Source organism: Macaca fascicularis, chromosome X (genome assembly GCF_037993035.2).
Source record: "Macaca fascicularis isolate 582-1 chromosome X, T2T-MFA8v1.1".
NCBI classification, from domain to species: domain Eukaryota; kingdom Metazoa; phylum Chordata; class Mammalia; order Primates; family Cercopithecidae; genus Macaca; species Macaca fascicularis.
The window spans coordinates 148,670,258-148,814,436 of NC_088395.1; the positions used below are offsets into that span (position 1 = coordinate 148,670,258).

General features: G+C 36.3%; 1 long non-coding RNA gene across 1 annotated transcript; it reads left to right on the forward strand.

Moving 5' to 3' along the window:
- The first annotated feature begins 28,158 nt into the window (after window positions 1-28,158).
- LOC135969229 (uncharacterized) lies at window positions 28,159-102,515 on the forward strand. The gene is made up of 3 exons (XR_010584374.1): window positions 28,159-28,229; window positions 31,364-31,476; window positions 102,229-102,515. It is a non-coding gene; the product is annotated as an uncharacterized lncRNA (long non-coding RNA).
- The last annotated feature ends 41,664 nt before the right edge of the window (window positions 102,516-144,179 follow it).

Here is a 144,179-nt window from a genome sequence, read left to right on the forward strand (position 1 = left end):
ATCTGGAACCAGGAACTGGAGGAACCTGGCTAAATAGCAGCCTCTACCAATTGTCCTCCCTGTAGGAGCACCAAAATAACAACTACCTACCGAAAAAGCACCTTCAAAAGAACAAAATATCAGATGAAGTAGTCATAATATCTGATATTAACTTCATATTGCTGAAAGAGGCACTGAAGAAGGTAGGAAAAACAGTTTTCCGTTTTCAACACCACTCTTTCCCCATTGTCCTGGCAGCAGCTGGATGGCAAGGTGAAGTAATCTGTGTGTTTTTGAGAGAGTGCACAGATTGTTGGACTTTGCATTGGAACTCAGTGCTCTAAACACTGGGCAGAACTCAGCCAACATCCATGGAGGGAGCATTTAGACCAGCTCTAGACAGAGGGAAATTGCCCATCCCAGTGGTCAGAATGTGAGTTTCAGCAAGCCTCCCCACCATGGGCTAAAGAGTTCTGGGGTTGTAAATAAGCTTGAAAGGCAGTCTACGCCAAAAGAACTGCAAGTCCTAGGCAAGTTCTAGTGATGTGCTTGGCTCACAGCCAGTGGGCTTGGTGGGGCATGTGGCCTAGTGAGACACCAGTGGGGTAGCTAAGGAAGTGCTTGCGCACAGCTCACAGCTCCTTCATTTTGCATGAGGAGAAGATAGGCAAGAGTAAAGAAGACTTTGTTTTGCAACTTGGATAAAAGCTCAGCCATGGTAGGATAGAGCACTAGACTGAGTTGTGAGGCCCCATTCCAAACTGTAGCTCCCTGATGACATTTGTAGATACATCCTGGCTCAAAGGGGAACCCACTGCCTTGAAGGGGAGGACAGAGCCCTGGAATGATTCATTAGCTGCTGTCTAAAGACCTCTTGGGCCCTAAAAATACAGCAGTCATAACCAGGTAGTGGGCCTTAGGTGAGACTCTGGGATGTGTTAGTTTCACATGACACCCAACACATTCATATCTGTAGTGGCTACAGGAGACATGCCTTCTGCTTGAGAAAAGCGGAAGGAAGAGTAAAGGAGGGAATGACCCAGTGCAATCCCAGTGGTGTTCGCCACAGAGGTGCTTAAATCACACATTCTCCAATTCCAGGTACTGCAGCACAGAGAGAGAGACTACATTTGTTCAAGAGAAAGTAAGGTGAGAGAACAAGAGTCTATGCCTGGTCATTCAGAAAATTTTCTTGGATCTTATCCCAGACCACCTAAGTGGTACCTATATGAGTCTCCAAGAACCACAGCATTATTGGGCTTGGGGTACTTTCTTTTTTTTTTTTTTTTTTGAGACGGAGTCTCGCTCTGTTGCCCAGGCTGGAGTGCAGTGGCATGATCTCGGCTCACTGCAAGCTCTGCCTCCCGGGTTCACACCATTCTCCTGCCTCAGCCTCCTGAGTAGCTGGGACTATAGGTGCCCACCCCCACGCCTGGCTAATTTTTTGGTATTTTTAGTAGAGACAGGGTTTCTCTATGTTAGCCAGGATGGTCTCAATCTCCTGACCTAGTGATCTGCCCGCCTTGGCCTCCCAAAGTGCTGGGATTACAGGCATGAGCCACCATGCCCAGCCTGGGCTTGGGGTACTTTCTAACGCAGATATGGTTGCAGTGGCCAAAGACTTAGATCAAAACGCCTAAGTACTTTCATGTACCTGGAAAACCTTCCCCAGAAGGACTGGTACGCACAAGCCCAGACTACATAGGCTACAATATATACCTAACTCTTCAATGCTCAGACATAGGAAAACATCTATAAGTATCAAGACCATCCAAGAAAACGTGACCTCACGAAACAAACTTAAGTAAGGCACCAGGGACCAATCCTGGAGAGACAGAGATATGATAATTCAAAATAGTTGTTTTGAGAAAACTCAAAGAAATTCAAGATAACTCAAAGAAATAATGCAGAATCCCATCAAATATATATATTTGAAAAACGATCTTGCTTTTTTAGCCATGCTGGAGTGCAGTGGCATGATCTCGGCTCACTGCCACCTCAATCTCCTGGGCTTAAGTGATCCTCCCACCTTATCCACCAGAGTAGTTGGGGCTGCAGGCACATGCTACCATGCCCAACTAATTTTTGTATTTTTGTTGTTGTTGTAGAGGTGGATTTCACCATGTTGTTCAGGGTAGTCTTGAAATTCTAGGCTTAAGCAATCTGCCCGCCACAGCTTCCCAAAATGGTGGAATTACAGGCTTCAGCCACTGTGGCCAGCCCCATCTGATAAATTTCACAGTGCAATTGAAATAATTAAAAAGAATTAAGCAGAAATTCTGAGACTGAAAAATGCAATTGACATATTGAAGAATGCATCAGTATCAATGGCAGAACTGATCAAGCTGAAGAGGGAATTAGTGAGCAAGAAGACAAGCTATTTTAAAATACACAGTGAGAGGAGACAAAAGAAAAAACTAAACTATTTTATATTTTTATATGACCAAAAAAAAAAAAAAAAAAAACCCAGATAGCCAAAACAATCCTAAACAAAGAAATGAAGCTGGAGGCATCAATCTGCTAGACTTCAAACTATACTACAGGGCTAAAGTAACCAAAACAGCATGGTACTGGTACAAGAGCAGACACATAGACCGATGGAACAGAATAGAGAATGCAGAAATAGGACTGCACACTTGTAACTCTCTGATCTTCAACAAACCTGACAAAAACAAGCAATAGGGAAATAATTCTCATTCAATAAATGGTGCTGGAAAAAACTGGCTAGCCATATGCATAAGATTGAAACTGGACTCCTTCCTTACACCACATACAAAAACCAACTCAAGATGAATCAAAGACTTCAATGTAAAACCCCAAAGTGTAAAAAATCTGGAAGACAACCTAGGCAATAGCATTCAGAACATAGGCATAGGCAAAGATTTCATGACAGAGACATCAAAAGCAATTGCAATAAAAACAAAAATTGACAAATGGAATCTAATTAACCTAAAAAGTTTGTGCACAGCAAAGAAACAATCAACAGAGTAGACAGACAATCCACAGAATGGGAGAAAATTTTTGCAAACTATGCATCTGACAAAGCCTAATATCCAGCATCTATAAGGAACTTAAACAAATTTACAAGAAAAAAACAAACAACCCCATAAAAGTGGGCAAAGGGCATGAACAGACATTTTTCAAAAGAAGACATACATGCAGCCAACAATCATATGAAAAAAGCTCAACATCACTGATTATTAGAGACATGCAAATCAAACTCACAATGAGATATCTAACACTCATCAGAACAGCAACTATTAAAAAGTCAAAAAAGAACAGATGCTGGTGAGGTTGTGGAGAAAAAAGGAACAGTGCTACATGATGGGAATGTAAATTAGTCCTGCCATTGTAGAAGACAGTGTGACAATTCCTCAAAGATCTAAAGACAAGTACTATTCAACCCAGTAATCCCATTACTGGGTATATACCCGCACATGTATGCTCATTGCAGTACTATTCACAATAGCATTTAGGTTGACATGGAATCAGCCTAAATGCCCAACAATGATAGACTAGATAAGGAAAATGAATATATACACAATGGAATTCTATACAGCTATAACAAAGAATGAGATCATTTCCTTTGCAGGAGAATGGATGGATCTGGGGACCATTATCCTTAGCAAACTAACACAGGAATAGAAAACCAAATACTGCATGTTCTCATTTATAAGTGGGAGCTACATGATGAGAATACATTGATACAAAGAAGGGAACAACACACACTGGGACCTTTCAGAGGATAGGGGTGGGAGGAGGGAGGGGATTAGGAAAAACAAGTAATGGGTACTAGGCTGAATATGTGGGTGATGAAATAATCTTTACAGCAAACCCCCATGACAAAAGTTTACTTATGTAAAAAATCTGCATTTGTACCCCTGAACTTAAAAAAAAGAAAAAATGATGATAATAACTAATTGTACAAATTGAGTATCAATTAACAATGAAATAAAAGGCTTTTGTTTTATGAAAAGAGTCCGGAAAAACAAACAAACAAACAAAAAACAGTAAAACAAACCTATAAGATCTAGAAAGTAGCCTCAAACAGGCAAATGTAAGAGTTACTGGCTTCAAAGCAGAGGTAGAGAAAGGGATGAATCCCGTAAGTTTTGGCATGTTGTGCATTCGTTTTAATTTTTCTCAAGGTATTTTTATGTCTTTTGTTATTTTTATTTCTTTTTTGCCCCATTGATTGTTTAAGTGTGTGCTATGCAATTTCCACATATTTGTAAATTTTCCAGATTTTCTTATTATTGATTTTGGATTTGACTGTAACATACCTTGATGTGAATATCTTTGAGTCTATCTACCTAGAACTCATTCACCTTCTTAGATATATAGATTCATATCTTTTATCAAAGTTGAGACATTTTTGGCCATTTTTTCTTCAAATATTATTTCTGTCTCTTTTTCTTGCCTTCTCCTTCTGATATTCTATTAAAAACTAGGCATATGTTGGTATGCTTGATAATACCTTTTCAGTCTCTTAGTCTCTGTTTATTTTTCTTTTTTCTTACTTCTTTCTGCATTTCTGTTCCCAAGACTTGATCATCTCAGTTGACTTATTTTCAAGTTTGTTGACTTCCCTTTTTGCCTGCTCAAATCTGCTGTTGAACTCCTTCAGTGAGTGTTTTGTTCATCATTGCGTTTTTTGATTCCATAATTTCTATGTGGTTTCTTTGAATAATTTCTTTAATAATGTCCTCCATGTGGTGAGATGTTACTCTTCTGGTATTCTTGTTTTTTTGTCCATGGATTTCTTCAGTTCTTTGAGAATACTTAAAATAAGGGGACATATTTTCTTGTTTCCTTACATCTTCATACTTTTTTGTTGAAAAGTGTACATTTTAAATATTACACTGTGGCAACTCTGGAAGTCAGACTTTCCTTCTTCCTTAGGGTTGGTTGTTGCTTTTATGTGGTTACTGTTGTTTGCGTATGGACTTTTCCATGGTAATTTTGTAAAGTCTGTATTTTTTTCCTTTGTGTGACAACTGAAGTCTCTCTTTCATTAGCTGAATTATTAGCTAAATATTTGACAGAAATTTTCTTAAACACCTGAAATCCAACCAAATCAAACAGAATAAAAATTATATCATCTTTGCAAATTAGATCTGTGTTGGGACTCTTTCATCGCTCAGTAGGATAGTCTGCGTTAGCCTTCACTTCTTGGTTGCACAGAGCCTGAAGGTCAACCAGAGGTGAGAGCATAGGGTTTTTTCTGGTCATTTCTTAGCATGTCTCTAGCTTTGAGCAAGCATATAGCTTTAAAGAGTTCCCAGAATTTGTGAGAGACTTTCAAAGCCTATATTCTTCATTTCTTTCTGTTCCAATTCTTTTCTTTTCTAAGATTTTTAATCTATTTCTCACTCCTATTATTCTCTGTCCCAGGCAGCAGCATCTAATAGATTTGCTTTTTAATATTTTTGACAAACTGCTCTGAGAGCTGCCTCAGCCCTGGAGAAGTTCTGAGACAGGTAAAAACAAAAGCAAACTCTTGAACCAATTCTTCAGTGAGCCATGAGACAGGTCAAAACAAACAACAATTCTTTGAGAATAATTCCATATTGCTTTCTGTGGTACCAGCAACCACGAGGAATGTGCCCTGCCATGCAAGGCTACTGTCCCACTAGAGTGTAGGGGATGGTAACGGGGTAAACTAAAATGCCGCAGAGCTCTCTTTCCAAAATAAAGCAGTTGTTACTCATTAGGCATTATCTTGATGTCAGCTTAGATTAGATTTCAAAGGTCCAAAAGTGTTTATTCTGACACTTTTTCTAAGCTACTCTGTTGCTCTTGTGAAGAGTTGGAGTTTTAGAGTTCCCTCATCTGCTATCTATTTTTGCTGACATTACTTCTATTACTTTTAAGTATTTTTCTCCATGCTTTGGAAAACAACATAAATGTTGAAATTGCTAAAATCTCAACATGTTTACAATTCCAAATATTTATTAATTTCCTTTTATTATGTGTCTCACTCAGTCTAAGATGAAAGGAATGGGGATACACCAGTGAGGTTAGCCAACTTTTACTGAGGGCTCAGTACACGTTAGGCATTGTTTTGAGTGAGTTACATTTCTTGGCTCCATCAATCTACACAGCAATGCTAGCAAGTGGCTGGTCTGATGTACATTTTACAGATAATTAAAATATAGTGCAATGATATTGAAAAAACTTAACCACGGTCACACTGCAAGTAAGGTGGGGCACCAAGATTTATATGTAGATAGTTTGTCTTCAGAGCCTGTGTTCTAGACTACTCTTCCCTACTGCCAGTACTATAGGGACAGAGTTATCAACTAACAATAATAACAAAGAAAAAGACAGTTTTGATGCCAAACCTTTTCTTTTGCCAGAAAGTTTGTTTGTTTTCTGTGTTATAGATACACAGAAGAAAAAAAGGTTCTAGTCTCATCAAAGCAAATTGATTATTTTGGTTGCTTCTTCTTGGTCTTCATAGAATGTTTTGGGTGTTTAATTACTTTTTGCTTTGATTTTGCCCTTGTCAACCCTTTTGAGAGTAAGGATAATATGGATTTTATGTATTTTCACTTATTTTAATATATTCCCATTTGGTGGCCAATAATTAGTTTGTTTCAATGGCCTTTTGAAATCACATTTCTTCCTAACTGGCATATAATTCTAGGTTGTGACATTTCTGAGTATTGATTTAAATTCCTTTTTGTCTTAACTTCTGGGAAAACTTTCACAAAATTAAATGATAATTCCTCAAATTAAAGCAAATTCGGAGGACCTTCATTCCTGTGTGTAAAAGTAAATTTGAAACATCTGACAGCAGCTGAAGTGGACCCTTAAACTCAGCTGTATTAATGTCAAAAGTCTGCAAAAGAATATTACAAAAGCTAAGTAGAAGATTAACTAAGAAATGTAACAAATGTCACAAGAAATGAAATAGGATTTGAGGGTTTAGAGAGTTTGGTACTGTAACAGAAACATGAGAAAAATGGCAACATGGTGCTTGAATTGTAGGGCTCTGAAAACGAATTTTTTTAAACCCTTGAAATGAATTGAACTTGGTAGACAAGCCCATGGAAAAAAATATATTTCATGAAATACACATGCTAGAATTCCTTCTGAAATCATAATATTTTCATGCTTTCTTGTGAAAAGTAATTTGTAACAAATTATGTGAGCCACCCCATAAAATATTTTGCATGTGATCCTTAATTGGGTATATTTGAAACATTGTTCTTTTTAAAAAAAAAAAGAAAGAAAATGGCTCAAAATATCACTAAAATTGCTATGTAATATTTAAATGCTTAATTGCTATACAAATGAAATTTATATATATTAAAACCTAGCCAAAATAACCCAAAATAACCACATTAAATTACTATAAACATGAAAAAAGCCTAAGCTTTTTTCCCTCGGGACTTGTGTTTCCCTTGGTCTGAGGTGACAGGACAAGGATCATTCACACCTGTAGCCAAGAGTATGTCTGTTTTTTTCGTTGTTTTTACCCAGCTTTTTCTAGAAAGTCCTATCCTAAGACACAGGCATGAATGCACTAAAACACACACACACACACACACCCTCCTTTTGCCCTCAAAAACCCAGAAAACCCAGCTGACAAAAATCAGTTTATTTATTAGCAAATAATTTTATATGGTTTTGATTTGTGTCCCGACCCAAATTTCATGTTTAATTGTAATCCCCAGTGTTGGAGGTTGGGCCTGGTAGGATGAGATTAGATCATGGGGGTGGATCCTTCATGCATGGTTTAGTACCATCTCCTTGGTACTCTTCTCACAATAGTGAGTGAGTTCTCGTGAGATCTTGTTTAAAAATATGTAGCACATCTCCCCTAACTCTCTCTTGCTCTTGCTCCTGCCATGTAAGATGGCTGCCCCACTGTGCCTTTCACCATGAATAAAAGCTCTCTGAGGCCTCTCCAGAAGCAGATGCTGCCATGCTTCCTGTATAACCTGCAGAGCCATTAGCCAATTAAACATCTTTTCTTTATGAATTACTCAGTCTCAGGTTATTTCTTTATAGCAATTTGAGAATTTACTAATACAGGATTGGAAAGACACTAGGTATTAATCAAGCAAATAATATTTTCTTCTCTGACTTTATGTTCCCAGAATCCTGTTATGTTTTATGTACATGTGACAGATAAACATCATGTGTGTACATAGATAAAAAGATGCTTTGTTTGAAAAGATTATTGCCACAAGCTGTTGTAGAGCGTAGCAATAAAAGGAGAGAGAGAGACTATTGCAACAGGGAGAACACTTCAACCATAAGATCTACAAGTATCTCAAGATTCATGAAGAAAAGAATTGTATTTAATAAGGAGACATAAGCAAGGCTAGAGAGAACCAAAGATGGTACAGGGGATGATTGAGTAGCTCTATCAGACACTTGAGCTGGAAAGGAAATGTTTTTCTTTGAGGTCAAGGTCAGCCTATTCTTAGAAGGAACCATTACATTGGGTTTGTTTTGCCTTCCAATGCCGACTCAGGCTGAGGGAGGATAAAAAATAAAAATTCAGTGGTGGTTGGGGCGAGGGGAGGATAGAAATTTAAAGTTTGATCAAGCCAAGTTACTAGATATTTTTATAAAATTGTTCAGTGGCTACAAACAGTTCAGTTAATCATTTTAGAGAAAACAAACAGAAATTTGACAGTTCTGTGTCTGGTCTGGTCTGAAGTAAAACAAAGTCATCTGTGTCTCAACTCAGTCATATGGGGAAGGGTGTGTGGTTCTTTTCAGTAAGCCATTTTCTGGAAGAAAAACGTGGGGAAGAAGTTCTTAATCTCACTGTTTTCTAAAAATCAGAGGTCTCAGGAAAAGTTCTACATTGGCAAATGTAAATGAAAAGATGACATATTGGGCAGTATGTTAGATAATCTGCCAGTGTGAATGTCTTCTGTACATAATGAATACCTTTTCTATATCAAACCATTTGATCCTAGCACAGCTTTGCACTTCTCGCTTGTATCAAATTACTTAGAGGTCATCTTCCCAGTTGGTCACTGAATTGGGATTTCCTGTTTTATCAAAAGCAAGATATTTGCTTATCTTCCATCTCACCTTTCCACCACCATAATAGTTAGAAGAGGTTTTTTAATCCAACTCAAGATTGATGAGTAGCTTTCATATGTGTTTTATTTCAGAGGCCTAATATTAAGGAAAGTTTGAGCAACCACGAGGAAAGATGTTTAAGTGATCAGTAAGGCTTAATAAATGTTCATGCTGTGAAGACGAAGTTATTAACTTAGACCATTTGGGAGTCACATGTTCAGACTGCAGCCAGGATTCTAAAACTGAAATGTTGATCTTTAATGCATTTGACCTCTCAGGACTGTTTTTATATTCTTTGAGAAATACCTCACAAGGCCATTGCTTCCTGCACTTACATCAAGTCTATCAAAACTAGCCCTCAGTGACTCAGCCTAGAACAGACTTTTAGGAAATGTGCTGACAGAGTCAGTAACTTACATGTATATAAAATGACTGGCAGGGCTTAATATGTGAGCCTCCTGAAGGAAGCAATTTTTTGTTGTAATTGTCATTTTGTTTGTTGCTTGGTTGTTTTCCTTTTTCCCAGGAAAAGCATAAGGAGCAGAAATTGTATATTACTTAACCAACAGTAGAGGGTTCTGTGATATTTTTATCTGGTCTGACCACTTTCTGTGCAGCACACAATACTGGAAATCTTTATGCTGATGTATACGCATTCTGAAAAATTAAAATGTTTAAGTCATAGCAATTTTATGACCTTGTGGCCAGCTGAAGGACTTTTTACTGGATCAAGCCAGGGCGAGCAAAGGACAAACATTCCAACAAGCTCTCTGTATTTGAATTTTCTGGTTTTCCAGAAGCCTGTGCCATGACTAGTTCTGCCTTCAACCTTCCCACAGCTTCCTGTTACCACTCTGACCTCATTTTCTAATACAGGCATACTTTAGAGATACTGCAGGTTAGGTTCCAGACTACCATAATAAAGCCAATGTCATGATAAAATGAGTCACACAAATTTTCGGTTGCCCAGTGCATGTAAAAGTTAGGGTTACACTATACTTGGGTCTATTAAGTATGCAACTACATTGTGTCTAAAAACACAATGTACACACTTTGATTTAAAAATAGCATATTGATAAATATACTAACAATTATCTGAACCTTTAGTGAGTCATAATTTATTGTCAAGTGGAGGATTTTACCTCCATGCTGATGGCTATTGACTGACCAAGATTTTGGATGCTGAAAGTTGGAGTGGCTGTGTTAATTTCTTAAAACAAGACAGCAATGAAACTTGCTGCATTGATAGGCTCTCCTTTTGCAAAAGGTTTCTCTGTAGCATGTGATACTATTTGATAACATTCTACCTACAGTACAACTTCTTTCAAAATTGGAGTTCATTGTCTCAAATCCTGCCACTACTTTATCAACAAAGTTTATGGAATATTCTAAATCCTTTGTTTTTATTTCAACAATGTTCACATCGTCTTCACCAGGAGTAGTTTCCATCTCAAGGAACCACTTTCTTTGATTATTCATAAGAAACGACTCCTCGGCTGGGTGTGGTGGCTCACGCTTGTGATCCCAGCACTTTGGGAGGCTGAGGCGAGCGGATCACAAGGTCAGGAGATCGAGACCATCCTGGCTAACATGGTGAAACCCCGTCTCTACTAAAAATATTTAAAAAAAAAATTAGCCGGGTGTGGTGGTGGGCGCCTGTAGTACCAGCTACTCGGGAGGCTGAGGCAGGAGAATGGTGTGACCCGGGAGGCAGAGCTTGCAGTGAGCCGAGATCATGCCACTGCACTGCAGCGTGGGCAAGAGAGCGAGACTCCATCTCAAAAAAAAAAAAAAAAAAAGCAACTCCTCATCCTTTCAAGTTTTATTAAGAGATTGCAGGAATTCAGTCACATCATCAATCTCCACTTCTAATTCTAGTTATATTCTCATTTCCACCACATTTGCAGTTAGCTTCTCCACTGAAGTCTTGATCCCCTCAAAGTCATCCATAAGGGTTGAAATAAACTTCAATCAAACTCTTGTTAATGTTGATGTTTTGACTTTTTCCAATCAATTAAAAATGTTCTGAATAAGATCTATAATAATGAATCATTTCCAGAAGATTTTCAATTTACTTTGCCCAGGTCCATCAGAGGAATAAAAATTTATGGCAGCTTTAGCCTTAGGAAATGTACTTATTAAATAATAAGACTTGAAAGTAAAAATTACTCTTTGATCCATGGGCTGCAGAATGGATGTTGTGTTAGCTGGCATAAAGACAACATTAATTTCCTTGTACACATTCTTTAGAGTTCTTGGGTAACCAGGCATTGTCAATGAGCAGTAATATTTCAAAAATAATATTTTCTAGGTAAGGGATCTCGACCATGGGCATAAAATATTCAGTAAATGATGCTATAAACAGATAATTTTTCATCCCGGCTTTGTTGTTCCATTTATAATGCATAAGTACAGTAGATTTAACATAAATTTTAAGGATCCTAGGATTTTCAGAATGGTAAGTAAACACCGACTTCAGCTTAAAGCCAACAGATGCAGTAGCCTCTAACAAGGGAGTCAGTCTGTTCTTTAAAGCTTCGAAGCCAGGTATTCACTTCCTCTCTAGCTGTGAAAGTCCTAGATGGCATTGTCTTCCAATTAAAAGCTGTTCCATGTACATTAAAATCTGTTGTTTTGTGTAGTCACCTTTATCAATGATCTTAGCTAGATCTTCTGGATAACTGGCTGCAACTTTTACATCAGTACTTGCTGTTTCATCTTGCACTTTTATGCTATAGAGATGGTTTCTTGCTTTAAACCTAATGAACCAACTTCTGCTAGCTTCAAACTCTTCTTCTGCAGCATCCTCACTTCTCTGAGCCTTTATAGAATCGAAGAGTGTTAGCGCTTTGATCTATATTAGGCTTCGGCTTAATGGTATGTTGTGGCTGATTTGATCTTTTATTCAGACCATTAAAACTTTCTCGATGTCAGCAATAAGCCTGTTTTGCTTTCTTATCATTTATGTGTTCACTGGAGTAGCAATTGTAATTTCCTTTGTTAACTTTTATTTTGCATTCACAACTGGGGTAATTGTCACAAGAGGCCTAGCTTTCGGCCTGTCTTGGCTTCCAAAATGCTTTCCTTACTAAGCTTATCAATTTCTAGTTTTTGATTTAAAATGAGGGCTGTGAGACTCTTCCTTTCATTGAAGACTTAGAGGTTATTGTATGGTTATTAATTGGCCCAATTTTGCTATTGTTGTGCCTTGAGGAATAGGGAAGTACAAGGGAAGGGAGAGAGATGGGGAAGGGCCAGTTGGTGGAGTGGTCAGAACACACACACAACAATTAGTAAGTCTTATATGGGTGTGGTTTATGGCACCCCAAAGCAATTACCATAGTAACATCAATGATCACTCATCACAGATCATCATAACAGATATAAAAAGGAAAAAATTTTGAAATATTGTGAGAATTATCAAAATGTGACATAGAGACACAAAGTGAGCAAATGCTTTTGAAAAATATGGAGCCCATAGACTTGGCAGTTGCAGGGTTTTCATAACCTATAAACTGTATAAAATGCAGTATCTGTGAAGCACACTAAAGCAAAAGACCGTAAAAATGGTATGCTTGTATTCTCCCCACATCATTCTGCTCTGCTTCCCTGTATAGGCCAGGTATGTTCCCACCTTAGGGCCTTTTGTAGCAGTACCCTCTGCCTGGAATTGTTCTTCCCCAGACAGTAGCTTGACTATTCCCTCATCTTCTTCATGTTTTGGTTCTCATTCATAGTTAGAATTACCCTGAACACCATAGTTAAAATTGCAACCTGCCTCTCTGTTTCCACACTTACATTTCTGATACTCTTTATCCTGTTTTACTCATTATTGTACAAGAGTTATCATATTTTAACATACCATATAACTTATTTATGTTTACCATGTCTTTTTCCTAAAAATCAAGAGTGGGATTTTTATAATTATTGCTGTATTTACGGCATCTGGAATCACGCTCAACACATAGTAATCAATAGTTACATTAATTAACTATGTTAAATGCTTTTTAATAATAAAAGGACATACAATATAATTAAACGGTCCTTTATTATACAAAACTATTTCATATATATATATATATATATATATATATATATATTCATCCTGAACCTGATATTTTAGTATTAAAAAAATCGACCTGCTCAGACTTAAGAGACTTGTAAGAACTTTTGTTTATCTTGGAGATAGAGACACTACTATATGTATTAAAAATCTTTCTTCTATTGCCATTTGTTATAAATATTATGTATTTCCTACTTTAGTTATCTTTTCTGATAACAGGAAAGGTTAACATTTAGGTTTTAATAATATCCAATATGCTTATGAACAAAAATGTAAAAAATGTTCTCTTCACTTCCACTGGTCAGATACACTTAGTCATGATTCTGTCATACAATGGCTCTTCTCGCCTGTAAATGCGCTTACCGCTTACCTTTTCTCACCCAGGGCAGCCCTTCCTTGTAATACCTTATTAACATTTAAAATGGCTGATTTAAGACAGGAGATAAACTGTTAAGGAGGGGAGTTGCAACACTGGAAATAATAGAATGCACTCTCACTTTGTTTTCACTAACTTGTAGAGAAGACTGATTATATTTGAAGAAAGGTAGTAAATAATTGCTGGAAGGAAAAGTAACAAAAAAAAATCAATTCTAGCTGTCTCTAAGAAGGAAAGTAAATCTGTAAAACAAATGTTCATTCAGGGTTCCTAACCCTAAGAGAGCGTATGAAGGGAGTCACAGTCTGTTAATTCCAGAGGTACCAATTCCACAGAGTGGGAAATTCAGGAATACCATATTATTTAGAACTTATCGAAATAATTTTCAGAGCAAACAGTGAAAATGTTTGCTTGCTTTGGACTATTCATCTCAAAGGAGCCTCGGAGGTGCAATACTACAAATCCACAAAATCTCAAAGGCAAGGCTAAAGGCAGAAAAAGAGAAGGGTTTTGGTTTACACAAGCTGATAGTAACTACATGATATTCTCACTTCCTCTTTCTCAAAGCCCTAACTTGAAAATCAATAGAGGAGATGCCACCAAGCTCACTAGACGATTAGTCAAGATAAAATGCAAGGAAGCAGAGTTGGCTGGACGGATTCAGGCTAGAGAAGATGACCGGATTTCTGCGATGGATAGTAACTATTTTAAGGATTATTAAAAGAAGGATGACAACTACCTATTTTTGTTTGAAAAGAAACAGATTTAAGCTAAGGACAAAGTAGAAAAGTTAGCAAGAGAGATGTCCTTTCTTTTAGAGATCAGGAAGTCCTCAGATGTTATGATTTAATGTCCAGATGGGTGTATCTCTTTCCCCAAAAAGTTACTTGAACAGTTTTCCCGTGTTCCTGTGCTTGAGGATGAACTCGTGAGGAGGATGAATGCTTAAGCACTTTTGATTCAATACAGGCATTTGTGTTCCACATCACTCCTATCTCTCGCTTCTCTGTTTCCTTCATTTCTTGCAATAAGTGCTAATATTGCTTTGTGAAATTCTACTTTCCAGCCTCTTCATTCCAATATTAAGAAACATATTCACCAAGTATTGCTCATGTGCCTAGACAATAAGGATACATATTGAGATGGGTGAAACAGACAAGACTCTGTCACCATGGGACTTATAATGGGAGAAGATGACAAGGGAAAGGGAATATACAACATAATTCAATACATCAAGTAGTAGTATGATGAACAGGGTGCTGTGGTGGGCAGTGATGTGTGTGTGTGTTGCATGGGGTGAGGTCGAGTTCTGATAGGGAGTCAGAAAAGGCCCCTCTGAGGAAGTGACTGTGAACTGAGACCTAAGAAATCATTTTTGTAAAGAGACAGGAGAAGGCAGAAGAAAGAGCGTGCTCAAAGGCCTGGAGCTAATCTGTTAGTCTGCAGTGCCAGGCCTCCTCAACATCAGTGTATTCAATTTGACTTTTAAAAAAACCCACATGTATCCTCTGATAAAATGGATATATAAAAACTTCAGCATTTTCCCCAAAACACAAGCAGTCACCCCAAACAAAAATTGAGATTGACTTGTAAGAATTAATATTTTATGAAGTCAAACATTCAGGGATAGTTGCTAATCATATTACATGAGGTCTCACAAGCAGGACTCACTGGAGCAGAGATTTGAAGTTTCACTTTCCATTCTGATTTGAACGGAGGGGGATAACTGAATGCAATAGGAGACATTTCCATTGATGGATAAGAATCATCACTCTGAAACAAGGCTGCCTGCATCTGGATCCCGGCTCTACCACTTTCCAGGTCAATGGTTGTGAACAAGTTACTTAAAACTGCTCTGAGCTTTGATGTCATCATCTGTAAAGCATGGATAATATGGATAATACTTCAGAGAGTTGTTATAATAATTAAATGTGTTTAATTTGTAAAGCACAAAGAACAGTACCTGACACATAGCAACTATTAAATAAGTGTTAAGTAACAATAAAATAAAACAATTATTTATTATGAATAACCTGAGATAAATGTTGATGCGAACTGTTACATGTCTTTATAATGCTTGCTGAAGGAGACTTATTTGGCACATTATGGATTAAGACCACATTACTGCAAATCTATAATTATGTATGAGTTTAATAAAAGTTTTCCTTTATATTCCCCATAAAGGGTATAGTAAGTAAATTATTAATGTAAAGAAGTATGTTGTGTATGTTAAAGTTTCTTAAGGGAGGTACTAATTACTAACTAGTATTATATTCTCATGTAATGTATTTGACCACATTCTATAACATTTTATGTCATAATAAGTTACACCTAAAAGTGTCATTATAAGTATATTTAAAATATACATATAATTTGTATGTGTCAATCTAACTTTGTGTATTCACTTCTCATTATTATACATATAACTTATGTTAAAAGAAAAAAAAAAAAAAGAAGACAAGATATCTTGGGTTAGGCAATTTCCAATGCGGTGTCTTTTCTAAATTAAAAGCAGACTCTCAGTTTTCTTTTTTCTTCCACTCCAATCCTAAATACAACACAAAGATCATAGAATTTTTTAAGTGTTGAGAAGTACTACACCTAACATATGTTTCACGAAACTCTCAGACGTCATATCTTCATGTGTATTAGTCCATTCTTGCACTACTGTAAAGACATACCTGAGACTTGGTAATTTATAAAGGAAAGAGGTTTAATGAATTGGCTCATGGTTCTGTAGGCTGTACAGGAAGCATAGCAGCTTCTGCTTCTAGAGAGGCCTCAGGGAACTTACGGCAGAAGGCAAAGCAGGAGCACGTCTTACATGGCAGAAGCAACAAGGGGCAGGGGGTGGGGGAGCTGCTACACACTTGGAAACAACCAGATCTCAGGATAACTCTTTCACTATTGCCATGACAACGCCAAGGAGGTGGTGTTAAACCATTAGAAACCACTCCCACCAGGCCCCACCTCCAACATTGGGGATTACAATTCAACATAAAATTTAGGCGGGGACACAGATCCAAACAATATCACCATGCCTGACATTCTTGCCGTGGTATCAGTGCCAGGAATCACGGAGCATCTAAACATCTCGTCATGCACCTCATCCTGCAAGAAGACAGTTCTGCTTAATATTGTGAATGAATAATTTTCAGACGTTTGTGTAATTATGTTTCTTTCTCTCTTTCTTACCTGATATCTACACAAAGCAACATTGTGAGGATTCAGCAAGTCTAGAATTATAACAACACCTAATATTTATTTTTTAAATAAAGGATGGGATGTCTACTAATTTCAAGTCAGCACCAAACTGTGTATGTAAACCTTGCTCATGTGTCCTATGTACTATTGTAGTGAGACTATTGTCCCTGTTTGTGAATCCTATTGTGATTATAGTTCAGTCTTTCACGTTGTATCAAATCTCTCACCATGTGCGGGCCTTCGGGGATGGTGGCATGTGTCACTGTACAAGTGTTTGCAACTTTTCAAACAAGCTTGTTAACACTGAGTCATCTGCCTACTTAAAACCCTGAAAATATATTTGGGTTTTATTTCCTGATTCCTGGTAAATTAAAGTTTAAAAAAAGGACCCGGCTGTCAATCAACTATAATTAAATACACCACGATATATCACATGCAAAGGACCCCTTGTGCTAATGTGGACCATGGATATCCACACTGTGGACTGAGGAATTTGTCATGTAAGAGAATAGCCAGTGGTATAATCTGGAAGGAACAAACACTTTGGCTTTGATTTTCATCTGATTATCTTTCCCATACACCTCGTAAGGGCTGGTGGACCTGGAACCAATTTAGTGCATGGCCTCCTCAAAAGCTGCCTAGTTCCTGTCGTAAATTTTGCACGGCTTTTTTGCTTTCAGTGCCAGCCACTTAATTCTAACACCATTTAACCATTCCAAAATAGCTATTGTGTCTTTATTACACAACAGGCACTTGGCACGGCACGGGGGAACATGTTGATGAGCAAGACAAGGTTCCTGCATTCAACATCTTCCATGGATAAGCAGTAATGGTATGTATGTAAATAGTCTTATTCAAAGCATAATGCAGTGATTACTAAGTTATTATGAGTATTCTAAGAATACTAAAAGCAGAGACAAGCAACAGTTTTAAAGCAAGGTCAGAGTGGACAGGGGAGTGAGAAGTCGGCATCAAGACGGCACTTTCTGAAGTTATCAAGCTAAATGATCCTAAAAGTCTCTTTCAAACTCTGTTTCTATGAAAATTCTCATCTCATTTGTTAACTGTAATCACTGCTGACCTCCCATGCAGTAGCGCTCCATATACTTGAAACCTGGTATTAAGACCCTAGGAGAAGAGTAGACCTTTTACCAATAATTGAGAAAGAATAGAGTGTAATGTCTTTGGAGCAAGTATTCAGCACTTAGCCTTTGTCTCATTAAGCCTCAACTAGGTTGGAAGAAAGAGGGAAGAGAAAAATAATAAGGAATTTCAAGCTGATAAGCTTTGGGGAAGTCAGGGTAAAATAGGTAATATGGGAGCCAAAACCAATGGATATCACATGCTTTAAGAAGACAGTAGTGCTCTTCACTAATGGAAGAATGACAGCGAGAGAAGAGGTAAGGCATGGATCCTGAAGGATATCACAGGAAAGTGGAGAATGGAGCACATGTAACTCCAAAGGAATTGACAAACAGGCATTTATGTGAATCACTAGGAAGTATGCTTAATATGTTCCCACACTTTGACAAGGCATTTTACCTGGTTGTTTCCAAAACAGATTCCATCATATCTTAAGTGATCCAACTGGCTTGTGGTTCAGCATCTTCAAATCATTGATAGTTATAATCCACACACGTTATCATACTAATTTATGATAAGATGCTTTCAATGTGATAAAAAGAAAATGTCACTCAGTAATTTATTTCAGATACAGTACTTACTCATGCATAGGCTTGATTTGCTCTGCTTATCACCTATAGAGAATTTACACTGACATGTTCCTGTTTGCTTCATGGCTTGCCTCATCCTCTGGATTTTTACTGACATCACCCCTCATTTGCACTCTGTTCACCTAGCTCATAGTCATCATTCATTCAGGTCTTACATTCTATGTTAAATCCTCTAATCAGCCTTTCTAGGCCTTCAAGTGTAGGTCAGGCACATCTCTAATCAGCTATCCTAACACTTTGTAATTTTCTTTTATGTCACATGAAAATTGAAGTTATAAGATCACATGTATGATCACTTAATGTCTGTTTCCTTCACATCTTTCTCAATTAGATCATAAGTTCCATGAAGGCAAGGGCCACTATGCTCTCAGGCTTTATCAGAAAGACTGACACATGATAGGTACTAATTCAATCTTTGTTGAGTAAATAAAACTTTCAAATTTAATGGAATTATCAGACCAAAAATGTATGGATATATATGAGGTTCCTGACATACAATTGCTGGTTTGATTTCACAATAGATTATATAATTAAACATATTGAATAGAGGTGCTTATTTTACCATGTGCTCTCAGAATTATTACATTTTTAAGTAGAATTTATCATTCTCATTATTTAAGTCTAGGAATATTTAAAATATTTTTATTTAGAAAAAATCTTTTTATGGTATGATTAAAATGCATCTTTGGTATTTTGACATAAGCATGATCATAGCAACATTATTCAAATTGGCCAAATTTCACTGTCATCAATGCTGGGTGTTTCTGGTCACTTTGGTGAAGCTGGCACCAATCTTCTAAAAGCATTGTGTACATATTTGGTTTAATTGAGATTATTGTGTTGAACATATGCTCTAGCTCATTAAATTTTCTTTGTTCTTAAGAATCAAACTAAATGTTACTTTTGTCTCACCTCTTTTACAACTTTTGAAATGTTATGTGATAGAAAAAAATTAGATTCCTATCTCAGACTATAAATCAACATTGATTCTATATAAAATAGAAAGTTAAAGTTAAGAAAAGAAAAACTAAAGATATACAAAAATTAACAATAATTTTTCTAAGTGTTCATACTACTTCAATACATTCCAGAATATCATCACAGTATACATTTCAAGTCATTTATAAAGTAGGAACTTATAATCTCCCTCAATAGAGGGAAATACTTATAATATATATGATTGGCAAATAGTTAATTTCTCTATTATACAAATCCACTTAAAAGATTAATTAGCAATAACACACGAGGAAAAAAGACAAGGAATGTGGGAATAATTTCACAAAATATCTAAATTAAATGGCTTAAATATGAAACCATGCATAATTCACTAGTAATTCAATGAATGCAGATTTAAAAAATGAAGTAATATTTTTGAATATAGTCAAAAAGAAATGGAAATAGATGCCCACACCAAAATCTGTAATCACGTATTCATTATTTTGCTATTATTTATAATGTCCAAAAAGTACAAGCAATCTAATGTTTATATCAACTAATGAATGAATAAATAAAACATAATGCATCCATACAAAGAATATTATTTGTCAATAAAAACAAATGAATTATACATACTACAACATGAATGATTCCTGAAATTACTATGTTAAGAAAGAAACCAGTCACAAAAACCCACATATTGTATGATCCTATTTATATTCAGTATCCCTTATACGAAAATCTGTAGAGACAGAAATAGATTTATTTTTATAAAAAACCAACTTTTATTGTAGTTAATGGGTTCATGTACAGGTTTTTTATATATAGCCTATATATAACCTATAGGTGACAATATGTGGTAAACATATGTTATGGGAGTTTGTTGGACAGATTATTTTATCACCTAGTTATTAAGCCTAGTACCCAATAGTTATTTTTTCTGCTCCTCTCCCTCCTCCTATTATCCACCCTAAAGTAGGCACCAGTCTCCATTGTTCCCCGTTTTGTGTCCATGTGTTCTCATAATTTAGCTCACCCTTATAAGTGAGAACATGCGGTATTTGGTTTCCTGATCCTGCATTAGTTTGCTAGGGATAATGGCCTGCAGCTCGATCCATGTTCCTGCAAAAGACATAATCTCATTCTTTTTTATGGCTGCGTAGTATTCTATGATGTATATGTACCACATTTCGTTTATCCAATCTGTCATTGATGTGCATTTAGGTTGATTCCATGACTTTTTTATTGTGAATAGTGTTGCTGTGAACATATGCATACATGTGTCTTTATAATATAATGATCTGTATTTCTTTGGGTAATATACCCAGTATTGGGCTTACTGGGTGGAACTGTAGTTCTGTTTTTAGCCCTCTGAGGAATCAACCCACTGCTTTCCACAATGGTTGAACTAATTTATTTTCCCACAAACGTTGTGCAAGTGTTCCCTTTTCTATGCAACCTTGCCAACATCTGTTATTTTTTGACTTTTTAATAATAGTCATTCTGACTAGTGTGAGATGGTATTTCATTGTGGCTTTGATTTACGTTTCTCTAATGATCAGTGATGTTGAGCTTTTTTTCATATGGTTGTTGGCTACATGCATGTCTTCTTTTGAAAAGTGTCTGTTCATGCCCTTTGCCCACTTTTTAATGGGGTTGTTTGTTTCTTTCTTGTAAATTTGCTTAAGTTGTTTATAAAGGCTGAATATTAGTCCTTTGTCAGTTGCATAGTTTGCAAAAATTTTCTCCCATTCTGTAGGTTGTCTGTTTGCTCTGTTGATAGTTTCTTTTGCTGTGTAGAAGTTATTTAGTTTAATTAGATCTCATTTGTCCATTTTTGCATTTGCAGAATTACTTTTGGCATCTTCATGATGAAATCTTTGCCAGTTCCTATGTTCAGAATGGTATTGCCTGAGTTGTCATCCATGGTTTTCATAGTTTGGGTTTTACATTTAAGTCTTTGATTCATCCTGGGTTGGTTTTTGTGTATGGTGTAAGGAAGAGGTCCAGCTTCAATCTTTTGCATATAACTAACCAGTTATCCCAGCACCATTTACTGAATAGGGAGTCATTTTTCCCATTGTTTTTTTCTTGTTTGTTTTACCAGCCTTATTGAAGAGCAGATGGTTGTAGGTGTGCAACATTATAGATTGAGCTATTTTGTTTTATTGGTCTGTGTGTTTGTTTTTGTATAAGTACCATGCTGTTTGGTTACTGTAGCCCTGTAGTATGGCTTGAAATTGGGTAGTATGATGGCTCCTGCTTTGTTCATTTTGCTTAGAATTGCCTTGGCTATTTGAGCTCTATTTTAATTCCATGTGAGTTTTAAAATAGTTTATTCTATTTCTTTGTAGAATGTCATTGGTAGTTTGGTAGGAATAGCATTGAATACGTAAATTGTTTGGGGCAGTACAGACATTTTAATAATATTGATTGTTCCTGTCCATGTGGATGGAATGATTTTCATTTATTTGTGTCATCTCTGATTTCTTTGAGAAATGTTTTGTAATTCTCATTACAGAGATGTTTCACCTCCCTGGTTACCTGTATTCCTAGGTATTTTATTCTTTTTGTGGCAATTATAAATGTGATTGCCTTCCTGATTTGTCTCTCAGCTTGGCTCTTGTTGATTTACAGGAATGCTAGTGACTTTTGTAAAGTGATTTTCTATCTGGAAACTTTGCTGAAGTTGCTTATAAGCTGAAAGGGCTTTTGGGCCAAGACTATAGGGTTTTCTAGATACAGAATAATTTCATCTGCAGGTAGGAATGTTTTGACTGTCTTTCTTACTATATGGATACCTTTTATTTCTTTCTCTTGATGATTGCTCTGGCCAGAACTCCCATTACTATGTTGAATAGGAGTGCTGAGAAAGGGCATCCTCGTCTTGTGCTGGTTTTCAAGGGGAATGTTTCTAGTTCTTGCCCACTTAGCATAATGTTGGCCATGAGTTTGCCATAGATGGCTCTTACTATTTTAAGATATCTGCCTCCAATAACTAGTTTGTTGTGATTTTTTTTTTTAATATGAAGGGATGTTGAATTTTACTAAAAGCCTTTTCTGCATCTGTTGAGGTAATCATGTGCTTTCTGTCTTTAGTTCTGTTTATGTGCTGAATCATGTTTATTGTTTTGTATATGTTGAACCAACCTTGCATCCGAAGGATAAAGCCTACTTGGTGATAGTGGATTAGCTCTTTGATGTGCTGCTGGATTTGGTTTGCTAGTATTTGGTTGAGAATTTTTGCATTAATGTACATCAAGGATATTGGACCAAATTTTTCTTTTGTGTTGTGTTTCTGCCATATTTTGGCATCAGGATGATGTTGGCATCATAGAATGAGTTGGGGTGGAGTCTCTTCTCCTCGTTTTTTAGAATAGTTCAAGCTAGAAAGCTACTAGCTTTTCTTCGTACATCTGTTAGAATTGGGTCTGAATCTGTCTGGTCTTGGGCTTTTTATGATTGGTAGGGTATTTATTACTGATTAAAATTTTCAACTCATTGTTGGTCTGTTCAGAGATTCAATTTCTTCCTAGTCAAGTCTTTGTAGGGTGTATGTGTCCAGAAATTTATCCATCTCTACTAGATTTTCTAGTTTCTTTGTATAGAGATATTCATAGTAGTCTTTGATACAACACAATGATAGGATCAAATCCACATATCAACACTAACCTTCAACGTAAATGGGATAAATTTCCCACTTAAAAGGCATCAAGTTTCCAAACAGTTTTACAAGAAAAAAACAAACTACCTCCATCAGAAAGTGGGCAAAGGATATGAATAGACACTTCTCAAAAGAAGACATCTATGCAGCCAGCAGACACATGAAAAAATGCTTATCATCACTGGTCATTAGAGAAATGCAAATCAAAACCACAATGAGATACCATCTCATGCCAGTTAGAATGGCAATTATTAAAAAGTCAGGAAACAACAGATGCTGGAGAGGATGTGGAGAAATAGGAACACTTTCACACTGTTGGTGGGAGTGTAAATTAGTTCAACCATTGTGGAAGACAGTGTGGTGATTCCTCAAGGATCTAGAACTAGAATTACCATTTGACCCGAGAATCCCATTACTGGGTATATACCCAAAGAATTATAAATCATTCTACTATAAAGACACATGCACACGTAAGTTTATTGCGGCACTATTCACAATAGCAAAGACTTGGAATCAACCCAGATGTCCATCAGTGACAGACTGGATTACGAAAACGTGGCACATATACACCATGGAATACTATGCAGCCATAAAAAAGGATGAGTTTGTGTCCTTTGTAGGGACATGGATGCAGCTGGAAACCATCATTCTCAGCAAACTATCACAAGAACAGAAAACCAAACACCACATGTTCTCACTCATAGGTGGGAATTGAACAATGAGATCACTTGGACATGGGAAGGGGAACATCACACACTGCAGCCTATTATGGGGAGAGGGGAGGGGGGAGGGGGGGAGGGATGGCATTGGGAGTTATACCTGATGTAAATGACGAGTTGATGGGTGCAGTACACCAACATGGCACATGTATACATATGTAACAAACCTGCACATTGTGCACATGTACCCTAGAACTTAAAGTATAATAAAAAATAAAAAATAAAAAAAATTATTGTAGTGTGTTTTTCAGCTTTATCACATGGGTTACATTCTTTTCTATACTGGCTATTTTGTTTGTCAGCTCCTGTATCGTTTTATTGTAATGCTTAGCTTCCTTAAATTGGGTTTTATTGTTATCCTGAATCTTGGTGGTCTTTATTCCTATCCATATTCTGAATTCTATTTCTGTCATTTCAGCCATATCAGCCTGGTTAAGAACCCTTGCTGGGTAACTAGTGCAATCATCTGGAAGTAAAACAACGCTCTGGCTTTTCGGTTACGGTTCTTGCAGAGGCACTTTCACATCTTTGTGGGCTGATGTTCCTTCAGTCTTTGAGGTTGCTGTCCTTTGAATAGGTTTTTTGCTCTTATCCTATTTGATGAACTTGGGAAGTTTGATTGTAGTATATGTTGGGTTCAGTTGACTGGCTTCATCTCTGGAAGATTTTGTGGGCCCAGCCTTAGCTCACAACTCCTGGGCTGTGTGCCGTAACTCTAGGGAACTGGTATTGAACCCCAGCTTTGTTCTCTGGCTTCTCGAGGTTAGGAACCTGCTATGCTGGAGGGACCAATGTGCTCCTGAACCACTGGTCACAACATTCCAATGGGTGGTGTCAGCTAAGGCACTTCATAAAGCAGTGGTACCAAGATTCATCCTCATTTATATTTGCCAGCAGCAATGGCAGTGGCAGCATGACAGGGTGCACAGTCATTGGCTGCCGCATGGTGCTAGCAGGTGCCATGGTACCGGCCTCCATGCGGACATTTGCAGTAGTGGTGGTGGCAGCACAGCTGGAGGAGCGCAGGAAGGCCCCTTGCCAGTGACTGTGCATGCCTTCCTGCCAGTGGTGAGGATTAACACGGGGGCATGCTGGTAGGCACAACATTAGACATGTGTGTGCTGTCTATGCATATTCATATAGGCAGTGGCGGTCACTCAGGATGAGGGTTGATTTGCTATTCTCCATGAATAATTTCACTCTGGAGGCAGTGTTGATGCAGGGGCAGGGCACTGGCGGGGGTGGGGTGTGGTGGGGGTGGCCTCACAGGCTCTGTGCCAGCTAGTGCTCCCAAGACAATGGACAGAAATAAATTTCTTCTTAGTCACTTTTTAGGACTGGGGTGGGGTGTGGATGTTAAGAGGAAATTGGATGTAGAGAGATGACTCTTTCTATTGGGTTAATCAAAATCTTTTGAAATTGATTGTGGTGAGGGTTGCACAACTATATAAACATACAAGAAAAATTAAAGTGAATAATGTATATGGGCAAAATTTACTTTCTATTAATTATAACTAAATAAAGGCCTTATGAAAGATAAACAATATAAAATTTTAAAAAAACGATCTAAAGGCAGGAAGGGAAAAAAAGCCACTAGACTAAGGCTACCATGTGGAATGAAACTTAACATTTACATTTTGATAGCATCTCATTTCTAGTATTTTAAAACATGGAAATATTTAGGTATTTATTAATTCACTCGGTTAACCAACAAATACACTTTGAAGGCCAACATGGGCCCATGTGTTAGTCGGAGAGCCAAATATTAGCTTAAGTAAAAAACTCAAAATTATAAATATGGTAGGAGCTATAATAAAGCACGATGCTATTAGAGCATGATCCCTTGTTATAGATGCTGCGGATAGATCAAAATAGGTAAAAAACCTGTGCCATTGTGAGATTACAACCTAGTAGGGAAACAGAGAATGTAAAAAATAAATTAATGCCATACGTAGTAGGTATGATGCTTATATTTTTATTTCGCAAAACAAAGGGGGAGTAAAGGGTACGGTTCTTCATTTAAAATGGGATGCTTAGAGAAAGCTTTACTGAGGAACAAGGATCTACAGAACATGAAGCAGCTAGCCATGGTGTCTATGCTTCAGCATTCAAGCAGAAGAAAGGGTTTGCAAAACCCCTGAGAAGGCAGCATGCCTGACCAATTAGGAAATCCTCTCAGAAGCCAGTGTAGCTGAAGCAGGGAGCTTACAGCAAGATTATAATAAAAGTTTGAGGTCAGACAGCTAACAGTTTAAGGGGGGCAGATATTGTGGAGTCTCTAGACTACCGTAGTAATTTAATTTTGCTCTGAATGAGAAGGGAAGCCATTGGATCATTGGACAGTTTTCAGCAGAGAGCCATGACTTATTTTAGGATCACTCTGGCTGCTGTGTTGACAATATTCTGAGCCTGGGAATGCAGGAAAAAAAAAATAGAAAAACAAAAACCAAAAAACAGGCAGGCCTGTTAGGAGATGATTGGAGTAATCCAGGATGGAGATGATGGTGACTTTTACTCGAGTGATAGCACTTGGCAGTTCAGGTAGACTAAGTAATACGGTTTGAAGATGGAGCCAACAGCATTTGCTATATTGTGATACCAAGGAGGCAAGAATGAATTTAAGTTTTTGGCTTAAGCATCTAGAAGGATGAGGTTGGCATTTACAGATACGGACATGTCTGTGGTTATATTTCATTGGAAAAGCAAGAGTTTGGGTTTGGACATGTTGATTTTGAATTGGTTATTATACATCCAAGTGGTGAGGTGTAACTGAAGGCAATAAAATATATAATTCTGGAGTACAGAAGGAGGTCCAAGCTGAGTACATAAATTTGGGAGTTCTCAGTGTAGATATATTTAAATCCGTGTGATTCAACAGTTTCATCAACAGTGGTAAGAGAAAGTTTTGAGGACTGAACCTCATGGTTAATAAATCAGCAAACTAAGGAGGAATGGCTAAGGAGAATGAGGAGTAGTTATAGAATATTCACAAGGGCATTTGATCTAATCAAGGTATATGTGAACATTTCATTCCATTATTTCTTGCTATGTTTAGAGTAGTGAAAAATAAGAAAAAATCGCAACATCCAACAGCAATAAATCCTCATAGATTCATTTAATAGAATATAACACAATGATTTAAAGTGTAGAAAATGACATGTTTTATTGACAGGGTAGATGTTTATTGCATATTACTGAAAGGGCAAAAACCAGAAGAATGCAGGGCAATTAGACTATAGCCCATGTGGAGAGGTGTAGTTCTGAGGAAATTATGCAAAATCTCAAATGCTAGACTGAGTAGTTTAGGAAAGATCTCATTTAATACAATAGTTATTCAAGGTTGTTGTTATTCTTCCTGTTTTCACAATGAGCCATCTGAGGCCCAGACATCTTTTAAGGTAACCTCACTAAATTTCCAGCGCAGTTTAATGGCTCAAGGACATATGCTTCCCTGTAACAAGTTTAGAGTGTTAAAAGTAAGAATGTGACCTCAGCTTGGTCTTACGGTTGATATGAACTTATTTCAATCCCTATATGACAGTTTTTGCAAATATCACCACAAACAGATTGTTTGATCACAGGCCTCTATTGAAGTGAAGATTAACATCATTAGGATAAGTTCAATCATTATAGCAGGTGGACTTGACTCTGAATATCAGTTCTCAAACTGTAGAGATCTTGTAGAAGAGTAGGTTGGAATATGTTTCATCCCTAGGGGCTCTAGCTCATGTCAGTATAGAGAAAAAAACAGCTGATGAGTGTGGAGTCCTGAACAGAACCATCGTTTTCTCCTGGACAGCTCAGGGAGCTCTGAGATAACTGACTCTTGTCCTGTTGTCTTCCGTCAGACCTAGAAGAAAACAAAAGCTCCCTATCAGAATTCAAGCTCCACAAGGGTAGGAAAGTTCGCTATTTTGTTTATAGCTGAATCCCCTTTTCTAAAACAGTACCTACTGGTGTAACACAGTAAGCTCCTAATAAATATTTGGAAACACGACAGTCTCCTTGGGATCCTAAAAAAAAAAAAAAAAAAAAAAAAAAAAAAAAAGAAAAAGACAAAAGGCCAGGCAGCACTTGTCCTTCTAGGCCAGTGTTTTTTGCCTCTGGCTGCAGATTAAAAACACCTGAAAATCATTTAAAATTAAAATCTTTTAAAATCAGAGCTGCCTGAGGAGCACTCGCCAAAGATTCCAATTTAGTTTAAATGGTATAGGTTACAGGTATCAGTGTTTTTAAAATCTCCCCAGGAGTTTGCAATGTGTACCCAGAATGAAGAACAGTTAGTTTCAGCAGTCACCACTCAGGCTGAGATGCCGATTTTAATTCTCAGCACTTGGACTTTCTGATGGTTTCTGGGATTAGAAGCTGTTGCCTCATTGGCTGAGCTCTGGTTTCAGACCTATGTCTGATCCTGAGCATCTGTTGGGGCTTTTGGTCTCAGAAGCCCAGCTGAGACTCACCCTGGAGCCAGAAGAAAAGGAATCATTCTACTTCAGGGACTAAGGTGAGCAGATTTGAGGGGCTTTGAGGGTACAGTGGCCTGAACTTGCAACCAGTGAGGACCAGCAGGACAATAACGGCCATCCTCCTTTGGGAGAAGAGGAGGTATTCAGAGTCCAAAAACCCAGCAGGGCCTCACATCTTTTTTTTATGTATTGATGGTGTCTTTGCTAGGGAAAGGAAAAATATTCATTATTTTCATACCACATAAATTATTACGAGTATAGGACTGGGTAACGCAACATCTAATCACAAATCTCTTCTCATACAAAAATGCTCCAGAATGTTAAACACATAATTTAAACTACAATTTAAAGGGATGTAGCGGGTTACATTTCTACTTTTCCATACCAAAGAAGATATATTATCTGATGAATGTAGAATAGGTTATGCAGCAAAACCTTCCAAAAGTCACTTCTGACATGGCAGTCCAATTCTCACACTTACTTCCCCAGAAGAATATCATAGGTTTAACCTACAGATAAACACATAGCACTTTATCTTACTGTTTTTACACTCCAGAATTGGATAGAAAATCCCTCTGGCATTTTTTTTTTCTTATAGATTATTCCTTTAAAGTGCCCTCACAGGAAGTGTTTCATGACAAGTAGTTTGTTGTGAAGTGACATATTTTCCCTTTGAAGTAAGGATATAATAGGAAAAATAACACGTAGAAGACTTTGTGGGGATTTTACTCATTGTAACAATAGATGAGTATTGAGAAGGAGAAAAATGGTTAAAGAATTATCCTTTTGAAACAAAAAGAGAATGAGGCCTCTATATTGAGGTGAGACAGACATGGTTTTCGGCCCCATTGTGCATCTTAAAATACAGTTTTTGCAAATTGGACCTTCAGTCACTTCTTTACATCTGCAACATGAAATCCATAAGCTTGGTAATTCTGAACACAATTTAAGGCAATTGTAGCCGAATTGAGCTAATTAAATTTGCACAATAACATTGCCCTGGAAAGGCATCAGGCTGAGGCTGGTTATTGAATCAAAAAATGGAATAGGAATATGCCATTTACTTGAATTTCACTTGTACCATGCAATACATTATAGTGAATGGGAACAACTGTTTTTAATGATATTAATTTGGTCAGAAAGGATCAAATATTATTCGAATAAATATAAAAGAGAACTGCTCATCAGTAGCATGCTGTGTCTGAATGAAAAAATTTAAATGAGAAGTTGAGTAATTTGTGTCAGAAAGCACTAGTGACTGTCACTCTAGGCTACTTATGTAATTGGCATATGTCCCAGGAAAACCACAAGCTATTATTTTTAGGAGACCATGGCATCGCAAAGCATTAGTAAGGGCAAATGTGGAGCTGATATATCCCAAAGGAAAAGATTAATGCCCCCCCCCTCCCCCAAGTAATAGCAGACTGATTAGGTTCATGTTATCACCTGGAAAGAGGTGCGCTATATTGATTTCAGTAGGGCTCTCAATAATGTTTCACAGGATTTTCTCATTAATAAAAATATATGATAATAACAAAACTACTTGGAATTAAAACGAGGAATAGGTTATTGGGGTTTTGAAGTTAATTTTGGTGGATATGCAATATGTTAATAGTAACCATGAGGAGAGGCTTTATATAGCGATCAGCATCCTTATTGCCCCTCACTATAAAGAACTTGAGGCGGTTGTGCTCAGCAGGTTTTAAGATAGCAGCAAGTTATTCAGAGATTTTAACACTCTAGAAGGCATAAATGCAATTTTAAATGATCATGATAAAGTTTTTAAAATGAGCCTACATAGAATAAAAATATTTCTAAAAATAGCCTACATAGAAAAAAAGTTAGGGTATGTACAAAGTGGCCTACAAATGAAGTAAAAAAAGGATTTCAGGTTGGAACTGAATGCTCATCAAAAACATTTCTACTGTGAATCAACAGTCAATGTGACATTGAGAATAGCAGAAGGCAAACAATGACTAAGAAGAAATGCCCTGCCTTATTCTGAAGAGTCTGAGCATATTCAATTGATTAGGGTCACTGACTTTTGCAAAGGAGATAAGAACCCTAGAGAAGGTCTAGAACAGAATAACATTAATTAAAAAAAATAGAAAATAGGTCTGATGAGACATGCTGAAAGATGTGTGATTTCAAAGATGAGATTGTTAAGGGAGGATGCAGTTAATATTTTTCAAATATATGATGAATATTTTATTATGGTGATTATTCAATTTCCATATTATCTGAATAATTTTACATTATTCATTTTTAAACTTAGGAGACACATATTTTTGCTTTTTAGCATAGTTTGGTAATCGATGTTTAATAATGATTACCAGCTACTGTATGTTTGGAACTAAAAACAGAGAAATAGAACTTCTCATGTAAAATCAATTTCCTATACTCCATGATCCCTTCCCTTTTGTCCTCAAACATATTCGGTGCTTATCTTTTAAAAAAAAAAAAAAAAAAAAAAAAAAACAAACCAGAAAAACCGTTACATGGCCCTCATTATTAATCATTTCCTTTTCTAAATCCTTTAGTACTTAGTAGCTAAACATTAAATGAATGCATTGCTTTGTCTTATTTTTCTGCCTCCCACAGATAATTTAATGCTTGATTATATCAAGATATAGCACTATTGTTCATAAGAGCCTCTTGTTCATTAATTTATTCAGCAAGACTTTATTTGCCTCTTAGAATGTGCCAAATATTGTGCTGGCACTGACAATACAAACAAAAACAAGACAAACACAGCCCCATATATAATCCTGGACAAGAGTGACACAGGCTCTTCACAGTCTAGTAGTTTAAATACGCAATACTCAAATATCACACAAATAAATATACAAGTGCAGTGTCTCAAAGTACTGTGAAGTTCTCTGAGACCATAAAACAGATTACCTAACCTAAGTCATTTTTTCTTTCTGTAGCATTTCTTAGGTTAACTAGATTGTGAGTTTTTAAAGGAAAATTTGCATAAGCTTGTTTTATAAACCATCATACTTCATCACAGTTACAAGTACATTGGTGTATAATAAATACTTATTGGTTTAATATTTTATGAAACTGATATGTTTGGTTATGACGCATCAAAATAAAAATTATGTGGTAGATAACCTTCAACCTGTGAACTCCATATTTGACATTATTGTTATTATTTTGTTATATATAGAGAAAAACGGAGTCTCGCTCAGTCGCCCAGGCTGGAGTGCAGTGGTGCAATCTCAGCTCACCGCCAACATCTGCTGCCCAGGTTCAAGCAATTCTCTTGCCTCAGCCTCCCAAGTAGGTGGAACTACAGGAACGTGCCACTATATCTGGCTAATTTTTTTGTATTTTTAGTAAAGGCAGGGTTTTGCCATGTTGGCCAGGCTGTTCTCGAACTTCTGACCTCAGATGCTACACCTGTCTCAGCCTCCCAAAGTGCTGGGATTACAGGCATGAGCCACTGTGCCCGGCCTTATTTTAACTATATATTAGTGCTTTGTAAATCTTTTTTGGAAGGCATCTGATTTCTACGTACTGTCGGAATTATATACAATAGCCAGTCTCTTAGTGAGCAAGCCTAGTGGGCCAGCTAACATATATATTCCTAACTAGTGTTGCTAGTGTTGCTGTTCTCATGCCATTATCCATATGATTAATCACTTTCAGTGAGTAATGACAAGAAAAAACACATCCTTTCCTTGTGTAAAGTAGATGGCTGCCATTCCTGTGGAAAGGCCAATACCCGCAAGTTTTTTTGCAAATTCCAGTAACAGGTTATACTTTCATGGTCCTTTGACTCTGATTCCTGCTTCTACTTAATACTTGTCTTCTATTCTGAATTGTTCAACCTTTATCTCCATTGAAATGGACTCAAACATTAGCTCTCGGATATACTCTTCCAAATTAACCACTAACACAGAACTGTTGTATGCAGAACATTTAATGACTGTTGGCATATAATGAAGAAAGGGTTACATTGTTTCAACAAACAGGAAACAACTTGCTATTTCAAATTAGATGTTGTGATTATTAAAGGACTTTTTGGACATTCGGCCATGGGGTATTCCTGACAAATCACATTACTTCTGAGCTCTCCAATTTATTGGTTCTTTTCTCACCTCTTGATTCTTTTTCTCACAAAGTTGGAGAAGTCTATTAGGCTACTATAAAAAAAAAAAAGAACCACAAACTTAGTAACTTATGAAAAACAGAAATTTATTCCTCACAGTTCTGGAGGCTGGGAAGTCCAACAGCAATGGAGATTCAGCATCTGGTGAGGGTTCACTTGCTGGTTCATAGATAATGTGTTTTTGCTGTTTTCTCATGTGGCGGAAGAGGCAAATCCCATTCATGAGGGGTTCACCCTCATAACCTAATTACCTCCCAAAGGCCTTACCTCCTAATTCAATCTTACTGTTGATTAAGTTTCAACATATGGATTTTAGGGGAGCACACACATTCAGGCCATAGCAGCTATGAAATTCAGCTTTCTGATAATCCAAAAACCAAACTGAGTTCTTGGCCTACCTTCATGTATAAAATTTGTCAACACTCTTAGCTGAACAACAACGAAAAAGTGTCTTTAGTTTAGAGTCATTACTTTAACAGGATCTATCCTCCTTATTAGGAAGCAGTAATTTTAAGTAGTTTTTTTTTTTTTTTTCTTCCTTCACATTTACAGTGGGGATAAGCGATGAAAGAAATTTCTGGGAGAAAGTCAAAATGCCAGTGCTAGAGAAGAAAGGCAAAAAGACTTTGAACAATGATGTTTCTTAACTTGTTTCCTATTTAATTTTTTGCTGCTGTACTGAATATTTGAGACTGGGTAGTTTATAAAGAAAATACATTTATTTCTTATAGTTCTGGAGGCTGTGAAGTCTGAGGTCAATGGCCCACATCTGGTGAAGGCCTGCTTGCTAGTGAGGACTCTCTGGAGAGTTCCAAATTGGCACATGGCATCATATGGTGAGGGGGTTTGAAAGAGGGAGACAAAGTGCCTTTCTATTATCACACTCATTCTTGTGATAACTTGCTCACCCTTGTGATAACTCATTAATCCATGAATAGATTAATCCATTCAGGATGGAAGAGCAAAGTTCTCATGACCCAATTACTTTTTAAAGTGCTCATCTCTTAATACTGTTACAATGGAAACTGAGTTTCAAGATGAGTTTGGGATGGGGCAAACATTTAAGCCTTAGAAATCTTAAAAAGAAGGAATGATTTTTAAGGAATGAAATATCAAACTTGTTTTTGGCTCAGATTTGTCACATAATGTTTACAGTATATTCTATACAGAATAAAGAAAAAAGCAGTTGTGAAAATCTTTCATCAAATGTTCAGTTCAGTGTAGAAACTGACTTTAGTTTTGTATATACTAAATAGTTTAGTCTGAAGGAATCAGTTATATTTTTCATCTATTTGCTACTGCGTTTTGTGGGGGATATTATGTCATACTGGAATTTGTTTTGAGATTCAAAAATATCTCAGGATATATCCCTTAAGAATGCCAAGAGGTTATTGTAATATATCTTTTATCTTCAGGAAATTAGCTTGCGACTGGGATTTTATTCATTTACACTCATTTATTTACTATTTGCTATTTGCCAAGCATCATGATATAGTTAATGTATTTTACCAAAGTCAAAAAATATTTACTACTTGCTGACTACATGACACTTACAAATTATTTCTCTTCTGTGTCCCAGTTTCTTCACTTTAAAAGCTTATGCTTTTAAAACAGACAGTGTCATGTTCATTGTCTGATTTATATATATATATATATATATGCATACATTTAAAGTATTTCAAGCAGTTAATTACTGCCATTTATATAACTGTACAAACTGAAAGGGATTTTTGCATCGACACAAAAGAAAGAAAAGAAGAAACAACAGACCAAGTTTTACTAATTTTTTAAAAAATATGTAAACTTTCATAATATATAAGCTCTTCAAATACTAAAGTCTTAGCAAATTTTACAAATGATATTTGAAAGCATCTAGAACTTCTAGTTATAAATTATAATAAGCTACAATAAACTATTTTAGTTATTGTAATTGCAATTTTTTCTTTTTAATATAAATGACACCATTAGATAGTAGACATTAATGAAGAAACAGCAATGTAGGGAGAAGTATATGAATTTACGATACAAACAAAAATCTTATAAAAATCATGGTGATTCACTGCCTTTATGAACTTGTGATATAAACTTAGGCTTCATTTATTTCAGTTCCATTATCTGTGAAATGATAATGATACTTATAATGTTGCTGTGACGATTACATTGTTTCCTCATTGCTGATTAAATTTGAATAAGGTCAGTAGAATATCATATCAATGTTAATTTTCTGATTTTCTTTTTTAAATTTATGTATTTATTAATTATTATTACTACAATAGTTTTTGGGAAACAGGTGGTGTTTGGTTACAACCAAATGTTATCTTCTAGAACTTTTATATTTTCAGGTCTTAGATTTAAGTCTTTGATCGATCTTGAGTTGATTTTTGTATAAGGTGAAAGATGAGGATCCACTTTCATTCTTCTGCATGTGGCTTGCAAATTATCCCAGCACCATTTGTTGAATGTGTCCTTTCCTGACTTTATGTTTTTGTATACTTTGTCAAAGATCAGTGGGCTGTAAGTATTTAGTTTTATTTCATGGTTCTCTATTCTTTTCTATTGGTATACATACCTATTTTTATACCAGTACCATGTTGTTTTGGTAACTATAGCCTTATAGTATAATTTGAAGTCAGGTATGCGATGCCTCCAGATATGTTTGCTCCTTTTGCTTAATCTTCCTTTGGCTATGCAGGCTGTTTTTTAGTTCCATATGAATTTTAGGTTTGTTTTTTCTAGTTCTGATGAAGAATCATGATGGTATTTTGATGGGAATTGTATAGAATTTATAGATTGATTTTGGCAGTATGATCCTTTACATGATATTGATTCTATCCATCCATGAGCCTGGGATGTGTTTCCATTTGTTTTTGTCATCTATGATTTCTTTCAGCATTGTTTTGTAGTTTTCCTTGTAAAGATATTTCACCTCTTTAGTTAGGTATATTCCTAAGTTTTTTTTTCTTTTTTTTTTTTTTTTTTTTTTTGCAGCTGTCCTAAAAGGGGTTGAGTTCTTGATTTGACTCTCAGCTTGACTGCTGTTGGTGTATAGCAGTGATACTGGTTTGTGTATATTGATTTTGTCTTCTGAAACTTTACTGAATTCATTTATCAGATCTAGGAAATTTTTGGATGAAGTGTTTAGGGTTTTCTAGGTATACAAACATATCATTGGTAAACTACAACAGTTTGACTCATTCTTTACTGATTTGGATGCCCTTTATTTCTTTCTCTTGTCGGATTGCTCTGCCTAGGACTACCAGTACTATGTTGAAGAGAAGTGGTGAAAGTGGGCATCCTTGTCTTTTTCCAGTTTTCAGTATAATGTTGGCTGTGGGTTTGCCATAGATGGCTTTTATTACTTTAAGGGATGTCCCTTCTATGTTGATTTTGCTGAGGGTTTTAATCATAAGTTGATGCTGGATTTTGTCATGTTTTTTCTGCATCTATTGAAATGATCATATGATTTTTCTTTTTCTTCTGCTTATGTGGCATATCACATTTATTGACTTGTGTAAGTTAAACCAACCCTGCATTCCTGGTATGAAACCCACTTGATCATGATTTATCATCTTTTTGATATGATGTTTGATTCGGTTAGCTAGAATTTGGTTGAGATTTTTGCATCTATGTTCATCAGGGATATTGGTCTGTAGTTTTCTTTTTTTGTGATGTCCTTTCCTGGTTTTGGTATTAGGGTGATATTGGCTTAACAGAATGACTTAAGGAAGATTCCCACTTCCTCTATCTTTTGGAATAGTTTCAGTAGTATTAATATCAATTATTCTATGAATGCCTGATAGAATTAAGCTGTAAATCCCTCTGTTCCTGGACTTTTTTTATTGGCAATTTTGTTTCTATAACTGTTTCAATTGCACAGGACCTATAAAATAGTAACACAATTAAAAATAACCAAGGAGAGATCAGAATATAGCATAGGCATTAAATTATATTAGGGAATTATTATTAATTTTATCAGGTGATTTCATGGTGTTTGGTTATATAGGAAGATGTCTTTAATTTTAGGTATGTGTGCTGAAATATATAGGGCCTCAGTGTCACAAATAAATATGCAATTTATTTTAAAATGAATGAAAATCCATAGTATATATGTATTCATATAATGCACACAAACACTTATAGTGCAGATATAGCAAACTGATAGTAGTTGTCTAGGTGATGGGCATATGAATGTTTACTAGTCTTATAACATTTCTGTTGGTTTGGAGATTTTAATTACAAAATGGTAAAAAGTTTATATACTTCCCTTCAATGTTCATTCTATTTTTATTCAATTACGCATATCTCACTGCCACAATATCTGGTTCCTACAGCTTGAGTGTAGTAACCAGAATATAAATGATTCCATTATTATACCCTCTGACCTACTGAATATCATCTACCACTTTGACTGATCCCTTGGTTATCTATTTATCAGGGCTTGATCAATTCAACCAAGTGAAATTTACACACGTTAGAGCAATTCCATCACAGATTATCTTGATAATTTTTATAATGTTCATATACCTGTACAGTATATGACCAGGTTATATGAATCTACTTTTTTCTGGATTCTGTCTCTCCATTACTAGATTTAATCATATTTATTACCTTGAGGAGTTTCATAATGGAATTCCTTAGAAGACAGGTAGAAAAATTTTGAAGTCATTTCAACTTACATAAAGGATCTCTAGTGAAGGAATCTCCCATGATAAATCTGTTTCATTCAGAAAGTTCATCAATTAATTAGCCTAAATCTCTCTTACTTCTTCTCATTTTACTATTGATATAACAGAATAAAATAAGTTTTTTCTTCATTACAATTCAGCCTGTGTGGGAGAACTGTTATTAAACCCACTCTTTTTTTCTTTGATTAAAATTCCCCAACCTAGTAAGGCAGGCCAACATTCAAATTCAGGAAATATAGAGAATGCCACAAAGATACTCCTCGAGAAGAGCAACTCCAAGACACATAATTGTCAGATTCACCAAAGTTTCCCCAATGAAGGAAAAAATGTTAAGGACAGCCAGAGAGAAAGGTCGGGTTACACACAAAGGGAAGCCCATCAGGCTAACAGCAGATCTCTCAGCAGAAACTCTACAAGCCAGAAGAGAGTAGGGGCCAATATTCAGCATTCTTAAAGAAAAGAATTTTCAACCTAGAATTTCATATCCAGCCAAACTAAGTTTCATAAGTGAAGGAGAAAAAATCCTTTACAGACAAGCAAATGCTTAGAGATTTTGTCACCACCAGGCCTGCCCTACAAGAGATCCTGAAGGAAGCACTAAACATGGAAAGGAACAACAGGTACCAGCCATTGCAAAAACATGCCAAAATGTAAAGTCCATCGATGCTAGGAAGAAACTGCATCAACTAGTGAGCAAAATAACCAGCTAATATCACAATGACAGGATCAAGTTCACACATAACAATATTAACCTTAAATGTAAATGGACTAAATGCTCCAATTAAAAGACACAGACTGGCAAATTGGATAAAGAGTCAAGACCCATCAGTCTGCTGTATTCAGGAGACCCATCTCACATGCAGAGACACACATAGGCTCAAAATAAAGGGATGGAGGAAGATCTACCAAGCAAATGGAAAACAAAAAAAAAGCAGGGGTTGCAATCCTAGTCTCTGATAAAACAGACTTTAAACCATCAAAGATCAAAAGAATCTCATTTATTTAATCTTAGAAAAAAGCTAATAATTTCCAGATGTTTAATACATTTTATTGTGATTCTTTCTAGCTTCAGTGTGCTTTTCTTGGTCTTTTTTTCTCAATAAATTTAATATTTTTTGTATGTGTCAAAATAATCCTGAAGTCTAGTACTTTAGAAGAAAGTAACATCAGATAAAAATTTGGATCCAAACCCAGGTTCTCAACATCTCGAAAAATTAAATTCAATTACCTTTGCTAACCACCCACCAAATATTTTCTCCAAGTCTCCTATTTGTATAAATGTTCTCACCTTGAACGATGTTTAAATAGTATAGAAAAAATAGAACTGGAACAGAAAGCAGACATTTGAGCTGCATAATTGCCTTTTATACCTGCAATTTTTGGCATTGTGTAGAATGTCTTTGCCTCAGTTTTTACATCTGTGAAATACAGTGGTATTTTGAAGATAAATATGATTAAAATTACACAACAAAACATAATTTATGAAGATGGCTACCTAATATATGTATTAACCTACTTATGTACATTTTTAATGTCTTATGTGTTGGATTTGCTACTTTTTAAGCCTCAAATGGACATGTATGGAATTCTCTTTGACTTTTGCAGTCTGCTTGAAAAGAGTATTTAAAATGGATTATGCTAATGACATCTTTAAGGTATAAATGCAAAAGTGTTAATATCTAGTAGAGGATTAAAATTTGTTCATTTTTCTTTATACCCTTCAAAAAAGTCAGTTATCTTCTCCAACATAAGAAACTACATGGCAACTGCTCTATAATACATCTTGGCCTTCATGCATTTGAAAGACACCACAAACTTTTAGATACAGGAAATTTGTAGAGATAGCATGTATGTTTCAGGAACATTGTTAATTAGTTCATCTTTGTTACTGTGCCCAAACATATCTGCAAATCATCTCAGTCACTGCCAATCCAGTGATACACAGATATCAGCTGCAGTGATATAATTCATGATAATACAGCATGATAGACATAATGTAGACCTTATTATCAATTTCATTTCTCTAAGTGTCAAAATATATGATCATTCCCATGAAATAATTATTTGTAGCCTATTCATCCTAACAACAATTTTTTCTAACCCTTGCATCTTGTTAAAAATGCCTTTTTACCATATGTTTCCAGAATCCTTTGAGAAGATGTTTTTCATGTTCATTAAATTAAAATAATGTTGTCCTTATGAACCATTATTACAATTAAAACATTCTTAAATCAGTTTACATACTTGATCTAGTGAAAACGTATCCTTGTAATTTCCTTATCTTTTAATTAGAGCAGAAGCAGACCATAGTTCAACTAGTTAAGTTTTACATCTGGGAAAACAAAGTAGTGATGAATTTTCAGTCACCAAAATGTTAAAAATGGATATGACCTAATTATGAGAATATTTGTATCAAGTCTTAACTGCTTGAAGAAATACAGAAGGAAGTGGTGTATTTTAAACTTTTGAGCAGTAGAGAAAGGAAGGTTGCTTCTAAGATCGACTTCTAGAGAATAGATACCATTCAACTTCCCTTCTAGCTATTAGGAATTATATGACTCTAAGTTCATCAGAATTGGTTTCTGAGCACTAACCTGGCCCTAGACTTCCTTTGCTTTTGAGTCAGTCCTACCCATCCCCTGACCTTAATGAGACTAGATGACAACTTTAAGTTGAAGAGGAAGGGGTTAGAGTAGTCAAATGTCATCATTAAGCTAAGATCATAAAAAGATGGCAATGTATTTCAGGGTGTACGTGTTCCAATATATCTAAAACTAAGCAACACCTGGGCCATTTACAAAAACATTCATGTGGAAAATTTGAATATTCTAGAAGCCCATACTGTGCAAGTCTACACTAAAAGCTACAGATAATTGTCTTGACTTATCTTTGGCCTACACTCTGTCCCTCTCAGGATATATAAGTTGAGTGCTGATAGCCTGAGAAATGATGGGACATATTATGGGCAAAAGATTCAAGCGTATACATAAGTGCACTACAGAAAAGCAAAAAGGCAAGTTGCATTTCAGGGCTGTATAGAAATTGCTTTAGATCATGTGGTAGGCAGAATTCTAAGTTGGCCCCCAATTTTTCCTTCTCCCTGCTGTACACACATCTTATCCCAGGTATTCAAACACTGAATAGTTTAAGTCAGGGGATTCAATGTGTGAGACAGCACATGGCAAGGAACTGAAGGAAACATCTAGATGCTGAAAACAACTCCAGATCAACAGCCAGCAAGGAAATGGGGACCTTGGTCCTACAACCACAAATAGCTGGATTTTTCCAATAACATCAATGAGCTTGGAAGACGATTCATCCCCAAAACCTATTGATAAGGGTCTGGCTAAGGCAACACCTAAAGTATGAGATCTGTAGCAGAGGACCCATTAGAGCTCCCTTAGACTTGTGATCTACAGAATAGCGAAAAAATTAATTGATGTTGTTTAAAACATTAAGTTAGTCATAATTTGTTATACAGCAATAGAAAATTAACATACTAATATAAATTATTTTAGGATATATTCATGAAATATAGTATAACATAATTTTTTTTATTATTTCTTCAAGAATAGTAAGGGTTGTGATAGTGGTGATAGTTGTTGCCTTTGGTGTAGGTGTTCTGGTGTTGATATTGAGATGTTTTATTAGATGGTGACAGTATGTTTAGTTTTGCAAGAAATTGTCAACTGTCTTCCAAAGTGACTATGCCTATTTGCATTTCCACCATCTGGCCAATAAACTATAAGGAGTAGTGATGTGTGTGTTGCCCAAGGCATGTCTTTAAAGGGAGAGAACATTGTCCGTTCTTCTGCTGATTAAAAGATAAATGGCTAAATGAACCCATTTCAGATGTAAAATGAGGCCCACACCAAAGGGTTGGTGGAAGAGAAAGCTAAATGCTCTATAAATCCCAGAAAACTGTAAGGCCCCTACCTCAGCCTTTGAATGCTTACTTCCATCCTTCAACATGAAAGAGACGTGATTTATCTCTTGCTTAAGCCACTGTTATTTGGTACTTCGGTTACAGAAGATGAATCCATTTTCCATGTATAACATCTAATTGAGTCATCTCCCTTTAGTACCTGACCCCAATATCTGCCTGTTTCGATTCATGCAGTGGCTGTTAGCATTTGAATATTTCACAAGCACCTTACTTCAACTGAGTTAAACATAATCTCCATCACGAAATAAAAATAAAAACTCATTCTTCTTTCATGGTTCCATAAATTATGTCGCCATCCTTTCAGTCAAGAAACCTGGAAATCAGTCTTGACTCCTCCCTCTCTATGAATGCTATGATTTGCTTGAAATTTCTATTGCTCTTCTATGAGTGATTATATATACACTCATGTAATAAGATGTGATCTTCTGAAATTTCTTGAATCCCTTTACTTCTGTCTCTACCATCAACCTAGAGCAAATTTTGAATCTTTTACTGTCACCTGTCTTCCTCTCAGCATCAGTTCTTAGCCCCTTCTAAACAATTACCTCTGAGAAAGCAGGTGTTCTTCCCACAGTCCAGGTCTGATCATGACATATATATGTCAGGTCACCGTGTCAAAACCATTTAGTGTCCTACATTTACCATCGGAATAAAATCCATACTCATTAGTATGACATACAAACTTCTCTTCAATATGTCCCTTGACTATTTCTATAGCAGAGTTTTATCGAACTATGGCTGAAACTCATTAGTAGGGTCAGGAAGTCAATTTAGTTGGTCGTGACCAGCATCTTCTTTTAAATGAAAAAGGGTAGAATAGAATACAATAGGTAATATTGCAGTTCATTTCTCATAGTAAGAGTTTTGTATTAAATATTTGTTTCAATTATAAATGTAATACATTTCTTGCTGTAGGTCGAAGTGCATAGATTTTGAGAAAGACTCCTCAGAAGAGATGCGTGGTAAGCATGAGCTAAAAGACAGTGTAGGAAATGATTAGACACAAAGGGATGGAGGACACTGCAAGCAGAGGAAATATCATGTGCAAGAAGCAGAAATCTGAAATCATGTCTTAGTCATGATTTATTATTTGCTATAATAGAGGCTATACTACTATGTGACGAGTGGAAAGAATCATGGGAAATGCATATGCAAAGGCACATTAGATCAGAGTTTACCCTGCAAACTGTAGGGAGCCACATGATATTCATAAGTAGAAACTCACATGGCCAGATCAGGGTTTGGAGAATAATAACTCTGGTAGGAATGTGAAAAATTAAATGGCTCTAGAAGACGAGGACATTGCATAGCTGACTGCATATTTGCTTACCGTCTACCTCTGCTTCATCAGTCAATAACTCATATTGCTACAGACCTCGGGACCCCCTCTGACCTCCCAATCCTGGGAGTGCTTACTGGATTTTGAATCTGCAGGTGTGCTCTGTGCCTGGAGCAAGCCTGAGGTAGGTGGAGTTTCTGTCACTCCGAGCTGGATATAATTGGCCCCTGTGGGACCTTGATGGCAGTCACTTGGAGTCAGAAATAGAGTGTGGGAAAGAGGGATGAACATAAAACCCAGGGAATGTTCAATTATTTCATGCACATTTCTTCTTCATGACAAAATGAACACTGTTCAGAAAGCAGCACGATAATCACATTAGCTACAGCTCCTGATGTCCTTTGTTGCCATCAGTGAAAAAACTTGAATTATCTGTCAGGCTTCATAAGTATCCTCGCTCTGGACACCAAGTCATGAGTTTATCTAACCATGACATTCTGCCAGTGCCTGACTGCTGACAGCATAGTTGAGTAATATGGGGTCTTTCTGTCTCCTTCCTCAAGAGAAGGTCTGGCAGTGCGATTGATGCAAACTTTCCTGTCCCACGTCAGCTAGAATACACATCCAATCACTTGTAAACCTTGGTTTATTTACCCTAGGATAAGAATGTGCAACTCTCAGGATAGATAGAGACATGAAATGAGGTATGCACTATCAAATTCCTGGAGCATAATAGGTATTAATATTAATAACTAATATTAATATTATTTATTAATTAATATTAATAACATAATAAATAGTGCTGATAATACTGCTGATGGTAATGTAAATAATAATACTGACTTTTAAGGCAAAAGCAACTAGCGTGCTTTAGTTACATATTTGTAGGCATTATGCTAGCTGCTTTACATATATTGGTCCATTTCAAATTCACATTTTAAAGAAAGGAAAACTGAGGTTTGTACAAGTTAGTTTGCCCAAAGTCATAAATCTAGTAAGTCACAGAGCTCAGACTTGATCCTAAGACTATACAGCACGAGGTTCAGTCTGTTTAATCACTCCCTGATATTACCATAATAGCAGAAATGTGCCATTTTAACATTTTGCATTGTGATTTTTTTTATCTCATAGCTAATCTGGATGATGCTCCTTAGAAGATAGAAGCATTGCTTGCCATTTTGCAGCTTCCATTAATTTTATCACTAAAAGTTAGCTGCCTGGGTTTATTTGTACAATCAGGTGTTACTTTAAAAAAAAAAAGAAATTTCTAAACTTGTCATTTTGACTATCTTGAAAATAACTGATTACGCTTTCAGATGGTGACAGAAATGAAAAGTTGCGGGAGGTTTAATCGTGTACTACTTCCAGCAGCAGTTACTAAAGCCTCATAACACTTCATCGCAACTAATACATTATTGGGAAAGGGGAAATATCATGTCATATTTTTAACAGCTGGAAATAAGTGATTTTGATTTTAATACGACAAGTATTGTGTTGTAGAAAAGAAGCATTCTGACTTTTTTTTTTTTTTCGTTATGACTCACTGCCTATCAATTGCTTGTTACGACATTTGAAGGAATGCTGGCCCAGGCAATCTTTTTAGGGTTCTTTACCCAGGTTAGGCTGTTGCAATCCTATGATCCTTTGAAAATGTTTGTGAGAATATACTGAGGAGCTAGCACTGTACTGTGTTACCCCAATGTTATGTGTATGAAATTATCTCCAAGATGCTGTCAGCTCAGCTAGCCATCAAAGCTGGTTGCAGGCCCAGGGCAAAGTTTTGTAATGAATACAACTCATGAGTTGGGAGTGATTGTGGAAGACTTTTGCAGTCAGTTCTCATTCAGCCTAGACGATTCTTTTTAATGACACAGGGATTATGATTATCCATTACTCCCTCACAAAAAGGGGAAGGGAACACACATTTACTTTCTTGATAATATTTCTGCCTAGAAGAACCATCTGCTGAAGTTTCCGCTTACCACAAACTTATTCAGCCCTAATTTGTCATGTCATGTGATTTAATTTAATTCTCATAAAGTTCTAAGAGATACAGATGATATTATCATCGCTATTTTACTGATAAGAAAACTGAGGATGAGAGAAGTTAAGTCATTTTTCCAAGATCACTCAGTCAACAGCTGGTGAATCTGGGAGTCTAAGCCAGGCCTTTCTGATGTTTCTTTTCTTAAGGTCTTTTAGTCTCTCATGATATTGCTCTTCTTGAAATTCTAGTAACACTTGGCTTATCTCTTTCATTGAGCACATTTTATTTTCACCTTATAATAATGATATATGTTTGTGTATTCTCTTTCCACTGAGTTTTGTCTCCTTGAGGGTAAATGGCAGATCCTTTTATTTCTCTATCCTTTATAGTGCTGACCATGGTGCCTGGAACACTTTATTATTTGAACAAGTCAAATATATGTTCAGGAGATGTCTATATTTAAATATATTTTACCAATATCAAATACCAAGCATTTGCACATTTTCCCAATAAATACTTAGGAATTGCATTCTTTTGGCAGTTATTTTTCTGTAAGCTTTCTACGCCATTGAATAAATTAATATCCTGAACCGAATATCCAATGGATGTCTAAGATTGCTATTTTTGTTTTTGTTTTTTCTAGCAGAGTTTTTTTTTTTTTTTTTCTTTTTCTGAGACAGAGTCTCATTCTGTCGCTCAGGCTGGAGTGCAGTGGTGTGATCTCAGCTCACGCTGGAGTGCAGTGGTGCGATCTCGGCTCATTGCAACCTCTGCCTCCTGGGTTCAAGTAACACTCCTGCCTCAGCCTCCTGAGTAGCTGGGACTACAGGTGCATGCAACCACGCCCGGCTAATTTCTGTATTTTTAGTAAAGACAGGGCTTCACCATGTTAGCCAGGGTGGTCTCGATCTCCTGGCCTCGTGATCTGCCCACCTCAGCCTCCCAAAGTGCTGGGATTACAGGCATGAGCCACCGCGCCCAACCTCTAGCAAAGATTTTAAGTGTCAGGGCTTCCATTAGAATGAAGGAAAACAACTGACATACTTGGGACAGTAAAGAGTGATCAGGTATTATATGACTATTCAACAAATGCCATGGTTCAGAGACCTCATCAATAATTTCTTATATTTATCTACCTGGAGGTTATATACATTTTTCCTTGCACTGCCCTGTGAGTTGAAAAGGACAGGTCATTTCCATTGGACAGATGCATAAATTAAGGCCAGAAGAGAGTGAGTAACAGGACAAGGTTACATAGCTAGTAAGTACTAGAGTTGAGACTAGTATCTGGGCCTCGATTCCTTGTCCATGTTGCCTTTGGGGTAATCCACCCACCTAATGATTCAAGCTGTTACTTGGGAAGTCATTCTCAACATCTGTCTTTCCCCGTGCTCTACCAACTGAACAATTCTTCAGGCTATTTCCAGACCATCATGCATTTATGCAGATGCCTCCAACTGTTCGTCTCTTGGCTTCCAGTCTTTCCCTCTAACCTAGTCATTATAAAAACTTGAATAATACTAATCATTCACTTCTTTGAAATCCTGACATGGCTCCACAACTCCTTAGCTTGGTACCCAAGACTCCTGCCCGCCTCATTTGATTCAATTCTTCCCATATTTTACCATTTACTACCACTCCATCCTCATGGTGAAAGGAATTGCAATAGCTCTTTTATTCCTGGACTGTTTCACATAATGTTCTCTCTGGCTTTATAGACATTTACCTCCTTCCCCAGCCTCCTTTCCATCTGATTCACATCCAGTCATTCTTTAGGCCTCTGGGGATATACCATCTCTTTCTAGAAGACTTCCCTGATGCTCCAAGTTCACCAATGGGTCCCTTTATCTGTGGGGCAATAGCCCCTCATGCTAATTCTTATAACATTAATCATACTACAGTTCAATTGTCATATTGTATTTCCTATCAGGCTATGGCTGTATTCAGATGAGCAGGACCAGGTGACACAGTTCTTTACGGCTCCTTGGGGAACTGGAGAATGTATGGCTAGAGCACTGCTATGAGAGTTAGTGGGAGGACTTGAGCATCAGCCTTGCTCACACAGCTTAAAAAATGCTGTGGACCTGACTTCCATTCTAAGCCAGGTTATACTTGACTTATATCTGCAGTACTTGAAAAGTATGAGTAACAGTAGATGAGTAACAATTAGATAAGAACTCATGCAATTCCTTCTTTAAAATGTTCACTCCAAATTTGAATCAAACCGACCAATGGAAAATAAGAGTTAGCTTTATTTAACAAAAATATTATGTTCCCTAGTCATAACCTTTCTGAAATAACGCATCAAATATATTACGAGTTTATTATTTGCTTGCTGCTTTCAGAATTTGGAATTACTAGTAACATTAACAATCACCATCATTGTGATAATGCAAATGTGTTACTATTTGACGCACATAGTTAAATGTTTCATCATGCTCTAAAGTTTCCAATGTGTACTGTAGGTTTCTCATGGGTAGGAACCATTGTTTTGTGCTTAATACCTAGCACGGTGTTAGATTATTCTAGTAAATTTTAAATAACTAAATTAATGTTTTACATATATTAATTTATTCACATCACAGCCCTGTCTGTCAGGTATGGCATTTTCTAGATCGAAAAGGGGAAAACAAAATCACTTAGAGATGGAACAAATGGAGAAAACTAAATTTATTTGAACACCTTTTTGTGGGATATGTGGTGGGTTTTCTAGAAGCATGGTTGATTAACAATAGCTAGTCATCAAATTTCCTTGTACAGTGGTTGAGCCTTATTATATTTAAGGCTTTTATGAGTTTTCATACAGATTCAGGCATAAGACTGAAATCATTTGGAAAAGAGTAGAGAGACTAAGAGATCAAGTGCTACATAAGGAAAGGGTGGAGACTGTGCTCCCCAGCTAGGCAGGGTGATTGGAGAGATCATAAAGAAAAAATGTCAAATATCAAAACCATCTTCTTTGTCTTCCACAAATTTTTCAGTAAAATCTACATGTTTTTTCAGTGCTTTTACAGTCAGTTCCTTCTTTCTGATGATTACGAAGGAGCACTGTCTGAGATATTCAGCTAGAACTGAGCATTTCAGTACTGAGAGTTTAAGCAACATGCGTAGTCATTTGGATAGTGGATATTGGTGGAAATGTATTTATTCATTATGTAAATGAATGTAAATCAATGTAAATGAAAACTCAGTAGAGTATTTTCTGAATGGCAGGCACTGGAAACAGTGCAGTGAACACGATTTCAAAGGGCTCCTTTCTTATGGAAATTACATTCTAGTAGTAGAGCTAAAAAGTATACAGGAAAAACAATAAAGCCTGCAAAAAGTGTTTTAAAGGAAAAAATTAAACTGGGTTATGCTATAGAGAATAAAATGAAATTGGAGTTACTTTTCTGTAGGATGGTCATAGGAGGTCTCTCTGAGGGGTGATGTTCAAGATGAGAACAACCCTGGTTAAAGGAAAAAGGAAGAAAATTCCAGACTTAACAAAAGAGCAAACAAATCCAAAAGTTAGCAGAAGACAAGAAATAACTAAGATCAGAGTGGAACTGAAGATGATAGAGACATGAAAAGCCCTTTTAAAAAATCAATGAATGCAGAAGCTGGTTTTTTGAAAAAAACAATAAAAGAAGAATCAAATAGACAAAAAAATGATAAAGGGCATATCACCACTGACTCCACGGACATAGAGACCAATGGAACAGAATAGAGACCTCAGAAATAAGCCCACCCATCTACAACCATCTGATGTTTGACAAACCTGATAAAAATGAGCAATGGGGAAAGGATTCTCTATTTAATAAATGGTGCTAGGAAAACTGGCTAGGCATATGCAGAAAACAGAAACTGGACCCCTTCCTTGCACCTTATACAAAAATTAACTCAAGATGGACTAAAGACTTAAATATAAAACCCAAAACCATAAAAACTCTACAAGAAAAGCTGGGCAATACCATTCAAGACATAGGCATGGGCAAAGATTTTATGATGAAATCTCCAAAAGCAATTGTAACAAAAGCTATAATTGCCGAATGAGAGCTAACTAAACTAAACAATTTCTGCACAGCAAAAGAAACTATCATCGGAGCAAACAGACAACCTACAGAATGGGAGAATGTTTTTGCAATCTACCCATCTGACAAAGGTCTAATATCCAGAATTTACAAGGAACTTAAATTTACAAGTTAAATTTGCAACAACCCCATCAAAAAGTGGGGAAAGGATATGAACAGACACTTCTCAAAGAAGACATTTATGCGGTCAACAAACATAAGAAAAAAGGCTCAACATCACTGATCATTAGAGAAATGCAAATCAAAACCACAATGAGCTACCATCTCACACCAATCAGAATGATGATTATTAAAAAGTCAAGAAACAACAGATGTTGGTGAGGCTGTGGAGAGATAGAAACACTTTTACATTGTTGGTGGGAAGGTAAATTAGTTCAACCACTGCAGAAGACAGTGTGGCAATTCCTCAAGGATCTAGAACCAGAAATACGGTTTGACCCAGCAATCCCATTACTAGGTATATATCTAAAGGAGTATAAATTATTCTGTTACAAAGATACATACACATGTATGTTTACTGCAGCACTATTCACAACAGCAAAGACATGGAACCAACCCAAATACCCACCAATGATAGACTGGATAAAGAAAAGGTGGCACATATACACCATGGAATACTATGCAGCCAGAAAAAGGAATGAGATCACGTCCTTTGCAGGGACATGGATGAACCTGGAAGCCATCATTCTCAGCAAACTATCACAAGAACAGAAAACCAAACACTGCCTGTTCTCACTCATAAGTGGGAGTTGAACAACGAGAACACATGGACTCCAGGAGGGGAAAAACACACACCGGGCCTGTGGGGGATGCAAGAGGGAAAGAGTCCATCAGGACAAACAGCTAATGCATGTGGGGCTTAAAACCTAGATGACAGGTTGACAGGTGCAGCAAACCACCATGGCACGCGTATACCTATATAACAAACCTGTACATTCTGCACATGTATCCCAGAACTGAAAGTAAAAATATGAATAATAAATAATAAATAAATACAAATATATCAAAGCAAGAGAGAGACTGGCATGTTCCAGAAATTTTCAGAACACCATTGTGATTGGAAAAATTGGTGGGGTGGCATTAAATGATACTGAAATAGAGAATTTATGAAAATGTCTAATTTAATGTTCTTTCTAATTCACTTCTATATTGCACAATGATAATAATAATGATAATGGTATTTACATTGGACTATCTTCTAGAGATGGTAATGAGTAATGTTGATTCTGAAATATAGCATATTGTAATGCAAAATTTTAAGCAGGAATTCTTCGGTATATTATTTGCACTATCACTAGAATTACCCCGATTTGGTAACACTGGCTGATGCCTTATCTCAGTACTACTGTTTATTTTACCTTGTTGTCTCTTCCAATAAGATGAAACACATTTTATTTCTTAACTGTAAATGACAGTAGGACATTAATGTGATGATAGCTTTAATTTTAATTCAAACCTGAAGAAGGCCAGAATGAAAGTATTCTGCTGATACATTCCAAAAGCAATGCTACTATCCATCAGTAAAGCTAATTTATCCATCTGGAATACCCAAAAGAAAAATCTGAATTTCAGAAGTAAATGGGTTTATAAAAAAGAAGCTCACAGAGTTTTTTTCATGAGGGTCATTGCTTTGCATATGACAGCAAAGTTAGATAATATTTTTCTGCCTATGAGGTTAGGATAGTGGACTAAGTTTCAATAGCATCTGACAATTCTTTATGATGCTGAAAGGAAATAAAACAGTACCATCTTGAAACATATTTCTTATACTCACGAGATTAAGGCAATTATAAAGCCCAGTAGACTCCTTATTCCTGATTTTTAACCACTGTAATGCCATGTGCTTAGAAAACTCTTAACATTGGCCAGAATTAAAATACCAAAATGGAATGGACTTTTACTGTAGTCTCCTAAGGAGTAAACTTCCTCTTATGTATCTATTAACATGACACATATCAATGAGAACTTTCAAAATCACACTTCATAAACATGAATAAGAATAGCATAGTCGGTGTTAACAGTGTAGGTTCTGGAGCCCACCTGCCGAGATTTGAATCTTGGTTCTACCACTCATTAGTTCTGTGACTGTGAGAAAGTTGATTGACTGCTCTGTGTGTGTTTCCTCATTTGTAAAGTGGTGATGATAATAGCTGCAAGGTTGTTGTAAGAATTGAATTGATGAATGTTAAGCACATAGAACACTTTCTTGGGACCCAATAAGCCTTCAATAAATTTTAACTGCTTTTTATTATTCTACTCCAATATTTAACATTTCAGTATAATCACATATAAGTTATTAGAAGGTGCCTTGCAGTAGACAGCCCCATTGCAAATTGTACCATAATAAGCTCTTTCTGCTAAGTCATATTGGTTGAATGAAACACGTACACAGTCTTAATATGTCTGATTCTATAATTACTAGAACAATCTTCTAATCACTTTTGTTAGAATATTTTATTTGAAGAAGTATTCTTTTTTTAGGTAGTCCCAGAATACTAAAATTATCCATTTACAAAAAAAAAAAACCTCTGAAAATGTGGCAATGACTTCTTATTTGACATTCCAGTTGCTTATTCATGTAATTAATTATTTTGTGTAGAAAAGTGAAGCATGTTTCTATAAGAAGGAAATTATGTGTCAGCTCAGCAAGGATATATTTTCAGTCTGTCTGGAAGTGTGAAGTTGTCCTAACTTGTGAACCCTAAGATACAAATAGAGATAGACAAATGCAAGTGTGGAGGAAGAGTGGATGCTAAGACGGCAGGGAGGATATCAAAAAACTTGGAAAGATAAAACAGAGCTAGAGGCAGGTCAGATATAAGTATAATAGTATAGAGAAATTCTAAACTCTAAACTGAGTCAGGCAAAGTAGAGAATGTCAGTCAATGGACAAGTATATGATCAGGCCCAGCAAACATTTTCAGGTTTACTTTACCTGGAAACATAGTTGGTCATAATAGAGACCAGTTAAATATTTCATATACTTTGTCTACATTTCATATGGCTTCAACTATGTCTCATTGAAGACAGAAATTTTGGAAGCTGGAATCAATACTCTCTAGTTCCAGCCTGGACAACATAGTGAGACCCTGTCTCTATAATTTTTTTTAAAAAAACTAGCCAGGCATGGTAGTGTGCACCAGTAGTCCCAGCTACTTCGGAAGCTGAGGTGGGAGAATAACCTAAGCCTAGGAGGTAGAAGCTGCAGTGAGCTGAGCATTCGCGACTGCACTCCAGCCTGGGCGAAAGAGTGAGATCCTGTCTAAAACAAACAAACAAACAAACAAACAAACACTCCCAAGTTCAATCTATAGTACTTCGAATGATCTTAAAAGTGCCATCCTCTATGCCAGGCATATGGCAAACTGAAATAATATGTCACTGATACAGTAATTCTTGTGGTGACACAATGTATAAAGGTGAGCAGTGAATATGTATTTAGGTTTAGCCTCCTAATAGCCATCCCAATGCTTTCCAAAAAAAAAAAAAAAAAAAAAAAAAAAACCAGAGAAAATGTTCATTTAAGTTTTCTAAAATAAGCATTGATTTCAACTATGATGTGGCACTTTTTATTACCTGGACATACCACATAGATGCATCACATTTTCCAAACACCAATACAATTAAAATGACACTGAACAGTCTTTTTTTTACATTTGCAATTAGGAAATACCTGTTTATAATCCATAAGAGTGGGCACCTACTTGCATATGAATTTCAGATTCAATCACTTTGTTTTCCTTCCTGTTGGAGACAATGGGTACAGAGAGTGAAGAAACTCAAAGTCTTTTAAGTAGCCTATTTTTCTTGATAGACAGATATTTTATAACCCGTCTTCAGATTTACTTTAATACTTATATCACCTACATTATACTTTATAAAACACATAAATATTGATTGTAGAACACATGAACTATATTAAAAGGTATAAATGTAATATAATCATTCTAAGAAAACATGCCTTTTAAAAATGAGAATCAAGTAAAATAGAATTTATGAGAATTTCTGTATTTTTAGGACATGAACCTATAGCAGCACTAAAAACAATGGGTATGTTTATAATAACTCATATAGAAAAGAAAGGAAAGATAGATTGTTCCAAATTGAACAACACTTCCAGAACGTTTAAGGCATTACCAATAACAAATTGTGATGCTTAGGAAGACTTTTCTAAAGTATAAATATATTTGAATTTGACCAAATATGCTAGAGAAAAGGCTAAAGAATTTTTCTATCATATTTATAAAAAAGGATTTTACAAAATTATAGTCATGTGAAGAACAATCAAATAATACACAGCCAAATATGTAAGAGAAAAATACATAGGTGGGTTAAGAAGTTAATTAATTTTTGTAAATTTTACATTTCTAGATTCCATGATTGTTGTGTTATTCATCATCTCAGCAAATTTTGTAATATTTGTGATTTTCCTTTTTATTCAAAATAAATATATGTTTACTTAATTTCGTATTCTTTTTTTTTTTTTTATCTCTTACCTAAATACTGTAAAAGTTCCAGGCTTCACGAAACTTAAATATACTTCTTATTCTTTATATACAAATTTGTATACAAATTTGTATTTTTCCACATTTTCAGTCAATACTGTCTTGTCAGCAATGCATCACAATCTCTGCAAATGTTATTAAATGAGGAAAATATTAATGTATACCATTGTTAACTTGTTACCGAATAATTAGGCGCCAGTTGGTTTGCATAACTTTCACTCTTAAAATTAGCATGATCTTGTTGATTTTATAATGAATATCTTTGAAAAAAGTCGTCCTTGCTCCTGCATATTATTTTACTATAAGCTGTTCTTACAAGTAGAACTACTGAGTCAAAGTCTATGGGTCAGTTTCTCTCTTTCTTTTTCTTGCCCTTACTCTCACTCTCTTTCTTTTTCTCTTCCCCAATTTTTCAGAATGGTTTTGGAAACATGTATTTCTGTTAGTACACCCTCATCAGCACTGAGTATTGTCATCTAAAGCTTATTTTAATATATGGCATGAAGAAGAGTCTATGTTTTTTTTCAGTTAATTAATTTAACTTCATTTATTGAGTAATATATCTTTCATTTTTATATTATTTTATATTAAAGTCCTATGACGATCAGCCTTCTCCTTTTGAGAAATCTTTAAGTCAATTTTCATAACACTATCAAAATTTTATAATAGTTTTATAATATATAATATGGTTTGGCTGTGTCCCTACCCAAATCTCATCTTGAATTGTAGCTCCTATAATATAATACCCATGTGTTGTGGAAGGGACCTGGTGAGAGGTTATTGAATCATGGTGATGTGTCTTTCCCATGCTGTTATCACGATAGCGAATAAGTCTTATAAGATCTGATGGTTTTATAAAGGGCAGTTCCCCTGCACATGCTCTCTTGCCTGCCATGCTGTAACATGTGACTTTGCTCCTCCTTCACCTTCCACCATGATTGTGAGGTCTCTTTTGATGTGTAGAACTGTGAGTCTGTTAAACCTCCTTATCTTTATAAATTACCCTGTCTCATGTACATCTTCATTATCAGCATAATAACAGAATAATAGAGTAAACTGGTAAAGGAAGTGGGGCACTGCTGTAAAGACACCCGAAAATGTGGAAGCAACTTTGGAACTAGGTAACAGGCAGAGGATGGAACAGTTTGAAGGGCTCATAAGACAGGAAGATGTAGTAAAGTTTGGAACTTTCTAGAGACTTGTTGGATGGCTTTGACCAAAATGCTGATACTGATATGGACAATAAAGTCCAGGATCAGGTGGTCTCAGATGGAGATGAGGAACTTGTTGGGAACTGGAACAAAAGTGACTCTCATCATACTTTAGCAAAGAGACTGGGAGCATTTTTGCCCCGGCCCTAGAGATTTGTGGAACTTTGAACTTGACAGAGATGATTTAGGGCATCTGGCAGAAAACAATTCTAAGCAGCAAAGCATTCAAGATGTGTCAGGTGCTGATAAATTCATTCAGTTTTATGCATTCACAAATATATGGTTTGGAATTTGAACTTATGCTTAAAAGGGAAGCACAGCATAAAAGTTTGAAAAATTTGCAGCCTGACAATGCAATAAAAAGGAAAAATCCATTTTCTGAGGAGAAATTCAAGCTGGCTGCAGAAATTTGCATAAGTAACGAGGAGCCACATGTTAATTGCCAAGACAATGGAGAAAATGTCTCCAGGGTGTGTCGGAGACCCTCCTGGCAGCCCCTCCCATCACAGGACTGGAGGACTAGGAGAAAAAATGGTTTCAGAGGTGGGGCCCAGGGTTCCCCTGCTCTGTGCACCTTCAGGACATGGTGCCCTGCATCCCGGCTGCTTCAGCTCCAGCTGTGGCTAAAAGGGACCAATGTACAGCTCAGGCTGTTGCTTCAGAGGGTGCAAGCCCCAAGCCTTGGTGGCTTACATATGGTGGTGTTCCTGTGAGTGTACAAAACTCAGGAATTGGGATTTGAAAACCTCTGCCTATATTTCAGAGGATATATGGAAATGCCTGTTGTCCAGGCAGAGGTGTGCTACAGGGGCCGCACCCTCATGGAGAACCTCTGCTAAGGCAGTGCAGAATGGAAATGAGGGGTTGGAGCCCCAACACAGTTTCCACTGGGGCACTGTCTAGTAGAGCTCTGAGAAAAGGTCATCATCCTCCAGACCCCAGAATGGTAGATCCACTGACAGCTTGCACTGTATACCTGGAGAAACCACAGATACTCAAGACCAGCCACAAAAGCAGCTAGGAGGGGGGCTGTACACTGCAAAGCCACAAGGGCAGAGCTGCCCAAGGTGGGAGCCCACGTCCTGCATCAATGTGACCTGGATGTGATACATACAATCAAAGGAGATTATTTCAGTGCTTAAGATTTAATTACTGCCCTATTGGATTTTGGACTTGCATGGGGCCTGTAGGCCCTTTTGTGTTGGCCAATTTCTCCCATTTGGAATGGGTGTATTTACCCAATGTCTGTACCCCCATTGCATCTAGGAAGTAATTAGCTTGTTTTGATTTTAGGCTCATAGGTGAAAGGGACTTGCCTTGTCTCAAATGAGACTTTGGACTATGGACTTTTGAGTTAATGCTGAATTGTGTTAAGACTTCAGGGAACTGTTGGGAATGCATGATTGGTTTTGAAATGTGAGGACATGAGATTTGGGAGTGGCCAGGAGTGGAAAGATATGGGTTATCAGTGTCCCCACCCAAATTTCATTTGAAATGCTGTTCCCACAATTCCCATGTGTCATGTGAGGGACCCAATGGGAGGTAATTGAATCATGAGAGCAGATCTTTCTCATGTTGTTCTCTTGATAGTGAATAAGTCTTATGAGATCTGATTGTTCTATAAAGGGGAGTTCCCCTGCACATGCTCTTTTGCCTGCTGCCATGGCAGACATGACTTTATTCCTCCTTAGCCTTCTGCCATGATTGTGAGGGCCTCCCAGCCAGGGGGAAATGTGAGTCCATTAAACGTCCTTTCCTTTCTGAATTACCCAGTCTCAGGTGTGTTTTTATTAGCAGCATAAGAACAGACTAATGCAATATATTTTTATACTTCACAGTACTGCCACTCTTCTTTTTCCAAATGTTATGTCTATATTTGTTGGTCATGGCTTTCTTTTTAATACTGTTGGTATTTTAAAAAGAGGATCATCAAAACAATTTCAAAGACAAACCTATGAAACAACACAAAGGCAAATCAACACCTTGTTTTTTCAAGAAAAAAATGAAATCAATAGTATAAAAATGACTGCATATATGTGTACGTATTTTACGGCAGGTCATTTACAAGCGAAGTAAGACAAGAAATAGTCATTAGATTCATTGAGTTAATTATTCTCATCTTTACATATATAATTATATACTAGTTACAAAACACTTATATTTTTTCCTTTCATACTTTCTTATTTCAGCTTAATTTATGGGTTATTGACAAATAACATTGTATTCCATATATTAAAGCTGTACAATGTGATTAGTTAATACGTTTTTATTGTGAAATGATTATTACAATCAAGAAAATTAATATATTTACTATTGAATGTAGAATGGCAACCCCATTCTACTCTGTATCTGTGAGTTCATTTTTTTCTAAATTTTCACATGTAAGTGAGATTAAACAGTATTTGTCTTTCTCTGTCTCCCTTTTCGCTTAGCATAATGTCCTACAGATTCATCCATCTTGTCAAAAATGACAAGATTTTCTGATTTTTTAAGTCTGAATAATATTTCAATGTATGTGTGTGTGAATACACACACACACATACACACACACACACACACACACACATCTCACATCTTCTTTATCTATTCATCCAACAATGGACACTTAGGTTGTGTCTATGTCTTGGCTATTGTGAATAATGCTGCAATGAATATGAGAGTGTGGATAGCTCTGCAAAATACTGATCTCATTATCTTCAAATATATACCCAAAAGTGGGATTGCTAGACCTCTATTTTTAAGTTTTTGAGGAACCTATACTTTGTTTTACGTAATGGCTGTACTAATTTACATTCTCACCAAGAGTGAACAAGGGTTCCCTTTTCTCCTCATCCTTGCCAACTTATCTCTCTTTTTTTTTTTTTTTTAAATAGTAGCTACCCTAAATAGTATGAGGTGATATCTCATTGTGGTTTTGACCTGCATTTCCCTGATAATTACTGATGTTGAACATCTTTTCATTTCCCTGCTGGCCTTTTGTATATCTTCTTTTGAAAAATATCTATTTGAGTTATTTGCCCATTTTAGGATCAGATTTTTTTGTTGTTGGGTTGGTTGAGTTTATATTGAGTTTAATATATTTTGATATTAACTCATTATCAAAAATATATTTACAAATATATTGTCTTGTCCCATAAGTTGCTTTTTTATTTTGTTGATTGTTTCCTTTACATTGTAGATGCTTTTTATGTTGGTATAGACTAACATGTTTACTTCTGCTTTTGTTGCCTATAATTTTTGTGTCACATCCATAAAAATCATTGCAAAGACCTTTTTGAGATTTTTTTCCTTTTTTTCTATAGAGAGTTTTATGGTTTCAGGTTTTTGATAAAATCTATAATCTATTTTTAGTTAATGTTTGTGATTCATGTAAGATAGTGCTCCAATTTCATTCTTTTAAATGTGGGTATCCAATTTGCCCAACAGCATTCATTGTAGAAAATATTATTTCCCCATTGTGTATTCTCAGCATTCTTGTCAAAGATTAGTTGACTGTATATGAATTAATTTATTTCTGGGATCTCTATTCTCTTTATTAGCTTGTAAAGATGTTTTATTCTTCATAATTTAGTCTTGCTAAGTTGTATTTATGTTTTCAAGGTTATCCAACTTGTTTGCATATAATCGCTCATAGCAGTCTCTTATGTTCATGTGTGTTCATGCAGCATCAGTTTTAATGTGTTCGTTTTAATTTATAATTTTCTTTATTGAGTCAGGTCTTTTTATTCCTGGTTAGTCTAGCTGAAGTTTGGTCAATTTTGTTTAACTTTTCAAAATTAATTCTTAAGTTTTGTTTATCTTTTCTATTTATCTGTCTTCTAATTTGTGTCTCTTCTATTATTTTATTTTTCCTTCCTCCTCTACTGTTTATTCTATCCTTCGTTTTGCTAAATTTTGGGTTACATTTTTCATATTTTTTTCTCTTGTGGCATAAAGTTAGGTTGTTTATTAGGGATCTCTTTTCTTAACATAAACATATATTACTGTGAATTTTCTTCTTGAATTGCCTTAACTGCATCCCATACATTTTAGTATTTTGGGTTTCCATTTTTATTTGTCTCAAGATATTATTTGGTTAAAACAATTCTTCTTTGAACCATTGGTTATTCAGGGGTGTGCTGCTAAATTTCCACATATTTTTGAGTTTCCTAGTTTTCTTCCTGTTATTGTGTCTAGTTTCATACCATCCTTACCAGAAAGATCGTTGGTATGACTTAATTCTTTCTAAATGTGTTAAGACTTGTTTTATGGCCTAACATATTATCTATTCTTGAGAATGTTTTGTGTACACGTGAGAAGAATGCACTATGCTGCTGTTATATGTAATGTTCTGTATATGTCTGTTAGATCAATTTGGTGTACAGTGTTGTTCTAGTCTACGGTTTTCTTATTGAGTTTCTGTCCAAATGATCTATTCACTGTTGAAAGTGGAATACTAATGTATTTGACTATTTTCATATTGCTGTTTATTTCTTCTTTCATTTCTGCTACTATTTGCTTTATATATTTAAGTGCTCTGCCATGGGTGCATAAATATTTACAATTGCTACAGCTTCTTGATGAATTGAACATTTATTATTTTATTATGATTTTGTCTCTTGTGACAGTTTTTGACTTAAAGTCTATTTGTTTGATATAATACAGCCACAGCTGCTGTCTTTTGACAACCAATTTTATAAAATACATTTTTTATCCCTATTCTTTCACCCTATGTGTGTCCTTAAAGATAAAGTTAGTCACTTATATGCAACACATAATTTGAGCTATTTTTAAATCTGCGATACCACTCTTTTTTGATTGGATAATTTAATTCATTTATGTTTAAAGTAATTATTGATAGGTGAAAAATTACTATGATCATTTTGTTAATTGTTTCTTAACTGTTTTTTAGTCCTTTTTTTTCTTCCTCTCTTGCTGTCTTTCTCTGTGATTCAATAACGTTTTTGGTAATGTTTCTGATTCATTTTTTTAAAATTTCGTTTGAATCCACTACACATTTATCTTTTGTGGTTGTCATGAGGCTTACATACAATATCTTATAACATCTTATTTAAACTGATAATATCATTAAAAAGCCTATAATTTTACTCCCCCCTCACATTTTTAGGTTATTGATTTTACTATTTATATATTTTATGAAAATATTGAGTATCCATTATCAAATTATTGTAGCTACAGTTATTTTAATACATTTGCCTTTTAACAGTTATCATTATTTTTGAAAGTGATTTACACACCACCATTACAATTTTAGAGAATTCTAAATTTGACTACAAATTCACCTTTATTAGTGAGTTTTATACATTTGTCTGTTTTTGCATTGTTAATTAGCATCCTTTCATTTCAGCATGAAGAAGTCCCTTTACCATTTTTTATAAAGTGGTTCTAGTTGGTGATGAAATATTTCAGCTTTTATTTGTTTGAGATAATTTTTATTGTTCCTTCATTTCTGAAAGACAGCTTTGCCAGGTTTTGTACCCTTGGTTGGCAGTTTTATTCTTTCACTATTTTGAATGTATCATCTACTTCCTCCTGGCCTGGAAGGTTTCTGCTGAGAAATCTGCTGATAGTCTCACAGAGGATCTTTTGTATGTGATGAGTCATTTTTCTTGCTGCTTTCAATATTCTCTCTTTATCTTTGACTTTTCACAATTTAATTATGTGTGCTCTGTAAATCTCTTTAAGTTCCTCCTATTTGGGCCTTCATAAACCTGGATGCTTAATTCTCTTCCTAGATTTGAAAAGTTTTCATGCATTACTTCTTTAAGTAGTTTTCTTGCTCTTTGTCTCTCATTTTTCTTTTTTTTTTTTTTTTTTTTTTTTTTGAGACGGAGTCTCACGCTGTTGCCCAGGCTGGAGTGCAGTGGCGCGATCTCGGCTCACTGCAAGCTCCGCCTCCCGGGTTCACGCCATTCTCCTGCCTCAGCCTCCTGAGTAGCTAGGACTACAGGCGCCCGCCACCGCGCCCGACTAATTTTTTGTATTTTTAGTAGAGACGGGGTTTCACTGTGGTCTCGATCTCCTGACCTTGTGATCCGCCCGCCTCAGCCTCCCAAAGTGCTGGGATTACAGGCTTGAGCCACCGCGCCCGGCTGTCTCTCATTTTTCTATCTATGAGTTCTTATTTTGGATATATTGTTTTGCTTGAAGGTGCCTCATGAGTCCTGTAGAGTTTCTTTACTCTTTTTCATCTTTCTTTTTGTATTAAATGCCACTATCATTTTAATAAATTTATTTTGATGATATTTCCATATGAATACATTTTCCATGGAGATAACAATTTACTACAAGGCATCTACATTTTAAATGGAGCCTTTTAATAAAACATTCAATAAATATGCAAATAAATCATATATGTATATGTACAGTAATGTGTTTTTCACATTTAGGAAAAGTCAATATTCCAAATGTATTCAGTTTTGAAGGAATCCTTTTCTTATTGTTTCACCGTGTCTATGTAGACAGTAAAAGATAGCAGAGTTGTTGAAAATGATTATCCTTGTTTTTGGATCTCAAGTAATCTTTATTAAAATATTGATTCATTAAAAATATGTGTGCATAAGTAAACAATCTCTGGTAACACTTGAAGGTTTGACAGAAGGTACTTAAAATTAATTGTCAGTCCTCTGAAAATGACAGACAGCATGATCACCCTCCAACCTAGAGTTTATGGAGAGATCACATTTTGCAACAGATACTATATTGTAAAAGGAAGTCATAGTACCATGTTGGGCCATTGCATATTCAATTAGGGAAAAGACACATATTGATTTATAGTCAATGTTAGAGTCTGCAATAGAGACCAAATGTAGCATTACAAAAGTGTGAGTAGCTTGTGTTGCAATCACCTTTGCCTTTTGCAGACTCAGACCTTTCATCATTTAGAACCCTGTACTTTAGGGAGCAAGCATGGTTAAATTCATCATGTAAATTTTTTTCTTCACATATTATTCTTTTCCAAGTTAATATTTAAAGTTTCTTCTTAGTTTTTGTCATGCTTAGATGTTTCTTTGTGGTAAATAGTTAAAAGAAGCCAATGAGTAGCTTTTTTAATTTCCCAAAGAAAACCTTACAACAATACCTACACATTCAGGTCCAAACCCCCAAACACATAATGATTATGGTGTGCTCACCAAGAATGGATCTACCTTCAGCCATTGCCATAACCATTAGTAAATACCTGAACCCATAATATGTGCCACACATATACACTTTCATGCTGACTTTCATAGAAAAAATAAGAAACTTATCTTCTTACCCACTGCCATGTGATAAGACATGCTAAGAATTGTGTACCACAAATTATTATGACCATATCTAGGCCCATAACCCATGTCTATTCTCCTAACCTCACTAATTTTCATGCCTATGTGCTATAGCCTCTCCTGTGGTCAAAATATAAAACCGTACTCAAATTCATTACTTTTTCTGGTACAAGGATAGTACATACTGTGGTAGGTGGAACTTCAGATGATGCTCAATTGAGTTAGACACCCTTGTATAATCTTTTTGCCTTGAATGTAGGCAGAAATCGTCACTTACCTCTAGCCAACAAAATATGTCAGACGTGATGGGATAGCCAGTCTCATGATTGCATTATATTATGTATGAATCTGTCTTAGCAGACTGGAACAAGAAATTTTTCTGTTTGTTTTGAATAATTAACTTGCTTTGTTGCATAAGTCCCACTTGGCTAGGACCTGTGACATTCTCTAGGAGCGGATCATGAAACCCAGCAAACAGTCAGGAAGAAAATGGGACTTCATTTTTTCAACCTCAAAAAACTAAATTTTGCTACAACCACATGGATTTGGAAAGGGCCTTGAGCTCCAGAAAGGAGTTCAGCCCCTCTCATACTTGGATTGTAGCTTTGTGAGACTTTGAACAGAGGACAAAGTAGAGCAGATAACCCGCTAAGCCATACCTTTCCTCCAAAACCATGGAAACTATGAGATAACACATTTATATATTTTTAAACAACTATGTTTGTAGTAATTTGTTATTTTGCAGGGAAAACTAATTCACATCTTCAGAGTCATGCTCAGCAAACAATGCCTACACCTATAACCACGTGCAAGGAATGGCCATAACAACACCCAGGCTTGCCAAGAGAGCGTAGGTTTTCACAAGGTTTTCACCTCTTTGGAATGTCAAAGCATACAACTTTATCCATGCTTTAATTTATATACAAGCTCAAATGTGCCTCTGTTCAAATCTTGTATACTATATATATATGTACAAGATATATAGGTACAAGATATACATGTACCATATATATGTACACAATATATATATGGTGTACAAGATTTGAACACAACCACCCAGACAAGCACATTGAACGTGTCTAACTCAAACTTATGCCTGGAAAGTCCTACCAACTGTACATATCCGGGCAGAACTACATAGAGAAACACCCTGATGCACCCACACAGGCTCAGGCCCACGCCAATTTCTATACCTATTCTGAGAATAATATTGAGACGCCCTCATCCAGGACCATCTATTCAGGGCTATCTATTCATGCCCTCCCCTGGCATGAATATGTATGTGGGTGTGTTGCACCCACAACACACCATTTTATTAACTGAGCCAGCCAACTGAACACATGTGTGTATAGACAATTTTATGTCTTGAGTTAGGTGTACAAGGTCAAAGGAGAAACTGGTAAATGTATGTGTGCTGAAAGCAGGAAAAAAATAGGGGAATGACAATAACTCCGTAATTGTTGGGGAAGTATATGGACATAAGTATCTCTCAGTGTGTTCATCTTAGCTCCTAGCTCTGGGGCCAAAGGAAGTAGAATCTGTGCTTTAAGAGGAGAGGGCTAACAAGAGTCAAGTATCACATAAATGCTCTAGTCAATCTGGTGGGGTTCAGGGAAAGCACCAGACCCAGTGCAAAGACTATAGTGTTAGTTTGTGAATCCAGACTAAAGCTTACTTGTAGAGACTATGCCAATGCCACAAGGGAGAGGGAGGGATCCATGATTGGGTGGATGCCCAGAGCTCCCCCTGAGATCTGTAATGAGAACAGTAAATGATGTGGAAGAGTACAAGTTATGCAGTCATGCGGAATTTGGTTTAATTTTTTTAACTTCCCTTAGAACAGAATCGGTAACTCTTTCCTTTATGTTCCCATTAAAACTTTGATCTTTACCTTTTAGTGTGTTTTATATTATATTCAAGTTTCATGTCTCCTGTCACCACTGATGTCTTAATCTTATTATTAGTAACTCTTGTTTATTGATTGCCTTCTTAAATATGAACCTTCCACTTGTCACTTTACATAAGCATTGTATCTGATCTTTGCAACAAATCTGGAAGGTTTTATCATCATCTCGATTATATGATGAACAAACAAATATAAAAATATCAAGTAATTACCCTGGATGACATGGAGCCAATTATAGTGTTCAGAAGGGGAGGTTTAAAAGCTATAGTTTTTGGCTTTTAGAGATGAGGTTTTTTTTTTTGTCAGTCTACCATACAGCTTCTCTCATAATTCCCAAGCTTCATCTCCTTCTCAGACCCACCTCCATCTTTCAAATGAGTTCTGTGTCTTCACTATGTTGCTGCTGTCAGGGCCAAGCATAGTGTCTGGCACATAGTAGATATTTTACACATATTTTAGATAAGTCATTTATTTTATTTTTATTATATGTTCTTGAATACATGTGCAGAATGTGCAGGTTTGTTACATAGGTATACATCTATTTCTTCACATCCTCTCCAGCATCTGTTGTTTCCTGACTTTTTAATGATTGCCATTCTAACTGGCAAGAGATGATATCCCATTGCAGTTTTGATTTGCATTTCTCTAATGACCGGTGATGATGAGCTTTTTTTGACATATTTGTTGGCTGCATAAATGTGCCAGGGTAGTTTGCTGCACCCATCAACCTGTCATCTACATTAGATATTTCTCCTAACGCTACCCCTCCCCTTACTCCCCACCCCCTGACAAGCCCCAGTGTGTGATGTTCCCCTCCCTGTGTCCATGTGTTCTCATTGTTCAACTCCCAATTATAAGTGAGAACACGTGGTGTTTGGTTTTCTGTTCCTTTGTTGGTTTGCTAAGAATGATGGTTTCTAGCTTCAACCATGTCCCTGCAAAGGACAAGAACTCATTCTTTTTTATGGCTGCATAGTATTCCATGGTATATATTGCCATATTTTCTGTATCCAGTCCAACATTGATGGGCATTTGGGTTGGTTCCAAGTCTTTGCTATTGTGCGTGTGTCTTCATAGTAGAATGATTTATAATCCTTTGGGTATATACCCAGTAATGGGATGGCTGGGTCAAATGGCATTTCTGGTTGTAGATCCTTGAGGAATCGCCACACTGACTTCCACAATGGTTGAACTAATTTACACACCCACCAACAGTGTAAAAGTGTTCCTATTTTTCCATATCTTCTCCAGCATCTGTTGTTTCCTGACTTTTTAATGATCGCCATTCTAACTGGCTGAGATAATATCCCATTGTGGTCTTGATTTGCATTTCTCTAATGACCAGTGATGATGAGCTTTTTTCATATGTTTGTCGGTTGCATAAGTGTCTTCTTTTGAGAAGTTTCTGTTCATATCCTTTGCCCACTTTTTGATGGGGTTGTTTGTTTTTTTCTTGTAAATGTGTTTAAGTTCCTTGTAGATTCTGGATATTAGTCCTTTGTCAGATGGGTAGATTGACAAAATATTCTCCCATTCTGTGGGTTGTTTGTTCACTTGGATGATAGTTTCTTTTGCTGTGCAGAAGTTCTTTAGTTTAGTTAGCTTCTATGTGTCAACTTTGGCTTTTGTTACCATTGCTTTTGGTGTTTTAGTCATGAAGTCTTTGCCCATGCCTATGTCCTGAATGGTATTGCCTAGGTTTTCTTTTGCTTTTTTTTGTTGTTGTTGACTTGTTCTTGTCACTCAGGTTGGAGTGCAATGGCATGATCTCAGTTCACTGCAACCTCCATCTCCCAGGCTCAAGCTATTCTCCTGCCTCAGCCTCCCCAGTAGCTGGAATTACAGGTGCTCACCACCATGCCTGGCTATATTTTGGCTTTTGTTTCTGTGTTTTTTAGTAGAGATCAGGTTTTACCACATTGGCCAGGCTGGTCATGAATTCCTGGCCTCAGGTGATCCCCCTGCCTTGGCCTCTCAAAGTGCTGGGATTACAGGAGTGAGCCAACGCACCTGGCCTGCCTAGGTTTTCTTCAAGGGTTTTATGGTTTTAGGTCTTACGTTTAAGTCTTTAATCCATCTTGAGTTAATTTTCGTATAAGGTGTAAGAAAGGGGTCCAGTTTCACTTTTCTGCATATGGCTAGCCAGTTTTCCCAAAACCACTTATTAAGTAGAGAATCCTTTCTGTGTTGCTTGTTTTTGCCATGTTTGTCAAAGATCAGCTGGTTGTAGATGTTTGGTGTTATTTCTGAGGCCTTCATTTTCTTCCATTGGTCTATATATATATATCCATTTTGGTATAGGTACCATGTTGTTTTGATTACTGTAGCTTTGTAGTATAATTGGAGGTCAGGTAGTGTGATGCCTCCAGCTTTGTTCTTTTTGCTTAGGGTTGTCTTGGCTATACTGGCTCTTTCTTGGTTCCATATGAAATTTAAAGTAGTTTTTCTAATTCTGTGAAGAAAGTCAATGGTAGCTTGATGGGAATAACATCTATAAATTACTTTGGGCAGTATGGCATTTTTTATGATTTTGATTCTTCCTATCCATCATCATGGAATCTTTTTCCATTTATTTGTGTCCTCTCTTATTTCCTTGAGCAGTGGTTTGTAGTTGTCCTTGAAGAGGTCCTTTACATCCCTTGTAAGTTGTATTCCTAGGTATTTTATTCTTTGTAGCAATTGTGAATGGGAGTTCACTCATGATTTGGTTTCTGTTTGTTCACTTTTGGTGTATTAAAATGCTTGTGATTTTTACACATTGATCATGTATCCCAAGACTTTGCTGAAGTTGCTTATCAGCTTAAGGAGTTTTTGGGCTGAGATGATGGGTTGTTTTGTTTTGTTTTGAGATGGAGTCTCTCATTGTCATGCAGGCTGGAGTGCAGTGGTACGGTCTCGGCTCACTGCAGGCTCTGCTTCCCAGGTTCATACCTTTCTCCTGCCTCAGCCTCCCATGTAGCTGGGACTACAGGCGCCCAACACCATGCTTGACTAATTTTTTTTTTTTTTTTGTATTTTTAGTAGAGACGGGGTTTCACCGTGTTAGCCAGGATAGTCTTGATCTCCTGACCTCGTGATCCTCACACCTCGGCCTCCCAAAGTGCTGGGATTACAGGCATGAGCCACTATGCCAGGCTGGGCTGAGACGATGGGGTTTCCTAAATATACAATCATGTCATCTGCAAACAGAGACAATTTGACTTCCTCTCTTCCTATTTGAATACCCTTTATTTCTTTCACTTGTCTGATTGCCCTGGCCAGAACTTCCAATACTATGTTGAATAGGAGTGGTGAGAGAAGGCATCCTTGACTTGTGCCAGTTTTCAAAGGGAATGCTTCCAGCTTTTGCCCATTCAGTATGATATTGGTTGTGGGTTTGGTCATAAAGAGCCTTTACGATTTTGAGATATGTTCCATTAATACCTAGTTTATTGAGTGTTTTTAGCATAAAGTGTTGTTGAATTTTACTGAAGGCCTTTTCTGCATCTATTAAGATAATCACATGGTTTTTGTAATTGGTTCTGTTTATGTGATGGATTACATCAATTCATTTGCGTATATTGAACCAGCCTTGCATCCCAGGCATGAAGCCCACTTGATCATGGTGGATAAGCTTTTTGATGTGCTGCTGGATTCGGTTTGCCAGTATTTTTTTGAGGATTTTCACATCAATGTTCATCAGGGATATTGGCCTGATACTTTCTTTTTTTTGTCATGTCTCTGCCAGGTTTTGGTATCTGGATGATGCTGGCCTTATAAAATGAGTTAGGGAGGAGTCCCTCTTTTTCTATTGTTTGGAATAGTTTCAGAAAAAATGGTTACCAGCTCCTCTTTGGACCTCTGGTAGAATTCAGCTGTGAATCTGTCTGGTCCTGGGCCTTTTTTGGTTGGTAGGCTATTAATTACTGCCTTAATTTCAGAACTTGTTATTGGTCTATTCAGGGATTCGACTTCTTCCTGGTTTAGTCTTGGGAGGGTGTATGTGTCCAGGAATTTACCAGTTTCTTCTAGATTTTCTAGTTTATTTGTGTAGAGGTGTTTATAGTATTCTCAGATGGTAGTTTGTATTTCTGTGGGATCAGTGGTGGTATCCCCTTTATCATGTTTTAGTGTGTCTATTTGATTCTTCTCCCTTTTCTTCTTTGTTAGTCTGGCTAGCGGTCTATTTATTTTGTTAATCTTTTCAAAAAACCAGCTCCTGGATTCACTGATTTTTTGAAGAGTTTTTCATGTCTCTATCTCCTTCAGTGCTGCTCTGATCTTAGTTTATTTATTGTCTTCTGCTGGCTTTTAAATTTGTTTGCTCTTGATTCTCTAGTTCTTTTAATTGTGATGTTAGGGTGTCAAGTTTAGATCTTTCCCACTTTCTCCTGTGGGCATTTAGTGCTATAAATTTCCCTCTAAACACTGCTTAACTGTGTACCAGAGATTCTGGTACTTTGTGTCTTTCTTCTCATTGGTTTCACAGAACTTATTTATTTCTGCCTTAATTTCATTATTTACCCAGTAGTCATTCAGGAGCAGGATTTTAGTTTCCATGTAGTTGTGCAGTTTTGAGTGAGTTTCTTAATCCTGAGTTCTAATTTGATTGCACTGTGGTCTGAGAGACAGTTTGTTATGATTTACGTTCTTTTGCATTTGCTGAGGAGTGTTTTACTTCCAATTATGTGGTCAATTTTAGAATAAGTGATACATGGTGCTGAGAATAATGTATATTCTTTTGATTTGGGGTGGAGAGTTCTGCAGATGTCTGTTAGGTCTGCTTGGTCCAGAGCTGAGTTCAGGTCCTGTATATCCTTGTTAATTTTCTGTCTTGTTGATCTGTCTAATATTGACAGTAGGGTATTAAAGTCTCCCATTATTATTGTATGAGAGTTTAAGTCTCTTTCCAGGTCACTAAGAACTTGCTTTATGAATCTGGGTGTTCCTGTATTGGGTGCACATATATTTAGGATAGTTAGCTCTTTTTGTTGCATTGATCCTTTTATCATTATGTAATGCCCTTCTTTGTCTTTTTTGATCTTTGTTGGTTTAAAGTCTGTTTTCTCAGAGACTAGGGTCACAATCCCTGCTTTTTTTTTTTTTTTTTCTGCTTTCCATTTGCTTAGTAAATATTCCTCCATCCCTTTATTTTGAGCCTATGTGTGTCTTTGCATGTGAGATGGTTCTCTTGAATACAGCACACCGATGGATCTTGACTCTTCATCCAATTTGCCTGTCTGTGTCTTTTAATTGGGGTATTTAGTCCATTTACATTTAAGGTTAATATTGTTATGTGTGAGTTTGTTATGGTTAATACGATTATGATGGTAGATGGTTGTTTTGCCCATTAGTTGATGCAGTTTCTTCATAGTGTCAATGGTCAATACATTTTGGTATGTTTTTGTGGTGGCTGTTACCAGTTTTTCCTTTCCATATTTAGTGCTTCTTTCAGGGGCTCTTGTAAGGCAGGCCTGGTGGTGACAAAATCTCTCAGCATTTGCTTGTTTGTAAAGGATTTTATTTCTCCTTCACTTATGAAGCTTAGTTTGGCTGGATATAAAATTTTGGGTTGAAAATTCTTTTCTTTAAGAATGTTGAATATTGGCCCCCACACTTTTCTGGCTTGTAGGGTTTCTTCAGAGAGATCTGCTGTTAGTCTGATGGGCTTCCCTTTCTGGGTAACCTGACCATTTTCTCTGGCTGTCCTTAATATTTTTTCCTTCATTTCAACCTTGGTGAATCTGATGATTATATGTCTTGGGGTTGCTCTTCTCAAGGAGTATATTTGTGGTATTTGGTATTCTCTGTATTTCCTGAATTTGAATGTTGGCCTGTCTTGCTAGGATGGGGAAATTCTCCTGAATAATATGAAGTGTGTTTTCCAAGGTGGTTCCATTATCCCTGTCACTTTCAGGTACACCAATAATACTTAGCTTTGGCCTTTTCACATAGTCCCACATTTCTTGGAGGCTTTGTTTGTTCCTTTTCATTCTTTTGTCTAATCTTGTCTTCATGCTTTATTTCATTAAGTTGATCTTCAATCTCTGATATCCTTTCTTCTGCTTGATTGATTCAGCTATTGATACTTGTGTATGCTTCATGAAGTTCTCATGCTGTGTTTTTCAGCTGCATCAGGTCATTTTGTTATTCTCTAAACTGAATATTCTATTTAGCAGTTTCTGTAACATTTTATCAAGGTTCTTACCTTCCTTGCATTGGGTTAGAACATGCTCCTTTAGCTCAGAGGAGTTTGTTACTTACCTTTTGAAGCCTACTTCTGTCAACTTATCAAACTCATTCTTCATCTAGTTTTGTTCCCTTGATGGCAAGGAGTTGTGATCCTTTGGAGGAGAAGCGGCATTCTAGTTTTTAGAATTTTCAGGCTTTTTGTGCTACTGTTTCTTTTTTTTTTTTTTTTATGTTCGTGGATTTATCTACCTTTGATCTTTGATGATGGTCACCTTTGGATGGGGTTTTTGCATAGACATCCTTATTGTTGATGTTATTGCTTTCTGTTCTAACCATCAGACCCCTCTTCTGCAGGTCTGCTGGAGTTTGCTGGAGGTCTACTCCAGACACTATTTGCCTGGGTATCACCAGCATTGGCTGCAGAACAGCAAAGATTTCTGCCTGGTCCTTTCTATGGAAGCTTTGTCCCAGAGGGGCACCCACCAGATGCCAGCCAGAGCTCTCCTGTATGAGATGTCTGCTGACCCCTGCTGGGAGGTGTCTCTCAGTCAGGAGGCATGGGGGTCAGGAACCCATTTGAGGAGGCAGTCTGTCTCTTACCAGAGCTTGAGTGCTATGCCGGGAGATCTGCTGCTCTCTTCAGAGCCAGCAGGCAACAACTTTTAAGTCTGCAGAAGCTGCACTTACAGCTGCCCCTTCCCCCAGGAGCTCTGTCCCAGGGAGATGGCAGTTTTATCTACAAGCCCCTGACTGGGGCTGCTCCCTTTCTTTCAGAGATGCCCTGCCCAGAGAGCAGAAATCTAGAGAGGCAGTCTGGTAACGGTTGCGCTGTGGTGGGATCCGCCCAGTTTGAACTTGAGCTTTGTTTACATTATGAGTGGAAAACCACCTACTCAAGTCTCAGTATTTGTGGATGCCCATCCCCACACCAACCTTGAGCACCCCAGGTCAACTTCAGACTGCTGTGCTGGCAGTGAGAATTTCAAGCCAGTGGATCTTAGCTTGCTGGGCTCAATGGGGGTGGGATCCACTGAGCAAGACCACTTGGCTCCCTGGCTTCAGCCCCCTTTCAAGAGAGTGAATGGTTCTTTCTTGCTGGCATTCCAGGCACCACTGGAGTATGGAAATAAAAACTGCAGCTAGCTCAATGTCTTCCCAAAGGCCACCCAGTTTTGTGCCTGAAACCCAGGGCCCTGTTGGCGTAGGCACCCAAGGGAATCTCCTGGTCTGCAGATTGCAAAAACCATGGGAAAAGCGTAGTATCTGGGCCAGATAGCACTGTCCCTCGGGGCACAGTCCCTAAGGGCTTCTCTTGGCTAGGGGAGGGAGTTCCCTGACCCCTTGTACTTCCCTGGTAAAGCGATGCCCCACCCTGCTTCTGCTAGCCCTCAGTGGGCTGCACCTACTGTCTAATCAGTCCCAGTGAGATGAACTGGGTACCTCAGTTGGAATTTGTTGATATTGTTTCTTTAACTTTTCTGTAAGTTTGAAATGATTTCAATATAAAATAAAACTATCATGTTCTCTGCAATATTTCATAATTTATAATAAAAAATAAACAACTTGAAGTCAGTCAGGCAAGATGGTCGTATAGGAACAGCTCCGGTCTGCAGCTCCCAGCAAGACCAACACCGAAGGCGGGTGATTTCTACATTTCCAACTGGTGTACTTTAAAGGTGTGGTCAATAATAAGAATTTGCAAAGAAGAGCAAAGCATTTTCCCAAAACATATTCTTTGAAGAGCCCATTAAAATATTTTTCCTACCCAACAGTATTCAGCAGAAGGAACCCAAAGGGTTAAGGCAGTTAGTTTTAACATTCCACCCCCTTTGATGCTACAATAAGAACACAGTTGATCAGCAGAAAAGAATGTCAATATTGCTTTGTACTGAAGACCTGTTTTGTGTTGTGTGTGTGTGTGTGTATGTGTGTGTGTGTGTGTGTGTATTTGTTTGGTTTTGTTTTCTTCTAAATTCAAGTCATTAAGCAGAGTTTGACCTTCTCATACTTCAGTGAGAAAATGTACACAATAGATGGTGCTTCTTATGAGAATTATGTCTCGTGAATTTTATGGTGGTTGACATTTGCTGTTTCGTAACAGGTCACTATAAAAACGAGATGTTTTTGCTGCAGCCAGGTCTGTGGAATGGAACAAACCAGGTTAATGACTTGAAACCCACAGGGCACATTCTGCCGTGGGATAGTCACTTTGGCCACTCCAGTGCCATTTTATTATCTCTCTTTTGTTAGCTTGATAGAAAGGCTGACCCATTTGCCCACAAGAGCTGCACAAGTCTAGGACACATGTTCCAAATGAGTATACATGCCTAATAGAGTTTCTCTATATAGTGTAGTGATTCAGACTACTCTGCCAGGGTGCTAATCCTGACTCCAAAATATCTAATTGTGAGTAACTATATTCAAGTTAATTAAACTCGCTGTGCCCCATTTTACTCATCTGTAAAAGTCTATAATAGTACCTTCTTCATAGGGTGGTCAGGAGGATTACATGAGTTGATAGATAGAAAGCACTTAGAACAGTGTGCAACACTTGATAATGTCTTTTGAAGCACATGGGAACAAAACATGAAGTCTATGTATCTGCATCTGTGCACACGTGTGTGCCTGGGAGTGAACATAAGGTGATTGTGGAATGCAGGTAGTCAAGATCATTTGGAAGTATAATTGATTCTTGAGAAATGTTGAAGAATGAGTAGATTTTCAGACAGACAACATGAGGAGGAGTGAGAGTATCCCAAACAGGAGCAACCTCATGGGAAAATGTGACATTCTGTGTAAACTGCAAGTAATTCAGTAGAGTTGAAGGGATGGTCAGAAGGTGCCTACTAGATTAAGGAGTTTATTAAGTAGTAAGCTTCGACTCTGAACCTAAGTTACATCCACTGCTAGGACTCATGCAGTCTGTGAAAGCCTAGAGAAGTAGAGGAATGAACTCAATAGAATTATTTCAGGGGTGGTGGGAGTTCTGATTGAGAAGCTGCTTACGACAAAATCTAGTGTAAGAAAGACATAATCATAGTGAGTGTGATATACTGATCAGGTTTTGGTTGTTGGTAGGGACAGTGATTGAATGATCAGCATGTAGAATGACCGCTAGGGTCGACTAATGTTTCTTACCCTCTGAGTTTCACGTCTGGACATAATGATTCATCTTTGGATTTTCTGCTTGGTTGAAAATGTATGAACAAGTAGCTATACACTTCCCTGGTGAGGCCCTTATCAGTTGATTTTAGTTTTCAAAGGAAATCATTTAGTTCTGCCATTCCAAATTAATGAAGGAATTCCATGCAGACCATTTGGCTGGCTGCCTTCCATACACAGCAGAGAAAGTCTTTGCCATCAATGCCAAGGTTTCAAATGGGCATTTTCATAAAAACAGGCAAAGCAGCCCATTATCTAATTGATTTCCATAAATTGTGGTGGCTGGGGAGTCAATGTCAATGCACATGGCATTGAGCCATTTTTTGGAAGGCACTCAATACTAGGTTTGAAATATCTTCTCTACCAGTAGAGGTCCTAGATTCCTTTACTAAAAAAGGAATAATTAAAATTTTCACATTTGAATAGTGTCCACATACACAGTCCCTGATAGCAAACATTTGGACCCTTTACCAGGCTCCCTTTGCAACCTATCATAAAGGAAATGTAGCATGACATTTCAAGATGAATTGGAGGTGACACATAATACAGCTGTACATATCTCTTAGCACAAACAGGCTTTTTGCCTAACAAGAGTTGTTTCTGTTTGCTTGGCTTTAATTACTTTAGAAAATGATCAGTCAGTTTCATCTTAAGTTCTTCATGCTTCAATAATGTCAGCTCTTCTTGCCTTGTTACCCAGAAGAAACTGACTGTCAACCCAGCTGACCCACTTAGGGGATTAGATGTGAGGACTAAGACAACTTTGTAAATAGGATATGGTGTTCTTGCAAGCAGCAGGACCATCAGGGAGCAAGAGGAATCAAATGCAACGGAAGCAAATGACACATTGCCTCCACCCCACTCAGGTTGCTCGAGCTGACTCTGGATGCCTCTCAGTGCTCAAGTTCTCAAAAATCACGCAACATATTCAACTTCTCCCATTAAAGTCCCTAAAATAAACAAGGCATGTATTTCACTCACATAAAATTCAACTGAGGATCTGCCATATGCCAGACATTGTGCTAGGTATTGGGAATAACAACTAACACATATTACTTGCTGACATGTGTGAGGCACTAGCTATTTTACATGGATTAACTCACAAATCTTAATAATCAACCTGAAAATTATAGACTATTATAATCGCTACTTGCGCATGGAGATAATGAGGTATAGAGACTGATTTGTAAATGATCTCATAGAAAAGAAGTGGAATAGTCAAAACTTAAAACCAGGAAATGAGGTCTAGCATGCACAGGATTCATTATGATGCTCACCAATTTCCTACAATGAATCAGGTTGGGTCACCACCCTGTAGAAGCACAAAGCTTAGGTAGTATAGGAGACATAAACATGAATATCACATCATGTGAATTTATTGAGTACCTTTTAAATTCTAGGTACTATATAAAGTACCATATTGATATTAATTCATTTAGTTCTTGTGGCATCATGATCATCTCTCTAGTTAAGACCAATTTTGGCTCACCAAAATAATGTGTAACATTTCAAATATTCATCTTTTTACTCATCATTTTGCTTAACATCTGTAAGTAAATAGCCTCTCTCTTTTTTATAATGGCTTTATTGAGATATAAATCCATTTAAATATTAATCCTTTTAAAGTGTACAGTCTAATGATATTTACACATACAGGGAGCCATATAACCATCACCACATCTGATTCTAATATTTTCATCACTCTAAAATGAAATCCTATACTCTATTAGCAGTCACTCCCCATTCCCCTTCCCCAAGACCCTAGGAAACACTGATTTGCTTCCTTATTTTTATAGTAGATCTATTGGGATATAATTTGCATAAAATATACTGACTCATTTAAAGTGTGCAGTTTGATTTTTTTAGTACATTACTAAAAATTGTGTAACCATCACCGACATCTAATTCCAGAATTCCAGACTATCACAGAGTTGAAGAGAGGGAGATGAAAATAGACCAAGACAAATTGTCACAAAACTCTCTATTCCTATAAAAATGGAGCATTTTTTTGAATAAAAGTTCCTCAGATTCTTGTAAGACTTTGGTTCATTTTCAGAGTTCTAAAAAAATTAATTTTGACAATTTTTGCCCATGTTCTTATTGCTTTTGTGGAGGTGTGAATTTTCAGATTTTCTCATTTCGCCATTCCCTTGGGAACAGTATCTTGGGCAGTTTAAAAACGCAAAAGTTCTCAGATGCTGCAGGCCCATTTATATACCACAAACTCCATCTTTCTTAATATAACAAAACTTCCCTAGACTTACATCTGTTAACTCAATACCAGCTGTATCATATGTATATTTAAAAATATTCTTTCCTTACTTCCACTTTTCTTCTTCCCACAAATATATATTGAACACGTACTGTGTACTAGGATCAGAGATAGATGCTGCAGGTTAAAAGTACATTACAATAGAGTTTATTATGACCTCATGGACATTACAATAGAGTTCATTATGACCTCATGGAGTTTAGAGTGCTGAAGGGCAGAGAGACAATAAATACATCCAAGGACATTGTGTTAGAGTTCTCCAGAAACACAGAATAGGATATACGTGTGTGTGTGTGTGGTGTTTGTGTATGTATGTATGTGTATGTATTTGTGTGTAAAGGGAGGAAAGAGAGAGATTGAGACATAGTAGAAATTAGCTTACATGATTATGGAGACTAAGACGTCCCACAATATGCCATCTGCAAGCTGGAGAACCAGCAAAGCTGATAGCTCAGTCTAAATCCAAATGCCTGAGAATTAGGGTAGTTGATGATGTAATTCCCAGTCTGAGTCCAAAGGCCTGAGAACCACAGGGGTGGAGTGGTTAAAGTCCTGGATTTGGAAGGCCAGAGAACCAGGAATGCAGACATCTGGGGCAGGAGAAGATGGATGTCCCATCTCAAATAGAGACAGACAGTGAGAGAGAGATAATTCAGCCTGATAATTCAGCCTTCCACTGTCTTTTGTTTTCTTAGAGCCTCAACACATTGGCTGGTTCCCACCCACATTGGTGAGGAAAGTTCTGTACTCAGTCTACAAATTCACACGTTAATCTCTTCCTGACACACTCTTAATGTTAATCTTTTCCTGACACACTAAGAAATAATGTTTTACCAGCAATCTCGGAACTCCATGGCCAAATAAGGTTGACACATAAAATTAACAGACACCTAGGTCAAATACCAACGTAAATTCAGGTGTGTATATGTAGGCATGCATAGAACTGGTGCTCATAGGGCAAGGGATACTGGGGCTTATCATTTTCTCCTCCTCTCAGTGAAGTTTTGATGGAAGGTAGAATTCTAGAATTAATTCATTCAGCAACATAATATGTGTCCAGATCTCTGCTGAATTCTTGGAATGTGACATGGTCCCTGACTTCATGGAGCTCATAGTCCAATGAGAAATTCATGGAAGTCTACTCATCTGATTTCAATTTTCTGAACTCCATTCACTGTAGAGTTTAGGGAAGATTACAGTTTTTTCCAAGTATACATAATAAAAATAGAAAATAGAGAAAACATATGGAAATCATAAAAGGAGGCTGGTTATTGAACATAAATTGACTAAATTTTGTCAGAGTGACTAGGTATTTAGTTTGCCAAAAACTTTCCTGGATTTAGCACTGAAGGTCCCATCTCCTGGTATACCCTGCACAATTGGTCACCCTACTTATTAATGAGTATTTGCACTGGCAACAGCAGACAGATCTAAGGGCATGATGCTGGTTGCCTAAACGTAAACAAGCAAATACATAAAAATAGAACTAAAAATACCTTCTATTAAGGAAGATCGTTAAAGTGTGTTTGTGGTTGTATTGGAGTAGAAAATGTATATACAATAAGCATTACAGGAAAAGAAAGACGATAAATGAAACTGATTCATTACCTGCAATGTTTATATGGAAAAGAGATATACACTGCTGTGTGAGTGTTAGGCAACATTCCTGATAGATACTTTAATAACTAATCAATGAAACAAACAAGAAATATAAATAAGAATTAGTTCACTGAAGAAAAATAAATCTGTTACAATAAAAAAATCAAAGTGACACAGCTGTAAAAATATGTATATATTGGTAAGAATTATTTAAAAACGGAATACTTATTTAACCAGAAATAGTGGGATACCTATATTCATGTGATAGTGATTAAAAGAACCTTGAGTGGGTGATGGGTCAGCATAGTGGTATAAAGATTGTTAAAATTTCTTAGTGGATAGTAGGAAGCCAGGTATGTATATATATGTATATAATATATATGGTATATATAATATATGCAAATATATGGCAAATATATGGCATATATTATATATGCATATATAATATATTGGTATATATATGCACATAGGTATATAATATGTATATGCACATAAAATCTATTAATAAAATATAAGAACATTATTTTAAATAAGGAGGAAAATATATGTAGAAACAAAAAACAGGTGAAATGGTTAGCTTTGGAGAATGAAAATTGGGGGAGGCGGCAAGAATATGGCAAAGGACTGGAACTATTGTTTTGGTTATGTACTTTGAAGTACAATTTAACTTGTAAATTATGGACTTACATAACTTCAGCAACAATAAAATTAAATTGAATTGAATACATAAAATGTAGCAGTTTAGTACAAGTAATGAATATTCTATCTTTACAAAATACCAGCCCAGTTCAATATTGTTATTTTATTTAATATATTAGCATACAGCTTTTATAAGTGTTGGAGTCTTTTCTATTTGTGTTATTAACTGTTCTTGACTCCTGAATAATTTGGAAATAAAGAGGAAATATCAGAGCTGAGTAAGAGACATTTCAGTGACTGGGCTTGGAAATGCTTATTGATTATTGCACAGTGATTTGCTTTTTTTTTTTTTTTTTTTTTTTTGAGATGGAGTTTTGTTCTTATTGCCCAGGCTAGAATGCATGCAATGGCACAATCTTGGCTCACCGCAGTCTCCGCCTCGCGGGTTCAAGCGATTCTCCTGCCTCAGCCTCCTGAGTAGCTGGGATTACAGGCACCCTCCGCCACGCTGGCTAACTTTGTATTTTTAATAGAGACGGGGTTTCTCCATGTTGGTCAGGCTGGTCTCAAACTCCTGACCTCAGATGATCTGCCCGCTTCAGCCTCCCAATGATTTGATTTTAAAAAATACTTTTTCACCTCATCCACCATGACTTTTACAAGATTTTTCTTAGAATCCATAAGGGAATGTAATTTGTTGATGCCACCGATAATATTATAACATAACACATATATCTAAAACTAATATCTGCCAATCATCACTAGTGCATAGACTCTTCTAGTGAGTTTCTGCTGCCATTAGTTTGATATTAGAATATTACAGCAGCAATGTTCTTCTTCATTTTTAATACCCATTTGTTTTCCTTTGTAAGGAAATGCACATTTTTCTGTGACAATCACATTATTTTAACCCTTAATGTTTACACAGGCCTTGCATGCAAATACTATCCATTCAATTCTACACAATATAGATATGAGGCTCAACTCTGGTAGGAGATGTCTGTCTTAAATTATAAAATTGAAGTGCTGTCCACTGCACCAAGACGGCCACTAAGATGCATCTCTTATAAATGGTCTCTGCGTCATTCACAGGGTAGTTGCTTATATTACAGATGTTGGGAATAGAGGGTAGTATCCATATAACAGGGTCTCTGAGTTTTCTGAACTAGTTAGTTCTCTTTGGGTAGAAAGGATGTAGAGGAGGAGATAAGGATGTGATGAAAAAGAAACCTGTTTGTTACAGTTGATAGGATCGGGAAATGCAAACTGAGAATTAGTCAAACAGTGGTTATTGAATACTGTTCAAACCATGTGTATGAAGTAATGACTATTTGTGGCATACAGCACTAGCTGCCACTGAAATGCAAAAGTAATTTAACTGTGCACCTACTTCACTGGAACTTAAAGTGGGGTTGGGTATATACATATACTAAAATATAAATATTATGAAAGGCCAAAATGCTGTAATTCATATGATAAACACAAAACATGTTTTGAGGGTGCAGAGTAGAGGAGTACACTAAGCTACTGAGGGCATTTAGAGAGGTGTTCAGAGAGGAATTAGTATTTGATGTGAAACTTAGAAGAGAAGGCAGAAAATTTGGGAGATGTAAAAGCATTTTAATGAAAGATACAGAATTAGCATGGTTGGAGAGCTGAGAAAATATTGATGTGTCCAGACTACACCAAATAATATATTATCGTGTGTGTGTATGTGTGTGTGTGTGTTTGAAGAGGACACAAGAAGTAATCACATTTGAAATTAAAGCATGCTTGTTTGTTTGTTTAAGAGGAACAAACTGATATTTCACTTGTATTTGGTAAAAAAATCATCTAGAAAGGTAAACTGCCAATCTGATAGTTATAGGCATTCAATGCCATCATATATACCCTCATACATTTCAAAGCAGATTGTACTCAAGGAATATAATCAGATTTTAGTAATTTTATGTAGCACACTTGATTCCAAGTATATTGATTCAATTTGAATGAAACTCTGAGATGATCAACAGTTGGTATTTAGTTTTATACTAAAAAGGCTTATTTCTTATATTTCTTTAAGCTCAGTGGGCAGGTATTAGATGTCTCTTGCGCCTCACCTCAAGTCATGTGAGGCTGAGGTATGCCTTAGGTATCTTAATCATCATCTACTGGGATTAGCTGGGCCGTAAAGTTTTCACCCACTTCAATTTTCTTTTTATCTTTCTCATCCTTTAGATCATCCCACTGCTTTCTCCTTGTATGACCCTGTGGTCACCCCCCAGAATTATAAGCATAATTGCTTGTGAACCTTCAGTAAATGCTGATTCAAGAGCCTTGGGCTTGGGGAAGAGCAACAATAAGAAATGAAGCAACTGCAATTGATTTTCTAGTAATGATGGGATGTCATATTTTTCCATGGTCAACAATACCTTGGGATGTCTCAAACTTCATTTAATGTAAACTTATCTATTTTACTTAAAAAGGATGTATTAGTTAGCCATTGATAAGTAATGTGTGAGAATATTATTAACATCTTTTACTGAATGTATTAGGACCCTGTATTTTACTTCATTTAACCTGACTCAACAAACATTTTCTAAGCACATACTATGGACCAAACTCCAGGAATACAAAGATGAACTTATATCCTTGTAGGTTATATAAGACTACAAAGAAAATTATAATACTGGTCAGATATTGGTAAATGTAATTAGGGGCATAGAGTGTTATGAATGTCCCAAGAGATGAATTTGGAAGTGTGAACCAATGTAAATTGTCATGTCACAAATTGAAGGATGATTTGTGCGTAAACGCATAGGGTCTGTCATCTCAGTTACTTTATTATTCACGGGTCCTATATAATAAAAAAAATATAAGGTCAGTGGCAAGATGTGGCTTTCTGATCTCCTCTAGGAAGAAGGTCTGAGAACAATGGACAGGGTTGTTCATTGAAGGAATCCTTCAAAGAGAGGCTTACGGCCATCTTGATTCCCACCGAGGGGTCATGCCAATCAACGGGTGCAGTTTGTAAGGCAGCGTCTATAAGAAGACATCTGTCTTTATGAAAGTCCAATGGAACTTTCACTCTTCAATTCCCTGTGAACCCAGAGGTGGGTTAGATATTTTTGGAATGTGCCACAGGCAGCCAGGCAGGTGGAAGATTTCATTCCAGCCCATGTCTGTTCTAAAATAATGAAAGAAGCTCCAAGAAATTGTACCTGTCAAATCTGTCAGAGAGTAAAAGCAAGATGATATCATTTTGACAGATTTCAGCAGCCATTCTGCTGATCACCCATGTTACTACTGCACTATGTTCCCGAGGAACTGATAGGTGAGCAGTGAATTATATGTTTCAGAATTAACTCAAAAGGATCTCTCAAATGTATTTGTAGCATTTCAACAAGTTTGGAAAAGATGACTTTATATTTCTGAAAGGGTTGCATTTGGGAGCAAGACAGAGAGTATGAGAGAGAGAGAGAGAACAAGAGAGAGAGAGGCTTAATAAATGTTGAATATGAATAAAGAAGACAATATGATCATATTCCTGTCTCGTTCCTTAGTACTTGTTTTCTTGCTGTGAGTTTTACTTGCCAATATAAATGAGCTTCCTGACACCCACATGCAGTTTGAATGCATTGAATTTCTCTCATTTCCAACCGCATTGTGGCAAAAACAAACCAACCACCTGAAGCAAATACTACTAGCCAAAAAACAAGCATCTGTGTCCAGATAAGGAAGGGGAGTGTTGGCACTAAAAGACATTGACTGTTTCTACATAGGTTTACTTGGGGAGTTTATTGCATTAGTCTCTGTGTTAAATCATATATTTATTAGTCATAAAGTTGCCTTGGTGTTATCTAATCCAGCTCTGCATCGTGATAGGATTGAGTCATTATGCTCTTCCAAGTATTTTTATCTGATCTAGGGTTTAAACTATAAAGGTCAGGTTAGCTAAATGCATTCTGATAAGGGTTTCATCTATAACTAAGGACTAGATCACTATAGAGATTTGAGATTACCATTAGTTTCTTGAAAAGAGTAACAATTAGAGAAGAGCTTTAAATCTAAGTCAGAAGACCTGGAATGAATTTAAGGTTCTAGATCTCTACTTATTTAACTGTGTATCCTTAGACAAGTCACTTAAACTGCTCAACCGCAGTTATCTCATTTTCAACACGGAGCAGTAACGCCTACCCTGTGTTTGTTACGTGGCTGTTTTTCGAGTGTCAAATAAGAAAATACAATAAATCACTTTAGAATCTCTAAAGAACTACAACAAATACGAGATATTATAAGACATTGTAAAATATGTATAAAATCATAATTTATATTCTATTGTAAAATATACATAATATAAAATATATCATTTTAAACTTTTTGAGTGTATAATTCCATTCACTTGATTTAGAATCACCTCTACCACCCATCTCCAGAACGCTTTCATCGTTTCTAACTTAAAACTCTGTACCCATTAAGCAAACACTCCCCATTCTTCCTTACCTCCTGCTAATGCCTAGTAACCTCTGTTCTATTTTCTGTCTTTATAAATATGACTACTCTGGCTACCTAATAAGTGCCATCCTACAATATTTGTTTTGTTTTGTGTGTCAGGAATACTTAACTCAGCATCATGTTTGCAAAGTTCATCCATGTGGTGGCATGCCTCTGAATTTCATTTCTTTTTAAAGCGGAATGCTGCTCCACAGTATGGGTATTTACCAAATTTTTAAACCATTCCTCTATTGATGGCCATTTTGATTATTTCAAGCTTTTGGCTATTGTGAATAATGCCAGTAAGGAAATGGATATACAGGCCGGGTGCGGTGGCTCACAGCCTGTAATCCCAGCACTTTGCGGGGCTGAGGCGGGCAGATCCCCAGAGGTCAGGAGTTTGAGATCAGCCTGGCCAACAGCTGAAACCCTGTCTCTACCAAAATACAAAAATTAGCTGGGCGTGGTGGCGTGCGCCTGTAATCCCAGCTACTTGGGAAGGTGAGGGAGGAGCATCCCTGGAACCCGGGAGGCAGAGGTTGCAGTGGGCCAAGATGGTGCCATTGCACTCCAGCCTGGGTGACAGAGGGAGGCTCCGTCAAAAAAAAAAGAAAAGAAAATGGGTATACAAATAACTGTTCAAGTCCCTGATTTAATTTTGTTAGGTATATACCACTATATATATCATATTTCACTTTATAGAAGGAAAATTTCTGTACCATATAATATCTCTATGTTTGATATTTTGAAGAACCACCAATGATTTCTACTTTTATCTCCCCAAAATATGCAAAAAATAAGATTGTATGATGAAGAAATATTCCTTTCTCTCTCTCCCTCCCCGCTTTCCTTTCCTTCCTTTCCTTACCCTTCTCTTCCCTTCTCCCTCCCCTCCCCAGCTCTTCTTTCTTCCTTCAACAGTGAGTGAGCATTTACACAATTCAGATCATGTACTAGGCACAAGGGATATACTGATAAATCAGACCTGTTCTCTGTCCTCTTTGATCAATTATTAATATAAATTTTAATATTAAAATTTCATTTCCAGTGTTTATATATTAAACTCTACATATTCATGGAGGGCATTTATAATCAAATTAATAAGTTCTCTAAAACTTATTTCAAACTTTAGTTCAATTAACTGGGTCATAAGAAACACTTATCTTTCATGCAATTTAATGAAATGCAATAGCACACTATAATAGAAAACATGTCACATACTAAGAATAACTATTATAACACTTTTGTTTTAGAATATATATTACATATATGTTTTAGAATACACATATGTATACTTTTATATATTTTATATATATATGTATGTATATGTGTGTGTGTGTGTATAACCTAAAAGAGGATTCCTTGTTTTAGTACTCTTTCCAGCAAACTAGGAAGGCCTTTCAGAGAGGCTGCAGGAAAAGAGTGGCAGAGAATAAACAGGAGCTAAGACTAAGACATAAAATCTTCCTTCTTCCCTATTTAATACGGTTTATCTTAACCTCTGCTAAAAATGACCGAAAGCAATTTTCCCATACATCAGTTTATTTTTAAAGAGTCCCATATTGTAGTCCAAAATGGAAAAAGAGTAATGTTGCTTTGATATTTTTCAATTAGGAAATTAATAAACACAAGGACAAGATCTTTATATTCATAACTATGACAAAAGATAATTTTGAGGGGAAATTCAATTCATATCATGTAATTAGGTTCTATGTAGCCAATATAAAAATTCACATTGACTTTTTTCAATTATGAATATAAACATTATTTTTAAAGCAGAGGAATTTTGATCTCAAATATGAATGTCACAATTTCTTTTTTTTTTTTTTTTTTTTTTTTTTTTTTTGAGATGGAGTCTCGCTCTGTCACCCAGGCTGGAGTGCAGTGGCCAGATCTCAGCTCACTGCAAGCTCCGCCTCCCGGGTTTCCGCCATTCTCCTGCCTCAGCCTCCCGAGTAGCTGGGACCACAGGCGCCGCCACCTCGCCCGGCTAATTTTTTGTGTTTTTAGTAGAGACGGGGTTTCGCCGTGTTAGCCAGGATGGTCTCGACCTCCTGACCTAGTGATCCGCCCGTCTCGGCCTCCCAAAGTGCTGGGATTACAGGCTTGAGCCACCGCGCCCGGCCGAATGTCACAATTTCTGCAGGTATCTCATATACTGTGTAAATGCTGTACTATAATTTTTGGTTTGGGTTGTGTTTTGAGATAGTTTAACTTGACCAGGAAGTTCCTGTTTTTAACAGAACATCTAACTTGAACACGAGGCATTTAATTTGAATATGAGTCATCCAACTTGACGGTAAAACGTGTTAATCAGTTACACAGGCTTTTATTTTTAAAATGTTGGTCTATGCATTTAATCAAAATTATTTGTTTACTTGATCACATGGTGTGAAAAATATATAGTGTGGAATAACCATTAATCCTCTTTACCAAATGTGCCCAGATCTCTGTCTTCTGGGTATATGAGACGAATAAACTAGTGGGTTGGGTAGCAGGTTTCTGTAATTGATCATATAGTGTAAATATATATATAATATAACAATGTTCTTCACCAAATATGTCCAGGTCTCTATCTGCTAGGCATGTGGTAGGATGAAATTTGTGCCTGACGAGTTGGGCTTTATGAAGCTTGATCAACAAATTCTAAGTAGAATTCATGGATAATCACTCCTAACTGGAGGATTTTTTAACCTCCTTATTGACCTGTGGCTGACATGTAAAAAGCTATATATATTTAATGTATACAAGTCAGTGAATTTGAGGAAGAGGAAACCTAGGCCATAGACATATTCATCACCTCCCAAAACTTTCTCCAGCCCCATTCATTGCTGTTATTTTTTTTTTTTCCAGCTGGGGAACTTAATTTCCAAAGCAAATCTCTCAATGAGACTATGCCCAAAGGAAAAGACACCAAGAATACCTGGGATGCTGATTGCTCTGTCAGCGTCGGTCCCTGAATAAATGCAATGATCAGAAGCCCCTTCCAATTAGAAATGAATATGAAGCATAAGCAAAAGTAAACCTTTTGTGTTTTAAGCCACTGAAAAATTTGTGGTTATTGTTCTCATAGCATAATATATCATATATTGCCTGATATATATATGATGAAGTAAAATATCAGTGAGAGTCACTCACAACTTCTAAAGCAGTGCTTGATATATAGGTTTGCTTGAACACAGAGTATAAAGTTGTAAGATTTTGACTTAATTTATCAATTTAGTCAATAAAATTTTTTTTTAAAATTACACATCTGGCCAAAAATGAAAATGCTTGTTGAGTATATTAAGTTTCTAGTTCGTGAAGACTCCTGTATCATATTGAAATATACGGTTTTTTACTCTATTATTAAGAGATTGTATAATTTTATAACTTTTATAGTAGTTGCAAGTAATATGTGATGAAAAGGTTGAATATTTAAAAGAGATAAATTCATGTGGTAACTAAACTGAAGCTGCATTCACAGGGAAGGTTGGACCAATATAACTACAAAACATACTAGATGGCAAAAATGGTGAAACTATATTCAAGTAGTTTATAGGAAACTGATACTAAAATGGTGCTAAAATGCTAATTTTTATAGGTCCTAACAAATCTAAGTGGAAGAGTATTAGAAATGTATAGTCTCAGGTCCTCAAAAGCAATTGCATCAAACCCAAAAATTGACAAGTGAGACCTAATTAAACTAAAGAGCATCTGAACAGCAAGAGAAACTATCAACAGGGTAAACAGACACCTACAGAAAGGGAGAAAAAATTTGCAAACTATGCATCCGGCAAAGGTCTAATACCTAGAATCTATAAGGAACTTAAACAATTGAACAAGCAAAAAACTAACAAGCCCATTAAAAATGAGCGAAAGATATAAAAACAGACTTCTCAAAAGAAGACATATGAATGACCAACAAACATATGGAAAAATGCTTAACATCAGTAATCATCAGAGAAATGCGAATCAAAACTGCATTGAGATACCATCTCACACCAGTCAGAATGGCTATTATTAAAAAGGTCAAAAAACAACAGATGCTGACAAGGCTGCAGGGAAAAGGGAATGCTTATACATTGTTTGTGGGAATGTAAAGTAGTTCAGCCCCTGTGGAAAGCAGTTGGGAGATTTTTCAAAGAACTTAAAACACAACTACCGTGCAACCCAGCAATTCCATTACTGGGAATATATCCAAACAAAAATATTTCCACCAAAAACTTACATGTTCATCACAACACTATTCACAATAGCAAAGACATGGAATCAACCTAGGTGTGCATGAATAGTGGATTGGATAAAGAAAATGTGATACATATACACCATGGAATACTAGACAACCACAAAATGAAATCATGTCCTTTGTAGCAACTCAGATGCAGCTGAAGGCCATAATCCTAAGCTAATTAACTCAGGAACAGAAAACCAAATACTGCACGTTCTTGCTTCTGAGTGGGAGCTAATCATTGGCTACACATGGACAAAAAGATGGCAACAATGAAAACTGGGGACTACTGAAAAAGGGATGGAGGAAGGGGGACAAGGGTTGAAAGACTATTAGGTACTATGCTTAGTACCTTGGCAATGGGATCAATCATAACCAAACTTCAGGATCACGCAATATATCCAGGAAACAAACCAGCACATGTACACCCTGAATTAAAAATAAAAGTAAAAATGTATAGTCTCAGTGAAGATCTTTGCAACATTTACAGCGGTGATGTATCACACCTCTAAAAGCAATCAAGTATCATAAAAATTTACGAAACATTACATTAACAAAATATAAGGGCATAAAAATGCTTATACAGAAAAACTCAAGAATTTCACAAAAACAAATATATAAAAAAAGCAAAGTGGTATTTTTATAACCCAGTAATTCCAGGGGGACAAGCAGAAGGTTGGAGGTAAATGTTTGAAGATAAAGCATCATCTCTTAATGTTTTTAATACATGAAGAAATATGATAAAATTACTTCACCTTTAAAAAATAAAGTATGGGTGGAACAGAGCAAAATAGCCAAATAGAAGACTCTACCAATTTCTCCCCACCCCCCGCAGGAATACCAAATTTAGCAACAATCTACAAAAAGAGTATGTTCATTAGAACCAAAAATCACGACCCCAACAAAAATCAGGTGAGCAGTCACAGTACCTCACTTTAACCTCATATCACTGGAAGAGGCACTGAAGAGAATAGGTGAGACAGTCATGTTTCACCAATACCCTCCAACACACAAATCCCCTGGTAGCAGCCATGTGGCACAGAGAGAGAATTTGTACTCTTTGGAGAGGGCGAGGGCAGCAATTGTGAGATTTTTGCATTGAACTCAGTACTGCCCTGTCACAGCAGAAAGCAAAATTGGGCTGATCTCAGCTGACACCCATTCATGGAAGGAGCATTTAGAGAAGCCCTAGCCAGAGGAGAATTGCCCATCCCAGTGGTTGGGACTTGAGATTCAGCCAGCCTCACCATCATGGGCTAAAAGTGTTCTGGGGTTCCAAACACACTTGAAAAACAGTCTAAGGCACAAGAGCTGCAAACCTAGCTGAGTCCTAGTGTTGAGCTGGGCTCAGATCCAGTGTAACTGGGGAATATGCGACCTACTGAAACACCAGCCAGAGTTGCTAAGGGAGTGCTTGTACCACCCCTATCCCCCTAAGAGTTACTGGCATTTAAGAGGAAGTAGAGAAAGAGAAGGACAAAATTATAAAAAGGATAATAACAGAGAACTTCTCAAACCTAGGGAAGATTTAACCCAAAGGCATTTAATAATCAAATTTCCAAAGATGAAGGATATAGAAAGGGCCCAAAAGCCTGCAAGAAAGAAGAAACAATGATCATACATGGAGCTCCAACATGTCTAGCAGCAGACTTTTCAGTGGAAACAATACAGGCCAGGAAAAAGTGGCATTACTTATTTAAAGTGCTAATGGAAAAAAAAAAAAAATTCCTTATTTACCCTAGAATAGCATATCCACATTCAGCATTGGACAGATCTTCTAGACAAAAAAAAAAAAAAAAAAATCAGCAAAGAAACATTGGACTGAATCTATACTATTTTATTCCATTTGTTCATTGTTGTGGTCTTCTAAGTGTAAACACTGAAGTTAAGACAGCCTAAATAATTCAACTCTGATCTATGGGTCTTCTGTATCCTTGAGAGGAGGCTGGTTGAAAATAAAGACCCCATCCAATTGCCCAACCTTCATTTCCTCTTTAGGAAATGAAAAGTTTCCATATTTACCATTTGAAAGCTACCATTTGGGGCCCAAGTTAGGAATGATTTAATAGTTGTTCCACCCCACTTAGCAGTCAGCGGATGCACATAGGCTTTCTTCCTTTTACTACATTTTTTTTCCTTTTATTCAAATCAACAGACTAGACCGTAGAATTGCGATTGGCACTTTCACCTCACAAAGTAATAAAAGCAAGCCAAGTATCATCCAACAGCCTAATACCTAGAAGATAACTCATACACTTCGAAAAGGAGAAAACAATTACGTGTTGAATTCAGTGGCTAAAACAACCATAAACTTCCTCCTCTTTTTGTCAGCTTTCACTGAAAGTGATCAGCTTTAGTTTCTTGTTTAGGACGGATTTTCACTGAGAACTTTTCTATGATGTTTTGATTTAAATACATGTAAGTGCTATCATAATAAGTATAATGAAGGTGGTGCAGGAGCACAGAGGAAATACAATTCAAGTGAAAATAAGATGCAAGAGGTTATGTGTAGTGGTGCATTTCTTTAGGTTAGATTTCAACAGTAGAAATGGAAAAGATGAGGAGATTGATGCTGAGAAGGCAGGATGGAAAGGGATTTTATAAATGGATATGTCTGTGTGTGTGTGTGTGTGTGTGTGTGTGTGTGTGTGTGTTCTCTCAAAGAATGGAGGGTTACAGTTTTAGATTAGGTCATTTGCAAATTTCTTCTTTAAAAATTTAGTTTTTCTTTTTTGCATGTGAGGAAGGGTTGGGTGAGAGAGAATCTTCACTCCTTAGCCTGGAGCAACATTTACATATGCACAATTTTTATTATCTGGATCATCTGTCTTTTTAATTATTCTCTTTGTCTGACACTTGTGAATATATGATGCCTATATAATACAGATACAATGTTTCATAGGCATGATATAATAGAGAAACTTATCTCTCATATACTATATTATGCAAGTTTGAAGTCTATTATAATGACCATGTTCAGTATGACATGGTATTCATATATATACATTTTAGTATATTTATTACAGCAACTTTATTAAAATTCCATAGTGTTGACACACATTATACATACTTGAGAATGTGTATTTGAAGGAACCACTAGAACATTCTTGAACATTTGTTTCATTAATCTTCAAATATAAGGTTGATTATTGGTTAATGTAAGTAATGCTCTTTGACTTGAATTCACATGTTACCCAATGACAGAATCAGACCTTACAGGTCAAGTAAGCCTTCACAAAACTCATGCTTTGTCCAGTAGAGACCACCTGAATAGTTTTTCTCAATGACTGAGATAATAGCTTACAGTTTATTTAGGAGATTAAATCTTTATTTTTAATTTTAAAATATTTAATTTACAAATATAAATTATGTGTATTGAAAAGGTATACAACATGATGATTGATTTGATATACATTGTTTACTGATAACTGTAGTCAAATTAATATATCCATCACCACTCATAGTTACCATTTGTGAGTATGTATGTGTGTGTCTCTGTGGTGAGAACACCTAAAATGTGCTTTCTTATCCAATTTCAAGTAAACAATACAGTATTGTTAACTATAGCCACCATGTTGTACATTAGATACTCAGAATTTATTCACCTTATAGCTGAAAGTTTATACCCTTTAAACTACATTTCCTCAATCCTTCCACCCCCACCAGCCCCAGCCCCTGGCAACCATCATTTTATCCTCTGCTTTTATGAGTTCTCTTTTTAGATTCTACATATAAGTACAATTATGCGGTGTTCATCTCTCTGTGTCTGGGTTATTTCACTTAGTATAATATCGTCCAGTTTCGTCAATGTTGTCACAGATGGCAGGATTTCCTTCTTATGGGTAAATTATATTCCACTTTGTGTGTGTGTGCATATCTGCATGCGTATCACGTTTTCTTCATCTAGTCATCTGTTGATGGGCACTTATGTTTTTCCTATAACTTGACTGTTGTGAATAATGCTGTAAACATTGAACTGAAAGCTCTTTGAAATGCTGATTTCATTTTCTCTGGATATATACCCAGAAGTGGGATTGGTGGATCATACAGTAGTTTTATTTTAAATTTTTTGAGAAACAACCATAATGATTTCCATAACGATTGAACCGATTGACATTCTCCCAAAAGTACACAGGGTTCCTTTTCCTCCAAACCCTTGCCAACACTTGTTATCTCTTGTTTCTTTTTTTTTTTTCCCCAATAATAGCCATTCTATGTAAATTAGTACAACCTCTATGGAAAACAGAATGGAGATTTCTCAAATAACTAAAGGTAGATCTATCATTTGATTCATCAATTTTATTATGGGGTATCTACCCAAGGGAAAGACCAGTCATTGTATCAAATTTTGATATATACATGCCCGTATATACCTGCATGTGTATGTTTACTGCAGCACAATGCACAATTGCAAAGATATGGAGCCAACCTAACTGCCATTGACCAATGAGTGGATAAAGAAAATGTTATGTATATACACCATAAAATACTACTCAGCCATAAAAATAATGAAATAATATATTTTGCAGCCACTTGGATGGAGCTCAAGGCCATTATTTTAAATGAAATAACTCAGGAATGTAAAACGAAATACAACATGTTCTTAATTATAAGTGGAAGCTAAGCTATGGGTACACAAAGGCATCCAGAGTAGTGTAATGGACTTTGAGGACTCGGAATTGGGGAGAAAGAAAGGGGGGTGAGGGATAAAAAACTAAATTTGGGGTACGATGTCCACTACTCAGGTGATGGGTGCAATAAAATCTCAGACTTCAGCACTATACAATTCATCTGTATAACCAGAAACCACTTGTACCCCAAAAGCTATTGAAATAAATATATATAATGTATAAATAATGCAAATTAGTGAATACAATATGAAGTGTAAATTTTTATGAATTATAAATAGTGCACCTCTGTAATACCCTAAGTTGAAAGCATAGACTATTTCCAAGTACCCTCCTGCCTCTTAATAATGTACAATGCTCAATAATTAACCACTAGTCTAGATATTTTTCTTCAAATGCTTCCTTTTACCTAACATATTTAGTGACCTAGGTATGCATCTCTAAATATCAGAGTATAATTTTGTCTCATTTTAATATTACCTTGAGTCAAATAGTAAGTGGTCACTTTTGCTATTTTTATATTGCTCAATGTTATATTTTTAACTCTTCATTCCTGTAGCTGTGTAGTGGTACTTTACTTTCCTACCGTATAATATCAGTTATATTAAAATACTTTTGTTGATCCTAAAATACATTAACCATTCTAATAGGTGCGAGTTGTTATCTCATTGTAGTTTCAATCTATATTGCTCTGATGATTAGCGATGTTGAGCATATTTTCATATTCCTGTTGGTCATTGGTATGTCTTCTTTTGGAAAAAAATGTCTGCTCAAATCTTTTGCTCATTTTTATTTTTATTCTTATTGCCATTGAGTTGTATGAATTCCATATGTATTTTGAATATTAACCCCTTATCAAACATGTGGCATCCAATTATCTTCTCCCATTCCATAAATTGCCTTCTTATTTTATGGCTTGTTTTCTTTGCTGTGCAGATTTTTGGTTTGATGCATGCCCCTGTGTTTATTTGTGCTTTTGCTGCCTGTACATTTGGTGTCATATCCAAAAAAATTTATTGACAAGATCAATGTCATGGAGCATTCCCTCTATATTTTCTTTATTTCAAGTCAATTTTTATATATGGTTTAAGCCAAGGGTCTAATTTCATTTTATTTGTATGTGGAAATCAAGTTTTTCTGACACAATTTATTGAAGAGATTGTTTCCCATTGTGTATTTTTGGCACTCTTTTTGAACATTAATTTACTGTATATGTGTGGGCTTGTTTCTGGACTATTTTCTTCCATTGGCTTATGTATCAGTTTTAATGCCTGTATCATACTATTTCAATTACTATAACTTTGTAATATCGTTTGAAATCAAGAAATGTAGTGTCTACAGCTTTGTTCTTGTTTCTCGAGATTGCTTTAGCTATTTGGGATCCTTTGTGTTTTCATTCAAATTTTTAGATATTTTTCTATTTCGGTGACAAACACTACTGGAATTTCAACAGAGATTAGATGAAATCTATAGACTGCTTTGGGTAATGTGGAAATGTTAGCAATATTAATTCTTCTAATCCACAGCCAAGAGATATCTTTCCATTTATTTGTGTCTTCTTTCTTTCATCAGTGCCTTATAGCTTGTAGTGTATAGATATTTTACCTCCTTGGTTTAAATTTATTCCTATTTTATTATTTTTGATGCCGTAATCAATGGAATTATTTTCTTAATTTTGTTTTTTGGATACCTTCAGGTTCATGGCCTTTAAGCATGCTAGAGGCACTTTCACTTCTGTTGTTCTGCCCTATGCGAGACAAAACATGGCACTTTGGGGGTGTCTAGTGTTGGTCATCAGGTTAGTAAGCATGATTGTGTCCCAGTGTTGAAATTATTTTTCTTTCATACTAAAAGAAAAGTGCCTTGAATGAGGCACTTACAATTTTTTGCCTTCATTTCATTTGAAAGGAAATTGAAAATGTTAGAATTAGTTTTTATAAGAGTCATACGTATGTCAATATATATTTGATTCATTGTTTAACAAGTGACTAAATAATTACATTGTGAGGTGCATCCATAGTTGATCCTTCAATGATACTTTTGATTACTTTGTTTTTTCATATTTAAGGCTCAAATTGAAGTGCAGAGGCAAGAAAGTGAAGTAGTAGAGTAGTATAAACTCTATTTTTAGGCAGCCTCAGTTCAAGTATCAGTCCTACTACTTTCTAGCTATGTGGCTTTGCACAAGGCACACATCTCTTGGTTCAGTGTCTTCATCTGTCCATGTTGTTAATAAAATCACTTACTTCGCAGAGTTTTTCTGAGGAGTATATGAGGGTGGAGAATACAAATATAAATATATATACACATATATGATGTCATATGTTATCTATGATTAGTTTTGGATGCAGAAGTTGAAATTAAAGGGCACAGCTGTAGTCATAACTCTGATGTTTGCTACCAGAAAAGCCTTAGGCATGTTCCTTGCCCTCTCTGGATCTGTGTTTCTTCAGCCATAAGATAGGAGGTTTGAAGGTGATAGTCTCTAATATTGTTTCCCAGGTTGGTTATATTGTTCATTAGACATAAAATTTGCCATTATTTTTTATTATTTTATAATACTTCATAAGCTGGGCCATGAAAAAAATGCCAAAACTTTATTTCACACTGATTTTTATTTTTTACTAAAAGGTTTAATCATAGGAAAACGTTATTTTATGGAATGTCACATCTGCTCTGTGGTTTAACATTGAAAAAAAATGCCAGTGTCTACTGAGATATGAGTTAACAAAAAACACTAAGTCTGATGGTCCTGGTTTTCACTAAACATCGCAATAGAAACATAAAGTATGGCTTTCCATCGTCGTTCTATGATGACTGTTTTTGAAGGCTCACCTTACATTTCATGAACATATTTCAACTTACTACACTTATTTCAGGCATTTTTTTAAACCATCAAAGGAAATTAGCTTTTTTTTTTTTTTTTTTTTTACTTTTTATGAGCTTATGTTGTTTTCTGAGTTCCATCTTCAATCTATGTGTGATATCTACAGTCCTAATGAAAGTAAAGGAATTAGTTGAGCAGAAACCAAAGGAATTAGTTGAGCAGAAACCATGAAGTTTCTAAACATGTCTCTTCTAGTCTTACTGTCTTGAGGGTCTTTGTTTATTGTGATTTTAAAGGCTCCTTGACTCTCATGTTATATATCAAGAAAAGCAGTAGAGGAAAGTGACATGGAATAAGTTTACATTAATGTAAGAAATAACTTTGCAACCAAGAGAGTTATTTACCAGTTTATTGTGTTCTGTTATGAAGTAAGATTTTTGAATAGACAAGTAATAAGACGGAACTAAAAATTATTCTTTTAGGAGGATACACTGGCAATACGCAACCAAAATCATGCTCATTTTGACTAACAAAATCAGTATTAGAGCATAAGCTTTGGCACATGATAGAACTGAATTTAAAGTCTAGCTCCACAAATAACTAGCTATATGTTATCAACAACTGGATCCGTAATATGGCAATTACAACTAATACATATCTTATAAAGTCTTTGTGACAATTAACAAAGTATTTATAATTATTACATGGTATTTAGAAAGATGAAAGAGTTCTTTTTGCTTTTTGATTTTGGTATATAAAGAAGATTTACAAAAACCAATGTTACAGCATACATCTTTTTTTGACAAATAAACATAAACTATACAGGCCTCTGTATCCCTCAAATCATTGGCCTTTGAGAAAAGTGGCAGAGGGCTCTAGATGATATCTTATAGTCAACAGTTCACCCTTAAACGTGTATGGCTGAGGCTAGGTTATGAAAAACTGAGATAAGTTATTGTAGTTTGGCTTAAAACGCATTACTGTTTCTGTGAAAATAACAACTAGTAATTGGCAGTTTTATGAAGGCTACTATACAGTCAGGCTTTTAAAAGTCTGAATTAATATCCTCAGTTATTTTCATGTCAATATTTCTTACAATTTAAACCACAAAGTTAACAATCATTGAATGACATTTATAAAGCTATGAAAAAAAGAAAGGCATTGAAAGCATTTACATTTGCAGAAGAAAAAGATCACAGCATTTTATAAGGTGTTTAACTGTATTTACTAAAACAAGTGGGGAAAAATATTTTATTTTTAATGGGATAACAGTCCATTGCTACACACAAATATATTTTAGGGAACACTGAAATCAAGGCTTTGTAGATTGGTGAAATCAACTATGATTATGAGGAGGGTAATGATAAAGGTGATGTTTATAATGATAATGGTGGTGTTTGAAAGAATAATGATGTGCTTTTCTATTATCTTCAGTTAGTGTGCCTGGTGTCATTCATCTTTATGACAGGGTTATAGATGTTTATTGCCCTTAGACTTTTCAAATGTAAAATAACCTGACAGATGTCATAAAGATATTTCCCAAGTGAGAAATCTGAGGTGACAATACACTAATAAATGTAGGTTAGAATATTATTCAGAGTCAGACAGAACTAAGTTATAACACTGGTTCTGCAACCAATGGTTTTGGCAGGTGCCCTTGGTCAACTTATTTAATCTTTCTGAACTACAGTTTCCTCATCTGCAAAATGATGATAAACATAATCTACTTAGTGTTGTTGTAAGAAATAAATGAAACTGCACACATAAAGTAATTAGCATAATTTCTGACATATTGTGAGCACTTAGCAAATATTTTTTTAAAATTTTTGTCATAGTTTATATTTTCTTTTCTATATTTGGAAGTAGCATAATGTTAAAAAAGGCTCTGGAGCCACAATGTATAAGATCATATCTCACCTTTGCAATTAACAGCATATACTCTTATGATATTGGGAAAGTTAAACTTTTTTGTGCTTTAGATTTATTCCACTATAAAATGGGGACGTGTGTAAAAGATTTTTGTGAGAAGAAAATATGATAATGCATGTAAGGTACTTGAAATAGCTCTTGGAGCATAACAAGTTCTCATTAAATTATGATTTAATTAATCCTAACTTTTTCCACTTTTCAATAAATAAAATGCATAATAATTATTATTTTTTATTTTGAGATGGAGTCTTGCTCTGTCATCAGGTTGGAGTGCAGTGGTGCAATCTCGGCTCACTCCAACCTCCACCTCCCAGGTTCAAGTGATTCTCCTGCCTCAGTCTGCTGAGTAGCTGGGACTACAGGTATGCGCCACCATGCCCAGCTAATTTTTGTATTTTTTTTTCTTTTTTTTTTTCTTTTTTTTTTTTTTTTGAGACTGAGTCTGGCTCTGTCGCCCAGGCTGGAGTGCAGTGGCCGGATCTCAGCTCACTGCAAGCCCCGCCTCCCGGGTTTACGCCATTCTCCTGCCTCAGCCTCCGGAGTAGCTGGGACCACAGGCACCCGCCACCTCGCCCGGCTAGTTTTTAGTAGAGACAGGGTTTCACCATTTTGACCAGGATGGTCTCGATCTCCTGACCTCATGATCTACCCACCTCGGCCTCTCAAAGTGCAGGGATTACAGGTGCAAGCCACCGAACCCAGCCATAAAATGCATAATTTTTTAATGTGAAACTGTATCCCTATTAATAGTGAATATGATGTTGAGTGGTGTGTTCATTGAAGGCAATAATTGTGTTATCTAAGAATTAATTATCATTCTTGAAAGCATTCTTAAAAATCACCTATACATTTGTTCAAAATAAGAATTATAATCCAACACCTATTATAAAATTTTATTAAACATGAAATAATGGGAAACTTCCTCAACTTAATAAATAATATCTACCAAAAGATACAGCCAACATTATACTTAATGGTGAGAAACTAGAAGTTTCCCTACTAAGACTGAAAAAAAACCAAGAATGTCTCCTTCACCACTTCTTTTTAACATTATGCTGTAAGTCCTAACTAGTGAAAATAGAAAGGAATAGGAAATAAAAGGTGTACTGATTAGAAAGGAATAAGAAATAAAACTATCTTAGCAGATGACATGCTTGTCTATGCAAAAAATGTAAAATAATTGGCAAGAAAACTACCAAAATTAATAAGAAATAACTATGATGTTTCAGGATACAAGGATAATGTGCAAGAGTCATTTACTTTCCTAATGTATCAGAAATGAATAAGTGGAAATTAAAATGAAAACAAAAATACCATTTACATTACTACCACCCAAATAAAATACATAAGTATAAATCTTATAAAATATGTACAAGATTTACTTGAGGAAAATTACAATACTTTGTTGAAATTTTAAAAAATAACTAAACAAATGGAGAGAGATCCCATGTTAATGGATAAAAAGATTCAATATTGTTAAGATGTCAGCTCTTCACAAATTGATCTATAGATTCAATTCCCATAAAAAATCAGCAAGTTGTCTGGTGTACAGCAGCAAACTGATTCTAAAATCTATATAAGATAAAAATCCCATTAATATATACACCTACCATGTACACACAGAAATTTAAAAATTAAAACAAAAATAAAATAATATCCAGAATCCAATCTAGGATCATAAGGAATAAAAGAAATAAAATTTATATAAAGAGAAAAATACCTTAGGTAGTCATTGCAATATGTAAGGTTAAGAAATATGTTGGAAGACTTATGCTGCTTGACTCTAAGCATTGAGATACCACTACACACCTATGAGAATGGCAAAAACACAAGACACTGATCACCACAAATGCAGGTGATGATGTGGAGCAGCAGAAACTCTCATTCTTTACTAGTGGGAATGCAAAGTGGTGCAACCACTTTGGAAGACATTTTGGCAATATCTTGCAATACTAAATATACTTTCATAAAATCCAGGAATTGTGCTATTTAGTATTCTACCCAAATGAATAAAAAACACGTTTTAATAAAAACCTGTGCACAGGTATTTGTAGCAGGTGTATCCACCATTGCCAAAACTTGGAAGCAACAAAGATGTCTTTCGGTAGATGAATGAATCAATAAATGGAAATATCCATACAAGTGAACATTATCCAGAGCTAAAAAGAAAATATCAAGCTGTAAAAAGAGATGAAATCAAGTTAAATGCACATGACTAAGTGAAAGAAGTCAATCTGAATGGGATATATATTATATGATTCCAATAAGATGACATTCTGGAATAGGCACAAAAACGGAGACAGTAAAAATAGTAGCAGTTGCTAGGGTTTAGGTGGAAGGGAGGAATGAGTAAGTAATGCATAGAGGATTTTAAAGGCGACAAAGTACTGTGTGTGATACTATAATGGTGGATACATATCATTATACATGTGACAAAACCAACAGAATGTACAAAAACAAGGGTGAACCCTAATGTAATATATTGACTTTAAGTGGTAGTGATGTGTTTATTTAGGCTCATCAATTGTGACACATTTACCTCGCTGGTGTGGGATATTAATAAAGGGGAAGTTTATTCATGTATGAGGTTGGAAGTTACATGGGATATCTCTGTATCTTGTCTCAATTTTGCTATCAACCTGAAACTGCTCAAAAAGTATAAAGTAATACAAAACAAGAATGTCACAGATAATTATAGCTTATGGGAACGGGAAGTAAATGACAACAATGTTATAAGAGACAGGAGGGAGGTATTAGAAATATTTTGTTACAAGGTTCTTGCACTACACATGAAGGAGTCTAGTATTATTTGAAAGTGGAAGAAAAATAGTTGTAAGTATATTGTCAACTTAAGCAGCCACAAAACGAATTAAGCAAGAATAATTTATATGATTGAAAGGGAAGAAAATTGAGTTATATAAAATACTCAATTAAAACCAGAGGTGGCAAAAAATAGGAAAAGACAAAATAGAAACAAAGACCCAAGAGTAACCCATAGAAAACAGTTACAAATATAGTACATGTTAATCCAATTATTTTAGTAACGACTTTGAACGTGAAGGGTCTAAATACACCAAGTAAGAAACAGAGATTGTCAGAGTTCTTACAAAATAATCCAAGTTCGTGTTGTATATGAAACCAAGTTTAAATATAAAGACATAGTTACATTAACAGTAAAGGGCTAGAGAAAGTTATACCATAACAAAAGGAAAATGAAATAGCTATATCCATTTTAGACAAAGCAAAATTAAGAATGAAAAAGAAGTATCATTGGATAAAGAAGGGCATTACATAATGACAAAGGTGTCTTTTTTTTTTTTTTTTCCCCCGAGACGGAGTCCTTGCTCTGTCGCCCAGGCTGGAGTGCAGTGGAGCGATCTCAGCTCACTGCAAGCTCCGCCTCCTGGGTTTACGCCATTCTCCTGCCTCAGCCTCCCGAGTAGCTGGGACTACAGGCGCTCGCCAGTGCGCCCGGCTCATTTTTTGTATTTTTAGTAGAGAGGGGGTTTCACTGTGGTCTCGATCTCCTGACATTGTGATCCGCCCGCCTCGGCCTCCCAAAGTGCTGGGATTACAGGCGTGAGCCACCGCACCCGGCCCAAAGGTGTCAATTCTTCAAGAATTATTAACAAAATATAAAGACATAACTCTAAGAAAACATAATGCTCCTTAATGTGTATGCATCTAAAAATAGAGCACCAAAATAGCTGAGGCAAAAACTGGAAGAACTTTAAGGAAAAATATACTATCCACTTTGATAGTTGAAGACTTCAACACTGCTCTCCCAGTAATTGTCAGATCCAGGAGGCAGAGCATCAGTAAGAATATAGTTTAACTGATCAGAGCTGAACTAGATATAATTGACATTTATGGATTTATTTACTCAACAATAACAGAATACACATTCTTCTCAAGAATATGTGGGACATTCATCATGATAGAACTTATTTTAGGCTATAAAACACACCTTAACAAATTTAAAAGTATAGAAGGCATACAAAGCATGTTTTCAGACAAGAATTGAATTAAACTAAAAATCAGCAACAAAATGCTAAGTGGAAGATCATGAAATAGCCGGAGATTAAACAACACACTTCCAAATAACACATGGGTCAAAGATGAAATTTCAAGAGAAATCTAAAAAGATTTCAAATATTTTGAAATAAAATTCAATGTATTAACTATCCAGTTTTAAGATTAATATATACAGTGTATTACTAACAAAGTAATTGGTAAGTAGATCAGTAAAATAAAACAGAGCCCAGAAATAAACACATAAAATTAAAGTCCACTGATTTTTGCCAAAAATGTCATGCAATATAGAAAGTATAGTCTATTCAACAAGTGGTGATCTAAAAAGTAAATAAATTTGGATATAGGTCTTACATACTTTCACAAAAATTAACTCAAAATATATTATTAAGATAAATGTAAAATGAAAACAAAAACAGCTAAGATGACAAAAAATAATATATTGGTAACCTTGCATTGGTGATGACATTTTAGATGCAGTCCATCAAAAACTATTTTAGTTTTACTATATTAAAATTTAAAAAACTGTTCTGTGAAAAATACTATTAAGAAAATTAAAAGTTAAGCTACAGAGTGTGAGAAAATATTTTTAAAACACACAAATATACAAAAATCTCTTAAAACTAAACAATAAACACCAAACAAGCCAATTAGAAAATAAGCAAAATATATGAAAAGATACCTCACCATAAAATAAATGCAAATAAACATATATAAAGATGCTCCATACTATGTCATTAGGGAATTGCAAGTTAAAACAACATAAGATACTATAAGACACCCATTAAATTAACTAAAACCCAAAACACTGATAACACCAAATAATCACGAGTATGTGAAGCAACAGAACTACTCAACCATTGCTGGTAGGAATGATAAGTGATATGAACACATTGGAAGACATTTTGGCAGTTTCTTACTAAGCTAAGTATTTTCTTAATGTATAATGTATAATCAAGGAATCATACTCCTAGATATTTACTCAAATAAGTTGAAAACATATGGCCACAGGAAAACTGGCACACAAATTTTTATAGCTGTTTGATCTACAATTGCCAAAAATTGGATGAAACAGAGATGTCCTTTAATAGGTGAATGAATAAACACAATATAGTAGACCCCTATTATTTGTGGGGAATATGTACCAGGACCCCCCCAGTGGATACCTGAAACAATGAATAGTACTGAACCCAATATATCCTGTGCTTTTTTCCTATACACACTCATATTGTTTGCATGTTTGACCCTCCAAATCTCTCATAATTTGATTCCCAGTGTTGGAGGTGGGGCCTGGTAGGTGGTAATGGGATCATGGGGGTGGGTCCTTCATGAATGATTTAGCACCACCCTCTTTGTGATAAGTGAGTTCTTGCTTAGTTAGTTCACACAAGATCTGGTTCTTTAAAAGACTAGGGCCTCCCCCACACCTTTGCTCTTTTGCTCCTGCTCTCACCATTTGACATGCCTGTTCCCACTCCATCTTTCACCATGATTATAAGCTTTCTGAGGCCCTCACCAGAAGCAGATGCCAGCACCATGCTTCCTGTACACCCTACAGTACTATAAGCCAGTTAAACCTCTTCTCCTTATAAATTTTCCAGTCAAGTATTCCTTTATTGTAATGCAAGAACAGCCTAACACACAAACATACATATCATAAAGTTAATTTATAAATTAGGCACAATAAGAGATTAACAATATGTAGATCAATGCAGCAGAATAGAGAATTCAGAAATAAAGACATATACCTACAACCAACGGATCTTCAGCAAAGTTGATCAAAATAAATAATGGAGAAAGGATACCCTATTCAATAAATGGTGTTGGTAAAACTGAATAGCTATATGCAGAAGAATGAACTTAGACCCCTATCTCTCACCATGTACAAAAATTAACTCAAGATGGATTAAAGACTTAAATATAAGACTTGAAACTATACAAATTCTAGAAGAAAATCTAGAAAAAACACTTCTGGACATTAGCCTAGGCAAGTAGTTTATGACTAAGACCTCAAAAGCAAATGCAACAGAAACAAAAACAGACAAATGAGGCTTGATTAAACTAAAAAGCTTCTGCACAGCAAAAAAAAAAATAATAAACAGAGTAAGCAATCTACAGAATGAGTAAAAATATTTGCAAACTATGCATCTGACAAAAGATAAATATCTAGAATCTATAAGAAATTCAAACAGATAAGCAAGTAATAAATAACCACATTAAAAATTGGGCAAAAGACATGAACAACCTTTTCTCAAAATAAGATATACAAGTAGTCAACAAAAATATGAAATATTGCTTAACATCACAAATCATCAGAGAAATGTAAAACTTCAATGAGATACCACCTAAAACCAACCAGAATGACTATTATTAAACAGTCAAAAAATAATTGTTGGCGAGAATATAGAGAAAAGGGAATTCTTACACAGTTTTTGATTATGTAAATTAATACATCTATAAAAAATAGTGTCGAGATTTCTCAAATAACTAGAAATACAACTATCTTTGACCTGATCATTTAACTGTCAGACTGAGTAGCTACCTGATATTTTGGTCTGGCTGTGTCCCCACCCAAATCTCATCTTGAATTATAGCTCCCATAATTCCCATGTGTCATGAAAGGGACCCAGTGGGAGGCAATTGAATAATGGGGGCAGGTCTTTCTTGTGCTGTTCTTGTGACAGTGAATAAGTCTCACGAGATCTGATGGTTTTATAAAGGGGAGTTCCCCTACACAAGCTCTCTTGCCTGCCGCCATGTGAGATGCAGCTTTGCTGCTCATTCACCTTCAACTATGACTGTGAGGCCTCCCCATCCAAGTGGAACTGTGAGTCGAGTCCATTAATCCTCTTTTTCTTTTTTTAAATAAATTGCGCAGTCTTGGGTATGTCTTTATTAGCAGTGTGAGAACAGACTAATACATTCCCCAAAGGAAAATAAGTCATTCTACCAAAAGGACACACACACACTCATATGTTCACTGCCGAACTATTCACAATAGCAAAGTCATGGAATCAAACTAAGCACCCATCAATGGATGGTTGAATAAAGAAAATGTTGTATGTACTCACCATGGAAAACTATTCAGCCATAAAAGAGAATGAAACCATGTCTTTTGCAGAAACGTGGATGCAGCTGGAGGCCATTATCCTACGTGAAATAACTCAGAGACAGAAAATCAAATACTGCATGTTTTCTTTTATAAGTGGGAGCTAAACATTGAGTACACATGGACGTAAAAATGGAAATAATAGACACTAGACACTCCAAAAGTGGGGAGGTAAGGTGGGGGTGAGGGTTGAAAAATTACCTATTGGATACAATGTTAACTATTTGGGTGATGGGTACACTGGAAGCCCAAACCTCCTCATTGTGTAAAATATTCATGTAAGAAATCTGCACATGTACCCTGTGAATCTATAATAAAAATAAATTAAAATAGAACAATTATAACAATATACTGTAATAAAGATTATGTGAATGTGTTCTTTCTCCATTTCTCTCTCTCAGAATATCTTATTGTAGTGTAATTGCCCTTATTTTTCTCGTGATATATCAAACTGATAACCAAGATAGCTACTAAGTGACTGAAGGGTGTATAGTGTATATATAGTGTGGCTACCCTGGAAAAAAGGATGACCATGAGATTTCATCACGCTACTCAAAATGACATGCAACTCAATATTTTTAGTCCACGGTTGAGCAAAGGCAACTAAAACCATGGAAAGCAAAGCTGTAGATAAGAGAACTGGTGTATAGTACATCCGTATAACTGAATATTGCTGAGCACTAAAAATATGAGCTATTAAGGCACATAGAGACATAATGAACCTTAAATGCATATTGCTAAATAAAAGAAACCAGTCTTAAAAGGATACATACTTTAAGATTCCAACTGTGTTACATACTGGGCAACGTAAAACCATAGTAATGATAAAAAGATTATTGGATGCTAAGGGTTCATGGGGAGGGGACAAGGGATAAATAGGTGGAGCACATGACAATTTTAAGGTGGTGAAACTATTCTGAATGATCCCATAATGATGCATACAAGGCATAATACATTTGGCAACACTCATAGGACTGCACAACTCAATGAACATTAATGCCAACTATGGACTTGAATTAAAAATAAGGTATTAATATCGGTTCATCAATTGTAGTAAATGTTTTAGCCTAACATAAGATGTTAATAAAAGGGGGAATTCTGTAGTGAAAAAGAGAAATACAGAAACTACTTAAATACCTCTTTCAATTTTTCTGTAAACTTAACACTGCTCTGGAAAATAAAGTCTACTAATACAAAAATCACTTAAACACAAGATACCTTTTGAAAAATAAATTATTGACTGAGAGATAGCAGTGGGAATTTCATGGAAATCAGACATGATTATTATTAATCACCTGTCTATGCCAGGAAAGATTTTCTCTAGTGCTCTATGTAAATCCCGGTGACTTTAAAAAAATAGAGATCTTTCAGTTTAATAGATATTTATACGGCACTTACTGCTTTAACCCTGAAGGACTAAAGAGAGAGCTAACAAAATACGTAATTAAAAGAAAAAGAAAGCAAAACTGTTATGATTTTGAAAGATACGTGGGGCATGAGTAAAGGAGTAGGTGGAGGACTGACAATGCTATGTAAACAAAAGTAAGAATGCCAACACTGCTCAGAATTACCAGACATCCACACACATGCACACACACAGCGAGAGAGAGAAAGAAAGAGAGCAAGGGAGAGTGAGAGAGAGAGACCACTAAAGTGATGATCACTTTGATCACCACTAAATAATATTAACCACTAAGCCTGATCTTCAAAGTCTAAGAATATAGCCTGCATTTACCCAAGGAGAGATTCTATTTTCCTTAAAATGATTTTAAATAGTTTTTACCTTATTGCAATAACCTGGCCTTCATATTTAAATTAGTTGCATTAGGGAGCTATTTGTCATTGCAAACAAAGCCGCATTTATAGCTCAGGTTCATTTCATAGTACCCATCATTTGCCCATCTGTCCTCCTACTTGTACTCAAATTACAACATAACGTTTACAGGGTATTCTTGTTTTATTCTTATTTTCTTTAATTTTTAAGTTGGAGAGAAGGGTAATAACATAACCTAAAAGGGAAGTATATTAATCCTAAAGAAGAAAAGAGATTTAGATATCCAAAAACTAAATAGAAATTCAAAAGAATCACAGCTATTCAAAAAATAGTCTTTATATATAGAGTTAATAAAATAAGCATTTAAAAGCAACATCATATGTGATATCATGTAAAACACATCCATATACACTTTTGGTAAATAATTTTTGTAAGTATTTTGTAAATACTAGTCAAATTTGAAATTTTTCAATAATTACAAAAAGTGTTTGTGCATATGTGTTTACTTTTTCTTTAACCCATCAAAAATTTGGCAAACATTACAACTTTTAGGACAACATCAGAGTAGAACCTGGAGCCCGGTGTGGAAACAGAACCCCAGAGTACTACAGCCACATTCTTGACAGCAGTTTTATGAAAATGTAATTCGTATGCCATACAAGTTACCCATTTAAAGTATACAGTTCAATGGTTTTTAATATGTCCACCGTTTTTGCACTACATGCAAGTATGGAAAAGGTTTTCTTGTTGATAAATAGAGCTGACCATCCCATATATTTGGATACCGAGTTAGGATGGTGATTCAGGAACTCTCAATGTATTCATTTGCTAAGATGTTCCTAGACTAACATTGTTTTCAGACATCTGACAAACAAACACAAAACTTTTCTGGGGCAGTCAGCTTTACCATTAGGCAGCTACAGTGGCCTTGGGTTCATGAAAAACCTCAGTGACAGGCAGGACTCAGCGACTATAGGCTTCAGACATGCCTTTGTTCTTCAGCACCTTCAGTGGCTATGGGATTCAAGCCTGGCACCACACTAGCTTCAGTGATTCCAAACTGCAGTAACCACAGAGGTCCCTTGAAAGATTGTTGAAGGATGTTCTCAAAGCCAGTCTGTGAAGACTGAAAGAAGTGCATACTTCTTCAAATGTTCAGATAGCTACATATGGTTATAAGAATGAAGAACAACGAGGGAGCTGATCTCATAGAAGTAAAGAGAAGAATGGTGGTTACCAGAGGCTGGGGTGGTTGCCGGAAGGAGAGGCTGGAGAAGATATTGGTCAAATAAAACATATTTATACCTAGATAGCAGGAATAAGTTCATGAGATCTATAGTACAGCATATAGTAAATGATGATCTATTCTGTCCTTGAAAAATGCTGAGAGTGAATGTTAAATGTTTCCACCACAAAATTATAATTTTGTGAGGTAGTGCATTTGTTAATTAGCTATATTTAACTATTTCACAATGTGTGTGTATATACATACATATATTTACTTCAAAACATCATGTTGTACACAATACATATAATTCATATGTCAATTTAAAGGAAATACATTTGAGAAAAAAATGATCACAAGTAATTAAAATGTATAAAATATCACCCATTAAATAAGAATAATTGTAAGGAACCAAATAAAACATTTAAAAAATAAAAGCAAATGTATTAACCGGATGGGCTTCATAGAAAATATAGTGGAAAGAGATAGTGAATTTAAACATAGATCAACATAAACAAATTGTACAATCTGAATAACAGACAAAAAAATAGATTTTAAAAATAAAATGTGTCTCAGGGATCTACTAGACAATATTAGAGAGTCTATAATAAGTATAATTGCAGTCTCAGATAAGATAGACTAAGTGTAGAAAAATGTTTGAAGAATGAAAAAGATTTCTTCATGTAAGCCACAAATTTACAGATTCAAGATGCTAAAATAAACCCAAAGCTACAAAACACAAAAATGTTCATACCTGGCCGGGCGTGGTGGCTCACGCCTGTAATCCCAGCACTTTGGGAGTCCAAGGCGGGAGGATCACAAGGTCAGGAGTTTGAGACCAGCCTGACCAACATAGTGAAACCCCGTCTCTACTAAAAATACAAAAAGCTAGCTGGGTGTGGTGGTGCGCACCTGTAATCCTAGCTACTTAGGAGGCTGATGCAGGAGAATTGCTTGAAGCTGGGAGTCAGAGGTTGCAGTGAGCGGAGATCATGCCACTGCACTCCAGCCTGGGTGACAATGCAAGACTCCGTCTCAAAAAAAAAAAAAAAAAAAGTTCATACCTACACATATGAAAAACCAAAGACATTAAAAATAAGAAGATAAAAATATATTTAATACAAGGAACAATATTTCAAAAAATGGCTGACATCAGAAACTGTGGAGGCTAGAGAAATGGGCATCATTTTTTTAAGTATTAGAAAAAAAGTAAAACTGTTACCTCAGAATTCTGTGTCCAGTTAAAATATCCTTCAGCAATAATGATGAAACATAGGGATGATCACATTAACAAGAACAATAAAAAATCTCCAACAAAAATGGCATAGTAAGCAAACAAACAACTGAGAGGATCTGTTCTCAGTAGACCTGCTACACAAGAAATGCTAAAGGCAGTTCTTCAGGCTAGAGGCTATGATACCAGATAGAAGTTTATGTTTTCAAAAATAAAGAGGATCATCAGAGGTGACAAATATCTAGGTAATATATAACAGATAATTTTATTTACATATTTTACCTCTTATTATTCTCTTTATAATGTATGTGACTTTTTAAGAAAAAAATCTGTAATGCTACCATGTGGGCTTATAATATAAGTAGATATAATTAACACAATAAGTGTAGCATAAGGGGCATATAGGGTGATAATAGGACCTTTATATCTGTGAGGTTTTAGCATTTTATGTGAAGTTATATAACTTTAAGTTTAATTTTGAAAAATGTATGATGCACATTATAACATCTGGAGCTACTACTAAAATATTGCATAGTAGAGGTAAAATGCCAATCTAAAAGCTAAATAAAATTCAAACTGTTTTTGAAAGTTCAGGATTGTTGTGGAGCACAAGATCAACACACAAAAATGAGTTGTTTATCTAGACACTAGCTACGAACAATTCTCAAATGAAATTAGGAAAACAAGTCCAATGACAATAACATAAGAAAAAGATATAAAAATATGATGTACACTATTCAGGTGATGGGTGCAATAAAAGTCCATACTTCACCACTACACGACTCAACTATGTGACCAAAAAACACTTGTACCCCTAAAGCTATTGAAATTTTTAAAAATTACAAAGCACTTGTAACTAATCAGAGAGAGAGAGAGGGAGAAATAAATGACCTAAGTAAAGATCTTCATGTTGAAAACAAGAAAACATTCTCAAAATAATTAAGGGCCCAAATATATGAAAAGATACTCCATGTGTGTAATCCAAAGACTCAGTATTGTTGAACGGCAATGCTCCCAAAAGGTATCTACAGATTCAATGCAATCACTATTGAAATTCTAACTGCTCTAATTGTACATTTTAAAATAACTAAAAGAGTATCATTGGATTGTTACTATCACAAATGATAAATGCTTGAGGGGATGAATACCCCATTTTATATGATGTGATTGGTACACATTGCATGCCTGTATCAAAATATCTCATTCACCTCATAAATATATACATCTACTATGTACCCACAAAAGTTTTTTAAAAATAAAGAACTGTATACAACACATGCATATATCCAATAATGAGTATAATTAATACTTCATAGATCTGGCACGCAAATTATCATTCTAAATTTGAATCAAGTATAAAAAGTTTCAAAAGAAAAATAGTTCCCCCAAGAAACTCAGCTAAATCTGTGAACTATTTCTGTAGTCCACCAAATCGCCCTTTAGCTTACAGACATGTCTACAAATATTATGAAACTCACTGATGAGATTTTATAATCAATTGTTACATGTTAGAAAATATGATGTCAGGATACTGTGATGAAAAATAATACTATATACAATGATTAGAATTATGTATCTGATTTTTTAACATTAACATGTAAAAATGTCCTGATAGATCTGAAGTAGTGATGTACTAAATGCTATAATGCCTGGGACTTGCTTCAAAACAACATGGCAATATAGGGAGAAAATGACAGCCCTTCAGTTAGCCATTATGCAAGCTGAGTGATGAGTACATGGGAGTTCATTATAGTAATCTATCTACTTTCATGTATTTAATATTTTTTAATGATAAAAAATTTTTAAAAAATAAAAATAAAACTTTGAACTATTTTCAGAAATAAACAAACTGAATTAAATTAAAATGCATGTGAAGATTCAAAGGATCTCATGTAGCCAAAAGAAGCTTGAAGAACAAAGTTGAAAAACTCATACTTTTCTATTTCAAAATTTACAATCCAGCTGTAGTAAATCAAAACAGTGTGGTATTGGCATCAGTTTGGATATTTGGGTCGATTGAGTAGAAATTTGAATCCAAACATAAACCCTCACTTTTTACACCTGATTTTTACAGATTCTTAGACACTTCAATAGCGAAGGAAATGTTTTTTCAACACACGACACAGAAATAAATGGATATCTGCATCCAAAATAATTATTTTGAACTTCTCCTTTATACCATATTTAAAAATTATCTCAAAGTGGATCAAAGACAAAAATGTAAGAGCTAAAACTATGAAACTTTTAGAATTAAACATAAGCATAAATCATTTTGACCATGAATTAGGCAGTGGTTTATTAGATGTGGCATCAACAGCACAAGAAACAAACTGATATTTGATTTCATCAAAATTAAAAACTTACGTGCTTTAAAGAAAATTAGAAAAGTGAAAAGACAACCCACAGAAGGGTGGAAAATGTATTCAATTTATATCTGCTAAGAGTTTATTTTCTAGAATATAAAATAATTCTCGCAAATCAGCAATAAAAAGAAAAAAAAATTTTAAATGAGAATAGATATTTCACTAAATAAGATACACAAATGGCTAATAAGCACATTAAAAGATACTCAATATTATTATAATTAGGGAAATGCAAATCACAATGGCAATAAGATACCACCTCACTCCCATTAGGCTGGCTATGTTTAAAAATAAATAACAATAATGAAAAAGCACAAGTGTTGGTGAGGATGTGGAGAAATAAGAACTCTCATACATAGGAAAGAAAATGGTACAGGTTCTGTGGAAAATAGTTTGGCAATTTCTCAAAATGTTTAGCTAGAGTTATCATAAGAATCATAAATTATACTCCTAAGCATATACCCCAGAGAATTGAAAACAAGTGTTCACATAAAAACTTGTACAGAAATGTTCATAGTAGCACTATACATAATCTACAGAAACTGTATCCAAGTCATGAATGGATAAACAAATAGTCATCTATTATACGATGGAAATTATTCAGGCATAAAAAAGAATAAAGTACTGAAATATGCTACCACACTAGTGAACCTTGAAAATACTATGCAAAGTAACAGAAGCTAGATTTAGTAGGCCATTTATTTTGTCTTTCCACTTATTTAAAATGGCCGGAATAGGCAAATTCATAAAGGTAGGAAGTCAATTAATTAGCGATAGCCATGAGATTGGGCAAGTACAGGGTTTCTTTCTGGGGTAATAAAAATGTGCTGGAATTAGTGGTGATGGTTGTACAAAAATTACAATATACAAAAATAATTGAACAGTACACTTAATGCTTTAAATGATGAAACTGTATATTATGTGAATTACTTACCAATTAAAAATGAAATAAAATTAGTTAACCTAGAAGTACAAGCTAACCATTCAATGGTCCCTACTGTGTTCATATGTAGCATAAAATATATTAAAACTGTGTCTGTTTTATTATATTTTTAAACATAGTTAATATTAAATATTAATTTTACTGGATTATATGTAGAATCATTGACATACCTCCACTAGCAATACGAACATATATGACTTCTATAACTTACTAGTTTATTTCCTGTAAACAGGCATAATAGCATTAATCTGTCGAAAAATCATTAGTGACTCTTCAGTACTTCCCAAAGTATAATCACAGTCACTTCATCCTGACATTGAAGGCCTTCACAATGTGACCTTGACTGAAAATTTAACTTTATCTTTCTTTACTACAATCGTGTAGTGCCTAACACTTAGGAACTCATAGAAAACTTGTGAAATTGAATGATGGTTATACCTCTGCCTCCGGTTTTGCCTGTTCTTAGTTTTCTGCCCGAGCACATTAACTAATTATACTAAAGCTCACTTGATAAAATAATCAGGCAGCTGGGTGTGGTGGCTCACTCCTGTAATCCTAGCATTTTGCAAGGCTGTAGGTGGGAGGCTTTCTTGAACCCAGGTGTTTGAGACCATCCTGGGCAACATTGTAAGATCCCCATCCCTTCTGCACAGCAAAAGAAACTACCATCAGAGTGAACAGGCAACCTACAGAATGGGAGAAAATTTTTGCAATCTACTCATCTGACAAAGGGCTAATATCCAGAACCTACAAAGAGCTCAAACAAATTTACAAGAAAAAAACAACCCCATCAAAAAGTGGGCAAAGGATATGAACAGACATTTCTCAAAAGAAGACATTCATACAGCCAACAGACACATGAAAAAATGCTCATCATCACTGGCCATCAGAGAAATGCAAATCAAAACCACAATGAGATACCATCTCACACCAGTTAGAATGGCAATCATTAAAAAGTCAGGAAACAACAGGTGCTGGAGAGGATATGGAGAAATAGGAACACTTTTACACTGTTGGTGGGACTGTAAACTAGTTCAACCATTATGGAAAACAGTATGGCGATTCCTCAAGGATCTAGAACTAGATGCACCATATGACCCAGCCATCCCATTACTGGGTATATACCCAAAGGATTATAAATCATGCTATAAAGACATATGCACATGTATGTTTATTGCAGCACTATTCACAATAGCAAAGACTTGGAATCAACCCAGATGTCCATCAGTGACAGACTGGATTAAGAAAATGTGGCACATATACACCATGGAATACTATGCAGCCATCAAAAAGGATGAGTTTGTGTCCTTTGTAGGGACATGGATGCAGCTGGAAACCATCATTCTCAGCAAACTATCGCAAGAACAGAAAACCAAACACTACATGTTCTCACTCATAGGTGGGAACTGAACAATGAGATCACTTGGACTCGGGAAGGGGAACATCACACACCGGGGCCTATCACGGGGAGTGGGGAGGGGGGAGGGAATGCATTGGGAGTTATACCTGATGTAAATGACGAGTTGATGGGTGCTGACGAGTTGATGGGTGCAGCACAGCAACATGGCACAAGTATACATATATAACAAACCTGCACGTTATGCACATGTACCCTAGAACTTAAAGTATAATTAAAAAAAAAAAAAAAAACAAGCAATGTGAGATGAGTTTTGATGGGTTATAGAACAGCAAAGAAGACAATAAATTCAAATTGAAGTTATAATACAGAATTCATTGTTATACTAACCAATACAGCCTTTTTATGCAAATTCTTATATAAACTGTTATCTCCATGTGCCTTCCTATTTACTAAGGGCATTATGCTTGGAAGTCAAGTGTAGTCATTTTCTCTGGTCAGTATCTATTATCTTTAGTGAAGGGCCGGTCAGAGTGGTGAAAGGAGTCCAGGATCTTGAGGGATCAATAGAGAGCAAGCTCAATTATGAGTACAATTAGAAAACAAAATAAAACAACAAATTTTAATTGATTGGAATGCTGACACACTGTTGATGAAATTTTGATTATTGTTTCTTCTATGAAATTAAAATAATACTACATGGGAAAACATTTGGCTAATTATTCATTGTATTTATACGAAGATGAGTAATATCTTGGTATTTTAATTTTAATTTTAAAAATTGTGTTTCTAACAGCACATTATTTAATTATTTATTATGCTAATTATTGCAATAGATAAATATAGGGGTAAAGATAATTCACACTTTTATTACCAAATTTTTAAAAAGTGTATGTTTTTCTTTTAGTTCAGCATTAATCAAATTTCTATTAGAAAATATTCAATAACATCATCATGGCGGCTGGGAGGCAAGACTAGATTGCAGCTCCGGACAGAGAAGCATGCGGAGGCTTGCATCATGAATTTTAGCTTCAGATCGAGTCCACAAACAAACCAGAAATCCTGAGAGGACCCACGGACCCTCTTGTCAGGCCTCTGAGCCCAAGTTAAGCCATCATATGCCCTGTGACCTGCACGTATACATCCAGATGGCCTGAAGCAACTGAAGATCCACAAAAGAAGTGAAAATAGCCTTAACTGATGACATTCCACCACTGTGATTTGTTTCTGCCCCACCCTAACTGATCAAAGTACTTTGTCATCTCCCCCACCCATAAGAAGGTTCTTTGTAATTCTTCCCACCCTTGAGAATGTACTTTGTGAGATCCACCCCCTGCCCGCAAAACATTGCTCCTAACTCCACCACCTATCCCAAAACGTATAAGAACTAATGATAATCCCACCACCTTTTGCAGACTCTCTTTTCGGACTGAGCCCGCCTGCACCCAGGTGAGCCTTGTTGCTCACACAAAGCCTGTTGGTGGACTCTCTTCACACGGACGCATGAGACACCTCTGAAGGGAGCAGACTGCTCCTGCAGGACCTGGGAGACACCTCAAATATTGTGAGTGTCCCAACTGCAGAAGTGGGAAAGAGAGAGCCTCCTCCCCAGAACATACCCCCCGCCACTGGAGAATCTGAAAGTTTGTTTGCAGGAAACGTTTCCGACCTTACCTGGAGCTGAGTCAATTTAGAGAGCTGAGTGAAACACAGGGGTAGAGGAGGAAGCAGCAGAAAGGCCTTGGGAGCTTGCTGGGTCCCCTGGCAGGTCATTCCTGCCTGGCACACAAGGATCCATCAGGAGGGCGGCCAGAGGAGCAGGGGGTAAAACTCCATAGGGAGAAGGAAATCTCCAGCTGAACTTTGTAACCATTTAAACAGAGCAAGAAGCCTTCTGGCCAGAGCTCAGGGGAGGGTGCAAATCTGGTGTGCAGGCTCCACAGGCAGGGGAAGAACCAAGCCCTTTTCTTTCACAGTTGGGAGGTGGGTAGCCTGGGGCAAGTTTTCAAGCCCAGCTCACCCACCACGGGGAAACAGACTTGGGGCTGTGAGGGGAGCATGGTGGGAGTGAGACTAGCCCTTCAGTTTGTGCAGGAGCTGGGTGAGGCCTGTGACTGCCAGCTTTCCCCAACTTCCCTGAAAACCTGCATGACTCAGCAGAGGCAGCCATAATCCTCCCAGGTACACAACTCCAGTGACCTGCGAATCTCACCCCCATCCCCCACAGCTGCCGCAGCGAGACCTGTCCAAGGAGAGTCTGAGCTCAGACACACGTAACCTTGCCCCCACCAGATGGTCCTTCCCTAGCCACCCTGGTAGCAGAACACAAAGGCCATATAATCTTGGGAGTTCTAGGGCTCCGCCCACCACCGGTCCCTCTCCATGCTACACAGCTGATGCTTCCTGGAAAGTGCCACCTCCCAGCAGGAGGCCAACCAGCACAAAGATACAGCATTAAACCACTAAAGCTAAGAACACTGACAGAGTCCATTGCATGCTTCCTGCCACCTCCACCAGAACAGGCGCTGGCATCTACGACTGAGAGACCCGTAGATGTTTTACATCACAGGACTCTGTGCAGACAACCCCCAGTACCAACCCAGAGCCAGGTAGACTTGCTGGGTAGCTAAACCCAGAAGACAGACAACAATCACTGCAGTTCAGCTCACAGGAAGCCACATCCATAGGAAAAAGGGGAGAGTACTACATCAAGGGAACACACAATGGGAGAAAAGAATCTGAACAACAGCCTTCAGCCCTAGAACTTCCCTCTGACAGAGCTGCCCAAATGAGAAGGAACCAGAAAACGAACCCTGGTAATATGACAAAACAAGGCTCTTCAACACCCCCACAAAATCAAGCTAGTTCACCAGCAATGGATCCAAACCAAAAAGAAATCCCCGATTTACCTGAAAAAGATTTCAGGAGGTTAGTTATTAAGCTAATCAGGGAGGCACCAGAGAAAGGCAAAGTCCAATACAAGGAAATTCAAAAAATGATACAAGAAGCGAAGGGAGAAATATTCAAGGAAAGAGACAGCTTAAAGAAGAAACAATAAAAAATTCAGGAAACATTGGACACACTTATAGAAATGCAAAATACTCTGGAAAGTCTCAGCAATAGAATTGAACAAGTAGAAGAAAGAAATTCAGAGCTCAAAGACAAAGTCTTTGAATTAACCCAATCCAACAAAGACAAAGAAAAAAGAATAAGAAAATAAGAACAAAGTCTTCAAGAAGTCTTGAAGTTAAATGACTCAACCTAAGAATAATTGGTGTTCCTGAAGAAAAAGAAAACTCTACAAGCTTAGAAAATATATTTGGGGGAATAATCAAGGAAAACTTTCCTGGCCTTGCTAGAGACCTAGATATCCAAATACAAGACGCTCAAAGAACACTTGGGAAATTCATTGCAAAAAGATCATTGCCTAGGCACATTGTCATCAGGTTATCCAACGTTCAGATGAAGGAAAGAGTCTTAAGAGCTGTGAGACAGAAGCACCAGGAGAAACCCTACAAGCTAGAAGGGATGGGGGCCCTATCTTCAGCCTCCTCAAACAAAACAATTTTCAGACAATAATTTTGTATCTAGTGAAACTAAGCATCATACATGAAGGAAAGATACAATCTTGCAGACAAAAAATAAATAAATAAATAAAATGCTAAGAGAATTTGCCACTACCAAGCCACCACTACAAGAACTGCTAAAAGGACTCTAAATCTTGAAACAAATTCTGGAAACACATCAAAAGAGAACCTCCTTAAAGCATAAATCACACAGTACCTATTAAAAAATACAAGTTAAAGCATAGAAACAAAAAACAAAAAATCCAAAGTACACAGGCAACAAAGAGCATGATGGATGCAACAGTACCTCACATTTCAATACTAATATTGAATGTAAATAGACTAAATGCTCCACTTAAAAGATACAGAAGTGCAGAATCCATAAGAAAGAACTCACCAACTATCTGCTGCCTTCAGGAGACTCACCTAACACATAAGGACTCACATAAACTTAGTAAAGGTGTGCAAAGAGGCATTTATTGAAAATGGACACCAAAAGTGAGCAGGGGTACCTATTCTTATATCAGACCAAACAAACTTTAAAGCAACAGCAGTTAAAAGAGACAGGGAGGGACATTATATAATGGTAAAAAGCCTTGTCCAACAGGAAAATGTCACAATCCTAAACATATATATATATATGACACTGGAGCTCTCAAATTTATAAAACAATTTACTAATAGACCTAAGAAATGAGATAGATAGCAACATAATAATAGTGGGGGACTTCAATACTCCACTGACAGTACTAGACAGGTAATTGAGACAGAAAGTCAACAAAGAAACAATGGATTTAAACTATAACTTAGAACAAATGGACTTAACAGATATGTACAGAAGATTTCATGCAACAAATGCAGAATACACATTCTATTCGACAGCACATGGAACTTTCTTCAAGATAGACCATATGATAGGCCATAAAATCAGCCTCAATAAATTTCAGAAAATTGAAACTATATCAAGCACTCTCTCAGACCACAGTGTAATGAAACTGGAAATCACCTCCAAAAGGAACCTTCAAAACCATGCAAATACATGGAAATTAAATAACCTGCTCCTGAATGAGCATTGGGTCAAAAAAGAAATCAGGATGGAAATTAAAAAATTATTCAAACTGAACGAAAATAATGATACAACTTACCAAAACATCTGGAATACAGGAAAGGTGGTGCTAAGAGAAAAGTTCATAGCCATAAACATCTACATCAAAAAGACTAAAAGAGCACAAAGTGACATTCTAAGGTCACATCTCAAGGAACTAGAGAAACAAGAATAAAATCTAAACCCAGCAGAAGAAAGGAAATAACCAAGATCAGAGCAGAAGTAAATGAAATTTTTTAAAAAAAGATAAATGAAGCAAAAAGCTGGTTATTTGAAAAGATAAATAATACTGATAGACCATTAGCAAGATTAACCAAGAAAAGAAGAGAGAAAATCCAAATAACCTCACTAAGAAACAAAACAGTAGATATTACAACTGACACCACTGAAATACAAAAGATCATTCAAGGCTACTATGAACACCTTCACACATATAAACTAGAAAACCTAGAAGAGATGGATAAATTTCTGGAAAAATATAACCCTCCTAGCTTAAATCAGAAAGAATTGGATACCCTAAAAAGACCAGTAACAAGCAGTGAGATTGAAATGGTAATTTGAAAATTACCAATAAACAAAAAGTTCAGGACCAGATGGATTCACAGCTGAATTCTGCAAGACCTTCAAAGAAGGATTGGTACCAATCCATTTTACATTATACCACAAGATAGAGAATGAAGGAACCCAACCTAATTCATTCTATGAAGCCAGCATCACCCTAATACCAAAATCAAAAGAACATAATGAAAGAAGAAAACTAGTGACCAATATCCTTGATGAAAATAGATGCTAAACTAATAGGCAAAATAACTAGCTAGCATCATAATGACAAGATCAAATTCACACATACCAATATTAAACTTAAATGTAAACGGGCTAAATGCCCCAATTAAAGACACAGACTGGCAAATTGGATAGAGTCAAGACCCCTTGGTGTGCTGTATTCAGGAGACCCATCTCACGTGAAAAGACACACATAGGCTCAAAATAAAGGGATGGAGGAATATATACCAAGCAAGTGGAAGCAAAAAAAAAAAAAAAAAAAAAAAAAGCAGAGGTTGTAATCCTATAATCCTAGTCTCTGATAAACAGATTTTAAGCCAACGAAGATCAAAAAAGACAAAGAAGCGCATTACATAATGGTAAAAACATCAACGCAACAAGAAGAGCTAACTATCCTAAATATATATGCACCTGATACAGGAGCACCCAGATTCATAAAGCAAGTTCTTAGAGATCTTCAAAAGACTTAGACTCCCACAATAATAGTGGGAAACATTAACACCCCACTGTCAATATTAGACATATGAATGAGACAGAAAAATAACAAGAATTTTCAGGACTTGAACTCAGCTTTGGACCCAGCAGACCTAATAGATATCTACAGAACTCTCCACCCCAAATCAACAGAATATACATTCTTCTCAGCACCACATCACACTTATTCTATAATTGACCACATAATTGGAAGTAAAACACACCTCAGCAAATGCAAAAGAATGAAAATCATAACAAACACTCTCTCAGACCACAGTGCAAACAAATTAGAACTCAGGATTAAGAAACTCACTCGAAACCACACAACTACATGGAAACTGAACAACCTGCTCTTGAATGACTACTGGGTACATAACAAAATGAAGGCAGACATAAATAAGTTCTTAGAAACCAATGAGAACAAAGACACAATGTACCAGAATCTCTGGGACACAGCTAGAGCAGTGTTTAGAGGGAAACTTATAGCACTAAAGGCCCACAGGAGAAAGCAGGAAAGATCTAAAATCAACACCCTAACATTACAATTAAAAGAACTAGAGAAGCAACAGCAAACAAATTCAAAAGCTAGCAGAAGACAAGAAATAACTAAGATCAGAGCAGAACTGAATGAGATAGAGATACAAAAAACCCTTCAAAAAATCAATGAATCCAGGAGCTGGTTTTTTGAAAAGATTAACAAAATAGACCACTAGCTACACTGATAAAGAAGAAAAGAGAAAAGAATCAAATAAACACACTAAAAAATGATAAAGGGGAGATCACACCTCATCCCACAGAAGTACAAACTACCATCAGAGAATAATATAAATACCTCTCAGTAAATAAACTAGAAAATCTAGAAAAATAATTGATAAATTCCTGGACACATATGCCCACCCAATACTAAACCAGGAAGATGTGGAATCCTTGACTAGACCACTAACAAGTTCTGAAATTGAGGCAGTAATTAATAGCCTACCAATCAAAAAAAGCCTAGGACCAGATGGATTCACAGCTGATTTCTACCACAGGTACAAAGTGGAGCTGGTACCATTCCTTCTTACACTATTCCAAACAATAGCTAAAGAGAGACTCTTCCCTAACTCATTTTATGAGGCCAGCAACATCCTGATACCAAAATCTGGCAGAGACACAACAAAAAGAAAATTTCAGGACAATATCCCTGATGAACATCAATGCAAAAATTCTCAATAAAATTCTAGCAAATGAAATCCAGCAACACCAAGTCACCTTCATCCCTGGAATGGGAAGTCTGGTTCAACATATGCAAATCAATAAATATAATCCATCACACAAACAGAACCAATGACAAAAACCACATGATTGTCTCAATAGATGCAGAAAAGTCCTTCCATGAAATTCAACACCCCTTCATGCTAAAAACTCTCAAAAAACTAGGTATTGATGGAACATATCTCAAAATAATAAGAGTTATTTATGACAAAACCCACAGCCAATATCATACTGAATGGGCAAAGGCTGGAAGCATTCCCTTTGAAAACCAGCACAAGACAAGGATGCCCTCTCTCTCCACTCCTATTCAACATAGTATTGGACGTTCTAGCCAGGGCAATCAGACAAGAGAAAGAAATAAACAGTATTCAAATAGGAAGAGAGGAATTCAAATTGTCTCTGTTTGCAGATGACATGACTGTATATTTTGAAAACCCCATCATCTCAGCCCAAAATCTCCTTAAGCTGATAAGCAACTTCTGCAAAGTCTCAGGATACAAAATCAATGTGCAAAATTCACAAGCATTCCTATACATGAATTACAGACAAACAGAGAGCCAAATCATGAGTCAACTCCCATTCACAATTGCTACAAAGAGGATAAAATACCTAGGAATACAACTTACAAGGGATGTGAAGGACCTCTTCAAGGAGAACTACAAACCACTGTTCAAGGAAATAAGAGAGGACACAAACAAATGGAAAAACATTCCATGCTCACAAATAGGAAGAATCAATATCATGAAAATGGCCATGCTGCCCAAAGTAATTTATAGTTTCAATGCTATCCCCATCAAGCTACCATTGACTTTCCTCACAGAATTAGAAAAAACTACTTTAAATTCCATATGGAACCACAAAAGAGACTGTATAGCCAAGACAATCCTAAGCAAAAAGAACAAAGCTGGAGGCATCATACTACCTGACTTCAGATTATACTACAAAACTATAGTAACCAAAACAGCATGGTATTGGTACCAAAACATATATATATAGACCAATGGAACAGAACCAAGTCCTCAGAAATAATGCCACCCATCTATAACCATGTGATCATTGACAAACATGACAAAAACAAGCAATGGGGAAAGGATTCCCTATTTAATAAATGATATTGGGAAACTGGCTAGCCATTTGCAGAAAACTGAAACTGGACCCCTTCCTTATACCTTATACAAAAAAAGGCCTAAAACCATAAAAACCCAAGATGAAAACCTAGGCAATACCATTCAGGACATAGATATAGACAAAGACTTCATGACTAAAACCCCAAAAGCAATGGCTACAAAAGCCAAAATTGACAAATGGGATCTAATTAAACTAAAGAGCTTCTGCACAGCAAAAGAAACTATCATCAGAGTGAACAGGCAGCCTAAAGAATGGGAAAAAACTTTTGCAATCTATCCATCTGACAAAGGGCTAATATCCAGAATCTACAAGGAACTTAAGCCAATTTACAAAACAAAAACAAACAAAAACAAAAAACAAAAAGACCCCATGAAAAATCAGGCAAAGGATATGAACAGACGCTTTTGAATAGAAGACATTTATGCAGCCAATAAATATATTAAAAAAAAGCTCATCATCACTGGTCATTGGAGAAATGCAAATCAAAACCACAATGAGATACCATCTCATGCCAGTGAGAATGGTGATCATTGAAAAGTCAGGAAACTACAGATGCTGGACAGGATATAAAGAAATAGGAACACTTTCACACTGTTGGGAGTGTAAATTAGTTCAACCATTGTGGAAGACAGTGTGGCAATTCCTCAAGGATCTAGCACCAGAAATACTATTTGACCCAGCAATCCCATTTTTGGGTATGTACCTAAAGGATTTTAAAACTTTCTACTATAAAGACACATGCACACATATGTTTAGTGCAGCACTATTCACAATAGCAAAGACTTGGAACCAACCCAAATGTCCATCAATAATAGACTGGATTAAAGAAATGTGGCACGTATACACCATGGAACACTATGCGACTATAAAAAAAAAGATGAGTTCATGTCCTTTGCAGGGACATGGATAAAGCTGGAAACCATCATTCTCAGCAAACTAACACAGGAACAGAAAACCAAACACCGCATATTCTCACTCATAAGTGGGAGTTGAACAATGAGAACACATGGACACAGGGAGGGGAATATCACACACTGGGACGGGGGGGTGGGTTGCTAGGGGAGGGATAGCATTAGGAGAAATACCTAATGTAGATGACTGGTTGATGGGTGCAGCAAACCACCATGGTACGTGTATACCTATGTAACAAACCTGCACGTTCTGCACATGTATCCCAGAACTTAAAGTATAAACAAACAAACAAACAAAAAAGACAGAAAATAGATGTTAAAATCCTTAACAAAATACTAGCTTAACGAATCCAACAACATATCAAAAAGGTAATCCACCATGATCAAGTGGGTTTTATACCAGGGAGGCAGGGATGATTTACCATATGCACGTCAATAAATGTGATAAGCCACATAAACAGAATTAAAAACAAAAATCAGATGATCATCTCAATAGATGTAGAAAAAGCATTCTACAAAATCCAGCATCCCTTTTTGATTAAAGCTGTTGGCAAAATCAGCATACAAGGGAGATACCTCAGTGTTAAAAAGCCATCTATGAGAAACGCACAGCCAACATAATACTGAATGGGGAAAAGTTGAAAGCATTCCCTCTCAAATCTGTGAGAAGACAAGGATGTCCACTCTCACCATTCCTCTTCATCATAGTACTGGAAGTCCTAGCCAGAGCAACCAGAAAAGAGAAATAAATAAGAGGTATCCAAATGTGTAAAGAGGAAGTCAAAATATCACTGTTAGCTGACAATATGAAAGATGGCCAGGCGCAGTGACTCATGCCTGTAATCCCAGCACTTTGGGAGGCCAAGGCGGGTGGATCACGAGGTCAGGAGATCGAGACCATCCTGGCTAACATGGTGAAACCCCGTCTCTACTAAAAATACAAAAAGATTAGCCAGGCGTGGTGGCGGGTGCCTGTAGTCCCAGCTACTCAGGAGGCTGAGGCAGGAGAATGGCATGAACCCAGGAGGCAGAGCTCGCAGTGAGCCAAGATCGTGCCATTGCACTCCAGCCTGGATGACAGTGAGAGATTCTGTCTCAAAAAAAAAAAAAAGAAAGAAGAAAGAAATAAATCATAGATGACACAAACAAATGGAAACACAGCCCATGCTCATGGATGGGTGGAATCAATATCGTGAAAATGACCATACTGCCAAAAGCAATCTACAAATTCAATGCAATCCCGATCAAAATACCACCATCATTCTTCACAGAATTAGAAAAAAACAATTCTAAAATTCATATGGAAACAAGAAAGAGCCCACATAGCCAAAGCAAGACTAAGCAAAAAGAACAAATCTGGAGGCATCACACTACCTTATTTCAAACTATACTATAAGGCCATAGTCACCAACACAGCATGGTACTGGTATAAAAATAGGCGCATAGACCAGTGGAACAGAATAGAGAACCCAGAAATAAACCCAAACAGAGCTAAGTTATCTTTGACAAAGCAAACAAAAATGTAAAGTGGGGAAAGGACACCCTTTTCAACAAATGGTGCTGGGATAACTGGCTAGCCACATGTAGAAGAATGAAACTGGATCCTCATCTCTCACCTCATACAAAAACCAATTCAAGATGGATTAAGGACTTAAACCTAAGACCTGAAAGTATAAAAATTCTAGAAGATAGCATTGGAGAAACCACTCTAGACATTGGCTTAGGCAAGGATTTAATGACCCAGAACCCAAAAACAAATGCAATAAAAACAAAGGTAAATAGCTGGAACCTAAACTAAAGAGCTTTTGCACAGCAAAAGAAACAGACAGCTGGGTAAACAGACAACCCACAGAGTGGGAGAAAATCTTCACAATCTATAAATCTGACAAAGAACTAATATCCAGAATCTACAATGAACTCAAATCAGTAAGAATAAAATCCCATCAAAAAGTTGGCTAAGACAATTCTCAAAAGAAGATATTCAAATGGCCAATGAACATGTGAAAAAATGCTCAGCATCACTAATGATCAGGGCAATGGAAATTTACTCCTGCAAGAATGGCCATAATCAAAATATCGAAAAAAAAGTAGATGTTGGCACAGATGCGGTGATCAGGGAGCACTTCTACACTGCTGGTGGGAATGTACACTAGTACAGCTACTATGGAAAACAGTGTGGAGGTTCCTTAAAGAACTAAAAGTAGAACTACCATTTGATCCAGCGATCCCACTACTGGGTACCTACCCAGAGGAAAATAAGTCATTATTCAAGAAAGATACTTGCACATGCATGTTTATAGCAGCACAATTCACAATTGCAAAATTGTGAAACCAATCCATATGCCCATCAATCAATAAGTGAATAAAGAAACTCTGGTATATACATATATACACACACACACATATATACACATATATACATATACATATATATATGATGGAATACTACTCAGCCATAAAAAGGAATGAATTAACAGCATTTGCAGGAAACTGGATGAGATTGGAGACTATCATTCTAAGTGAAGTAACTCAGGAATGGAAAACCAAACATTGTATGTCCTCACTGATATGTGGAAGCTAAGCTCTAAGGACACAAAGGCATAAGAATGATACAGTGGACTTTGGGGGCTTGAGGGAAAGAGTGGGAGGAGAGCAAGAGATAAAAGACTACAAATATGGTGCAGTGTATACTGCTTGGGTGATGGGTGCACCAAAATCTCACAAATCGCCACTAAAGAACTTGCTCATGTAACCAAATACCACCTGTACCCCAATAACTAATGGAAAGATAATAAAAAAGAAAATATTCAATAAGTTCTAAATTTGGTTATTAAGCTTTTTGTTCTCTTGAGGATAATGAAATATTTCTTTCTTGCTTTTGGTTTAAAACAATTTAAAATTTGAAGATCTTGCCACAAAGAAATGCAGCTGTTTTCATTAAAAAATTAACTATCATTATGACCGCTGTCTTCCTGGAGAGAATATTTTTTAAATTCCCTTTTCTCTAACAGATTCATTTGGTGTCAAATAGCTTCCAGTTCCCGTAAGTCTGATATATTTTAAACTTAAAAGGTAGTTGAGCATTTGAATATATTTTCTATTCCGATTATTTATAGAGGAGCACAGTAGATGTTACTTAAAAATAATCTTTCTAGGCCCAATACTTTTAAGTGTCAAACGCTGTGTCAAATTCAGAATCAAAAAGCAGATTATGTAATAATCTCTATTCTCAACTTGCTCATAGACTAGGAAAGTCTTTTTTTCCTAGGAAAGTAAAGTAGGAAAGTAGTTTTTGATCTTGGCTACATATTAGTCATATGGGGTACTTAAAAAAATCCCAGTGTCAATAACACACGCCAGGAAAATTAAATTAGACTATATGAGGAAGAGGGACCGAGGCATCAGTATTTTTAAAGCATCACAGCTGCCTCCAATTTACTGCCAAGGTTAAGTACGACTGAGTAGCTCAGTCGTTCTCATATATTAGAGGCATGTCTGTATCACCTGTAGGTCTTGTTCAGACTTATATTACCGGGTAACTCTGGAGTTTCTGATTCAGTAGATTGTGGTGGGTCTCAGAAATTTGTATTTTTATCAGTTTCTTAAGTGATAGATCAGTAATTCTCAATCATAAATTAACATTAGAATTACCTCAGAGGCAAAAAGAAAAGAAAAAAGCAAGAAAAACAACCACAAAAACAAAATACACCAATGCCTGTGTCCTACTCACAGAGACTCTGCTTTAATTGGACTGAGGCAGAATCCAAGCATCAGTATTTTTTTCAAAGTTCTCCAGGTGATTCTAATATGCTCCAAGTATGAGAACTAGCACTTTATCAGAAACAAAAGTTCTCAAGCTCTGACTGCAAATTTGAATCACCTCATAAAATATTCAGATTTCTGAAATCTAGGCCACACCTCAAATTAAATTATAATATTTTGTGGTGGGACTTAGGTATCATTTTTTAAAATGGCTCCCCGTGTGATTCCAATATGCAGCTAAGGTTAAGAACATACTAGATAAAGGGCAGAGACTAGAAAAAGATGTTTTGAAGTGTAATAAGGGAAATGGTATCATGCACAAACGTAGCACAGAACTCAATATGGCATCATTCAAATAATCTCCCCAAAAGAAGAAACACTTCTTATTAATCTTGATGAAATTAGTGGGATGGATGGGGACATTTGGTTTAAGTGTCATTTCACAGGAATACATTTGGCTCAATAATTTCAGGTGTCTCTTTAGGTATCCCAAATTAAAATTTTGTCTAAGCACTTAATTTTGTATTTATAATGTTATTAGTCGGCATATGGGTAAAAGGAAGTAATTAGACGTTTCATGGACTACTGGACACTGGCTCTCAACTGACACTAATTCCAGGAGACGCAAACATCCTGTGACTCTCTCCCCAGTTCTAGAATGCATAGTTGGAATAGATAATACTAAGCAACTGTCAGAATCTCCACATTGCTTTCCTGATCTGTAGAGCGAGGGCTACTATGTTGGAAAAGGCTTTTTCTCTTTAATATAAGAGAAAATCTCCACTAAATGTATAAAATATCTTGAAGGCAATGAGTTGTAAAATGTTTTTATATGTGATTCAGCTAAAATTATATTAAGAGAAAAAAAGGATTGTCATTATGATTAAAGAGGAAAGACCAGATTAAGGAGACCCCAAAATAGCAGAGAGTCTGAATGTTTCTTATATTTTCAAATCTTCTGTGTTGTCTTGTTTAAAAACCTCATTCCAAAACCCAAATCCCTCTTTAACATTGTTATATTTCTCTTAATTTTCAATTTGTATATACAGTTGTAAATTTATTTTTCTAAGGTTTGCGGTAGACATTCGACCACATTTTATTTTATCTAAATAGATAGCCATTTGAGCCCGTATCACTTATTAAATAGACACATTTTTCTCCTACTGAATTGACATACTATTTTAATTACATATTAAGTTCCCAGTTGGCACTGGGATATTTCTGTGCTTTGTAATCTCTAATGCCTGATGTCCTAGCCTATTAGCGTGAAAGTACTATCATGTTTTGTTAATTGGCGGTAGGATATTTTTAATATACAAAAACACAAGTCCTCAATTAGTATACTTTCTCATTTTTTTTTTAGCTAGCCTTAGGCGCTTCTAAGTGAATATTATGGTCATTATATTCAATTACTTAAAATAGTGATTCTGATTGAAGTTATATTAAAATTATGAATTGAGTTTTCAAATCATTATCAGTTTGATTACATTAATTTTATAATTACATGTATTTTCAATTATTTACATATTTATACAGTTAATTGTTTTATAAATTTATTAATATGGGCCTTGCACTTTTGTGCATGTGTTGCTAAGTATATTACAATTGTTGTCACTGTGATAGTTGAGAATACATATTTTCCACCAAAATTTTGAGAAATAAATTTTTGAGGAGAGCCTTGGTATTTTTGAAGAGCTCCATGATTGCTCTTCTCTGTAAACCAGACCTTAAAGCGGGAAATACAACCATTCTGTTTGGAAACCTGAACGCAATGGGAGCAATTGGACTGTGGCAGAGGTCAAGTTGTGGCACTCGACCACCAAAGGCAAGGTGGGCATGGTTAATGTAATGAACAGCACAGACAAATCAATAGTCAGGATAGTCTTCACTGTGTAGACCTATTGCATTTGCTAGTTGATCATGATGTTCCTAGAAATGAAACAGATAGGAAGCCTACTGAAGTCTTACTTGATCTGTATAAGCAGGAAAGTTTTTGACTACATGAACAAAAATCTAACCTGAATCATAAAAAGACTCATGGTACCTCAGTCAATTCCTAGACATGAGCCAGTTTACAGACCCATAACTCCTTGAATGAAGGGGAAGCTAGGCATCCTTGAGGAAGGACCTCAATACACTGCCAAAAATGTATGCTGTTAATCTTTCTTCCAACTTTTCCCAATGGGACCTAGAGCCATTTTCCTGGGTAACTATACATTGGGAAAAAGAAAATAATCAGAACTTTCAGGGAATAGCGAACACCAGCTCTGAACTAACACTAATTTCAGGAGACAGAAAACATCTTGTGGCTATTTACATCGTTCCAGAGTGCATAAATGGCATAGATATACTCAGCAGCTGGCAGAATATCTACATTGGTTTCCTGATCTATGGAGTGAGGACTACTATGGTGGGAAAGCCCAGCTGTAATTCATTACAACTGCCTCTCCCTAGGAAAATAGTAAACCAGAAGCAATACCACATTTCTGAAAAGATTTCAGAAATTAGTACCATCTTTAAGGCTTGAAACATGTAGGGGTGGTGATTCCACCAAATCATTTTTTAACTGGCCTATTTGGTTTATGCAGAAGACATATGGGTGTTGGAAAATGACAGTGAGTTATGGTGCACTTAACCAGGTGGTGACTCCAATTTCAGCTGCTGTGTTGGATGTGGTTTCATCCTTTTGGCAAAATTGACACATCCCCTTGTGCCTGGTATACGGTTTTGATCTAGTAAATATTTTCATTCTCCATAGCTGCTCATAATATCCTTCAGAAGCAGTTTACTTTCAGCAGGTAAGGCCATTAATACACCTCCACTATTATGCCACAGGAGTGTGTCAATTATCCAGCCATGTCATCATTTGTTTTGCAGGAATCCTGATCACTTTTCCCTTTCGCAAGATATCACACTAAACCATTACGTTGAGGATATGCTGATTGGACCTAATGAGCAAGAAGTAGCAACTACTTTAGACTCATTGATAAGACATTTGTGTGTCAAACGGTAGAAAATACACTAGGAAAAAAATGTTCTAGGGCCTTCTACCTCAGTAACATTTTTGGGGTTCCAGCAGTGTGGCAATGGTAAGATATCTGTTCTAAGGTGAAGGATAATTGTTGAATCTGGCCCTTGTACAACCAAAAAAGAGGCACAACACTGGAAGATCCTCTTTGGATTTTAGAGGCAAAATATTCCTCCTTTGGGTGCATTACTGTGGCCTATTTATGGAGTGACCCAAAAAGTTTCTACCATTGGGTGGAATTCAAAACAAGAGAAGGTTCTGCAACATCTCCAGTGTGTTGTGTGAGCTTCTCTGCCATTTGGCCCATATGATCCAGCAGATCCAATGGTGACTGAAGTGGCAGTGGCAGATAGAGATACTGTTTGGAGCCTTTGGCAGACCCCTATAGGTGAATCTCAGTGCAGGCATTTAGTATTTGTGGGTAAAGTCCTGCCATCTTCTGGAGACAACTACTCTCCTTTTGAGAAACATCTTTTGGCCTGCCACTGGGCCTTAGTAGAAACTGAATGCTTAACCACGGGCTCCAAGTAACCATGCTACTTGAGCTTCCCATCATGAACTGGGTGTTACCTGACCCATCAAGTCATAAAATTGGATGTTCAGAATATCATTCCATCATTACATGAAAGATACACACACACACACACACACACACACACACAGAGTTCTTGATCTATAAAATGTTTAATATATATATATATATACATACACTGAACAGGTCCTGAAGGCACAAGTAGGTTCTATGAAGAAGTGGCTCAAAAGTCCATGGTTCCTCACCCTGCTATATTGACTTTTCTCTCTTTGCCTGAACCTATGGCATTATGTGGAGTTTTCTATGGCTAGTTAACAGAGGAGCAGAAGACTTGGGCCTGTTTCATAGATGGTCCTGCAAGATATGTAGGCACCACCATAAAGGTGACAGCTACAGCACCATAGCCCCTTTCAGAGACATTACCGAAGCACAGTGGTGAAGGAAAGTCCTCCCAGTATGCAGAACTTCAAGCTATGCACCTGAAGTTTCCCTCTGCTTGGAAGGCGTAATGGCCAGATGTTTGATTATATGTCAGTTCACAGTCTGTGGCCAATGATTTGTATGGTCAGGAACTTGGAAGGGACATGATTGAAAAATCAGTTACAAATACATTTGAAGAAGGGGTATGTTAATAGACTTCTCTGAATGGGCAAAAATATGCAGATATGTGGGTTCCATGTGAATGCCTACCAAAGAGTAAAATCAGCAGGCAGGATTTTAATTATCAAGTGGATAACATAACCTATTCTGTGGATACCACTCAGCCTTCTTCCCCAGTCACCCCTGTTATTGTCCAATGACCTAATGAACAAAGTAACAAAGTGGCCATAGTGGAATGGATAGAGGTAATACGTGGGCTCAGCAACATGGACTTCTACTAAGATCAACTTTGCTACATCCGTGCTGAGCACCTAATCTGTTAGCAATGGGGACCAACACTGAGTCCCCGGAATGGCACCATCCCTTAGGGTGATCAGCTAGCTATGTGGTGGCAGGTTGCTTACACTGAACTGCTTCCATCATGAAAGGGGTAGCATTTTGTTCCTGCTGGAATAGACTCTTACTCTGCATATGGATTTGCCTTCCCTACATGCCATACTTCTGCAAAAACTATTATATACGGATTCACAGAATGTCGTATCCACCTTCATGATAATCTACACAGCATTGTTTCTGATCAAGGAGCCCATTTCACAGCGAATAGAGTGTGCAAGGGGCTTATGCTCATGGAATTCAATGATCTTACCATATTCTCCACTACCTTGAAGTAGTTAGCTTGATAGCATGGTGGAATGGTTTTTTTTTAAAACTCAGTTACAATGCCGTTTAGGTGGCATTACTTGGCAGGGCTGGGTAAAGTTTCTCCAAAAGGCTATATATGCTCCAAATCAGCATCAAATATATGGTGCTGTTTATGTGATAGCCTGGATTCATGGGTATAGGAATCAAATGGTAAAAATGAGAGTGGTACTATTCACTATTATCTCTAGTGACCCACTAGCAAATGTTTCCTTCTTGTTCCCATGACCTTTTGCTCTGCTGGCCTAGATATCTTAGTTCCAAAGGAACGGAAGCTTCTACCAGGAGCTACGACAATCATTTCATTGAACTACAAGTTAGGACTGCCATCCAGCCATTTTAGGTTTCTCATATCTCTGAATCAACAGGCAGAGAAGAGAGGTACTCTGCTGCCTGGAATGACAAATCCTAACTACCAGGATAAATTGGACTAGTACTTTACAACAGCAGTAGGGAAGAATATGTCTGGAATATAGCAAATCCCCCAGGGCATCTCTTAATCTTTGCTCAAATTCAACGGAAAACTGCAAGACTCAATTGAGGTAGAATTACTAATGGCCCAGACCCTTCAAGAATGGTTTAGGTTACCCCATCTGGTAAACAAGCACAACTAGCTGAGGTGGTTGCTGAAGACAAAGTGAATACAGAACGAGCAGTAGAAGGCAGTTGTAAATGCCAGCTATGATCATATTACCAGTTACAAAATGAGGACTGTAATTATCACGAGTATTTCTTCCTTATTTTGTTATGAATATGAGTGTGGGCAATCTTTGCTTTCTTCCTTTTTTTATTCCCTTATCATGTAATAGATGATCGGCTGACTTTATCGTAGTATCAAAGTATTGTAAATTTTACACCATAATATTTAAATTATCAGATATCAAGAAGAGTAAACATTCCTCAAGGACTTTACCTCTTCTTGTTGGGAAAAGATTAGTGCATTTTTTGTTGTATGAAGGATAGTCTTATCATATTAGGAGGGATTATGGCCTGGTTATTATCTTTATTTGGAGACTAATTGTGGTTTAGGGAGCTGTATCTGGATGCCAAGTTGACAGGGACTGGACTTATGATGGTTCACTTTATGTGCCAATTTAACTAAGCCACAGGGTCCACAGATATTTGGTCAAATATAATTCTGGGTGTCTCTGTGAGCATGTTTGTTCATTAGATTAGCATTTGAATCAGTAGACTTAGTAAAGCAGATTACCCTAAATAATGTGGGTGGCCCTCATTCAATGATTTGAATGCCTGAATAGAACAAAAAGGCTAACTTCACACAAGTAAGATTGTGGGAATGTTTTCTATCTAACTGCCTTGAGCTGGGACATTGGCTTTGTTTTGTTTTTTTTTTTGTTTGGTTTTTTTTTTCTGTCTTCAGACTTGAACTGAATAATTTGTTCTTGGCTTTTGAGCCTGCTGGCTTTTGGACTGGAACTTGAACTATTGGCAATCCTGGTACTCAGGCCTTTGGACTTGAACTGGGATTACTCTATTGGTTCTCCTGGCTCTCCAGTGGGGCAACTGCAGATCTTTGGACTTCTCAGCCTCAATAATCATGTGAGCCAATTCCTTATTTTACACATATATATACACACACATATATATACACACACATATATATGTACTTTACTTTATAAGTACTTTACAAGTGTATATATATGTATATGTGTGTGTATATATATACTTATATATATATGTGTGTGTGTGTGTGTGTGTGTGTGTATACTCTGTTTCTCTGGAGAACCTGAGTGATATAATCAGAAAATAACATAATTCATTAGATTAACAACGTCAGTCATTACTAAAATATGAGATACGATTCAGCATTATCTTCTCATAAAATGTAAATATACATAAACCTCTTGAAGCAGGAAAGACTAATAATAAAAAACAAAGTGCTCTTATCATAAAAGATGAAATAAAAATTTTAGTTACGTCAATATTGAAAGCATGACAGGAATCCCTATTGAGATGATGAGATGATTACAGTTTGACATTATTTTTGGGATTATGAAGTGAATGTAGTAATAAGTTCAAGTAAGCAAGGATTATTATAAATATTGACAAATGAGAGGGGAATTTCTCTGTTTTTCAATAGTGATAGGATTACATGTCAAGCACTACCCACCTACCTAAAAGACTCTTTTATTGAGTGCCTACTTTAGAAAAAAACACAGTTTTTCTATTTAGGTAAAATGATGTTCATGTTTATGTGCCTAGCAAGATGGTCACCATCATGATGTTGATGCTTGTTTTCCGATGGTGGTAAATTTTTCTCTCTTAATTGAATTTTTGGTAATGTTGGCTTTTTAAATAATTAGTGTGTATTACTAATATAGCCATAAAAGAAAAGATATTCTCATTGGTGGAAAACATACATTTTTGTGATTATTAGAGCAAGTTTAAAAATACAAGGTTGTATAAAATAGGTTATTGTATCACTAACCATTCTAATCCCAGTGAACAGTTTTCTTTACAGTCCTGGAAGAATATACAAATATATGAACACACAGGTATGTTTTTTCTGTTTCTCTCCTGTTTTGTTTTTGTTTTATAAGTATACTATACACACTATTCTTCAAACATTTTTAAATTTAATAAAGCCTATCACTCCATGTATCAATACATATAGCACCGATACATTCTCTTCTATAAGTCATCAATATTTCGTATCATGTATAAATAGTCTATCCAACCACTGATCTATATACAAAATATGTTTTATTTCCATTTTTAACTACTGCAAAGTCACAATAAGTATTTTCTATATTTCATTACAAAATGGAAGGAAACATCTTTCTGACCTAGTCATATAAAAGTAGTTCTTAAGATACAGCCCCTAAACACAAAGTAGAATATTATAAATGTGACTCCACTAAAATTGAGAAGTTCTAGTCATCACATAAATCTCATAAAAAGGGTGAAAATGCTAGCCACAAACTGTAAAAAAAATTCTTACCAAATATATGTGACAAAGTGTTAGTATTCTAAATATATATATATATGAACTTACATAAAACAGTAAGAAAAAGATAAGCCAAAAGGAAAACTGACGAGAAACATGAAAGATATTTTATTGAAAACATCAATGACTATATGGAAATAACTCTTATTAATCATCAGGGGAAAGGAAATAATGGCAACATTTATATATTATTTGATCACTTACTAATGGGCAAAAGGTAAACAGTATCTGACAACACCAAGTATTGCTGAGGATATGGACAGCCATATGAGTACATAGCTAGTGATCATAACAGCCACACAGATATACTCAAGGAAATCATTTAATCTTACCTTTCATTTTACCATGTGAAGATGAATGTGTTATATACCTCTGACAGCAATTCAGCAATATCTTCCCTAGGGAGATGAGATAGATAGATAAATAGATTGATCTCCATCTTCAATCAGTGGTTCTCAAACTTTAGCATGCATCAAAATTACACACAGATTACCAACATCCCTTGAGTCTGATTCAGCAAGTCTGGGGTGGGGCCTAATTATTTGCATTTTAACAAGTCCCCAAGTGATGCTCATGCTGTTGTTCCACAGACCACACTTTGAGAATCACTGCCCCAAGGGAACTCTTACACATGTGACTTAGGAGATATGCAAAATAATGTTCAAAATAGCTTTGTTTTGCAAGAGAAACAAATCTGGAAGCTCAGCTTTCCAACAGGAGAATGTATTGATAAATTGTGGATTTGTACAATGAAATACAATTTAGCAGTGAAAATGACTTACCTGCAGCTGTATGCAAGAATATGAATGGATCTTAAAAGATAATATTTAGTAGAAACAAAAGGAAGGCTCAGAGTGCATGTATCAAATTACATTCTCATAAAGGAAAACTAACTATTGTTCATAGATACCAATGTGATAAGACTTCAAAAATGGTGTTGAGTGAATGATGAAACTCATTTAGTCTAGTGGTAGGAGTCAGTGTGATAGAGAGGTCAAAGGTGTTCATTTTAATTTTTATGCACCATAAAACATACATACTTTACTTCTATTAATATTATTCTGTGTTTCAAATAGCACATCATAAATCGAATAAAAGAAAAAAAGACATACTTAGCAAAAACTAAAATACAACCAAAAGAAAGTAAGTGTGGCAATAATGTAAGACCATAGCTTAAGGGAAAATACATTAACTGAGAACAAGAAGGGTATTTACATTTGTAGAATTTAAAATCCAATGAAGCAATAACAATTGTGAACCTTTATACATATAAAATAAATGTAAAATGAGTAAAGACAAATATGTTAGAAGTTTACAGAGAATATGACAATCTGTAATGAGGGGAATAGAATAAATTACCTCTCATAGAAATAATATACAAAAAGTAAGGATATTAATAATTCATGTAACATGATGAAAATATTTAGTTTTCTATAACCTTCCCCAAAACATTTACTCATCTTTTAAGTACTCGTGAAAGAATTACGAATATGAGCCAGGAACGGTGGCTCACACCTGTAATCCCAGCACTTTGGGAGGCCGAGGTGGGCAGATCACCTGAGGTCAGGGGTTCGAGACCAGCCTGGGCAACATGGTGAAACCCCTTCTCTACCAAAAATACAAAACTTACACAGGCATGGTGGTGGGCGCCTGTAGTCCCACCTACTCTGGAGGCTGAGACAGGAGAATTGCTTGAACTCAGGAGGTGGAGGTTGCAGTGAGCTGAGATGGCGCCACTGTACTCCAGCCTGGGTGACAGAGTGAGACTCTTTCTCAAAAAAAAAAAAAAAAAAAAAAAAAAGAATTACAAATATGAATTTTTACTAGGGCATAAGGTAGTTCTCATTAAATCCTGTAATACAAAAACAATGCAGGACTCTACTTATAAGAACAATACAATAGACATTATAACAAAAGGAGATTGAAAAAAAAATCCATGGGTTTGGTCATTTGTAAGAACACCTGTAGTGAAGAATTCTTATGTTTTTCTTCACAGCCAACTTTCCTCTGGTGGGTTGCCTAACAGGGACCCCCATGATCTGACATCAGAAATCCCATGACCCATCAAACTTTCTAGAATTTTCAAAGTTGACTGTAGACACAAGGGACAGAGGTGGTGGAAGCAAGGTTTCTGTGGGTAAAACTTTACGCAGGTCCTTGTAAAAAATATGAATCCTCGAATCACATCTCAGACTTATTGATTCAGAATCTACAGCAGAGATTTTTAGGAAATATCATAAGATAATGAATTTCTGTTACCGATATCTCCAGAGCTACTCTAGACATTGTCTTTTCTAAGGCTTGTTTGTTCTAGTCTCCTTCCAAGTATTTAAGCTATTCCTGACTTCCAATTAATTCCTTTTTTTCCTCTTTAAATTGGCCAGAATTAATGTCTACAGCTTAATATCATACCTGCAGGAAACAGACCCTCAAGAAAATGTGTCTGAAATAGTTAATTGAGCTATGTTAAGATGAAAGTCAGGCAGATACCCTTTTAAATTCCAGAATGGTAAACTAGCAGACTATGTCAGGAATGGGGAAGAACCTACTGAAGTATGATTGAGGTATCCAGGGGCGATGAACCCACAGAAGATGAAGCTCTGGAAAGTCAGGTAATTGCTGCTAAAAACTAATTTAAATGAGATGGCCCAAGATGATTTTTCCTGACAGAATCAGATAAAGATCAAATCTCAAATTCTTCCCTAAAGGAAAGTAATAAAACTCAGAACTATTATCTGACCCCTTTGACAGACTTCTTTTTGTGATATTAGAGCTGAGATTGCTGAAAACCAAATTCGAAGATTGATTCAGAGTTTGAATTATTATTATTCCTGGCACACTAAAGTGACAAAGTTATCACTGTGCTTTGGAAAAAATAAGATATTAATAATTCCAGTGGTGATACTCTGCTGGATACAGAAAATGGGAATAACACCAAAGGGCTCAGAAAATCTCACAAGCATACCTACCTTGCCTAAGGAAGTGGTTCTGTTTCTTGCAAACAAAATCTAATGTCCCTGAAAGTCTTACACCTGGCTGTTGTTGGGCAAGTATTGAAAGTTGGATTCTCCAGGAAACGGACTTTGATATGGAACTTAGCGTTCTGGATGTTTGTTAGAGTTAGAGTTAGACTTTTCAATAAATACCTACGGAAAAGAGAGGAAGGAAGCAGGATCGTGCAGAGAGAGAAGTCAACCTGTGATGCAGGCCCAACCTCAAGAAACCAAACCCCATGAGGAGTTCTGAAGCTAGAACAGCCGTTGAGATTCTCCCAAGTTGTGCCAAGATGACCAAACCACTATACTTCTGCATCGATCATTGAACATGAGCTACCCTGCGGAGGGGCATGACCTTAGGCGATGCAGGTCTCTGCAGCAAAAGAAACCTTCAAGGGGTTGCTTTGGACCAGTGAAGGGTGTTTGCTGAGACTCCCAGTAGCTGTGTCAACAAGTCCTTCCTCAAATGAAGATCTGGAAAATATATCTATGTTTCCATCATAGTCCACCCCATGTGCTACTTGGATTCACTTTATATATATTCCAGCAAAAGCTTCTTCAGGATTTTTATGAACCTCTCTTCCGGAAGGAAGCTTAGAAGAGGAAGGTTGGTGGGATGAACCACAACTTCCACAGATCTAGCTGGTCTCTGGGTCATCACTGATGCTGTTTTCATTCTCCACTCTGCATTCTAGGTTTCTCTCACATCAATATAGAAACTCTGCTGACATTGATGACTTGCCTGGTGGTATGATACAGATGATCATTCATGAAGGGTCTGAGCCCCTTGTTACTATACCCTGCTCAGGCCTGGATTGCTGCATGTATTATGACAATGGAAACTGAGTACCAAAGAAACATCCTAGAGGCTTAACTGGGGACCACACATATTCCTCTTTGTCCCCATGGGATATAAGTCACCATATGTCCTCTTGATGATCAGCATCGATTATCCCTGGCAGAGTGGTGACTCCTGTTATTACCTTCTGGTTCTTTCACACAAGGAGCCTGGAGTGCCAAGGCAACAGTCACAGTTTATAATTAAATGTTAATCTTGCTGGGTCCTTTGGCATAAATGTTCTCCATTTGGAGCTGAAGACCTCTGAACCTGCGAATTCCAGTTTTAGGGATAAGAATATTTTATAAGTGAGTCTCCGAGTTGACGAGAACTTCTTGGTTCCCAGATTCATCTCTTCCTGCTATAGAAATGCAGCATTATATAAATGTTTTTTAATTCAAGGTATATATTGTCTTGGAGAATGACACCCTAATCTTGTAAGTATCACCTCTGAATTTGTATTTAAGTTGTCTTTAAAAAGTTGTTTCAATGCTCCCAGAGAGCAGCAGCTTCTGAGACGTGACCAGTCCTGCTCCTTGCTATAATGTAAATCCTCTGAGACGACACAATGTTGTATTGAATCCCATACTGCTGGATCAAACATTCATAATATTTCAAATTGTGAGGGCTTATGGAATGACCTTGTTCCAGAACTGCTGGGGCCTGAGTTATGACTCTTGTTCTGATTTTTTTTTTTTTTTAAACAAACTCCACTTGACATCCTTTTGCCAACACTAATATCTCCAATACCATATGGTCTGCCAGATCATATGTCCCCAAGTGGTACTGTTTCAGGTAGTTAGACAGGTATGAGCCAGCCAGGAGAAGGTTCTCCCTGCACCCACCAGAAATGTCAGGCAATCATCAGGTGATGTTTTGGCGGTTATCATATTGCCTCTCAAAAAATGGTAATTTGGCAGCTGGCGCCAGGGAGAGATAATCTCCTGATGGTCCACAGCTGTCACACTAAAGTGTTAATTGAATGCAGGTAGCAGGGAGTGGCAACTTCCCAAACAGATGAAAACACTTGAGATTAGTAATCAGCTTCCAATAAAATCTCAGGAATTGGGTGAGTGAGCCCAGGCATGCACATTAAGAGACAAAATGGCGGAGTATGAGCTTCTCGGGGCATTCCACCAGAAAAGGGAAGAAAGCCTCAGATGGGCATGTGTCCAACTTCCTAAACACACTGCACATGCTGCGTACTGCATAGGTGGCCAGCCCACCCTACGGTTAGAATCATGGGAAAAAGGAACAAGACACTGGGAGTGGACCAGCCTATAAAGTCCCAGAATCAAGGTTAAACGCCACACTTACCATTCAAGTTGCCCACCTGGGTCTCTTCTAAGTGTGCTTACTTTTCTTTCCTGTTCAAAAGCCTTTTTAAATAAACTTCCACTCCTGCTCTGAAACTTTCCTTGGTGTCTTTTTCTGCCTTATGCCCCTCAGTCGAATTTTTTCTTCTGAGCAGGCAGGAATTGAGGTTGCTGCAGACCCATATGGATTCGCCCCGTAACTCAAACCCCTTCTACCCCTAACAGTAGGTGTCCTCGCATCACAGCCTGAACCTGATACAGAGCTCTTTCTTGCTCCGGGCCCTACTCAAAAAGAGCTGCCTTGGCAGGGCGCGGTGGCTCACGCCTGTGATCCCAGCACTTTGGCAGGCCGAGAGGGACGGATCACGAGGTCAGGAGATTGAGACCATCCTGGCTAACACGGTGAAACCCCGTCTCTACCAAAAATACAAAAAAATTAGCCGGGCGTGGTGGCAGGTGCCTGTAGTCCCAGCTACTCGTGAGGCCGAGGCAGGAAAATGGCGTGAACCCAGGAGGCGGAGCTTGCAGTGAGCCGAGATCGCACCACTGCACTCCAGCCTGGGTAACAGAGTGAGACTCCATCTCAAAACAAATAAACAAACAAAGCAAAAGAAAACAAAAAAACAAACAAAAAAAGAGCTGTCTTTAAGGTCATTTGGTATACTGATGAAGCAGTTTTTCCAGGTGCAGATTACACCGCTGGAAGAACCCAAGGAGAACTTACAGGTATTCTACTTCCTTCTTAGTCAAAGATGAAAGTTGTAATAATCTGTCCTTTATTTTGGATGGTGTACAAATTTGCTATGACTGCCATAACAAAATACCACAGACTGGGTGGCTTAAACGATGTAGTTTATTTTTTCACATTTTGTAGACAAGATCAAGATGTCAGTGGGTGAGTTTGTTTGTTTGTTGGAGGCCTCTGTCCTTGGTGTGCACATAACCACTGTATACTCACATGAATTTCCTCTGCAAGTGTATCTTGGTATCTCTCTGTGTGTTCACATTTTCTCTTCTTATAAGGAAAATCGTCAGATTGTATTAGGGCACACCCAAGGGCCTGATTTTAACTTAATCACCTCCTTACAGGACCTGCCTCCAAATACAGACACATTTTGAGGTACTAGAGGTTAGGGCTTCAACATACAAATTACGGAAGAATAAAATTTCAGCCCACAACAGATGGTACATACTGAAATGGCCCTGTACACTGGATACCTACATGTTTATTGATGTGTCTAGCTCCTCAAAATTCATAAATCTCCCACTCTCTAGAAAGTATAATAAAATCAAGATTTCTGATACTAGCCATTTCTTGTTGATTCAGTCTGATTAGTATGATGTCATAAATATTCTGGATAAACATCTGTAGGGGCTTATATATGGGCAATGAGCTAAAATTACTTCTTGGGGTCATACCATGCAATTTTAATTTATTAATCAAATTGGGGGCATATGAGGTCAGATGGCATAACAAGTGGAATTCTCAATTGAATATGGTCATATTACACCATATAACGAAAAACTTATACTGTGTTTTTTTCTTCTAGTTTGACATATAGTTAGGATATATTCCCTCAACCAATGGCAGAATTTCATTTGACTCCCTAACTTGAGCCAAGTTAGGGCTCCCAGTACCTATCAAACAGTTTATTCCCCTGGGGAACTGTAGAGTAATTTGCCACTACAAATGACTTGAAAGATTTAAGCCTATTGATTCTTATAATAGACCTATTTAATTATCCTATTTGGCCAATAAATAGTCCAATAGGTCTTGGAGAATATTACTGGATGTTGGTAAACTTAATCGAATAGAAGCTCTATAGCTGTAGTTCAAGGTGAGGTCTTCTTACCGGGGCAAATCAAAACTGCTAATGGTACTTGGTGTGAATGTTTTAAACTGGTGGAAGTACTTTTCTTCTTGCTGAATATCAGAGAACACCAGCAGCAATTAGATTTTACCCAGGTGTATTGGTACATCTTTATCATTTTCCCTCATGTGTATGTTAACTCTGTTCATGCGTAGTTAGACGGGAACTGAACTGCTTCACCGTCTTACAGTATATCCATGTTGGTCTGTCCCATTGATAACATATGGCTAAGAGGACCAGCAAAACAGAAACTATCAGTTTTCCTTGATGCCTTGGAATAACATGCAAACTTGTAGAAAAGAAATATCAAGAAAGCAGAGCAAATTTCCTAGGAACCAACTAATCTGAAAGCATGTCAGGACACCTCTTTCATGGTGAAGGAGAAAGACTTTATGTCCCTACGAAATAAATAGTACAATCATGAGCCTCTTTATTCTATGAGGATAGCATAACATAACATTTTTATTCTGACACATTTTCATGTGAGCCAAAGAAGAGAAATCTCTTCAGCTGCTTCTGTCATATCTGTTGCCCTTGTGATATGACAGATCAAATATGATTAAAGTGTCACTAATATATTGGAATGCTTTATGAAGCCTGTATTAAACTCAGATAGGACAAATTATATTGAAAACCATTAAACTTTTGGAGTAAAGCCACAGCACCTCTTAAAAACAACTTTTGAGAAATAATTTCTAAGTTCCTACTGACTGCTGGTATATGTTAAAAAACAGAGCATGAAACAGTCAGGAAATATGAGATCCAAGTGCTCATGATGAATTGCGTTTATCTGTTACAGCTAAATATAGAGTTCAGCATGTCAGAAAGTATTTTTTCATCATGTGGAAACTGTAGACCCTAAAGGCACAAATAACTTTTATGAATTTATTTTTTTACATTCAGGAAGTGATCTTTCTCATACTACAATTATGTCTCCCTCTCAATTGACACCGACGGTCTTATGAGAAATTTTATGACCAGTTCACTGAGAATGAAAAGTAAACATTTGAATCTGGTTTGCAGATATTTTATGTAGAATATGCTTCATTATCCAAAATTAAACTCTACACTGTTATAGCTCCACCCTGAAATGATCCTAAAGGACAATAGAAAATGCAAATCCCAGTGGAAAGAAAGTAGAGCAATCTAATTGGAAGATCATTCATATTAGAAAAGAATATTTTCAGGCTCTGGCACTATTATTTGATGTTCATCTACATATCTCTTTCCCAGCCTCCTTGTCTTTAATCTACCAAGATTTTATCTCCCGTGTGCCTCATCATCCAACAAGAGCAATGCACACTACTTTATAGTTGATGTGGAGTCCTAATCATAGACTGTCTTTCCTTGAAGGAAAAGTAAACAGCAAGAAAACTGTATTAGTCCGTTTCCATGCTGTTGATAAAGACATACCCAAGACTGGGCAATTTACAAAAGAAAGAGGTTTATTGGCCTTAGAGTTCCACATGGCTGGGGAGGCCTCACAATCATGGCAGAAGGCAAGGAGGAGCAAGTCACATCTTACGTGGTTGGTGGCAGGCAAAAAGAGAGCTTGTGCAGGGAAACTCCTGTTTTTAAAACCATCAGATCTTGTGAGTCTCATTCACTATCACAATAACAGCATGGGAAAGACTCGTCCCCACGATTCAATCATCTCCCACTGAGTCCCTCCCACAACATGTGAGAATTATGGGAGCTACAAGATGAGATTGAGTGGGGACACAGAGCCAAACCATATCAAAAATATTGAGAATTTATTGGGACATAGCAGACAAATAATATTCATTAATATTCCACATGTGCTTTTGTCATCTAGTCCAGTGATTCAAATGAAAAATAACAACACGGGTTACTTTAGAGGTTAAGTATAATCTCAACAACATGGAATTTCCTTCAACTAAGCAGACATATTAAGTGCCACCATCAATAAGCCAATATTCCAGCAACAGCAACTGGTGCAGGTTATATGATATAGGGATTAATGGACTACCTGGTCATAGGTCATAAGTGGATTACATTGCATTAATTCCATTTTGTAGAGGGCAAGATTTTGTCTATACATATGAATGTATTTTAATTAAGATTTACTATTCACACCCATCCTTTCTTTTCCAGCATGTATTAGTTTGCTAAAGGCATCCATAACAAAATCCTACAGTCTGGATGTCTTAAACAACAGAAATTTATTTTTTCACATTTTTGAAGGCTAGAAGACCATGATCAAGGTTTCAGCAGGTTAGAGTTCTGAGGCCTCTCTCCTCAGCTTGCAAATGGCTGCCTTCTTGGTATGTCCTCACATAATCTTCTCTGTGTGCATTTACTCTTTTTATCTCCCTGTGTGTCCTAATCTCCTCTTGTTGTAAGAACATCAGCTAGGCCAGGTGTGGTGGCTCATGCCTATAATCCCAAAACTTTCGGAGGCCAATGCAGGTAGATCACCTAAGGTCAGGAGTTTGAGACCAGCCTGGCCAACATGGCAAAACCCCATCTCTACTAAAAATACAAAAATTAGCCAGGTGTGGTGGTGAGCACCTGTAATCCCAGCTACTCAGGAGGCTGAGGCAGGAGAATCACTTAAACTCAGGAGGCAGAGGTTGCAGTGAGCCAAGATTGCGCCACTTCACTCCAGCCTGGGTGAGAAAGCGAGACTCCATCTCACAACAACAACAAAAAAAAAAAAAAAAAGGAAAGAAAATAAAAAAAAACATCAGCTTTATTTGATTAAGTTTCATCCTGACAGCCTCATTTAACTTATCAGTGTTCTACAGGCACTGTCTTCAAATACAATCAGATTCTGAGATACTAGAGGTTAGGGTTTCAAGATACGAATTGGTGGAGGCACAGTTCACCCCCTAAAACAGCACTTACGAAACATTTAGTACAATTATAATACCTCATACAATTTTCCTTCTGCCAAGTAAACTGATTCACAAAGAAGTATGAGTGGACTGCCCATGTGATTCCATGGAAACTAACAAATACCCAGTGACTGAGGGAGAATTTCACTCACTTCTCTCAAAATCTGATAATCAGGGAAGATTAAAACATTACTAAAGGTACTTACTACCTGAACCACAAAATTAACAGGTTTACTTTAAGTAACATATACAGAACCTATTTTTTCAAGAACAAATGAAACATTAACAAAAAGGTATTTTCTACTATGTCTCAAAGGTATTTTAAATTAATACTTAAGAATCCAAAATACACCTACCACAGTCTCTAATAAAATGAGAAACCAATAATGGATGCTTTTATGTATAACTCAAAAATTAGAACTTTTGAAATAAATAAAAGCACGTGAATCAAATAAAAAACCATGATGGAAATTATAAAGTATTTAGAGCTGAAAGGCAAGGGAGATATTACATAGCAACATTTGTGATGTGCAAGCAAAAGAGAACTTAGTGGAAAAAGTATGGGTACAAATGCATGCATTATAAAACAAACAAAATGATCAAAAAGTAATGAGCTAGCTCTTCCATTCTACACATTAGAAAAACAGAAGGAACTCATAGAGATAGAGAGAACAACAAAAATTAATGAATAGTAAATAAGAAGTAGATTGAACACACACTAGCATTAGTTCTTTAAAAACACATAAAATTGGCAAACTGCTTGCAAGAGTACACAGGAGAAAATAATTCTAAAAATGAAAACAGATATAACTAAACCTTAAAGAGTGTCTCAAATAGTTTGGGGATGTTTGGGAAAATTTGAAATGGACCATGTGAACTATCAGAAATGATTCAAGAGTAATTAGAAAATATGAATATATCTATAACTATTACAGAAATCAATTCTATAAGTTATTGTTAACAATGTCCTCCTATAAGATTCCAGGCCCAGAAGACTTTGTAGGTCAGTATTGTTAAATGGTCAGAAAAAGAGATTTTTTTTTTAGACGGAGTCTTGCTCTGTCACCAGGTTGAATGTCACCAGGTTGGAGTGCAGTGACATAATCTCCTCTCACTGCAACCTCCACCTCCCAGGTTCAAGTGATTCTCCTGCCTCAGCCTCCAGAGTAGCTGGGACTACAGGCGCACACCACCATGCCCAGCTAATTTTTGTATTTTCAGTAGAGACGAAGTTTCACCATGTTGGCCAGGCGGGTCTCGAACTCCTGACCTCAGGTGATCCACCCGACTTAGCCTCCCAAAATACTGGGATTATAAGCGTGAGCCACCCGCACCAGGCCCAGAATCCTTTATTGAAACTGTTTCAGTTAAAATTTTAAAAAAAGAAATTCTTATTTCATTCATATACATATATGTGTATATGTGTGTGTGTGTATATATATATACAATTTTATTAATCTAGAAAGGATTTGAAATCTGAGAAGTGTTAGCATGAGAAGGAAACATTAGAAATTTCTGAACAGAGCTGCAAATATCTTAAATAGAATATTAGCAAACTGAATCTAGTAGTATATAAAATATATGATAACACAATAGATTTCTTTCAAGATGAAAATATTTTGTAACAAAACAAATCTATTAAATCACCTTTAAGAGATTAAAGAAAAATTACAGGATCATATAAATGAAAGCACAAAAGAGCATTCAGTAAAAGAAACAGATATTTCTAATAAGAACTCTTAGCAATCTAGATATTTGGGAAATTTATAAACTATATTCATCTAATATGTACAACAGGCATACATAAAGTGACTGACTTTACTTTTATGTCAGAAGAAGCCAAAAACTCTCATTCTCACTGCTTATTTTTCATATCATACTAAAATTACTAGATAAGAACAACTGAAGCAAAATAAATGAGAATAAAGGAAGTGGAAACAAATATAGTTTTATGTCAACATTAGATTCCATTGATAATATTAATAAAACTTTAAATAACTATTTATACAACTAATAGGAAGTGTGTAATATTTATAGATAAAAAAATGAAATTTTCGCTGAAGTACTAAAAAGATGACCCAAATAATCGGAGAGACCTAACGTATTTCTTGAGAAAAAGGCGCTGTTTTAAAGATGTCAAATCTTATACATATCAATCTATAAATTAAATAATGACATGACGAAAAACTTGACAGCATATTTGTAAGCTTTTTTTAAAGATTATAAGCCTACTTATTTGTGAAAATTAACATATGAATTTGGAAAAAGCAAATGAAACCATACAAAAGTGGACAAGAGGGAAAGTAAGTTTCAAACTACTGACCTCATTTCCCCCAACTGACCTCCCCAGAGGCAATAGCTATTCATATTTTTGTGCAT